This window comes from Glandiceps talaboti, chromosome 20, assembly GCF_964340395.1.
Source record: "Glandiceps talaboti chromosome 20, keGlaTala1.1, whole genome shotgun sequence".
NCBI lineage: Eukaryota > Metazoa > Hemichordata > Enteropneusta > Spengelidae > Glandiceps > Glandiceps talaboti.
In genome coordinates this window covers 20,431,647-20,575,825 of record NC_135568.1, presented here as the reverse complement: position 1 = coordinate 20,575,825, position 144,179 = coordinate 20,431,647, and the positions used below count along the sequence as shown (strand labels likewise).

At 35.6% G+C, this 144,179-nt stretch overlaps 7 protein-coding genes across 8 annotated transcripts; 4 read left to right on the top strand and 3 right to left on the bottom strand.

Moving 5' to 3' along the window:
- Window positions 1-14,274: 14,274 nt before the first annotated feature.
- On the bottom strand, window positions 14,275-15,514 carry LOC144450651 (uncharacterized). The gene is made up of 2 exons (XM_078141296.1): window positions 15,197-15,514; window positions 14,275-15,075 (listed from the first exon to the last, which is right to left on the bottom strand). The coding sequence occupies exons 1-2, from the start codon at window positions 15,512-15,514 to the stop codon at window positions 14,275-14,277; spliced, it is 1,119 nt and encodes a 372-aa protein (XP_077997422.1).
- Window positions 15,515-16,254: 740 nt separating this feature from the next.
- Window positions 16,255-18,327, top strand: LOC144450650 (uncharacterized). Its single transcript, XM_078141295.1, has one exon. The coding sequence runs from the start codon at window positions 16,255-16,257 to the stop codon at window positions 18,325-18,327; it is 2,073 nt and encodes a 690-aa protein (XP_077997421.1).
- A 744-nt stretch (window positions 18,328-19,071) lies between these two features.
- Window positions 19,072-20,418, bottom strand: LOC144450649 (uncharacterized). The gene has a single exon (XM_078141294.1). It carries the CDS (start codon window positions 20,416-20,418, stop codon window positions 19,072-19,074), a length of 1,347 nt encoding a protein of 448 aa, XP_077997420.1.
- Window positions 20,419-47,089: 26,671 nt separating this feature from the next.
- LOC144450647 (uncharacterized) lies at window positions 47,090-47,647 on the top strand. The gene has a single exon (XM_078141292.1). The coding sequence runs from the start codon at window positions 47,090-47,092 to the stop codon at window positions 47,645-47,647; it is 558 nt and encodes a 185-aa protein (XP_077997418.1).
- Window positions 47,648-52,913: 5,266 nt separating this feature from the next.
- On the top strand, window positions 52,914-69,381 carry LOC144450524 (arylsulfatase B-like). The gene is made up of 7 exons (XM_078141168.1): window positions 52,914-53,250; window positions 54,317-54,503; window positions 55,351-55,553; window positions 58,212-58,422; window positions 62,125-62,374; window positions 63,139-63,305; window positions 68,532-69,381. The coding sequence occupies exons 1-7, from the start codon at window positions 52,999-53,001 to the stop codon at window positions 68,795-68,797; spliced, it is 1,536 nt and encodes a 511-aa protein (XP_077997294.1). The 5' UTR covers window positions 52,914-52,998; the 3' UTR covers window positions 68,798-69,381.
- Window positions 69,382-74,325: 4,944 nt separating this feature from the next.
- On the bottom strand, window positions 74,326-84,151 carry LOC144450757 (NADH dehydrogenase [ubiquinone] 1 beta subcomplex subunit 3-like). Its single transcript, XM_078141467.1, has 2 exons — window positions 83,953-84,151; window positions 74,326-75,233 (listed from the first exon to the last, which is right to left on the bottom strand). Exons 1-2 carry the CDS (start codon window positions 84,069-84,071, stop codon window positions 75,083-75,085), a joined length of 270 nt encoding a protein of 89 aa, XP_077997593.1. The 5' UTR covers window positions 84,072-84,151; the 3' UTR covers window positions 74,326-75,082.
- Window positions 84,152-84,192: 41 nt separating this feature from the next.
- On the top strand, window positions 84,193-133,812 carry LOC144451034 (caspase-10-like). 2 transcript variants are annotated; one of them, XM_078141793.1, is made up of 8 exons: window positions 84,193-84,329; window positions 94,233-94,586; window positions 106,071-106,306; window positions 107,462-107,854; window positions 108,127-108,216; window positions 126,366-126,449; window positions 131,273-131,512; window positions 131,804-133,812. In XM_078141793.1, the coding sequence occupies exons 2-8, from the start codon at window positions 94,246-94,248 to the stop codon at window positions 132,424-132,426; spliced, it is 2,007 nt and encodes a 668-aa protein (XP_077997919.1). In that variant the 5' UTR covers window positions 84,193-84,329; window positions 94,233-94,245; the 3' UTR covers window positions 132,427-133,812. The 2 variants fall into 2 exon arrangements, with proteins under 2 accessions (XP_077997919.1, XP_077997920.1); XM_078141794.1 differs by having other exon boundaries at window positions 84,229-84,329; window positions 94,230-94,586.
- Window positions 133,813-144,179: the final 10,367 nt, after the last annotated feature.

Here is a 144,179-nt window from a genome sequence, read left to right as displayed (position 1 = left end):
TTGGTTGGGTACCTATGGGATAGATGATAAGTGATGTAATGATTTTGGTTGGGTACCTATGGGATAGATGATAAGTGATGTAATGATTTAGGTTGGGTAGCTATGGGATAGATGATCAGGGATGCAATGATTTAGGTTGGGTAGCTATGGAGTAGGTGATCAGTGATGTAATGATTTAGGTTTGGCAGTTATGGGATAGATGATCAGGGATGTAATGATTTAGGTTGGGTAGTTATTGGATATATGATAAGGGATGTAATGATATAGGTTGGGTAGCTATGGAATAGATGGTAAGGGATGTAATGATTTAGGTTGGGTAGCTATGGAATAGATGGTAAGTGATGTAATGATTTAGGTTGGGTAGCTATGGAATAGATGATAAGGTATGTAATGATTTAGGTTGGGTACCTATGGGATAGATGGTAAGTGATGTAATGATTTAGGTTGGGTAGCTATGGGATAGATGATCAGGGATGTAATGATTTAGGTTGGGTAGTTATGGGATAGATGATCAGGGATGTAATGATTTAGGTTGGGTAGCTATGGGATAGATGGTAAGTGATGTAATGATTTAGGTTGGGTAGCTATGGGATAGATGATCAGGGATGTAATGATTTAGGTTGGGTAGTTATGGGATAGATGATCAGGGATGTAATGATTTAGGTTGGGTAGCTATGGGATAGATGATCAGGGATGTAATGATTTAGGTTGGGTAGCTATGGGATAGATGATAAGGGATGTAATGATTTAGGTTGGGTAGTTATGGAATAGATGATCAGGGATGTAATGATTTAGGTTGGGTAGCTATGGAATAGATGATAAGGTATGTAATGATTTAGGTTGGGTAGTTATGGGATAGATGATCAGGGATGTAATGATTTAGGTTGGGTAGCTATGGAATAGATGATAAGTGATGTAATGATATAGGTTGGGTAGCTATGGAATAGATGATAAGGTATGTAATGATTTAGGTTGGGTAGTTATGGGATAGATGATCAGGGATGTAATGATTTAGGTTGGGTAGCTATGGGATAGATGATAAGTGATGTAATGATATAGGTTGGGTAGCTATGGAATAGATGATAAGGTATGTAATGATTTAGGTTGGGTAGTTATGGGATAGATGATCAGGGATGTAATGATTTAGGTTGGGTACCTATGGGATAGATGATCAGGGATGTAATGATTTAGGTTGGGTACCTATGGGATAGATGATCAGTGATGTAATGATTTAGGTTGGGTAGTTATGGGATAGATGATCAGGGATGCAATGATTTAGGTTGGGTAGTTATGGGATAGATGATCAGGGATGTAATGATATAGGTTGGGTAGTTATGGGATAGATGATCAGGGATGTAATGATTTAGGTTGGGTAGCTATGGGATAGATGATAAGGGATGTAATGATTTAGGTTGGGTAGCTATGGGATAGATGATCAGTGATGTAGTGATTTAGGTTGGGTAGCTATGGGATAGATGATCAGGGATGTAATGATTTAGGTTGGGTAGCTATGGGATAGATGATCAGGGATGTAATGATTTAGGTTGGGTACCAATGGGATAGATGATAAGGGATGCAATGATTTAGGTTGGGTACCTATGGGATAGATGATAAGTGATGTAATGATTTAGGTTGGGTAGCTATGGGATAGATGATAAGTGATGTAATGATTTAGGTTGGGTAGCTATGGGATAGGTGATAAGGGATGTAATGATTTATATTGGGTAGCTATGGGATAGGTGATAAGGGATGTAATGATTTATATTGGGTAGCTATGGGATAGATGGTCAGGTATGTAATGATTTAGGTTGGGTAGCTATGGGATAGATGATCAGTGATGTAATGATTTAGGTTGGGCAGTTATGGGATAGATGATCAGGGATGTAATGATTTAGGTTGGGCAGTTATGGGATAGATGATCAGGGATGTAATGATTTAGGTTGGGTAGCTATGGGATAGATGATCAGTGATGTAATGATTTAGGTTGGGTAGTTATGGGATAGATGATCAGGGATGCAATGATTTAGGTTGGGTAGTTATGGGATAGATGATCAGGGATGTAATGATTTAGGTTGGGTAGCTATGGGATAGGTGATTAGGGATGTAATGATTTAGGTTGTGTACCTATGGAATAGATGATAAGGGATGTAATGATTTAGGTTGGGTACCTATGGGATAGATGATCAGGGATGTAATGATTTAGGTTGGGTAGCTATGGGATAGATGATCAGGGATGTAATGATTTAGGTTGGGTAGCTATGGGATAGGTGATAAGGGATGTAATGATTTAGGTTGGGTAGCTATGTTATAGATGATCAGGGATGTAGTGATTTAGGTTGGGTACCTATGGAATAGATGATCAGGGATGTAGTGATTTTGTTTGGGTAGCTATGGGATAGATGATCAGGGATGTAATGATTTAGTTTGTGTAGCTATGGGATAGATGATAAGGGATGTAATGATTTAGGTTGAGTAGCTATGGGATAGGTGATATTAAGGGATGTAATGATTTAGGTTGGGTAGCTATGGCATGACATTCACAAGCCATTAACGGTCCAAGTGCAACAAACCCGCGGGCTTGCCTGACGAAAACGGGTGTCATAAAAGTTGTTTGCATCTCTAAAGCTGTTTGTAGTGTTACTTGTAATAGCCTAATAAATTGATAACAACTGATATAAGACGGAGATAAGGTTTGCCTCAATTGACCCACTCCTTAGAAATGATCTTACGCTGTGAACTACACTGTTTACTTGTGTTATGTAAGAGCCCATCATCACATGTGTAAATATTGGTACTCTTTGATAACAAGTGGACTTGCTTCTTTAATGGCTTGTCCCAGTAATGGGATAGATGATAAGGGATGTAATGATTTAGGTTGTGTACCTATGGGATAGATGATAAGGGATGTAATGATTTAGGTTGGGTAGCTATGGGATACATGATCAGGGATGCAATGATTTAGGTTGGGTAGCTATGGGATAGATGATAAGTGATGTAATGATTTAGGTTGGGTACCTATGGGATAGATGATAAGTGATGTAATGATTTAGGTTGGGTACCTATGGGATAGATGATAAGGTATGTAATGAGGACCATCATAGGAGTAGATCTACATTAACTTATGAGGACCATCATAGGAGTAGATCTACATTAACTTATGATGACCATCATAGGAGTAGATCTACATTAACTTATGAGGACCATCATAGGAGTAGATCTACATTAACTTATGAGGACCATCATAGGAGTAGATCTACATTAACTTATAAGGACCATCATAGGAGTAGATCTACATTAACTTATAAGGACCATCATAGGAGTAGATCTACATTAACTTATAAGGACCATCATAGGAGCTAAGATCTACATCAACATTATCGTTTTAAGTTTAAGTACTTTCACTTGAGTCAAATAGTGTGCTTACTTTAAATCTAAATCTAAATCTAAATAGAGAAATGTAATGGGTCTGTTGAACCCTACCTCATGAATTTGTTCCCACTGTGATTCCATACGACTATCCAGGAGTTCACTTATGATTTCCACGATAGACTACAGATATGATATGAAAAAATATGCACTATGAGTAAGTTGGCCGGGGAGGAGGGAATTACGTGATATATATATATGAAATCCATTTTGTGGTCTGACGAAATGTAGGCTGGCTGGGAAAGCTGGTTGCCTCGGTAACAAGACCATTGAGTGGAAGCATCGCAGATATTGCGGTAGAGACGAGTTTTGCATTCTGATTTGGTGTCTTCTCTCTGTCGAAAGCATTCTTATAACTCCACTTTTCTGCTTCAGGTTTAGTTTTCAGAAATTTATCTCGAGAATGACCGAACTGGCAGTTGAGATCACCGATGAGAATGACGTCACTGTTAGGGTTACCTGCCAGCTCTCCACAAACACGAGCCAAGCAGTTCGTTGTCGTATACCGTGAATCACTGGGGGCGATGTAACAACATATTATCAATAAATTAGGTAATGACTTCAAACGAAGTGCAATGTGATTACATGACCATGGTTTGATTGGTTTACTTTTTCATCCTCAAAAACAGCATAAAGTCTGCCCCACTCCCGACGGACTGCTGGATGAATGTCTTTACGAATGCGGATATTGTGAAATGCCTGAATATCTTTAATATTCTTACTATCCTTCACGATGTGATTTCGAATACTAGGGTTCGTCAAAGTTACTAGAATTGGCTGGACGTGTGCTGGGTCATCGGACTTTTTCCCTACTCGTTTGCATATTATATCGTCAATCTGGGATCCAGTGGCTTCAGCAATAATCTTTGTCACTTTCTCCTCATCTGTCGTACAGTTTTGCCATACACCATTCGGAGCACCCAAAACAACCAATTTATTTGCACGATCTCGACTGTCCAACTTTTCCAAGAATTTCTGATGACCTTCTATCACATTCCACAAACGTTTCACCTCCGTGTGCAAACAGGTGTTTTCATTCTCTAGAACACTCACCCTAATTTCCATATTTGTAAGTGACTGTAGGGTGTCATCTTGTGTTTTTTGTAGTTTATCAAGTTTATCTATAAGAAGACGCTGAAAATCACCATCCATTCTTCCAGCTCCACTACCTTCCTCACCTGTATCATCGCTTCCTATTGTAGGTTGTCGACTAAGGTCATATACATACTTTGCTAGTTGAGCCTTGTTGAATCGTTTCTCAATGGTGGTTTTGTCCAAAGACTGCAGTTGTTGTGAATCACTCATAGTGCCATATACATATTTCACTGTTTAACGAGAGTTCCGAAGTGCTAGGTTCTAAGAAGGTCCAATGCTTGTATTTCGAATACTGTCACAACGCGAACACGTTACAATATTAGTTTAGTTCAAGTCGTACATCTCCTCAAACGATATATTTTGAGGAGCGACACTCAACCACGTCTGACAAAGGGCGCGGCCATCTTGCATACAGCCGTCTTGTACACACAGCCGTCAGTGAACACACATAAGTTATGTACATAAAAGCAGAATGTATAGCCAACGACTACTATTAAACCACACTATTACACCCGACGATCCTTCTGTTGAAACGGTCTGTAGTGTAAATCCACAATGTAATATCAGACTCGTCTTCTTTCATTTTTATGTGTATGTATGTATATATTTGTACTGACCAACTTCCACTGTGGCGCCCATATCACGTGAAATGGAACCTTAGAATTTTTGAACTTTTATAGTAGAACATCACTGACTGTACCGTTAGTCGTCCGATGATTGCGTAAGCATGAAACACTGTGTAACGGCTCCTGTGTATCTTACTTGATACTGTACTATTTTTAATAGTAATTTTTAATAGTATATATATATATATATATATATATATATATATATATATATATATATATATATATATATATATATATATATTAAGTGTCTCACTGGAAAGAAAAGTGAGACACTTAGTATAGTCACTGGAAAGAAAAGTGCTAGATGTAGTACGTAGCAGAACATTATATATATGTTTTTGGGGGCTTATTGTTCATCTGCGTAACACTCGTTTGTCACGCCCTAACTGTGAAAGTAGCATTATTATCATTTAATTATGGTTAGGCTTCTGGTCTGGTCTGTTTCTTGTCAGCACAGGCATCGCTTAAATACCCCTGCGTTGGTCTTTTTTGCATTTTTGTCAAGCCAATGCAGACAGCAGATCAGTGGGGAAACACAAAAATATGTACCCTCCCTACTTCAGTGAAGACTACTGAAGAGCCAATCATGAATAAGCAAATGACATCGGGCCCATATACACACTTGCTCTAAAGTACTAAATAAACAGTTACTGCCATAAATAGTAGACTGAGTGACAGATTTGTTGAGAATTTAAAAAAAATCATCATCACACAATTTTATACAAACTCTCGTCCTGACAAGAAACAATTCTTTTGTTTTTTGGGGCTTTTATTGTTTCAAATATCCACTCATTTCCTGGTCTAAACACTGAAGTATGAAAACATGCCACCATAAGTGTCAAAAAACAAACATAATGTATTTACCTCAAAACCAGCACATCTCTCATTGATTATCATATCAGTTCTGAGAAATTTGGATACAAATTTCAGTGCAAGGAGAATATCTCCTCCCATAAGATATTTCTGTGATTTCAGGAACTCTGTTACATTACGAAGCTGCAAATAGAAAGTGAAATATCTGTCAGTTGATATCGCTACAGTAAATTATAATTGAAACCTAGGGTAAACTCAGTTGATATCTTTGTTGGTAAAGTCAGTTGATATATCGGGGGTACAGTCAGTTGATATTTCTGTGGGTAAAGTCAATTGATATATCTGTGAGTAAAGTAAGTTGACATCTGTGGGTATAGTAGGTTGACATCTCTGTGGGTAAAGTCAGGTGATATATCTGTGGGTAAAGTCAGTTTACATATCTATTGATAAAGTAATTTGATATCTATGTGGGTAAAGTCAGGTGATATATCTGTGGGTAAAGTCAGTTTACATATCTATTGATAAAGTAATTTGATATCTATGTGGGTAAAGTCAGGTGATATATCTGTGGGTAAAGTCAGTTTACATATCTATTGATAAAGTAATTTGATATCTATGTGGGTAAAGTCAGGTGATGGTAAAGTCAGTTAATATCTCTGTAGGTAAAGTAAGTTGATGGTAAAGTCAGTTAATATATCTGTGGGTGAACAAATTTGATATATCTTTAGGTAAAGTCAGTTAAAATTAAACCAACTCCCTCTCTAGTTTTCATAATTTTCAGATAATTGGCTGTTTGTATCTTATTGTGTAATAATTTGTAAGTTCTGAGCTTTGAGTCTTGTCTATCATAATTGTTTTTGGTCCATTTCTTGGTGAAATAATCTTTACAAATGTTCAAAAAGTGTTCCTTTGTGGTATTGTTGATGTTTGAAATTCCATATTCTTCTTTCATTTTGTTTAAATTATCTAACCATGGGCCAGGATAATTGTGTTCCTGTAATTCTTTCATAGTGTGATAAATGTGTCCTTTCTTATTGTCTTCTATATTTCTATAGTACTGTATTGCTTTCACTTGGATGGTTGGCAAAAGTGACATTCTACCAAGTTCCATCCTGCACCCAATGCTACTTGTTTTATTGTTAACATTTAAAATTTGTCTACACCATTTTAATGGTATTTTTTAGTCTCTGGTTTGTCCCAGATCTTCATTACTGCATTAATTGCCCACATTTCAGCTGCATACATTAATAACGGTGTTAGGAGACATTCAGAGATCTTTGATTTTAGATTTACATTTAAACTTTTCCTTGAAAATATGTAATCAATAGATTTCTCAGCTTTATGTGCCTTGTCTGCAAGTCTTTGCATGGTTTCGTTTAGTGTACCATTAGTGTTAAATGTTACATCGATGTAGGTGAAGCTATTAACCTTTTCCAAAAGCTGTTTATGATAAGTTTAACTGTTTTCCGATTTTTTGTGGGATTTTGTAAAAATCATAATTTTTGTTTTCACAGTATTCACTTCTTGTCCCCATTTATTGGTATAGCTGTTAGTTTGTTTAACAGTATTTGTAAACCTTCTCTAGAGTTGAATAGAAGGACGATGTCATCGGCAATATATAATAAATATCAACCGGCTATTTGTAAATGTGTTTATCATAAATCCTGTATTTGTGTGAGGAGTGTAGTCAAACTTAAGGAAAAGATAATGATGTTTAAATTATTGAAGTCGTGAAATTTAAATTTAAAAACACATTATAATCGGACAATGCTAATTGTTTGAGAATGAAAAAAACGTTATTTTAAGACATCTTGAAATCACATGACAAGTGAATTGCAAACAAAATATTTTGCAAAGTAGAATCCTTTTGAATTGTCGATTATAAGGTCATTGCTGCCATGTACGCAGTCGCAGAAAGCCCATGGGCGGTTTTAGTCTCGTATTCTTAAACCATGAAATAATGGTATTATTTTTTAACAAGGACATTATTGACATGTTAAAAGTCTATCATTACATTCAATGTGCAATGACGAAAAGAGTGGAATATTAGAGATTAACTTTTTTTGTATGATATAAAACTTACATCACCAGACATATTCAGCAGTTTTTCAGATTTACACTCAGTAGTGTATGGCGTCATCCATTCACCAGTCTCATAGCAAAATCTTAACATCTTGCCTGGGTATAAAGAAGAATATAAACACATGTCAGCCTACACCGCACCTTTTAGCTACCATAGGATACTTAAGACATTTTGGTACAACTGCTGACCTTCCCCATTAAATGTTGAAATTATGTTAATAACATTTAAGAACTTCTATTATTATTATTGTTATTATTATTATCACTATTGCAAGTGAAGGGGTTTAAATATTAGAAAATAATAAAGCATTGTGTGAGAGACAATTTAGAGGAATGGTGCCTTTCGGTCCTATTGTCAATAAAATGTATCCGTTTGAGCATATATTTGCTATGCCTGCTCATATTTGCTATGCTGGCTGATGTTTGAGGGCTCCCTTTCACAACTTTATCTGTTCATACCTGACTCTGCATTCAATTTGTGAGTCTAAAATAATAAAAGTAATTTCAAAATTGCATGTCAGGAAAATAAAATAGTGAAGGGGTTTAATATTATATAACTATGACAATAAACAAATATTTGGACGAAGTTTATACGTCCCTGGTCGAACCTCGTATAGCATATGAATACAGAGCCACGTTTACATGTAAACACACAGGGAATTAGAAGACCGACACTTGAACTAGAAGACCAATTTTTGAATTAGAAGACTGACACTTGAATTAGAAGACCAATTTTTGAATTAGAAGTCCTATTTTTGAATTAGAAGACTGACACTTGAATCAGAAGACCGATTTGCCATCTTTGGCCATGGTAGATGTGTGTACCGCACTCACAGCCTTCTCACAAACCAGAGCTATTATTTTCTTCTGCTACCCTTCAATATAGCTCATTAAGAACAGTACAGTAAAACGGCCATGGTTTTCAACGATGACTGCACAGCTGCATACACACATAAATGCAGTGCATGTGATTCGCATAAAAGCTATTCCTACATTGTACTAGTATTACATTCTAGTGACGTCAGTCGCCTTGCGTGCACAGTATAACAGTTGCCATCTTTATCACACGTACACCGGTCAGCAAGCCTAACGACTGAGAAATTCTGGATGATAATATCGATATTTGTGTAACAATCGCTGATACGGTGACCGTGACATATATTCCCAACTATATTCAGTGTCAATAACGATTGAAATTGTCGTGAGTCTTGCACTGGAACCCGGAAATATGTACGTACGCATATACGCACATCATGTTGGCAGTTGAGTTTGAGAATTTGAAGCAGACGATATTTTGTTGGATAAAATCCCAGTAACAAACAATAATATACAGTATGGAGTCAATGATCATGTCAACTTGTACTCAAATGTATGTGTACACTTATTTTGAAGATTTTGTGATAAAAGACTGAACCTAGCTGCGTAAATGGAATTGTCAAGGACTGATGGTATTTTATGTATTTACAATTTATTCAGGCGATTTTAGAGTTTTAGAATTTCTTAAGTTTGATACAGATAATTTCAAAAATCATGAAACTTTGTTACAACAGATATCACCAACTAGTACATGCCAACAACAATGATGTTTTTTCCTAAATTTGAAGTGTTTTATGTCTAATTTTTCAAACATTCACATAATATGGTTATTTTGGTTACCATGGCAACTGATATTCATCAAATGGCCATTTTTTAACTCAGCAGGACAAACTACCCTTTGTAGTCAATGTGCAAATAAAGATATATTTATCAGATTTTAATGTTATTTGTGAGATGTATGTGTATATAATGAAAACATAATTTTCACGTCTACCATATGTTTCCATGGAAACAGCTATCCAATTTTATACAATTTATGTTACACCAGGTAGCACTAACTCATACATGTCTAACCAAGGCCATTGTTTTCACTGTATTATTTCTTTTTCAATGTTTTATGTCAACATTTGGAACAATGATTAACACATTATGGTGATTTTGGTTATCATGACAACAGATGTTCATAAAATGACCACTTTTTTGAACTAAGCATAACAATCTGCCCCAGGTAGGGTGGTTAATTTTCAAATAAACTTTTATTAAAATTATTATTATTATTATTATTATTATTATTATTATTATTATTATTATATAATATTATTTAGTCATAAAGTATCTTTATTCAGGGTAAAACTCAATAAGCGTTACAAATAACCCAGATCGTTGAGGGGTCAGCTTCTTTCCATAGATGCCCTCATTAATTATATCAACAATCATGCAAAAGTCCACTTACAAAAACTAAATACATTAAAATATAAAGATATACACATTGTGACATTATATCTCCAGATAAATAAAATAACTGCTAGGCAGAAGAAGTGTCTCTGTAATTGTCTTTGAAGGGTTTAAAAGCCTTAGCCTGCTTTACATGTTCGTAATGAATTCCAAAGATTTCCACCCTTGTGACTTAACGGAGAGCATAGTTATTGTGAGTTGGTTTGATATAGACACTGCTAGCTTTACTAACATGACATCAACACTCTATTCTTAGTCAATATATCCAACTTCCATCTAACTCAGATATACTTTGCATGACTCGTTTCGCTCAGCTCCTAGCTATATCTCAACACATACAATCTAAAGACAATCGAGATATTCTGACAACCAACAAATCATGCATGCTGAACTCTCTGGGTAATAATATGACTCATTTTTGTCCAACTGGTATACTCAATGTTGCAAAACATATATTATCTAGTCATGAAAAGAGATATTTCCATCTTTATATATATGTTAATATTGTAAGTGACAGACAATGATAGATTGATAGACTGGGTAGTCTGTACATACCACTGTATCCATCAGGACAGTCGACCCAGTCAGTACTACAATTAGCGATTGTTGTGTTCCATGCAGCATGCGTTACCATGTCAATGTCTGCAGGGCAAGTCAGTTCCATTTTGACATCTTTACCATACCGATGAATCAAATAGAATGGATCAAGTAAGTTAATGAAGCAAAGCTGATTAAATATTAAACTCCCATTATATTCCGTACAACCAATTTGGATAAGACAGTGTATTTTAATAACGAGCCATTTCAAATTGCATATTATATTCTAAAAAGACTGTAGTTGTAAATTTACTTTATATTATTTCCAATTACTCAAACCTGTTGAATCATGTCTAGTAGCAGGTATACCGATAGTATTTTTTAAATGACATCATGGAATTGTCTGGGTAATACAAAATATTCCAGTCTCGGTTACCATGCCTATACATGTGCCACTTTTCATGCTGGCAATTGGGGTTTTAGTACGTGTGATTGGTGTGAAGTATTTACAGTGAATAATGTCTCAAATCAAACTGTGCCACCTGAATATTGATGCTGTACAGTAGGCAAGGAACACGACTGAATTTCTAGTATAAAAATACAGTAGAAGAATTTACATTCACTATCTCCACTAATGTGCTTTACCCCTAAAGTCTAACCCTACCAAAATACCTTTTACTCATAATTACGGTGCATACCTTCCTAAATGATCTATAATTTATTCCAGGTAAAAAAAGTCAATTTGTCTTTTCAGTACAAATCAATTGCCTTGAAATATAGAAACAGTAAAAAAGTGTGTGAATATTACCTTTGGTTATATTCACCGAATACAATTAAATGTCTTAACCCTTACTGTCCTAGTGGGCGTCTTTTATTGCAAGGAATTTACTCCAAAGCACACACATGAGAGTTACTAAATAATATCTTACCATCCTGACATTGTTTCTCTAACAGTTTAATCGGCAAACAATCGTCCACTTTAAGGTAACGTGCTTCACAAATACAGTCATGTTTTCCAATTGTGTTATTGCATTCTTCGTTCTTGGCGTACGGTGAGCAGTCGTGTGTCTCTGTTGTACATTCGTTCACATCTGACACATACAAGTTGTAATTCAATTTTTAAAAAAAAACAGTTACTTGAATTGATAATGTATAATCAAACTTGACAACTACAAAATTAATTTAACCAATTCTACACTTTCATAGTTTCCTTCCTATTTGGTATATCTATCTTTTTCTATCATTCAAGCTCATTTTCTCATCATGGATGGTCGCATAGCAACTCTTTGTTGATTCAGTATATTTATAAACTAATTCAAATGTTGTAAGATGACCTGCAATTGTCGGTCTGAACGTTTTCAGCATTTTGGTTTGTTTCAATCTATATTTAGTTAGTATACTATTAATCGCCAATAATCAGGACATCTGAAGCATTGTGTATTGGTAAACTAAATTAATGATTTTATGCTACTTGTCAGATGTCGATTGCGATTCACTTCGTCCCACTTTCAACTCGTCCCATTTCAACTCGCATAAGAAATAATAATGATGATAATCACCCGGAAGAATATTAGTGACTGACACGCTTACCACTTCCGCGTGTACAGGTTTTGGAGATGTGTCTCCTCTCCCTATTTAACGCAACTAAGTATTCTAGTACATACTATACCCTGTTTACAGAGCAAGTTGTACTTCATTAGTGGAATACGAGATACCACAGACCCTCCAAACTGAGTATTACTAGCTTCGATTTCATACATGCACAGGTAAATTATATTGTAAAGAATTGGGGTGAGTTTAAAATGGGGCGAGTTGATTTTGGAGCGACTTGAAAATTGGGCGACTTGAGTGGGATGAGTTGAAATGGGACGAGTTGAAATTGGGACGTGTTGATCCGTCACCCTGGTTGTCATGGACAACATGATAGTGTATAAAATACACTAAAACACGTTTGGGGTTATCTTATTTGGTGCTGCCAATGAGTTAATTTTCTGAATTCATTTTTAAAAAAGCGAAAAATTGAGTATTTAGTTTAAAAGACGATTAAAGGAAAAAAATACAAACTGTTCATATGTGCCCCCTCCCCCAGCAACATTTCACAAATACCATCCTGCTGAACGTTAACCCATGGCCACATGCCCGCTACCCAAAAATAGGTGTCCGTCCTCATTTTCCCCTCTCCCCCATATCAGCAAACCCCCACATGCCCCCTTTCCCATCACTCAGCTTCATCTTGCCTTCGAACAAGATATTTGCATTCCGTATTAAGGGATAAAAGCAAACATTTAATTGGTATTCATTTCTACTTATCTAATTTCAATTACATTCAAATGCTGTCTTTGTTCTCGATAGTACATATCCCTTCTTCCCTTGACACCCAGTTGAAATACAAGTTTTGTCAGCTTTGGTTTTGTCTTTCCTTGTTTTTCTTTTGTGTTGTCTTGTGTGTTTGGTTTATTTTGTATAATAAAATGAAATACTTAAGCTGTTTTCCCATCCCATGACCAATACACCCCCCCCCCCCAAAAAAAAAAAAATCAAGGAGAAAAATCATGTACGAACAGTTTTTAGCATAGATGGTAAGGGATCGGTCAGTTTCTCCAGCCGGGGGGGGGGGGGGGGTAGATTCTTATTTCGGGCCGACAAAAAGTCACTGACCCCCCATCTGTAATACCAAAAACAGGCTGACCCCCCCCCCCCCCCATCACTTAAAATTCTAAAAAATGGTGAACCCCCCCCCCCCATATAATATTCACATGACAATCTGCGGAATGTGTTGAGGAAGGAAACTGTTGATAAATTTGTCACAAAGATGGATGGCATGAGTGACAGCGCATATGAATAAACAGATGTATGCTTTACCTTCATTGGCATGGCTACCGTTAGTAACGTAGAGAGGTCAACTCCAGTCACTGTGAAGGGTGGGGCACAGGGTAAAGGACCAATGATCAATTTTGTACTCGCGATTTTCCGGATTTCTAATAATATTTTCTGTATATTTCAAATAAAGTTTTAAATACTGTTTCCTCTTACTGTTTTTTTCTATTTCCTACCTGATATCAGTGTCTTATCTGAGTTTATCAGCTTTGCATTAATTAGTAGCTTGCTAGAACAAACTCACTATTTGCCCAAATTAACGCATTATGCTGTGAGTGTAAACATCTACTGATCCGACTAAATGGTAATACACAGTAGATGTTTACACTCACGGTATAATGTGTTAATTTGGGCAAATAGTGAGTTTGTTCTAGCAAGCTACTAATTAATGCAAAGCTGATAAACTCAGATAAGACATTGATATCAGGTAGGAAATAGAAAAAAAACAGTAAGAGGAAACAGTATATAAAACTTTATTTGAAATGTACAGAAAATAATATTAGAAATCCGGAAAATTGCGAGTACAAAATTGATCATTGGTCCTTTACCCTGTGGGTGGGGCTTTGTTGACGCGGCATGACTGTAATGGAGGAGATACCGGCATGTCATATGATTTGCCATTAACCTTCTTGAATGTCACACATTTTTGAAGCGCCGCCTTGACAGCTTCGTGTATACTTGATATCCAATAGCGTTGTCGAATGTGTTTCACTGTAGACTGGATTCCGGAGTGAAAGACTTTTAAGTGGGCGTGTCTAATCAGTAGATGAGTAAACTCATGATTTCGTAGCAAAAGAGCGGGAAATTTCGTAGAGTAGTTGATTGGTGCATTGTGTAATCTCCCGCCTAAACGAAGTATCCCTTTTCCGTCTAGAAATAAACAAAGTTGTGTCACGAGCGGTTCTTTGACTGTAGATTTTTTAGACAAGGCTGCAATTTCTTTGTCCAAAGTTTCAGCTTGTATTGTTTTGATCCATACATTTTCAGCTTCTTTTATTTCTTTTGGCGAGGGTGAACCTGTAGCGCGATTTTCGTCTTTTCCTTTAGTAGCAGTCACGAATCTCAATACCAGCGCAGTAACTCTTAGTAGTTTGTGTAACGAGCTGTATTGATTTATGTCTATGAGTTCTCTGATGCTGTGAATAGCAGGTTTCTCGTCCTTGTCAACTTGTGTAGCATCTTGTGATTCTGAGTGAATTTCATGTTGTAGTAAGACTGTGCTGTCGAATAATTCACATATCGGCCAGTCACCTTGGCTTAACCAAGTCGGTCCATCCCACCATAACTTTGATTGTTTGAGTTCTGTTGTAGTAATTCCCCTTGTAAGTAAATCCGCGGGATTGTCCTTAGATGGACAATATTTCACGTGGTAGGAAGATTTGTTTATTTCCTTGACTCTATTTTGTACAAACACTGGCAACTTTTTCTGTCCCGTAATCCAGTGAATAACTATTTGGCTGTCGTACTTGTTTTGTGAACGAAAGTTGACCCTGTAGTGCGCCAATTATGTGGTTTGCTAGTCTCGTAGCGATTGCGGCTCCCATTAACTCCATTTGCGGAAGAGATATTTCTTTCAATGGTTTCACACGCGTCTTTGCCATCACGAGCGACGTTTTGTTTCCACATCTTAAGTAAACTGCTGCCCCATAAGCTTGAGGACTCGCATCAGAGAACACGTGTAGTTCGCAGTCGTTGGGGTTGATGTCTGACATATATTGGCGCCGAAATGTCACGTTTTGGACATCATTCAAATCAATGATAATTTCTTTCCATTTCTTTGCCATCGATTCAGGGATAGATTCATCCCAGTCTAGTTTTTCTTTCCATAATTCTTGGATGAACGATTTAGCTTTTACTTGTACCGGTGATAAATATCCTAGTGGGTCAAATACACTTGCCGTAGCTCTGACTATTTCGCGTTTAGTAATGATGGTGTCCGACTTAGACGAATTTATTTTCTTAGCATATGAAAGTTTATCCAAATCCGTTTTCCACTGTAATCCCAGAATATTCACGTTTGTATTCTCTTCGAGTTTTCCATCTTTGTTGGCCAGTACACAGACTTCTTCGCTATTGTTACGATATTGAAGTACATTGACTATGTAGCACGCCCTCTTGAGGCGACCCACATTGTGTTATTAAAAAGACAATGGCTTTCTAAACATGGTGTCAGAAGCGGAGATTTGGTGATCGCATTTACTCACTAAATCAAGCCAAACAACCACAACCTGTCCAGAAAATTTCAACACAAGCAACAGTGATTTGTCCGAACTGATTGCATATTGAGGAACGGATCAACAAGACGAAATTTGAAACCGGGAGCTGTACCCATAAACTGGCGGTAAGCAAAACAATAGAAACAAAATGGCGTCGAACACGTTCCCAGTGCCCGCACCCATGGACATGAAGGGAAATAAAGCGGAAAACTGGTCATTTTTTCAAGACCAATGGGAATCGTACGAAATAGCAACTGAGCTAGATAAGAAAGACAACAAGATTAGAGTTAGCCACCCTGATATCAGTTATGGGAAAAGAATGTTTCCACACATACAAACATCTTGACATAACAGAGGAGGACAAAAGAGAAACAAAGCACATACTATGCCACCTAAAGAAACACTTTGACCCCACCCGAAACGTGGCATACGAGCGATTTGTGTTCAACTCAATCACCCAAGACAGATCGGAAACTATCTATGAGTATCTCAATAAACTGCAAGAGCTGGCAGCCACATGTGAATTTGGTACATTACATGATGACATGATTCGTGATAGAATAGTGATAGGAACCAAAGATGGTGATGCAAGGGCCAGGATGTTACGAGAATCGTCAAAGCTTACTCTAAACAAGGCCATAGAGATATGCAAAACCAGTGAGGTCACACAGAAGCAGTTGAAGAAATTTGAAACAACCGAACTGGAAGAAATAAACTTCACATCAAAATACAAGAAGAGGCCAAGCAAAGACAAAAATGGCACAGAAGAGAAGAGAAGGGAGTCATCAAACAAGACATGCCAATACTGTGTTGGCCAACATGAAAGAAATAAATGCCCTGCCTATGGGGAAACATGCAGAGTGTGTAACAAACAAAACCACTTTGCCAGGGTGTGTAGACAAAGAAAATATAAACGCAGAGTTCACATGATAGCTGAAGAAGAGACAGACAGTGAACATGACCAGTCCTCATCTGGCGAATCTGTCCTGCAGATTGAACACAGCATTGAATCTCTCAAAGGAAAAGGCAAACAGTGGTTTGCAGCACTCAAACTCCGTTCAGATAGCAGTCACGAATATCAGTTGTCATGCCAACTAGATTGTGGTGCCACATGTAATGTGATCAGGTACAATGACCTCTGTAAAATATGCCAAGATGGTAAGCCCAGACTACAACCAAGCTGTGCCACACTGAAACTATATGGAGGACATATTATCAAACCACGTGGACAATGTCGACTTTATTGTAACCACAATGACAAATCATACACACTTGAGTTCCAGATTATCGACACAAATCAAAAGCCACTACTGTCTGGGGATACCTGTCAAACACTTGGCCTGCTCACAGTAAATGTACCGGAGACAGTACACACAATGAATATGGCAACAACTATACTAATATATTCGGTGAAGACTCCTAAACCATCAGTGAAGAAAATGAGTGCAAACACTGCCAAGGACAGAGTCTACCAATATACATCACCATTGACACAGGACAAGATACTATCAGACTACAGAGATGTATTCCAAGGCCTTGGGTGCCTACCAGGGCAATACCACCTGCAAGTGGACCAATCAGTAAAACCAATCAAGCATCAGCCACGCAAAGTTGCAGTAGCACTAAAGTCAGAGCTAAAGAAAAAAATAGAATCTCTGGAAAAGCAGAAAATACTTACTAAAGTGCCAGAACCCACCGACTGGATCAGTAGCATGGTAGTTGTGAAAAATCCTGGTAAACTACGTATCCGAAAGGACTTGAATAAAGCACTGAAACGGTCACACTATCCAATGCCAACCATCAAAGACATACATTTGGCTAAGGCCAAAGTGTTCTCTGTACTTGATGCAAAGGATGGATTTTGGCAAGTGAAACTTGACAAGGAAAGCAGTTATCTGACAACGATGTGGACACCTTTGGGCCGTTACCGCTGGCTATGCATGCCATTTGGAATAGCGACAGCCCCCAAAGAATACCAGAGACAACAACATGAGGATCTTGAAGGACTGGACAATGTAGAGGTGATAGCAGACGACATCATAGTAACATATGAGGATACAGTGGCAGACCATGACAAGTGTCTCATTGGATTACTAGACAGGGCCAAACAAATAAATCTCAAGCTAAACAAAAAGAAAATGCGGTTACTCCTCAAGTCAGTACCATGGATGGGCCACCTGTTCACCGATGAGGGCCCACGCCCTGATCCAGAGAATATAAAAGCAATAATTGAAATACCAAAACCAAATGATATCCAGGCAGTCCAACGCTTGATAGGATTCGCAACATACCTGTCCAGATTTCTCCCCCACCTGTCTGATGTCTGTAAGTCATTACGACATCTCACAGACAAGGATGCAGTATGGTGTTGGCAAACATAACATGATGAAGCCATCGAACAACTAAAGCAGCTGGTTACAAACCACCCAGTTCTTCGATATTACGATGTTAACGAAGAAGTCACACTCCAATGTGATGCAAGAGAAATGAGACTAGGGGCAACAATCCTACAAAATGGTCAACCAGTAGCTTTTGCATCCAGGACACTCACACCAACAGAAAGATGCTATGCACAATTGAAAAGGAATGCCTCGCTATCGTTTTTGGCTGTGAGAGATTCGATCATTATATATTTGGACGCCACACCATCAATGTCGACTTTGACCATCAGCCACTCGAAATCATTTTCAAGAAACCATTGTTGTCGGTCCCAAAAAGGTTACAACAAATGCTGGTCCGCCTACAAAAGTTTAACCTAGATTTACACTATAAGAACGGCAAAGAAATGTACATCGCAGACTTCCTGTCACGTGCATCACTACCACTAAAGAAACCAACTAAAGAGATGCCAGCATATGAAATATTCAACATCACTGAAGAAGCCAAACTCAGCACAGAATTTGAGAGTATCAATGCAGCAGACTACATCAACATCTCAGAGCAAAGACTCTACCAGATCCAGCAACATACACAGCTAGATGAATGTCTGCAAGCTCTGAAGTTAACAATTCTAACTGGCTGGCCAGAGCACAAAGATGAAGTGCCGCTAATCATAAGAGAATACTGGCTGTACAGAGACGAACTCACCGTTCAAAATGGTGTGCTATTCAAGGGATCCAGAGTGATCATACAGAAAGCTTTATGTCCAGAGATGCTAAGTCGCATTCTCGGGCACAGAAAAGTTTAGCGACATATTTTCCATTTTTCACGCTCAAATGTGTGTCACGTGAAGTCTCAAACTCTATTTCTTTAGCGTTGATGTCTGCATTAGCTTCATTTATTCCGATAGTCTCTAAATCCCAATAGGATTGTAGTTTCGATTCTTCTTCACATGTGTTAGCGGCAACATGTAGCATAGTGGTGTTAGAGTTCAATGTAGTTTGACTGGTTGGACCAGAAAGTAAGTATCCAAACTTAGACATTACCGCTGTAGGACCGTTTCCACGAATAACACGATCTTCAACAAATTCCCAGTAACAATCTGCCCCTATCAATACCGATATTTCGAAGGAGTCCACATTTGAGATTGGATGAGCAAATTGTAGGCCTCTTAGATGAGGTTGGTTCAGTAGCGAGCGAGAGATTAAATTTGTAATTGGTGCAGAAATCTTGGGTACGATTAAAGCCGATATTGTGCGAGGTCCGTCTAGAGTTTGCAAGGTGATGTTTGTCACATCAAATGATCGCATTTGTGGTCCCTTTTCTCCAAATGTCGTTAAGTTTACTAATTCTGAATTGTTCGGTTTCAGATTGAGTTTATTAGCCAGATCATGAGTAATAAATGAACGTGTAGCACCTTCATCGAATAATATTGTAGCGTTTACCGTATCCGAGTCTGTAGATACTGGAGCAACAGCTGTTTTCAGTAAAACGGGTCCATTTTGTGAGTTTTCGGTAGTTTTCGTTCTGGCAAAGTAGACGTGCGTGTGACTAGCGGTCTGAGAAGGGGTAGAAGTAGGTTCGGTGTTTTCCTCAGATTTCTTTGGCGGGGTTACCTGTTTAGTCTCCGAACTAGAACACAGCGACGTGTGGTGTTTCCATCCACATTTGCCTTTCGACTTACATTCTGAAGCTCTGTGTCTTCCCAGGCAGTTGAAGCACAGTCTGTCTCGTTTTGCGATATCGTGATGTTTCTTGCGATCGATGACTATGACACAGTCATTGTGGTAGTGCGGTCCCTTGCAGTAGGCACAAGTTCTAGGTTTTCTTGGGTGCGTCGTTCCTTGCGGGGGTGAAGTCCTCCTAGTGTCTGTGTAAAAAGCAGTGGTGCATGGTGTTTCCGCGAAAGTGTTTCGTTCTGGTTCATCGTTAGAACCAGCTTGAAGTGCTTCTATCTCTTTCAGTAGTGCTTGTCGTAATTCGGCGAGCTTCCAGTCTTTATCACCGTGTTCACGCGCAATTTGTTGACGAACGTTCCCGGGTAATTTCTCTAATATGATCGGTACCAGGAAGTCACCGTAGGTGGTCTCCATTTTCCCTAGAGCTTCGAGTCCATGAATACTGCTTTCCAATGTGTCATAAAAGTTCCTTAGCCTGTCTTATTCATTAGTGGGTTTTGATAAATCCCACAAGGATTTCATGTGAGCATGAATTATCTTATGGGTCTGTCCGTATCGTTTTCTAAGGATTTGAGAGCATGTTTGTAGTTTGCGTCTGTGAGAGGCAAACCAACAATCATGCGAGCGGCTTCACCCGACAGTTGGGTTCGTAAATACTGATATTTTTTAATGTCTCCGAGGTTAGGATCTTAATCAACAGCCGAATTAAAGGTGTCGGAAAAACTCGCCCATTTGAGGACATCCCGTTGAACATAGGTAACTGCAGTTTGGGTAAACTCACAGACTTGTAGGTGGGTGCAGGAGCTCGGGATGCAGTCACATTGAAATTTGAGTTAGCGGTTGTGTGAGTCGTCGATCTTTCCGTAGTTTTAGTCTTGATGAATCGTTGGATCTTAGCTTTCTTGGCGTATGTTTTGTCGAGGTAATCGTCACCTTCCATTAATGTAGTTTCAAGTTCCGTGGCGAGTTCAATTGTACTGACTATCTGGTAGTCCAATTTTTTATTATTTTAAATTTTTCATTAATTAATTCTAGTAGAACGTTCAGATCCAGGAGTTTTTCGGGGTCTTCAGGGGTGTATGAGTCTATCAGTCTCTTTGCTTTTCCTAGTAAAGAAGTTATCTTTCCTCAATAAGCACTGCGGGTTCCCTTTGGGTTTTGAATTTTCTGTAGTCCGTCAGCCATTCTTGTTTGATTCTGAAAGTTGGAGTGGTCGAACGTTGTACTGTATTTTTTCACCGTTTGTGAATTAGCTAAACATTTACATGTACCACATTTCAGACAAGGCTATATGCCATTGTAGAAAGGATTTTTTTTCTTCCATCACAATCCAAAACAGCATGACCCCCTACTGCCAATTTCAAAAACAGGGTGACCCCCCCCCCCGGCCGAAGAAACTAGCCAGACCCTAAGATATGCCATGTTGTTCAGCCCTATAAGGCTTCTCTACCACTGGATGATAACATGGCATATCGTTTGCTGCACCCTTTTTTTACTCACTCCATGACACAAAGTTAACATTTTTACAATGGAAAGTGTTTCGAATTTCACTGTGGCTTTAAAAAATATCCGTATTCAAGGGAATATTAGATGCTTTATTCAAAACATGAATTATAGATTTGCCGACAGAACAATATAAATATTAATTTATTCATATATTGTCTAGCTACATTTATTTGATATATTAAATCAATATTTCAACAGAGCCCTTGTTTGTTATTGGGTTCAATATAGTATAGTATGTTTTATTTGACATGAAATAATGTAAGAAACACATTATCTAGGGTCAAAAACATACAGAAACAACAAGAACAGCAATAATAGATTAATTATATATACAGTATATATATATATATATATATATATACATCATGTATATATATATATATATATATATATATATATATATATATATATATATATATATATATATATATATATATATATATATATAGTTTGTATATATATGTATTTAGTTTACAGATGTATTGCTACAAAACTATTGCGCTCTGCCACTGTGGTATAGAGCACTGTCTTAGCAGATTGATACTCACCGAGTTATATATATATATAACACTAAACTACAGTATTGAATACAAAGATAATAATGAATTAGAGAATTTTCCAAAGCTATTAGTGATGACATCATCATTGAGCTCATTATTCGTTTTTTAGATAATATTGACAGACTTTGATCATAAATTTCGATAGTTCTTTGAAATTGGTTTCTAGTTTCAATTACAGATGTATTGCTGCAATCCATTATAGCATGGATCTCATCATCAATAGCTTTAGTATTACATAAATGACATAATTATTTCATCCGGGGGAATCCCTTGCAGGTATATCGTAGTCTTTCGATTCAATTTGGTAAATTATATGCTGAGATCCTGAGCTTTGTTATGCTGACTTTGTGCCAAACATTATTTACTTGTTCTTGATATAGTTCAAATTCATAATGTGTTTTAGATTTGTTATCGGTACGTAATTTGTTGTCAGTTTTTTGAATCGTTATTATCCAAATACTATCGATATCAATCTTTTTCAATTGACTACTAAGATTTGTTACATCAGCATCACCATTAAGCGCAGTTATCTCATGCAACTTATTGACAAAGGACGTCCATATATTACCATGAGTTTTCTTTTTTGAGGTGAAAGCACATTATACCATAGACAATAGAGATCCCTCTCTATTGTCTATGATTATACAAGGTTACTGCATTCTCCATTTCTTGATCTGTTTTCATAATTTAACATTTGTTTACAGATTTCTATAATGACTGTAATTAAGCTTTTGAGACAATATTACTTGACTTTTTGTGTACACTCAACACTTGTTTGCAAAATTTAGAATGTATTTGTTCAAAAGGGTGTTAATCACTAAACAAATGTTTGATAAACACTTCATTACCAAGTTCTTCATTTGTATAGTTTAAGCTCCCCAAACTTCCTTTTCTCCACCTATGTAAAAATCACTGTCAATCATTTGGCCTAGATTACTGAAAATAATAACTTTTGTCTTATTAGTATTAACTTTAAGTTTCCATTTCTTACAATAGTTATGAAACTTATCTAGACTATTTTGAAGGCCTACATAACAATATCATCCACAAAAGGTAGACAATTAAATCAAGAGTTGTATAGATTTACAGGATTATAATAAATATTATCTGATAGATCATTTATAAAAATATTAAACAAGAGTGGGCTTAAATTACTCCCCTGTTTAACACCACTTGAAGATGGAAAAGTGTTGGTACAACCGTGAACAGTTTTGATGGCATAATATGTTTCAGATTACATTGATTGAATCAGGCTATATAATTTTCCTGTGACACCTGATTTAAGTAATTTGCATAGCATACCACCATCAGTGTTTTTGCTAAGGTTTGGGAACCCCGGTAACAGAAAGGGGGAAAGAGGTAAAACTGGTAGTGCTTCCCATGCAATGTATCATAATTTTGGTGGGGAACCCCGGTAAAATGATGTGGGAACCCCGGTAGATTTTACCTACTTACCGCCCTTAAATAAAACACTGACCATACACTGTCGAAACCCTTGCGCAGGTCAATAAAGCAAGCAGAGATATTGGTTTCTATCTGCTCTACATACATACTTACTAATTAAAGATTTAAGTATAAAAATACAATCAGTTGTACGATAATTCTTGTGAAAACCAAACTGTGTGTCTTGGATATATAATTACGGTTGTTCAGGATTACGTTTAGAAGTTTAGAGAAATTGAATTTGACAGCATTATACCTCTATTATTATTGACATTTGTAATGTCCCCAGACTTATGTAATGGAACAAGGTAGCTTGTATTCCATTGATTTGGATATTTGCCATTTGATAAGATTTGATTGAATAATTTTCTCATACAGAGGACAATTGATGGGGTAACACATGTCAATATGTCATGAATTATAGAGTCAGAACCTGGTGATTTACCTGTTTTAATTTTCTGGAGGGCATTATAAATTTCCTAAGTACCAATGTCCCTGTCAAGATCATGGTTATTAATAGAATGTGTATCAAATTGTTGTACATGTAATGTTGTATTCACCTCAAAATCAATAGTTCAGCTGTGGTTTGGAGTGCCTGTGTCAATATTGTATAATTTTGAAAAATAATCTGTCCAATCCAGGTAAGATTGGACAAATCATTTTTCAAAATTGTACAATATATGACATAGCAAACAACAGCCTTGGTGATTATGTACCCATGTAAGTGACATACCCACATAATAAAACATACCCAAGTAATAAAAGTCAACATTGAACCTACCGACACAACCTGTAAGCGTTGACCAATTTCCATTATGGCAAGTGGGGGATGATTCGTCTACCTCTGGTCGCCAGCCTTTTTTACATTGTTCTAGTAGTGTATTGTTTGATTCCAGTATTATCTTAAATGACTCATCATGTTCCACTTCTCTCTCACAAGGAGCTATATAGAACAATGATTTAGAATAAACACAGTTTGTCCAAAATAGACATTTTTAATTATTATGTGCTTGTCCTGTTACATCCCCTTTCTTTTTTCATAATCACCTGCATTTTTTGTTTAACTTTAATGACAAGTTATAAACTCATTATGCTTTGTTTCAATGAAATACTGACTGTCACTAGTAGTAAACTCATTATGTTTTGTTTCAATGAAATACTGACTGTCACTAGTAGTTATAAACTCATTATGTTTTGTTTCATTGAAATACTGAATGTCACTAGTAGTTATAAACTCATTGTGTTTTGTTTCAATGAAATACTGAATGTCACTAGTAGTCATAAACTCATTATGTTTTGTTTCAATAAAATACTGAATGTCACTAGTAGTCATAAACTCATTATGTTTTGTTTCAATGAAATACTGACTGTCACTAGTAGTCATAAACTCATTATGTTTTGTTTCAATGAAATACTGAATGTCACTAGTAGTCATAAACTCATTATGTTTTGTTTCAATGAAATACTGAATGTCACTAGTAGTCATTAACTCATTATGTTTTGTTTGATTGAAATACTGACTGTCACTAGTAGTTATAAACTCATTATGTTTTGTTTCATTGAAATACTGAATGTCACTAGTAGTTATAAACTCATTATGTTTTGTTTCAATGAAATACTGAATGTCACTAGTAGTCATAAACTCATTATGTTTTGTTTCATTGAAATACTGAATGTCACTAGTAGTTATAAACTCATTATGTTTTGTTTCATTGAAATACTGAATGTCACTAGTAGTTATAAACTCATTATGTTTTGTTTCATCGAAATACTGACTGTCACTAGTAGCTATAAACTAATTATGTTTTGTTTCATTGAAATACTGAATGTCACGAGTAGTCATAAACTCATTATGTTTTGTTTCAATGAAATACTGAATGTCACTAGTAGTCATAAGCTCATTATGTTTTGTTTCAATGAAATACTGAATGTTATTGGTAGTCATAAACTCATTATGTTTTGTTTCATTTCGTTTATGACTACTAGTGACATTCAGTATTTCAATGAAACAAAACATAATGAGTTTATAACTACTAGTGACAGTCAGTATTTCATTGAAACAAAACATAATGAGTTTATAACTAGTAGTGAAAGTCAGTATTTCAATGAAACAAAACATAATGAGTTTATGACTACTAGTGAGTCAGTATTTCAATGAAACAAAACATAATGAGTTTATGACTACTAGTGACATTCAGTATTTCATTGAAACAAAACATAATGAGTTTATAACTACTAGTGACAGTCAGTATTTCATTGAAACAAAACATAATGAGTTTATAACTACTAGTGACATTCAGTATTTCATTGAAACAAAACATAATGAGTTTATAACTACTAGTGACATTCAGTATTTCAATGAAACAAACATAATGAGTTTATGACTACTAGTGACAGTCAGTATTTCATTGAAACAAAACATAATGAGTTTATAACTACTAGTGACATTCAGTATTTCAATGAAACAAAACATAATGAGTTTATAACTACTAGTGACATTCAGTATTTCAATGAAACAAACATAATGAGTTTATGACTACTAGTGACAGTCAGTATTTCATTGAAACAAAACATAATGAGTTTATAACTACTAGTGACATTCAGTATTTCAATGAAACAAAACATAATGAGTTTATAACTACTAGTGACATTCAGTATTTCATTGAAACAAAACATAATGAGTTTATAACTACTAGCGACATTCAGTATTTCATTGAAACAAAACATAATGAGTTTATAACTACGAGTGAAAGTCAGTATTTCAATGAAACAAAACATAATGAGTTTATAACTACTAGTGACATTCAGTATTTCATTGAAACAAAACATAATGAGTTTATAACTACTAGTGACATTCAGTATTTCAATGAAACAAAACATGATGAGTTTATAACTACTAGTGACATTCAGTATTTCAATAAAACAAACCATAATGAGTTTATAACTACTAGTGAAAGTCAGTATTTCATTGAAACAAAACATAATGAGTTTATAACTACTAGTGACATTCAGTATTTCAATGAAACAAAACATAATGAGTTTATAACTACTAGTGACATTCAGTATTTCATTGAAACAAAACATAATGAGTTTATAACTACTAGTGACATTCAGTATTTCAATGAAACAAAACATAATGAGTTTATAACTACTAGTGACATTCAGTATTTCATTGAAACAAAACATAATGAGTTTATAACTACTAGTGACATTCAGTATTTCAATGAAACAAAACATAATGAGTTTATAACTACTAGTGACATTCAGTATTTCATTGAAACAAAACATAATGAGTTTATAACTACTAGTGACATTCAGTATTTCAATGAAACAAAACATAATGAGTTTATAACTACTAGTGACATTCAGTATTTCAATGAAACAAAACATAATGAGTTTATGACTACTAGTGACAGTCAGTATTTCATTGAAACAAAACATAATGAGTTTATAACTACTAGTGACATTCAGTATTTCATTGAAACAAAACATAATGAGTTTATGACTACTAGTGACAGTCAGTATTTCATTGAAACAAAACATAATGAGTTTATAACTACTAGTGACATTCAGTATTTCAATGAAACAAAACATAATGAGTTTATAACTACTAGTGACATTCAGTATTTCATTGAAACAAAACATAATGAGTTTATAACTACTAGTGACAGTCAGTATTTCATTGAAACAAAAGATAATGAGTTTATGACTACTAGTGACATTCAGTATTTCATTGAAACAAAACATAATGAGTTTATAACTACTAGTGACAGTCAGTATTTCATTGAAACAAAACATAATGAGTTTATGACTACTAGCGACATTCAGTATTTCATTGAAACAAAACATAATGAGTTTATAACTACTAGTGACATTCAGTATTTCAATGAAACAAAACATAATGAGTTTATAACTACTAGTGACATTCAGTATTTCAATAAAACAAACCATAATGAGTTTATAACTACTAGTGAAAGTCAGTATTTCAATGAAACAAAACATAATGAGTTTATAACTACTAGTGACATTCAGTATTGCAATGAAACAAAACATAATGAGTTTATGACTACTAGTGACATTCAGTATTTTATTGAAACAAAACAATGAGTTTATGACTACTAGTGACATTCAGTATTTCAATGAAACAAAACATAATGAGTTTATGACTACTAGTGACAGTCAGTATTTCATTGAAACAAAACATAATGAGTTTATAACTACTAGTGACATTCAGTATTTCATTGAAACAAAACAATGAGTTTATGACTAGTAGTGAAAGTCAGTATTTCAATGAAACAAAACATAATGAGTTTATAACTACTAGCGACATTCAGTATTTCATTGAAACAAAACATAATGAGTTCATAACTACTAGCGACATTCAGTATTTCATTGAAACAAAACATAATGAGTTTATGACTACTAGTGACATTCAGTATTTCAATGAAACAAAACATAATGAGTTTATAACTACGAGTGAAAGTCTGTATTTCAATGAAACAAAACATAATGAGTTTATAACTACTAGTGACATTCAGTATTTCATTGAAACAAAACATAATGAGTTTATAGTTTATAACTACTAGTGACATTCAGTATTTCAATAAAACAAACCATAATGAGTTTATAACTACTAGTGAAAGTCAGTATTTCATTGAAACAAAACATAATGAGTTTATAACTACTAGTGACATTCAGTATTTCATTGAAACAAAACATAATGAGTTTATGACTACTAGTGACAGTCAGTATTTCATTGAAACAAAACATAATGAGTTTATAACTACTAGTGACATTCAGTATTTCATTGAAACAAAACAATGAGTTTATGACTAGTAGTGAAAGTCAGTATTTCAATGAAACAAAACATAATGAGTTTATAACTACTAGTGACATTCAGTATTTCATTGAAACAAAACATAATGAGTTTATAACTACTAGCGACATTCAGTATTTCATTGAAACAAAACATAATGAGTTTATAACTACTAGTGAAAGTCAGTATTTCAATGAAACAAAACATAATGAGTTTATAACTACTAGTGACATTCAGTATTTCATTGAAACAAAACATGAGTTTATAACTACTAGTGACATTCAGTATTTCAATGAAACAAAACATGAGTTTATAACTACTAGTGAAAGTCAGTATTTCATTGAAACAAAACATAATGAGTTTATGACTACTAGCGACATTCAGTATTTCATTGAAACAAAACATGAGTTTATAACTACTAGTGACATTCAGTATTTCATTGAAACAAAACATGAGTTTATAACTACTAGTGACATTCAGTATTTCAATGAAACAAAACATGAGTTTATAACTACTAGTGAAAGTCAGTATTTCATTGAAACAAAACATAATGAGTTTATAACTACTAGTGACATTCAGTATTTCAATGAAACAAAACATAATGAGTTTATAACTACTAGTGAAAGTCAGTATTTCAATGAAACAAAACATAATGAGTTTATAACTACTAGTGACATTCAGTATTTCATTGAAACAAAACATAATGAGTTTATGACTACTAGTGACATTCAGTATTTCAATGAAACAAAACATAATGAGTTTATAACTACTAGTGAAAGTCAGTATTTCATTGAAACAAAACATAATGAGTTTATAACTACTAGTGACATTCAGTATTTCATTGAAACAAAACATAATGAGTTCATGACTACTAGTGACAGTCAGTATTTCATTGAAACAAAATATGAGTTTTTAACTACTAGTGACATACAGTATTTCATTGAAACAAAACATAATGAGTTTATGACTAGTAGTGAAATTCAGTATTTCAATGAAACAAAACATAATGAGTTTATAACTACTAGTGACATTCAGTATTTCAATGAAACAAAACATAATGAGTTTATGACTAGTAGTGAAAGTCAGTATTTTTAATGAAACAAAACATAATGAGTTTATAACTACTAGTGAAATTCAGTATTTCAATGAAACAAAACATAATGAGTTTATAACTACTAGTGACATTCAGTATTTCATTGAAACAAAGCATAATGAGTTTATAACTACTAGTGACATTCAGTATTTCATTGAAACAAAGCATAATGAGTTTATGACTACTAGTGACATTCAGTATTTCAATGAAACAAAACATAATGAGTTTATGACTAGTAGTGAAAGTCAGTATTTTTAATGAAACAAAACATAATGAGTTTATAACTACTAGTGAAATTCAGTATTTCAATGAAACAAAACATAATGAGTTTATAACTACTAGTGAAATTCAGTATTTCAATGAAACAAAACATAATGAGTTTATAACTACTAGTGACAGTCAGTATTTCATTGAAACAAAACATAATGAGTTTATAACTACTAGTGAAAGTCAGTATGAAACAAAACATAATGAGTTTATGACTACTAGTGACATTCAGTATTTTATTGAAACAAAACATAATGAGTTTATAACTACTAGTGACAGTCAGTGTTTCATTGAAACAAAACATAATGAGTTTATAACTACTAGTGACATTCAGTATTTCAATGAAACAAAACATAATGAGTTTATGACTACTAGTGACATTCAGTATTTTATTGAAACAAAACATAATGAGTTTATAACTACTAGTGACAGTCAGTATTTCATTGAAACAAAACATAATGAGTTTATAACTACTAGTGAAAGTCAGTATTTCAATGAAACAAAACATAATGAGTTTATGACTACTAGTGACATTCAGTATTTTATTGAAACAAAACATAATGAGTTTACTACTAGTGACAGTCAGTATTTCATTGAAACAAAGCATAATGAGTTTATAACTACTAGTGACATTCAGTATTTCATTGAAACAAAGCATAATGAGTTTATAACTACTAGTGACAGTCAGTATTTCATTGAAACAAAGCATAATGAGTTTATGACTACTAGTGACAGTCAGTATTTCATTGAAACAAAGCATAATGAGTTTATAACTACTAGTGACATTCAGTATTTCAATGAAACAAAACATAATGAGTTTATGACTACTAGTGACATTCAGTATTTTATTGAAACAAAACATAATGAGTTTACTACTAGTGACAGTCAGTATTTCATTGAAACAAAGCATAATGAGTTTATAACTACTAGTGAAAGTCAGTATTTCAATGAAACAAAACATAATGAGTTTATAACTACTAGTGACAGTCAGTATTTCATTGAAACAAAACATAATGAGTTTATAACTACTAGTGACAGTCAGTATTTCATTGAAACAAAACATAATGAGTTTATAACTACTAGTGACATTCAGTATTTCATTGAAACAAAGCATAATGAGTTTATGACTACTAGTGACAGTCAGTATTTCATTGAAACAAAACATAATGAGTTTATGACTACTAGTGACATTCAGTATTTTATTGAAACAAAACATAATGAGTTTACTACTAGTGACAGTCAGTATTTCATTGAAACAAAGCATAATGAGTTTATAACTACTAGTGACATTCAGTATTTCATTGAAACAAAACATAATGAGTTTATAACTACTAGCGACATTCAGTATTTCATTGAAACAAAACATAATGAGTTTATAACTACTAGTGAAAGTCAGTATTTCAATGAAACAAAACATAATGAGTTTATAACTACTAGTGACATTCAGTATTTCATTGAAACAAAACATGAGTTTATAACTACTAGTGACATTCAGTATTTCAATGAAACAAAACATGAGTTTATAACTACTAGTGAAAGTCAGTATTTCATTGAAACAAAACATAATGAGTTTATGACTACTAGCGACATTCAGTATTTCATTGAAACAAAACATAATGAGTTTATAACTACTAGTGACATTCAGTATTTCATTGAAACAAAACATGAGTTTATAACTACTAGTGACATTCAGTATTTCAATGAAACAAAACATGAGTTTATAACTACTAGTGAAAGTCAGTATTTTATTGAAACAAAACATAATGAGTTTATAACTACTAGTGACATTCAGTATTTCAATGAAACAAAACATAATGAGTTTATAACTACTAGTGAAAGTCAGTATTTCAATGAAACAAAACATAATGAGTTTATAACTACTAGTGACATTCAGTATTTCATTGAAACAAAACATAATGAGTTTATGACTACTAGTGACATTCAGTATTTCAATGAAACAAAACATAATGAGTTTATAACTACTAGTGAAAGTCAGTATTTCATTGAAACAAAACACAATGAGTTTATAACTACTAGTGACATTCAGTATTTCATTGAAACAAAACATAATGAGTTTATAACTACTAGTGACATTCAGTATTTCATTGAAACAAAACATAATGAGTTTATGACTACTAGTGACATTCAGTATTTCATTGAAACAAAATATGAGTTTTTAACTACTAGTGACATACAGTATTTCATTGAAACAAAACATAATGAGTTTATGACTAGTAGTGAAATTCAGTATTTCAATGAAACAAAACATAATGAGTTTATAACTACTAGTGACATTCAGTATTTCATTGAAACAAAACATAATGAGTTTATGACTACTAGTGACATTCAGTATTTCAATGAAACAAAACATAATGAGTTTATAACTACTAGTGAAAGTCAGTATTTCATTGAAACAAAACATAATGAGTTTATAACTACTAGTGACATTCAGTATTTCATTGAAACAAAACATAATGAGTTCATGACTACTAGTGACAGTCAGTATTTCATTGAAACAAAATATGAGTTTTTAACTACTAGTGACATACAGTATTTCATTGAAACAAAACATAATGAGTTTATGACTAGTAGTGAAATTCAGTATTTCAATGAAACAAAACATAATGAGTTTATAACTACTAGTGACATTCAGTATTTCAATGAAACAAAACATAATGAGTTTATGACTAGTAGTGAAAGTCAGTATTTTTAATGAAACAAAACATAATGAGTTTATAACTACTAGTGAAATTCAGTATTTCAATGAAACAAAACATAATGAGTTTATAACTACTAGTGACATTCAGTATTTCATTGAAACAAAGCATAATGAGTTTATAACTACTAGTGACATTCAGTATTTCATTGAAACAAAGCATAATGAGTTTATGACTACTAGTGACATTCAGTATTTCAATGAAACAAAACATAATGAGTTTATGACTAGTAGTGAAAGTCAGTATTTTTAATGAAACAAAACATAATGAGTTTATAACTACTAGTGAAATTCAGTATTTCAATGAAACAAAACATAATGAGTTTATAACTACTAGTGAAATTCAGTATTTCAATGAAACAAAACATAATGAGTTTATAACTACTAGTGACAGTCAGTATTTCATTGAAACAAAACATAATGAGTTTATAACTACTAGTGAAAGTCAGTATGAAACAAAACATAATGAGTTTATGACTACTAGTGACATTCAGTATTTTATTGAAACAAAACATAATGAGTTTATAACTACTAGTGACAGTCAGTGTTTCATTGAAACAAAACATAATGAGTTTATAACTACTAGTGACATTCAGTATTTCAATGAAACAAAACATAATGAGTTTATGACTACTAGTGACATTCAGTATTTTATTGAAACAAAACATAATGAGTTTATAACTACTAGTGACAGTCAGTATTTCATTGAAACAAAACATAATGAGTTTATAACTACTAGCGAAAGTCAGTATTTCAATGAAACAAAACATAATGAGTTTATGACTACTAGTGACATTCAGTATTTTATTGAAACAAAACATAATGAGTTTACTACTAGTGACAGTCAGTATTTCATTGAAACAAAGCATAATGAGTTTATAACTACTAGTGACATTCAGTATTTCATTGAAACAAAGCATAATGAGTTTATAACTACTAGTGACAGTCAGTATTTCATTGAAACAAAGCATAATGAGTTTATGACTACTAGTGACAGTCAGTATTTCATTGAAACAAAGCATAATGAGTTTATAACTACTAGTGACATTCAGTATTTCAATGAAACAAAACATAATGAGTTTATGACTACTAGTGACATTCAGTATTTTATTGAAACAAAACATAATGAGTTTACTACTAGTGACAGTCAGTATTTCATTGAAACAAAGCATAATGAGTTTATAACTACTAGTGAAAGTCAGTATTTCAATGAAACAAAACATAATGAGTTTATAACTACTAGTGACAGTCAGTATTTCATTGAAACAAAACATAATGAGTTTATAACTACTAGTGACAGTCAGTATTTCATTGAAACAAAACATAATGAGTTTATAACTACTAGTGACATTCAGTATTTCATTGAAACAAAGCATAATGAGTTTATGACTACTAGTGACAGTCAGTATTTCATTGAAACAAAACATAATGAGTTTATGACTACTAGTGACATTCAGTATTTTATTGAAACAAAACATAATGAGTTTACTACTAGTGACAGTCAGTATTTCATTGAAACAAAGCATAATGAGTTTATAACTACTAGTGACATTCAGTATTTCATTGAAACAAAACATAATGAGTTTATAACTACTAGCGACATTCAGTATTTCATTGAAACAAAACATAATGAGTTTATAACTACTAGTGAAAGTCAGTATTTCAATGAAACAAAACATAATGAGTTTATAACTACTAGTGACATTCAGTATTTCATTGAAACAAAACATGAGTTTATAACTACTAGTGACATTCAGTATTTCAATGAAACAAAACATGAGTTTATAACTACTAGTGAAAGTCAGTATTTCATTGAAACAAAACATAATGAGTTTATGACTACTAGCGACATTCAGTATTTCATTGAAACAAAACATAATGAGTTTATAACTACTAGTGACATTCAGTATTTCATTGAAACAAAACATGAGTTTATAACTACTAGTGACATTCAGTATTTCAATGAAACAAAACATGAGTTTATAACTACTAGTGAAAGTCAGTATTTTATTGAAACAAAACATAATGAGTTTATAACTACTAGTGACATTCAGTATTTCAATGAAACAAAACATAATGAGTTTATAACTACTAGTGAAAGTCAGTATTTCAATGAAACAAAACATAATGAGTTTATAACTACTAGTGACATTCAGTATTTCATTGAAACAAAACATAATGAGTTTATGACTACTAGTGACATTCAGTATTTCAATGAAACAAAACATAATGAGTTTATAACTACTAGTGAAAGTCAGTATTTCATTGAAACAAAACACAATGAGTTTATAACTACTAGTGACATTCAGTATTTCATTGAAACAAAACATAATGAGTTTATAACTACTAGTGACATTCAGTATTTCATTGAAACAAAACATAATGAGTTTATGACTACTAGTGACATTCAGTATTTCATTGAAACAAAATATGAGTTTTTAACTACTAGTGACATACAGTATTTCATTGAAACAAAACATAATGAGTTTATGACTAGTAGTGAAATTCAGTATTTCAATGAAACAAAACATAATGAGTTTATAACTACTAGTGACATTCAGTATTTCAATGAAACAAAACATAATGAGTTTATGACTAGTAGTGAAAGTCAGTATTTTTAATGAAACAAAACATAATGAGTTTATAACTACTAGTGAAATTCAGTATTTCAATGAAACAAAACATAATGAGTTTATAACTACTAGTGACATTCAGTATTTCATTGAAACAAAGCATAATGAGTTTATGACTACTAGTGACATTCAGTATTTCATTGAAACAAAGCATAATGAGTTTATGACTACTAGTGACATTCAGTATTTCAATGAAACAAAACATAATGAGTTTATAACTACTAGTGACAGTCAGTATTTCATTGAAACAAAGCATAATGAGTTTATAACTACTAGTGACAGTCAGTATTTCATTGAAACAAAACATAATGAGTTTATAACTACTAGTGAAAGTCAGTATTTCAATGAAACAAAACATAATGAGTTTATGACTACTAGTGACATTCAGTATTTTATTGAAACAAAACATAATGAGTTTATAACTACTAGTGACAGTCAGTATTTCATTGAAACAAAACATAATGAGTTTATAACTACTAGTGACATTCAGTATTTCAATGAAACAAAACATAATGAGTTTATGACTACTAGTGACATTCAGTATTTTATTGAAACAAAACATAATGAGTTTATAACTACTAGTGACAGTCAGTATTTCATTGAAACAAAACATAATGAGTTTATAACTACTAGTGAAAGTCAGTATTTCAATGAAACAAAACATAATGAGTTTATGACTACTAGTGACATTCAGTATTTTATTGAAACAAAACATAATGAGTTTACTACTAGTGACAGTCAGTATTTCATTGAAACAAAGCATAATGAGTTTATAACTACTAGTGACATTCAGTATTTCAATGAAACAAAACATAATGAGTTTATAACTACTAGTGAAAGTCAGTAGTTCAATGAAACAAAACATAATGAGTTTATAACTACTAGTGACAGTCAGTATTTCATTGAAACAAAACATAATGAGTTTATAACTACTAGTGACAGTCAGTATTTCATTGAAACAAAACATAATGAGTTTATAACTACTAGTGACATTCAGTATTTCATTGAAACAAAGCATAATGAGTTTATGACTACTAGTGACAGTCAGTATTTCATTGAAACAAAACATAATGAGTTTACTACTAGTGACAGTCAGTATTTCATTGAAACAAAGCATAATGAGTTTATAACTTGTCATTAAAGTTAAACAAAAAATGCAGGTGATTACGAAAAAAGAAAGGGGATGTAACAGGACAAGCACATAATAATTAAAAGGTATATTTCTACACGTGAACGTGTTGATAATTTAATGCATAAAATGTATATTTTAGGTGTTGTTTATATTAGTACTTCAATTGGATTGTATTGCCTGGAGTGTATGCTACTGTTCCACAACTTCCAATTCTTTATGTTGTGGAATTAATTATTAATAAGCAATGAATTACTTATGATTTACAATGTTCCTTGTACTGAATATGGTATCCAATTACTAGTATGTTGGTAAGATATGTAACTAGTGACCCATACCCATAACAATAATCTAGATGTTGAATAGCTGTGTATGTATCTCACCACTGTTTGCTAACCATGGCGTACATAGATACATCACATAATCAATGTATCTCACCACTGTTTGTTAACCATGGCGTACATAGATACATCACATAATCAATATATCTCACCACTGTTTGTTAACCATGGCGTACATAGATACATCACATAATCAATGTATCTCACCACTGTTTGTTAACCATGGCATACATAGATACATCACATAATCAATGTATCTCACCACTGTTTGTTAACCATGGCATACATAGATACATCACATAATCAATATATCTTACCACTGTTTGTTAACCATGGCGTACATAGATACATCACATAATCAATATATCTCACCACTGTTTGTTAACCATGGCGTACATAGATACATCACATAATCAATGTATCTCACCACTGTTTGTTAACCATGGCGTACATAGATACATCACATAATCAATGTATCTCAGCACTGTTTGTTAACCATGGCGTACATAGATACATCACATAATCAATGTATCTCACCACTGTTTGTTAACCATGGCATACATAGATACATCACATAACCAATGTATCTCACCACTGTTTGTTAACCATGGCGTACATAGATACATCACATAATCAATATATCTCACCACTGTTTGTTAACCATGGCGTACATAGATACATCACATAATCAATATATCTCACCACTGTTTGTTAACCATGGCGTACATAGATACATCACATAATCAATGTATCTCAGCACTGTTTGTTAACCATGGCGTACATAGATACATCACATAATCAATGTATCTCACCACTGTTTGTTAACCATGGCGTACATAGATACATCACATAATCAATGTATCTCAGCACTGTTTGTTAACCATGGCGTACATAGATACATCACATAATCAATATATCTCACCACTGTTTGTTAACCATGGCGTACATAGATACATCACATACTAGTAATCAATGTATCTCACCACTGTTTGTTAACCATGGCGTACATAGATACATCACATAATCAATATATCTCACCACTGTTTGTTAACCATGGCGTACATAGATACATCACATAATCAATATATCTCACCACTGTTTGTTAACCATGGCATACATAGATACATCACATAATCAATGTATCTCAGCACTGTTTGTTAACCATGGCGTACATAGATACATCACATAATCAATATATCTCACCACTGTTTGTTAACCATGGCGTACATAGATACATCACATAATCAATATATCTCACCACTGTTTGTTAACCATGGCGTACATAGATACATCACATAATCAATGTATCTCACCACTGTTTGATGGCGTACATAGATACATCACATAATCAATGTATCTCACCACTGTTTGTTAACCATGGCGTACATAGATACATCACATAATCAATGTATCTCACCACTGTTTGTTAACCATGGCGTACATAGATACATCACATAATCAATATATCTCACCACTGTTTGTTAACCATGGCGTACATAGATACATCACATAATCAATGTATCTCACCACTGTTTGTTAACCATGGCGTACATAGATACATCACAAATCAATGTATCTCAGCACTGTTTGTTAACCATGGCGTACATAGATACATCACATAATCAATATATCTCACCACTGTTACATTTTTTTCAAAAACATAAATTCATCAGGCAAAATTTAATAAAATGCTTGTTTCCAATAACATGACTTCAGAAAATAGGGTAGGTAGGGCGAAATTTTATTTTATTTTATTTCATTTTGTAAAAATTACTTCGACCTCGAGGTAAGATACTCGTCAGTCACAATACTTTGGTGAGAGTTTGGTGAGGTGAAGTAAATAAAGACAATTCTAGGCCAAGTAGACGAACACATTCAATGCAGACAATTATAGTCTAAAAAAGACCTGGTTTCTCTCTGGAAACGATTTTTTTAAGGAAAAAGTTAACACAGATGAGGCAAAGGCATGAAGATGTACATGGAAATAGAAGTAAATTGTTACCATTTTACCTTTTTGCATGCAACAAATGTACGGACGTGGGCTTAAACAGGAGTTGGTCGGGTTATCGGGAACACCTACGTATGTGTGGTTTTCTCGCCATTTACGATATAGCAAATGACGTCACCCTCTATAACATCTTCTAAACTACGAATATGCCATAGATTAATAACAATACTAAATGTCTGGAGTGGATATATTTAAAAAGAATAAGGATATAGCTCAAATCCAACAAAGGCATTTTTTTAAATTAAAGAAATTCATTATTTTCTATAAACAACAACGATTGGATAAATGCAGTTATACTTACTTGCCGTCACCAAACAATTAGTTAAGATAAACATACACATGAAGAGTATACAGACCGATATGTGAAGTGTTGATGACATAGCTATCTGTACTCTGACTGTCATGTCTATCCAATTATGTCCATATGGCCGACACAGCCAGAAATAATCGTACCAAGCAATTGACAACGAATATGTGTGAGGTAAACAGTGTTAATATTTGACATATAGATATAAATGTTTGGCATTGTCTGCCGACTGTTAGAAGTTGACCACGGGTTTAATTCATCTCATTATCACTCGAAGCCATGCTATGAGACCATTTCTCTCATTGGATAACACTATCTAAATATCATTGTATATTCATTAAATCGCCAAATTATATGTCGTAATACGGATAACTAGGAGATTATATCCTGAAACAGCAAGTCATTTGTTTAATTAAATGATGAACTTGTTCACCTTTCATTGTGTGTACAGGTACGGTTGATGAAGATGCCAATTTACATATAGAATACTTTCATCTACCATCAATAATTGATTAATTTAATGTCAAAATAATCTGTATCTGTATGTTAAACCTGTGTGTCTGTCTGTGTGTGTACGTGTGAGTGTGTGTTTGTCTGTGTGTGTGGGGGGGGGATGTACGTGTGAGTGTGTGAGCAAACTACAGATGCTGCAGGTAGGCTGGTAGATAGATAGATAGATAGATAGATAGATATTAGATAGATAGATAGATAGATAGATAGATAGATAGATAGATAGATAGATAGATAGATAGATAGATAGATAGATAGATAGATAGATAGATGGATAGATTTTGTGACTTCTTGCCATTACACTTATTAAACACAAATTTAATTCCTTTCAGGCTGTTGGCTTCAGGCGAATACAAACAAAATAATACCTGTCGCGGGTGATTTTTTAAAAGGTTTTTAAGGAAAAGAATACAATATGAAACACACAATTAGTACACCAGATTTAAACTGAATGCCTTCCATAAGGATTGATGCAAGAAATTTAGCTCTATATCTGTTGCGGCATTGCTACTTTGTAGTGTAAAACTTTTTCAGCTTCGGAATACTGGAATTCATTGACAGTATACACTCTCCATAATACATGGCACAAACTCAAGTTGAACATCCCTGATGAAGCAGTTACAGAACCGATTGGTGAAACAGTATCACATGACGTCAAAAACGAAAACATGGCTGGTGTGATTGACCAGATCGCTCCCACTACACTGACAGACAGGAAATTTCGGACTGGCTTACTACAAATGAAGCAGACCCCGGATATCAAACTTTTGATGATGAAGAGATATTACACGATGCTAAGATTGACACTGAAACTGATAGTGAAACTGAAGATAAAGAAAACGATGTCCCGTGTGAACCGGTATCATCGCACGGCGAAGCGGCAGCTATGTTTTCTCGGTGTTTGTTATGGCTAGAGTCGCAGCCTGATTGTGAACCTACCCAGTTGCTTGCTCCGTAGTTTACACAGAAAAGCAGCAGACAGCTGTGCAATGAAAGAGAAACCCCTTACTTCGTTTTTTTTTAACTTTACTTTTTTTCTCATTGAGTGGCAAAATTGCGGACACATCGTTTGTACACATTGATACAATTTGATTACATTTACATGTCAGTGAACACTATTTATAGATGCAACCATGACAACAGTGCGTTCTTATCAGCTGTCCACCATGTCGTCGTCTTTCTTGTAAATAAGTTTTTTGATTTCTTCTACACATATTCAATTCACAATGTCGTTTTCCTATTATATTCAACTCTTTGTTTAGTTTTATTATTAAATAACTACAGTTCATTAAAAAGGTTTCTATGTAGTACGGTACGTTTCATTTGTCTGAGAGTGCATGTAACATGTGTAAGTGTGATATGCAGCATATGTGTACGTTCATTCTGTATGAGTGCAACCTTTTGACCCTGCCCAGTCCCATCTCGATGCAGATCGCATATCTGAACTGACCGCATATTCGAACTAAATGCATGTCCCCATAAACGTTCGGATAATCGATGTTTTTTACTGTACTACCTAAACTTCTAATCAAAAATCTAAAAAGACACGATTTCTCTTATTCATCTGCGCATCAGTGTGTTTAATTTGAAAATGATAAGTCCATATTTGACGAAATTGAAATGATGATAGATATTTCACCTGTTTGTGAACTCCGCGCTCATTGTAAACCTATTCTAAGGCCAAGAAAAATATTTGTTTTCTGGTGAGTTTGAATCACTTAAATACCCTGCCTCGGCCTTCTTTTTTCCTGTGTTTGTGCAGCCAATGCAGAGAGCAGATCCAAGGGAAACACAATACAAGGTTGGCACGAAACCCCTGAAAACAGAGTCTTTCTCAGTAGTGTAGAGCAAAAGTATAAAGTTGGCGTCAGATTCAGATTCGGATCTGAGGCCATCTGACTGCCTTGGTCTTCTTTTTTCTCGTGTTTGTGCAGCCAATGCAGAGTGCAGATCCAAGGGAAACACAAAATAAGGTTGGCATGGAACCCCTGAAACAGAGTCTTTCTCAGTAGTGTAGCGCATGAGTATAAAGTTGGCGTCAGATTCAGATTTGACGCCATCTGACGCTCAATATAACATTCATAAGATAATGCTACCTGAATCTGATGCTGAATCTGAATCTGACACCAACTTTATACTCATTCGATCGATTAATTACTCAAATTGGTCATTAATATTCATCGGATTATTACTAAAACCTAATCAGTTCTGGTCATTACCCTATGGAACATGTCTATGAAATTTCGTTTGAATTGATACAGCCGTTTTTTTCGGAAATGGTGACACACACACACACGCGCGCGCGCGCGCGCACGCACGCACAGACACACAGACTTCATCAGTATATTATCACCTTCCTTTAAGGTAAAAAGGAAATCGTATTATGTCGTGTCGTGTGGCGTTGTGTCGTGTCACGTCTTATATGTCGTGTCATGTTGTGTCGGGTCGTGTTACGTTCTGTCATGTTATTGTCATGTGTCGCGTTATGCCTTGTCTTGTCATGTTGTGTTGTGTTACTGTTAACATGTTCTGTAGTGTTGTGTTGTGTTGTGTTGTGTTGTGTTGTGTCACGTCGTGTCATATCGTGCGTGTTTCATGTTGTGTCGCATTGTGTCGCATAGGATATTACTAATAACACTAGTCCAGTGTCTATCAATCATCACTTTTAATATATGTCTTCGATGTTGTATTTTTAGAGAAATATTGTATTGTGGTTGGGACTATATACCCTTGCCTTGCATGGTCGATGGTGATACTTTCATGTCCGAGCAAACCCAAATGTAGCTGCAATAATTGTAACGTCTTGCTGCCGTTTTGCATGAGGTGTTTTTCGTCTGTTTTGGTGACTTTTTAAGTTTTAGTGTTTTAACCCGCACCTAACTTAGTCACAAGTACAAGGTGTCAAATTCGAATTGCGTCAACGACGGAACTTTTGGTACAGACTGAAACTCGCGCTCTTGTAAACATTCGAACGCGAAACAAACCCGGAAGTGTTTTGAAGCAGCGTGCGAAATTAACGCCGGTCCTTCGGTCCGAGACAACAAAGTTTCCGTCCGGACCGACAGTTTTTTTCAGAATTACAACAACTTATCGGTCCTTATGATAAATTCGAATTTGGAGTAAATCATAACATTTATTCAAAGATACATCCAATTTCACCTACATGAATCTGATCTTGTGTTACCTATTTTACTCTCGACAATGATCTCGTTCAAGTCAAACGACACAGAGCTAGCTCGCTACGACATGTTGTCAATGTTGATATCATGTCCTCATATGACGTACGTAGCATACATCATTTACTTTATGAAATTATGTTAGCAAACACATGGTTGGTTGAATTTCTCTAATTATTTGTGTCTTGACTAATTAGAACGTCTAAGAAATTCAGACTCATTTTACGCATTCAGCGCTTGCGTCTTTTTCCGCCATATAATAATCACTGTTGTAAAGTTTACTGTTCGAAGTGTATGAAACTTTTAACGTGTTTGAGACACTTCCACGTTGCAATTACAGTCAGGACGCCAAGGTCTAAAAGTGAACTAAAATAGGAGTCACCTTACATGGTTTGAAGTACAATTTTTGACATCATATTTGGTTAGAGTAATATCTGGGCCTTCAGAAAACTGATGTTGCTCCTCTGGACTCTCTTGCGCAAACTCACTGGAGGCAGTTTCCATGGTAACGGTGACATAATTTTGAAGGATACTAAACGTTAAAAAACGTCATATCTCAGGCTCCAGAAGTGCTATAATCATAATCAAAATATGTGTATATATGTTTGGGGATACGGGCAACTCATTGATCACATGACCTTTCCGATCAAAAGTCAAAGTCATAGTAGGTCATCGTATTATTTTCTATATTTTTATTAAACCTCTGGCGGAAAGTTTTATATAGCAAACATCAGGCATAGTTGTTATTTCTGAAAACCAGTCATAAAAATTGCAACTGGTATAGTCTTTCAGAAAATACAGTAAAAGCCTATTTGGAGATGCTTTATTACAAAATCCTGTTACCAAGACAACTTATATTAAGATCCTCAATTGTGAAAAATACGACAATACTGAAGATCTCAATGTCCCCCAAGTGCTAGATTTGACCAATTTAAGTGTCTGTACATGGGTTTTAGGGCAACTCACTGAACACATGATCTTTTTGATCCAAGGTCAAGGTCATCGCCAAAATTCAAAGTCATGGTAATGTTTTAGTTTTTATCAACAAATCACCAAAACATTACAGTAATTACAATTAAAAGATAATGTTATATGTTACAAAAAGGTCATAATAAAGATTATGACAAAAATATTGGACGTTGCATTGAAATTACACAAATGAAATTACCGGGTCAACAAAATGATGTTAGTTCGTCAACTGATTAGATATCTTGAATAATTCTCAAATAGTTTAATGTTGTATATCTTGGTGTCTGAAAAAGCTATGAGTATGATGCAATTGTCATTACATTGGTTTTGAGGGATGGGCTACACATTGGTTACGTGATATTTTACGTATAAGGTCAAAGTCAAATCTGAGGGCAGGCATTTCAAAGGGGGGTCATACAGTAATATGAAAATGTTTAGTAGTGGCATACCACCGTTGAGGAAGGTACATCACGAATGCTATCAGATATCGTTGTAAATGGCTACAAAGTCAACGTAGAAGAGGAATCACAACCAAACTTGAAATTAATCACCCAGTATGGGTAAATAAAGAAACAAACATATCTCAGAAACGACTTATTACTACAAGGGAAGAAATCTACTAAACACAAGAGACAGAATTATCAAAATTATTCAATGATATAAAGAACAAAACAAAACAAAATTAATAATAATACAATAGAATAATATATAACTGTATTGCCATTTGCTTAAATTGCATTGGAAATTGGCTTTCCACGTGCACTCATAAAAAAGAGGTGAATAAAAATTGAAAACTGAAGATTGGAAAGAAAACAATAATTGAATAAGACATTGGAAGGAAAATGCAAGTGAAATATAAAAGCAAGATATAAAATTAATGTAACACATCAAATGATTTAAAATACACATGATGCTAAAGATACAAATGCAGAGACTAATAACATGAAACTAAAACAAATGGTAAAATATCCTAAGACTGGTTTAAAATGCAAATCGCAGATGGATAAAAGCTTTTTCTAAAACGTTCTGATTTCATTTTGATACTCCTGTACCACCTACCCGAGGGTAACTGTTCAAAAAATGTATGTGCTTAATGACTGGAATCCTTAATGATGGATGTAGTAGCTACACGAATGGATCTGGAATCATTTGATAGATTGATTGTAAGGATGGTGATTCTGTACCGATGATTCTCTGTGCTGTCCGGACGACTATCTCAAGTGCAATAACTCATCGTAGGTGATGTTGTTAAACCAGACTCTCTATGACAGTGCGGTAAAAAATGACTAAAATACAACCACGACTCATTTCAAATTTCTTTAAACGTCTCAGAAAATAAAGACGCTGTTGTGCTTTCTTTACGAAGTGTTCAGTATTTGTTTGCCAAGATAGTCGATGTGAAAGATGAATACCCAGGAATTTGAAAATACTGACAATTAACTTAATCTGTACCATGAATATCCAAATTGCCAATAACATGTCGTCTCACCAATGATGAAAAAGCTTTAATATAAAATAAAAGCACTTGGTTAAGAGTTGGCACTCATTCCCACACAAAAGTTCCCAACAAAAATTAAAGAAATGTAACTAATCAGAAAGATAAATGACTTCTCGTACCTAATCCGTCTGAAATATCTGTAGTAAGAAATAAAATATGAAAACAACGTCCTTTAATAGACTAAAATCGATGGACACCACATATACTATCTAGAAGCAACGGCAGGAGAAGCATTGTCAAAATTCCTTTAATAGTATACATGTAAAGCCTCAAAATGCGATGTGATCACCTTTTATCTAAAACCGTATGTATTCAGTGAGTTGTCAGTAGAGCTTTGAGACCTTGAGAAATACACCATTTTCATTTTTTACATACATGTAATTATGTATCTCGACTTTAGTCCTTTAGTAAGTAAGTATCGGGAATGAAATATACACTGAGCTTGAATATACATCGAGCTTGAGTCAAATGTAGGATCCTGACTGCAATTCACATAACCAATCAAGTTAGTCAATCTCAAGTCTAAACAATCTCTACTAACCAATCCTGTATTTTCTTAATTGACCAATCAAATGAACGTCAATATTAAATTCGAGCCAATATGTATGGAATGTAGGAAAACCTTCATTTCTGTGTGATCTGTAGTTTTTTGTTAGATGTCAATAAAGTAGGAGTAGCTATCTGTATAGTATTTGGTTGTACAGGTGTCCCTTTCAGAACCCCTTTCTAGACAATTCCCTTACCCCATAGTAAGCTGACCCTGAATATGCCTTTGCTACAAAATTTATGACAGACTATATAATTTGCTATTTCATTTGCTATCTGATGTCTGCAGTAGTTTATAGCAAAAAAAACCTATGTGGGTGTTTCGATAAAAGTGAAAAATTGAGGTGACCTTGTAATTAGACTATGACCTTGACCTTGGATCGAAAAGATCATGTGATACGTGTTGCCCGTCCCCTAAAACCAATATATAGACACTTGCATCATATCTGTAGCACTTTGTTACGCTGCGATATTCAGTACCTTCATATTTCTGGTGATCATGATACCAGTTGTCTTAGTAACAGAAGTTTGTAATAAAAGCAGCTCAGTATATGCCTTTGTTGTATTTTTCCTGAAAGACTATATAATTTTCATCTGTAAAGATCGTGTCTGATGTTAGCTATAGAAAAGATTCCGACGGTATTTTAATAATTACAAAAAATTAAGATGACCTTGAATTTTGACAATAACCATGACCTTGGATCGAAAGGATCATGTAATCAGTGAATTGCTTGTCCCCAAAACCCTAAATACAAACACTTACATCATGTCAGCACTTTCAGGTTAGTATATTAACACTTTGGTATAATGGGGATATTGACAGCAGTTGTCTTGGTAACAGCTTTTTGCTACAAAACAACTTCATATATACTTTTCTCGCGTTTTTCTGAAAGATTGTATGTTTTGCCATTTTCTGACCGACTTACAGCTTTACCAGTCATATCTAATGGAAGTATACAGAAACGTTTCAATGAATGTTTCGATAAAAGTGCAACAAATTAAGTTGACCTTGAATAATGGCTATGACCCTGACCTTGAATCGAAAAGGTCATGTAATCATTGAGTTCCCTATCCCCTAATATATCATTTCTGGGTCGCGAGATATGACGTTTTTAATCTTTTAGCATCCTTCAAATCAATGTCAATGTTACCATGGAAACCATCTCCTGTGAGTTTGCGCAAGAGAATCCAAAGAGGCAACATCAGTTTTCTGAAGGCCCAGATGTTACTCTAACCAAATATACTGCCAAACTTGTACTTCAAGGCGGGCAATTTTTTTCAAAATTTCAGCCTTGGCGCCCCGACTATTATAAGTATGTAGTGATATTTAGAAGGCGGCAATGAGCTTCCGAAGAAGAAGACGAATAAGACACTGTGTTTTTTTAAAGGCTCAAAAGTTGGCAAAAAACAATGGCGAATGCAATTTAATCCATCCAAATGCTCAGTTATCAGAATGACCAGTCCAAGACTCAAAACCAAAGACTTTCGATTACATGTTATGTAACCAGAAATTAACACCTGTTGATTCAAACCCATACCTTGACGTAGAGCTTTCTCACACTTTATCATGGAATCTTCATATCGACAACACAGTGAAGAGAGCAGAAATGTGAAAAGAAATCTCCACTCTGCACCCAAAGAAACCAAAGTTCTTTCTTATCAATCAATCGTACGACCAACACTTGAATATGCTGCTTCAATATGGGATCCATACACACAAAAGAACATAACAAAGTTGGAGAAAGTACAACGGTCTGCAGCCAGATTCGTTTGTGATGACTATAATCGACATAGCAGTGTAACAACTATGCTTGAAAAGCTTGGGTGGCCTACATTACAAACCCGTAGAAAAGCGGCTAGACTTACGAACCTATACAAAATAAGAAAAGGTGAACTGTGTGTCACTGCAGCTAACAATCGTCTCTCACCAACTAAGAGTACACGACTCCATCCAGCTAGATATAAACACCTTGATTCAAAAACTGAATTGTTCAAGAACTCGTTTTTCTCCAGAACAATTGTTGACTGGGATGAACTGATTGCTTCTGTCATCGAATCACCTTCGACACATTCATTCAAGACAAGACTTAGAGATCACTTTAAATCTTGGCTGAGTAAATCATAAATGGCAGAGTACCACCTAATTTGGATGAAGAATCATTGAAGTTTGAGCGTACCATGCACCACTTTTTAAAATTTGATGTAGACACTGGACGTACGTACTGTACAAAAAGACACAGCGAGAGAGGGGTTAAAAAGGAGCCACGAGAAATATCAGTGGAAAGCGGGATGGTCACCGAAAACACTGTCGCGTAGACGTCGACTGACTGCTCGAGCGTTCGCTTTCACGTTGAAAGCGGCATCTTCTGATGTTCATATGTTTAGTATTTGAGAGTTAATGTCAACAATTTACTCTTTTCATCAGACCAGAAGTTTGTGTGTCTCAGACACCACACGAAATTGTAACAGTGTGTAAAGCAGGATGCTTTGAAGAAGTCGCCTCGATCCGACTAACGCATCTTTTGATGTGTTCTGTTTAGAGTAAATTGTAGTATTACTACTGATCTTCGCACACAGCTGACAGACCAAGTAATAACACTCGAATCACTCTCATATCTCGTATCCGACTCAACTTCTGTATGTACGTACCAGGATCACACTTGAACTTAAAGGGAATTAGCTCAGACTATACACAGTTGTGTTTAAAGATCTACACTGGAAATCAAGGCAAACACCCAGCATAGTGCCTCGTTCATTGACTTCCCGCGAAGCCAAGTCCTCTTACCAAAAAACTGAGTGCCTGTCAGTTCCAAGTGTCCTTTATTGTGACGTCCGTAAAGTCTAAATTTACATAACGCATGGCCAATGGCCAAATAATTATTTCTGGGCGTTATCATGCCCTAAAAGTTTTCTCAAAACATTGATAAATGATCACTATGAATCCTAGATATTTATGAAATGCAGACTGTCGTCTCATGTATTCGAGTATGCTTGGAATCCTGTAAGGTCTGAATCCAATATCCTTGAGACAGTCTTTTGACCTTTCAGTCAAACTAGGCCATGCGATGTTGTTAAAATATTAAGTTTACTGAAAATATGAATATGTCATCTGTGACACTTTCCCCTCTTTCCAAAATTTGTAACGCCCTCGTTACAGACTAAAATATCTAAAAAATAATTTACCCTTCATAAATGAAAATTGAAAAGAAGTAATTAATGCTGTTTCGTATGAAGTTTTAGAAATGTAAAATTTATACGACCCTTGAAAACTAAGAGTGCTAAAATCTCAAATTCCGAACCAGATATTTCGTCAACATGTACTTCAATGAATAAATGACATCAAAGATAGACATCACAGATAATTAGAAAATTGAATCGTAGAATAATTATATCCTGAGTTGGCTATTGATCATGAATTGTGTACTTCTCAATCACATCACAAACATACGTTCGACTGGCCAGTCTTTTTCAATCATTCACACAATCATACTGATAGATATGACCATTCATAACGTACTGTTCGGGCCCCCTCTATTTTCATTAACACTATCAGACAAGTACATTCATCAATAGAATTCTCAGGTCTAAAGAACTTTGCTAGGAATTTTATATCTGCAGCATTTAAAAGTTGAACATAAAGAAATATAAATAGGAGAATATTTTAATGTTGACCAAGTTATACCCGATTCATCGTGTACATAACTAAATTATAACATAAGTATTCCTATCTGAAAGGAATGTAGGTATCTGTCTCGTAAAATCAAACGATGACATTAAATAGCTATGCTATGAATAAACATTAACTCTTAAATATTTCATCACGCCAATATTGAAAATTGTCAACGACAAACGATCAGCATGCCATATTCGTGATCATATTCCAAATATCTTTAACTACAGACGAAATCAATATTATGAAAAATGGTATGGCATAAAAGTGTGTGATAAACTATTTATGTCAGTGACGTCGTCTGTGTTTAGTTAAGTCAAAATTAACCAGTCAATGTTATTCAAGTAATCTAAGTCTAGTAACTTGTGATTTCACCCTGATATCAGCTATCAAGAACACTGTTCTAAATGTATTGTCTTACAGCTATCCTTAAAGTTACACTAACTAATCAGCTGTTACAGTCATCAAGAGAAGTCAGTTGCGCCAACACCATCATTGTCGTGTAAGAAACCCTACGTCATTATTTAAACATTACAGGCATCTTAGCTGTTCATCCATGTTTAAAATTTGACATCTTCAGTATGTTAACGACTTGTGCAGAACTAATAAGACCATTAATATTAATCCAGTAAGTTGTTGCTATGGGTTCGTTTACGGTATTCTCTTTCGATATAGCAACTTAACTTCTAGCAGGGAATTAGCTAGCAAGAGGTACTCTCAGAATCACTGCACAGGGACTAGACCAAGATATGACTACAAGATGATTTATTGTTCAGCACTGGCTCAAACACCACTTCAACACAGGTTCGGGAGATATAAAATCTACCCAACAAGTCCCAAGCTCCTATCCATCACTCCACCCATCTCTCTCCATATCTAGTTACAATAGTTATCCTATCTTATAGCCCAGAAAAGGGGCGTTTCTCGATATGCAACGCATATTAATATCACAACACAATTCTTATTCTAAATCTGCATCCGGCGTCAAGAGACGTTTCAAACATCCGATTGGTTGGGAGTTTACTATATTTACATATGATCACATGATATTCAAATTATCATTGCCACGCATCAATGTTCGTTGCCATCTTAACAAATACTTTCTATAACAATATATTCTTATGACAGTCAATGCCGACTATGAATGCATACAAATTCTATTCCTTTGAAATTGTAATAAGTTTGTTTGACATTTAGCCGACATCGATGTCTCCAGACATCCAGTCTCTTCTTTGAAAGCTAATCTAATGGTTCCCTTTGTTTCAAGCCCAGCACTCTAACTTGAACTTGATACTATAACTAACAAAAGCTATAATAACATTACCGGAGATTAGGTTTTAGATACTTATTGTTCTCGCTACTAATAGCATTTTCCATTGTTTCTTCTAATTGTATTCTTTTGTTATTCACGTGTCTTTGTACTTGATTGGAATGTTCCCTTTTGTAGTTATAATTGTGTGTTGGTTTTGCTAAAGTGCTTGGCCAAAAACAATAGGATCCATTATATCGATACATTTGTACTTCTGTATTAGAATTTCGCCTGTTTCCAAATTTATCAACCTAAAATCAGTTAATATCTTTTACTATATTTTCATATAAAAAATGTATGTAACAAAGTCAATTAAGTCTTCATTACAAGTAACCTGATTGACCATAAGTAGGTTGGCAATTTTCTCATTGCAATTCAATATACCCTTTGAATCAATACCACTAGAAATTATGCACGCAGCTCAAGTGAAAATAGTCCTTTCTCATCGAGTATATGGGTGCAATTTTTCTTTGTATCTATATATGATTATGGACATTTTTGTTTGCCCTTTGGTGACCCTATAATTGGAAGTTCGAACGATTAACAGTTCATCTGAGGAATTTCATAAATTCTTGCAGAATTTAAAAGGAATTTCGTATAGACAATAACACAGTTCATTTCGGTCGGATCTCTGTTTTACACTCAAATTTTGAAAATCAAATATTTATCTTGTACTGCAGATTCAATAAAATACTATATCAACATGGTTCCTTCCTTTACTGTAGGAACTTTAAATCACACAGTCCGACTCAACGTGTGAACAACGCATTTCTGTAGCGTTTTCGGCTCACAATAACTCAGAGTCAATAAGACTTCGGAGTTTCCAATACTCCATACCTCAATAAATATTCTTATTAAAACTAAAATTTTCTCCATAGATAAATCAATAATATTCTTTCTGCTTGTACGCGACCATTGAGATGTAAAACAGCATCACTGAAATGGTTGTGGTAAGAAAATAGATTCCCAGAATTGTTCGTCGTCAAACTAAATCGAGCATACAATTATTATGTCTTACACATGTCTCATGATTAGCTTTGTACACACAGTAACAAACTCGCTGATCGTGAATAGAAATGAATTCGCGCAATAATAATAATGTCAATCTTTAAAAAAGTTTTACTACCGGCTTGTTCTTTGTCCATCAAAAGTCTTAAATATGTATTTCACATGCAAACTGCTGCGATCTGTATAAGCGTCCGATATTTTTTGTTGAAATTAAACTGTTCTTTAACTACTCGTCCTTGTCACTGCTATAGCAATTGAATGTCAGCTGGTCGCGTTGATGGCTTCACTTCAAAGTTTGTCATAGTCTTTATCGTTGTCTCGTTATTCAAAATTCGACGGTTTCAGACACAATCTCTCCTGCTGCAATTGTATATTCCGTTACTGCAATATTATCAGTTCTAGTTCGTGTAGGATTCCCACCATTGGAACATAATCGTTAAAGTTTCCTTTCGAAAAGTTCTTGAATCTTCTCCGCATCTTTTTTGTACAAACTTTTTCTTCTCGTGCAAGGCCAGATTTCCATCATTGTTTCTTCGTTACAGTGTTAATTTGTTTTACTCACCCAGCGGGGTTGTGTTTTTCTTCTTAAAGGTTGTCGGTAAGTCTTCGTAAGGTTCAAACTTGGTTCATCATACACACAAATGGTTGTTCAAGCCCCGGATCTCCATCAATATTACTACTGAATCCGATATCCTTGAGACAGTCTTTTGACCTTTCAGTAAACTAGGCCATGCGATGTTGTTAAAATATTAAGTTTACTGAAAATATGAATATGTCATCTGTGACAGTAGTATAAAACGTCAAATGCTAAGCTCTTATGACCAGGATTTAGTGTGTCTCAAACACCCAAATGCTAAGCTTGTATGACAAAGTGTAAATAGTTCATATGGCGCATAGTAATGTCATATCGTTAGAAGAAGGTATATCCTCCTCCTAAAGTAGACGATTATCCCTCGCCTACATCTATCTGTAGAGGGCGCAAAAATATAGCAATTGATCAAAGCTAAAATGGATAAATGCCACGCCCAAATGAATTAAACAAATATTTTGATTTACTACATTTTCCAAGGGATCCAATGGACGCAAAAAGATCGGATAAATTAACTATCCCTTCTGTTAACTCTGTGGAGTTAATATTCATTCGTACACAGTGAATACATTAATGCGCAAACCGTAAAGCCGATATGGGTAATTTTGATTGTTTGATTAAACAGCCACCAATTTGATTATAGAAAAAGGATGTATTTTAATGTTGAATTGCGAAACTAAAAATAGAAACAAAACGAAAGGTAATGGATTTATACACCCCCTGATTTAGTATATCAAGTGAAAGATGACGTCAACTCGACCATATTTACAGTTTTGAATCACAATAGATCTAGTGGTTACTGATGGTAACAGGTGGCATTTAGATCTGTTTGTGTGAATCAATGCAATCTGTTGGTTATCTGTTCGAATATGTAATTGTGACTAGTCTTCACGTAGTGCCATGATTCGACACACCCTGAACGTCATATGCCTTTTAATAGCAGTGGATTTAGCAGACGGAACAACAAAACAACCACACCTTATCATTATTTTAGCTGATGACTTTGGATGGTTTGACATCGGTTACCATGGTTCTATGGTACAGTCACCATTTCTGGATAACCTCGCTCGTGGTGGCGTAAAGCTGGAAAACTACTACGTGCAACCATTGTGTTCTCCAACCAGAGCACAGCTGATGAGTGGCAGATACCAGGTACATCATGTTATTTACTGTAGCCCAGTAATTTCGGACACAGTGACTGTTTATGATAAAAACTTATCAAATACAAATGGTTTTTATATCATTGTATATGGGTCAAAACATAAATAGCAACATAAAATGTTTATTTTTGGTCAATCAACGTGTGACTTCATCCATGACATATGTTTATCCTAGACCTTTGAAATAACCGTTATTGTCATAACCTAATGTATTACATCCAGCCACCCAACAAGATCAGCCATCAATGGAAATCTTCCAATTCCCGAGAGTACACCACACGACTTACCAATTTCATTTTAAATACATTGCTGTGAAACACTGGAACTCCCTCCCCGTTGCATTAGAGGCTACACATTTAAAACGACATATGTACCTTTGAAAAAACTAAGCTAACAAATTATACACAAATTGACTTCTGTTTTCTGTTCTCCTTTTTTGTTTATCTTTTTCTTCTTTCCTTTCATGACACAGTCAATTGATGTTTGCACGCTGTTGTTGTAGTTGTCATTTCACTTATTAGTCAGGATCATGGACTAGATTAGTCCCTAGTGGACTATATCCATGGACCTCACCAGAAACATGCTATCATTTACTGTCTGCATGTTATGGGGCCATGGACGATACTGTACCGTAGGCTTATGCTGAGCCGCTCTAAGGAGATGGTTTGAGTAAACATCGGACAATTCCATTATATATTTGTATATAGCAATTGTATACTCTAAACTCAGATACAAGTAGGGATATTGGTAGTCGGTAAATTTTGTAGTTCTTGAAACCATATACATGGAAGCAAAGACCTAGAGTAAATAATTTACAACAATCCCCATGACAACGTAATATATATATATATATATATATATATATATATATATATATATATATATATATATATATATATATATATATATATATATATATATATATATATATATATACCTATCGGTAGGTAGGACTAAAATTGGTGGGTGGGTACTACTACTAGGGCAGCTATAGATAGGTTTTAGTAGGTATATCTACCTTACAAGACAACAGTCGTATATCTTATATGTTTACTCAGATTCGATATGGTCTACAACATTTAGTAATCCAGCCAGATCAAGCTGTGTGTTTGCCCACCAATGAAGTCACTATTGCACAGAAACTGAAGGAAGCCGGCTATGCTACTCACATGGTTGGTAAATGGCATTTAGGCTTCCATAGAAAAGAATGTCTACCAACGTACCGTGGTTTTGATTCATTTTTTGGTGAGTACAACTCATGGTATCTATGTTTGCAAATTTAGCATAATATAGTCTTTGATATCATACGCTTTATTTATTTATTTATTTATTTATTTATTTATTTATTTATTTATTAACCATCCATCCAACAGACTTTGCCCAATAACAGGAGGAAGGTTCAGTTTTAGTGCAGGAGGAAACCGGAGTACCCGTGGAAAAACCTGCGTTGTTCGGAGTCAAACCGAACGACACTCTAGAATGGGTTCGAGAGGCACCATCAGCAACACAGCTCATTAATGCATTTATTGTATATTTGTTCTATCTGTGTAATCCTTGACGTCATAGCTCAGTAATGCATTTGTATTTATTTCTTGTATATTTATTGTATCAGTATCACAAACTTGACTTGTCACATACTGGACTAGTTCTACTTCTGTGATCCTCACCAGATAATATTATCAAACTAAAAACATTTCTTTGAAATGTATTTTTTTAATGAATTCCATCCATCCATCCACCCCTCCATCGACCCAGTCATCCATCTACGTACCTTCCTACCTCTGCATATACTTTCTTCCCACCTACCTACCTACCTACCTACCTACCTATCAACCAACCAACCAACCTACCTACCTACCTACCTACCTACCTACCTACCAACCAACCTACCTACCTACCTACCTAACTACTTACCTACCTACCTACCTACCTACCAACCAACCTACCTACCTACCTACCTACCTACCTACTTACGTAGTTTGAAAGGTAATAATCTTTTTAATACTATATTTTCATAGTGCTTAATACACATCCTTATGTTTCAACTGCAAACTATAACATTTGAATTAACCACAGCATGTATGTATTACAGGTTTTCTAAATTGTCTGATCTACCATTACACCTATGATTTTGGATATTACCATGACGATGGCAACGGCAACCAGACCTTATTATTTGGGTGGGACCTCTTCAGAAATGAAGAAAGTGTTGCTAAGCAACACAATGGACAATATTCTACCATATTGTTTGCTGCTGAAGCAGAGCGTATCATAAGAAATCACAACCCAGATAAGGTTAATTAAATAACATGTTATGTTTAGTTCAATGATTTCAAAGTACATCTGAAATGACGAGACATCTATTTATACTGACAGTTACTGTATGTGGTGTGAACACAAATGAGAGAGAGAGAGAGAGAGAGAGAGAGAGAGAGAGAGAGAGAGAGGGGGGGGGGGGAGGGGAGGGAGAGAGAGAGGATCAGTATATCATACATGCTTTCATTGTCAGTTTACTTTGAGTATATATTAGCACATATATTGGCCTGTTTTACTTCGCTGTCGAGATACATCGTAAAAGCTGGTCGTATTCTCCATGAGAGTTAGGAGGTACAACCAGCTAACAATGTATCTTGACAGTACAGTAAACAGACTAGGGTTAGGAGGTACGACCAGCTAACAATGCATCTCGACAGCACAGTAAACAGACTAGGGTTAGGAGGTACGACCAGCTAACAATGTATCTCGACAGTACAGTAAACAGACTAGGGTTAGGAGGTACGACCAGCTAACAATGTATCTCGGCAGTACAGTAAACAGACTAGGGTTAGGAGGTACGACCAGCTAACAATGTATCTCGACAGTACAGTAAACAGACTAGGGTTAGGAGGTACGACCAGCTAACAATGTATCTCGACAGTACAGTAAACAGACTAGGGTTAGGAGGTACGACCAGCTAACAATGTATCTCGACAGTACAGTAAACAGACTAGGGTTAGGAGGTACGACCAGCTAACAATGTATCTCGACAGTACAGTAAACAGACTAGGGTTAGGAGGTACGACCAGCTAACAATGTATCTCGACAGTACAGTAAACAGACTAGGGTTAGGAGGTACGACCAGCTAACAGTGTATCTTGACAGTACAGTAAACAGACTAGGGTTAGGAGGTACGACCAGCTAACAGTGTATCTTGACAGTACAATAAACAGACTAGGGTTAGGAGGTACGACCAGCTAACAGTGTATCTTGACAGCACAGTAAACAGACTAGGGTTAGGAGGTACGACCAGCTAACAGTGTATCTCGACAGTACAATAAACAGACTAGGGTTAGGAGGTACAACTAGCTAACTATGTATCTCGACAGTACAGTAAACAGACTAGGGTTAGGAGGTACGACCAGCTAACAATGTATCTTGACAGTACAGTAAACAGACTAGGGTTAGGAGGTACGACCAGCTAACAATGTATCTTGACAGCACAGTAAACAGACTAGGGTTAGGAGGTACGACCAGCTAACAATGTATCTCGACAGTACAATAAACAAACTAGGGTTAGGAGGTACGAGCAGCCAACAGCTACAGTACAGTACAGTACAGTAACGGACTAGAGTTAGGAGGTATGACCAGCTAACAATGTATCTTGACAGTACAGTAAACAAACTAGGGTTAGGAGGTACGAGCAGCTAACAGCTACAGTACAGTACAGTAACGGATTAGAGTTAGGAGGTATGACCAGCTAACAATGTATCTTGACAGTACAGTAACAGACTAGGATTAAGAGATACGACCCGCTAACAATGTATCTCGACAGTACAGTAATGGACTGGGTTAGGATGTACAACCAGCTAACAATGTATCTTGACAGTACAGTAACAGACGAGGGTTAGGAGGTACGACCATGCAGCTAACAATGTATCTCGACAGTACAGTAACGGACTAGGGTAGGAGGTACGACAAGCTATCAATGTATCTCGACAGTACAGTAAACAGACTAGGGTTAGGAGGTACGAGCAGCCAACAATGTATCTTGACAATACAGTAAACAGACTATGGTTAGGAGGTACGACCAACTAACAATGTATCTCGACAGTACAGTAAACAGACTATGGTTAGGAGGTACGACCAGCTAACAATGTATCTCGACAGTACAGTAAACAGACTAGGGTTAGGAGGTACGACCAGCTAACAATGTATCTCGACAGTACAGTAAACAGACTAGGGTTAGGAGGTACGACCAGCTAACAATGTATCTCGACAGTACAGTAAACAGACTAGGGTTAGGAGGTACGACCAGCTAACAATGTATCTCGACAGTACAGTAAACAGACTAGGGTTAGGAGGTACGACCAGCTAACAATGTATCTCGACAGTACATTAAACAGACTAGGGTTAGGAGGTACGACCAGCTAACAATGTATCTCGACAGTACAGTAAACAGACTAGGGTTAGGAGGTACGACCAACTAACAATGTATCTCGACAGTACAGTAAACAGACTAGGGTTAGAAGGTACGAGCAGCTAACAATGTATCTCGACAGTACAGTAAACAGACTAGGGTTAGGAGGTACGACCAGCTAACAATGTATCTCGACAGTACAGTAAACAGACTAGGGTTAGGAGGTACGACCAACTAACAATGTATCTCGACAGTACAGTAAACAGACTGGGGTTAGGGGGTACGACCAGCTAACAGTGTATCTTGACAGTACAGTAAACCGACTAGGGTTAGGGGGTACGACCAGCTAACACTGTATCTTGACAGCACAGTAAATAGACTAGGGTTAGGGGGTACGACCAGCTAACAATGTATCTTGACAGCACAGTAAACAGACTCGGGTTAGGAGGTACGACCAGCTAACAATGTATCTCGACAACACAGTAAACAGGCTAAGCACTATGCATACTAGTAACTTAATATAAATATCGACATATGTAATATTAATTGATTTACAGCCATTATTCCTATATTTACCATTTGCCGCTGTACATAATCCTCTCGATGTGCCCCAAGAATACGAGGAGCTTTACGCAGGGGTGATAGATGACGAAAATCGCCGTAAAAAGGCTGCCATGGTAACATGCTTAGATGATGCAGTGAATAATATAACCAAAACATTGATGGAAACTGGACTGTGGGAAGATACTGTTCTGATATTTTCAACAGGTGAGACTTCTTATTACTAGGAGTACCACAACGTATACTATCATGTGATGGTATATAGAGACGTGGTATAGCGGTAACACCAGGTGTGTAAATATCGACAAACCATCATGTGACGGCCGAGAGCGACCTGGTATAGAGGTAACACCAGGTGTGTAAATATTGACAAATTATCATGTGACGGCCGAGAGAGACCTGGTATAGAGATAACACCAGGTGTGTAAATATTGACAAATTATCATGTGACGGCCGAGAGAGACCTGGTATAGAGATAACACCAGGTGTGTAAATATTGACAAACCATCATGTGACGGCCTAGAGAGACCTGGTATAGAGATAACACCAGGTGTGTAAATATTGACAAATTATCATGTGACGGCCGAGAGAGACCTGGTATAGAGATAACACCAGGTGTGTAAATATCGACAAACCATCATGTGACGGCCTAGAGAGACCTGGTATAGAGGTAACACTAGGTGTGTAAATATCGACAAACTATCATGTGACGGCCTAGAGAGACCTGGTATAGAGATAACACCAGGTGTGTAAATATTGACAAACCATCATGTGACGGCCTAGAGAGACCTGGTATAGAGGTAACACCAGGTGTGTAAATATCGACAAACTATCATGTGACGGCCTAGAGAGACCTGGTATAGAGATAACACCAGGTGTGTAAATATTGACAAACCATCATGTGACGGCCTAGAGAGACCTGGTATAGAGATAACACCAGGTGTGTAAATATTGACAAACCATCAATTGACGGCCGAGAGAGTTTTTCTTCAGCTCTGGAAACAATTTATTTCCTGTCTTGTGTTGATCAGCATTTTTTCCCTACATTTGGCTGGCGAAAATTTTTTTTTGGTAAAGCCCCCCTCCCTCCAGAAATCAAATGGTTTACCCCTTACAATAAATTTGATCATATATCACATGATAAGTATAACTTACAATTCGATCATATATCACATGAGTTTAACTTACAATTTTATCATATATCACATGATAAGTATAACTTACAATTTTATCATATGTCACTTGATGAGTTTAACTTACAATTTTATCATATATCACATAAGATTAACTTACAATTTTATCATGTATCACATAAGTATAACTTACAATTTTATCATATATCACATGATAAGTATAACTTGCAATTTTATCATGTCACTTGATAAGTTTAACTTACAATTTAATCATGTATCACATAAGTTTAACTTACAATTTTATCATGTATCACATAAGTTTAACTTACAATTTTATCATGTATCACATAAGTTTAACTTACAATTTTATCATATATCACGAATTTAACTTACATTTGATCATGTATCACATAAGTTTAACTTACAATTTTATCATGTATCACATAAGTTTAACTTACAATTTTACCATGTATCACATAAGTTTAACTTACAATTTTATCATGTATCACATAAGTTTAACTTACAATTTTATCATATATCACATGATAAGTATAACTTGCAATTTTATCATATATCACATGATAAGTATAACTTGCAATTTTATCATGTCACTTGATAAGTTTAACTTACAATTTTATCATATATCACATGATAAGTTTAACTTACAATTTTATCATGTCACATAAGATTAACTTACAATTTTATCATGTATCACTTGATAAGTTTAACTTACAATTTTATCATATATCACATAAGTATAACTTACAATTTTATCATATATCACATGAGTTTAACTTACAATTTTATCATGTATCACATGAGTTTAACTTACAATTTTATCATGTATCACATGAGTTTAACTTACAATTTTATCATGTATCACATGAGTTTAACTTACAATTTTATCATGTATCACATAAGTTTAACTTACAATTTTATCATGTATCACATGAGTTTAACTTACAATTTTATCATGTATCACATGAGTTTAACTTACAATTTTATCATGTATCACATAAGTTTAACTTACAATTTTATCATGTATCACATGAGTTTAACTTACAATTTTATCATATATCACATGAGTTTAACTTACAATTTTATCATGTATCACATGAGTTTAACTTACAATTTTATCATGTATCACATGAGTTTAACTTACAATTTTATCATGTATCACATGAGTTTAACTTACAATTTTATCATGTATCACATAAGTTTAACTTACAATTTTATCATGTATCACATGAGTTTAACTTAAAATTTTATCATGTATCACATGAGTTTAACTTAAAATTTTATCATGTATCACATAAGTTTAACTTACAATTTTATCATGTATCACATGAGTTTAACTTACAATTTTATCATGTATCACATGAGTTTAACTTACAATTTTATCATATATCACGTGAGGCCTAAAAAAAACAATTGTTTTGGTTCTGGTTACCTGACCCCCAACCTAGTTTTTCACTGCTGACCCTAAAAAATGTTACATATTCGAGAAAAAAATGATGAAATTGCAAACAAATTGTGCAAAAAAGTTTCATGAGAAATAGTGGATGTGGAAACTGACATCAACTTAAAAAGACAACACTTCTTCCAATCTATAGAGGCTGTACACCTGATAGGAAGAAATAAATGACACAGAGACCATTTGGAAAATAATGGGAAACATGAACTAGACACTCACACATGAAACAAAATGTAATGAAATAAAATAAAAAATCTACCTATCCCACCTATTCTAAAATTGAATGTAACCGGAACCACACAATTTTTTTATTAGGCCTGATAAGGAAATCTTACAATTTTGTCATATATCACAAGATTAGTTTAACTTATAATTTGATCATATATCACATGATAAGTATAACTTACATTTTTATCATGTGTTACATAAGTACAAATTACAATTCAATCATGTGTCATATGATAAGTTTATATATCATATATCACATGATAAAATGTACGTTATACTTATTGTAATACAAATATATCACATGATAACTATAACGAACATTTCATCATGTATCACATAAGTTTAACTTACCATTTTATCATGTATCACATAAGTTTATAAGTTACAATTTTATCATATATCACATAAGTTTAACTTACAATTTAATCATGTATCACATAAGTTTAACTTACAATTTTATCATGTATCACATAAGTATAACTTACAATTTTATCATGAATCACATAAGTTTAACTTACAATTTAATCATGTATCACATAAGTTTAACTTACAATTTTATCATGTATCACATAAGTTTATAAGTTACAATTTAATCATGTATCACATAAGTTTAACTTACCATTTTATCATGTATCACATAAGTTTAACTTACAATTTAATCATGTATCACATAAGTTTAACTTACAATTTTATCATGTATCACATAAGTATAACTTACAATTTTATCATGTATCACATAAGTTTATAAGTTACAATTTTATCATGTATCACATAAGTTTAACATACAATTTTATCATGTATCACATAAGTTTAACTTACAATTTTATCATGTATCACATAAGTATAACTTATAACTTACAATTTAATCATGTATCATATAAGTTTAACTTGCAATTTTATCATGTATCACATAAGTTTAACTTACAATTTTATCATGTATCACATAAGTTTAACTTACAATTTTATCATGTATCACATAAATTTAACTTACAATTTATCACATCACACGATAAGTTTGACTAACATTTTATCATATATCACATGATAAGTTTGACTATCTGTAATTATCAACAGACAATGGTGGCGCAACCAGCTATGGTAGTATCAATTGGCCATTGCGTGGAGGAAAGAGATCAATGTTTGAGGGCGGTATAAGAGGTGTTGGCTTTGTAGCAAGTCCTTTATTGGATGATAGTGTCATAGGCACTGAAAATAAAGAGATGATGCATGTCACGGATTGGTTTCCAACACTTGTACACCTGGCTGGGGGTTCTTTAAATGGTACAAAACCACTGGATGGTATTAACCAATGGGAAATGATCAGGCAAGTTGGTCTCCCATGGTTATACTTAAAGTCTAGAGGATAATCCATATACTTCCAATCTCAAAATCTGTCTTTATCCCATCTATGAGAAATCATGAATCAAAAATTGTTAATGGAAATGAGTAAACCTCAACTGTTAGAATGATGTAAACAATGTATAAGTAACATCCTGATATTAAAGGCAAATTTGGACAATTGCCCCCAATAAATGTCAACTTATCATTGGCCAGAATTCTATGATTGATTAGGAAAGGCATGATGATTTTAATCACAGTAATTAACTCAATCATACCTTTGACACCAGATGAGATTCAAAGCCATAAATTGCCTCTAGACTACCATGGTCAATTCTTTCATGGAGACTTTAACAGTTTTAACATGCAAAAGGTAAAATTATGACAATTTAATTCTCTTTTTTCCCTTGTAGATTTTCTTGCCAAAGTATCTGTGGTTACTTTTTTTGAAATCACATTCCAGAGAGAATTTGTTATGCCATTTCAGCCTATAACAGCACAGTCTACATATTGTGTTTGTCTACTGCTGAATCTCATAAATGTCTTCATTTACTTGGATCTTTTAACAGTTGATGATGTACATCAACTGTTACGGAAGTATTGTGACCAATGAGTATCTTGTCTTTGGGTTCACATAATTAAAATAAAATAAATCCCAACCTACCTACCTACCCTATTTTGAGAAGTAATGTTATCGGAAACAAACATTTTTTTTATTTTTGCTGAATGAAATATATTTTTATTTTGCAGTCAGGGTAAACCATCTTCAAGAGATGAATTTCTGATAAACATTGATCCATTAGAAAGATGTAGCAATCCATCAGCACCCAGTCTATACAGAGAGAATCCATACTTTGATATCTGTGTACGTGCTGGTATACGGTATGACAAGTGGAAACTAATAACCGGAGTGCCAAGTAAGTCTAAACAAATCACAAAGTTAGGTGGTCCTAGTCTATACAAAGAGTATCCATACTTTGATATCTGTGTACATGCTGGTATATGGTAATGACAAGTGGAAACTAATAACCGGAGTGCCAAGTAAGTCTAAACAAATCACAAAGTTAGGTGGTCCTAGTCTATACAAAGAGTATCCATACTTTGATATCTGTGTACATGCTGGTATATGGTATGACAAGTGGAAACTAATAACTAGAGTGCCAAGTAAGTCTAACTAAATCACAAAGTTAGGTGGTCCTAGTCTATACAAAGAGTATCCATACTTTGATATCTGTGTACATGCTGGTATATGGTATGACAACTGGAAACTAATAACTGGAGTGCCAAGTAAGTCTAAATCAATCACAAAGTTAGGTGGTCCTAGTCTATACAAAGAGTATCCATACTTTGATATCTGTGTACATGCTGGTATATGGTAATGACAAGTGGAAACTAATAACCGGAGTGCCAAGTAAGTCTAAACAAATCACAAAGTTAGGTGGTCCTAGTCTATACAAAGAGTATCCATACTTTGATATCTGTGTACATGCTGGTATATGGTATGGCAAGTGGAAACTAATAACTAGAGTGCCAAGTAAGTCTAACTAAATCACAAAGTTAGGTGGTCCTATAGTCTATACAAAGAGTATCCATACTTTGATATCTGTGTACATGCTGGTATATGGTATGACAACTGGAAACTAATAACTGGAGTGTCAAGTAAGCCTAACTAAATCACAAAGTTAGGTGGTCCTAGTCTATACAAAGAGTATCCATACTTTGATATCTGTGTACATGCTGGTATATGGTATGACAACTGGAAACTAATAACTGGAGTGCCAAGTAAGTCTAACTAAATCACAAAGTTAGGTGGTCCTAGTCTATACAAAGAGTATCCATACTTTGATATCTGTGTACATGCTGGTATATGGTATGACAACTGGAAACTAATAACTGGAGTGTCAAGTAAGCCTAAATCAATCACAAAGTTAGGTGGTCCTAGTCTATACAAAGAGTATCCATACTTTGATATCTGTGTACATGCTGGTATATGGTATGACAACTGGAAACTAATAACTGGAGTGTCAAGTAAGTCTAACTAAATCACAAAGTTAGGTGGGCCTAATCTAACTATTGGTTAATGGTAGTCTGTCTATTGATGGAAACTTTGATGACAAGGTAACAAGTGAGCTACCAATTGGTTCAATAGACAAAGTACCAGGTGTAAACATGTTATTTTTTCATGGTATGACACACTGGTGACCGATGATTTTTTATTTTATTTTTATTTTTATTTTTATTTTTTTTTATTTTTATTTATTTATTTTTATTTTTTGTTGGGGGGGTGCATATTTATTAATTTGGGCTGGGGGGGGGGGGGCTAGTGGGGAGAGACAAAGGGGGGCTAGTGGGGAGGGGTATCATGGTAATCAGGAATCTGACAGGGGAGGGAGGAAATCAAAAAGGTGATGGAATTCATCGTGTATATTATAATATAATATACATATTACGAATAATATTACGAATTCTTGTCATAAGAGTCCAACATCACTTAGTATTGGAAGTTGGAATATTCAGGTTGGTCTTACAAACAAATGTAATGATGTAGATTTTCAAGATATTGTTGATAAATTTGATATTTTTTGTGTACAAGAAACTTGGCTTTCAAAATCGCATGATATCTCACTGAATGGCTATAACTTTTTCAGATCTGATCACACTTTTCGTCATAAACGTAGTAAACGTGCTGCTGGGGGATCTGTTGTCTTTTTCAAGCCAATTTTACAGAGTGGTATTCAGAAATTGGATTCAAAAATTTCAGATTGTCTTTGGTGTAAACTGGATAAAAAATCTTTTTCATGTGTTCGAGACATTTATATCTGTTGTGTATATATACCTCCACAAGGTTCTATTATGCATTCTAGCGATGATTATTTTGATTCGCTACAGTTTGAAATTTTACGTTATTCTTCTTGTGGGGATGTAATTTTGCTTAGTGATTTTAATGCTTGTACTGGCAATCTACAAGATTGTATTCGTGATGATGATGTTGATTTTTGTAATTCTCAAATTGATTTCATTCCCGATGATATTTATGAAAGAATTTCCATGGATAGTGGTAAATTTTGTAGTAATAATTTTGGTCGTGAGTTGATTGATCTTTGTATTCAAAATAATTTACTAATTTTAAATGGTAGGACTATTGGTGATCTGAATGGTAAACCCACATGTTGTAAATATAGTGGCTATAGCATTGTTGACTATGGAATTATTTCAAAAGATTTGATTGATCTTGTCCAGTATTTTAAAGTTTTTGGTTTGTCTCACCTTTCTGATCATTGTCCTGTGGGTCTTTCACTTCATTCAGTGTCACATTTGTTTAATTCTAACGATAAGTTTTCTGGTGTACTTCCTTTTCCTAGTAAATACATTTGGGATGATACTTCTAAACAACAGTTTATTGAAAGTTTACAACGTTCATCAATAAAAAATGATTTGGATAAACTTCACTTAGCATGTAGCAATAATGCTACAAGTTTATTTGAAAATATTTTGCATAAAGTTTCAGATAGTTCTTTGAGAAAAATTACTCCTAGAATTAAGTCAAAGAAAACTAAAAAGAAAAAACAATCATAGTTTGATAAATCATGCTTCTCATTGCGTAAAGATTTAAAACAATGTTTGAAGATATTAAGTCTTTTTCCAAACGACCCTTTTATAAGAGGTAGATGTTTTGTTCTGAGAAAAAGTTTCAAAAAATTAATCAAACAGAAAAAGTCTCAGTTTAAAAAATCTAAACTTTCAAAATGAAATAATGCATTCTCTAATGACCGTAAGTGGTTTTGGAAACTGTTGAAAGATTTATCATCTCAAGATAACTGTAATGTTGATTCTTCTGTAACTGCGGATGAGTGGTTTGAACATTTCAAAAAATTGAGTATGAATACTTCATCATCTACAGACGTTTCCTCTAAGAATATTGAGAGTGAGTTGTTTTCTATGGAATCGGATGATGGTAGGATAGACAAAACTCTCAATGTCTCGTTTCGTGAATTAGAAATATTAAAAGCATTGCGTAGGTTGAAATTTAGTAAATCTCCAGGTTTTGATGGTATTTTGAATGAAATGTTGAAATGTGGTAGTCACATCTTACTCAAACCACTTTGTGAGTTATTTAATGTCATTCTTTACTTTGGTGAGTTTCCATCTACCTGGAAAAATGCCATGTTGGTTCCAATATATAAATCTGGTTCAAATGTGATCCTTCTAACTATAGAGGTATTTATGTTAATAGTTGTTTGGCTAAACTTTTTACTTCTGTGTTGAATAGCAGACTTGTTCATTTTCTAGAAGAAAATAACCTTTACACTCCATTTCAGTCAGGTTTTAGAGCTAAAAGAAGAACAACTGATAATATTTTTGTACTTAAGTCAGCAGTTTAAAAATGTGATTATTCTACAGTTGAAGGTAATGATAGCAAACATCTTTACACTTGTTTTGTAGATTTTCGAAAGGCTTTTGATAGTGTTTGGCGCACAGGTTTATTTTGGAAATTAAGAAAATATGGTGTAAATGGTAAATTTTACCACCTTGTCAAATCTATGTATGATAATGTACAATATTGTGTTAAAACGGGTGTTGGTATTACCAAGAATTTTCAATCTTTTGTTGGTGTTAAACAAGGATGTAACTTAAGTCCTACTTTATTCAATATTTTTTTTAAATGATCTTCCATCAATTTTTTATTTGAATGATAGCCCTGTAAAACTTACAACTTTGTCTCTGAATTGTCTTTTATATGCTGATGATCTGTTATTATTCTCTGAAACTAAAGCTGGGTTGCAAAGTTGCTTAGATAAATTACACTGTTTTTGTACAAAGTGGAAGTTAACAATCAATATTAAGAAAACTAAAGTCATTGTATTTAATAAAGGAAATCAATTAATTAAGGGAGTGAACTTTTTTTTTTGATGGCATTACACTTGACATTGTAAAAGAATACTGTTATCTTGGTATCATCATTTCTGCTAATGGTAAATTTAAACAAAACTTCAATAATTTAAAACTGAAATCGATGAGAGCTCTGTTTAGTTTACGTAGAACTATTTCTCCAAATGGGAGTATTTCTATTGACGTTGCGCTAGATCTTTTTGATCGTTTAATTGTTCCTATTATGACTTATGGTTGTGAAGTTTGGGGTTATGAAATTGATAGCAAAAGAAATTTTCTTGATGATGTTAGTTTTTCTTTTTATAGATTTTTACTTGGGGTTTCTAAAAAGGCCTCAAGGTGTGGTATTATTGGAGAATTGGGTCGTTTTCCTATCAATTTCACTGTAATAAAACTGATGCTCAAGTATTGGTATAGATTAATTGTTGATGGAGATGGTTTACTGAGAGCAGCCTATATGTCTTCTATGCATTACTCAAAATGGGGCATTTATATAAGAAATTTACTTGATAAATATAGTGAGAACAGCATTTGGTCAAATCTTTGCAAATTCAATTATACAATCAAAAAAGTTCATGATAATTTATGTAAAGAATTTTGTAAATCTTGGTTCAGGGAATTACATAATGACATTAGAAGAAATAGTACTGATAAAAACAAATTGAAAACATATAGATTGTTTAAAACAGATTTTGTTTTTGAGAAATACCTTGTTCATATTAAAAATCCTGTTCATAGAACACTAGTGACTAAATTTAGAATTTCAGATTATAACATTCAAATGGAATTAGGAAAGCGTTGTAGTCCTAAGATTCCTGCGGATGAAAGATTCTGTAAATTTTGTCAAAATATGGTAGAAGATGAATTTCATCATTTTTTCATCATTCTTATTTCTGTATGCTTTACCATGCTCGCTAAAGCATGATGTTATGCAATAAAGATTGATTGATTGATATATTGGTTTCAAAAACATATTAAACAGAAACAGCATTTTGAAATAAACTTGTGACATGATATAGTCCCAAAACCAGCAGTGTAACATGATATAGTCCCAAAACCAGCAGTGTAAGATAATTTTTAGTGAGTGTATGTTAAATTGACTCAAGTACACTCAACATGTCTTTTCATATGACACACACCTTTTCTTTTCAGATATTTGCTCTTAGCTTCAAAGGTCTGATATGTTCCAAGAAGTCATTCCCACCCCTAGTAGTGTAACCATGGTAACATGTATCACTGATCTTTTCCTACAGGGCAGCCTTATTGGACAGCGCCTCCAGAGTTGGATGTAAATGATATGCGTTTAAAAGAAAGCAAAGATAAAATGGTGTGGTTGTTTGACATTGAGGATGATCCAAATGAGTTGTATGATGTGTCTGATGACAACCCTGGAATTGTAATAACTTTGTTAAAGAAGCTAGCAGCTTACAATGAGACAGCTGTTCCTGTCAACTATCCCACTGGAGATGTGAATGCTAATCCACAGTTAAAACCTACTAAAGCATGGGGACCATGGTAGTAGACATTTGATGTAAGACTAGAGACGGGTGGCTATAGTACCTAGGTTTGAAATGTCCTGTTGGAGGTTATGGCAACAACAACAACAACAACAACAACAACAAGAAACACACTACATACTATATGACAGCATATATGGCAATAAACATTGATGCATGCCCAGAGAACATTCCTAGAGATGAGAGATACCTCAGTTGTAATGGCACTGCATTCAAGTTAAATTAGCATACTGTACTATAGACATGGGGGTGGAGGATGGGGTGGTGTTTATCTGCATAATCAAGGTACCACAACATCCACCATATACAACAATAATGGGCTTATTTAGTTTGTCTCACAGTATGTCTGCAGCCTTTGTCATATTGTTACTGACTTATGCCATTCTTTAAACCTCTCAGTACTTGGGAAGGAAACACTACCATAACACTACACACTACCATAACAAAGAGACAAGTAAAAGTCAAGTCAAGGTAAAGGATACCTTGTAAATTCACTAATTTTAATAAACACTTGGATGTTAAATGAGATCAAATGTGTTGGTTTCATTCACTTTCACTTAGCAGTATGGAGTTGCACATAGGTAGAATTAAGTGGTGTATAGCCTAGGTCTTGTTAGGTAACTTTCATTTAAATTGTTGACAGCTTGTATTGCAATTACAATAACAATAAAGACAGTCAACAACACATTTCATTTAAGTTTAACAGTTACAAATGACAGATTTTTTCGAAGTCAGTCCAAAATTTTTTCTAACATCTCATTACCATTGTCAGCAGTTTACTACAATGGATCCCCACTGTATCACTCAATGCATCTCCACTGTGTCACTCAATGTATGCCCACTGTATCACTGAATGGATCTTCACTGTATCACTCAATGCACCCCCACTGTATCACTGAATGGAATTTGTCTACAGTATTACTCAATAGATCCCAGCTGTATCAATCAATGGATATCCACTGTATCACTGAATGGATATCCACTGTATCAATCCATGTATCCCCACTGTATCACTCAATGTACCCCAAATGTATAAATCAATTGATGTCCACTGTATCACTGAATGTATGTCCACTGTATCAATCCATGTATCCCCACTGTATCACTCAATGGATGTCCACTGTATCACTCAATGGATATCCACTGTATCACTCAATGTACCCCAAATGTATAAATCAATTGATGTCCACTGTATCACTGAATGGATGTCCACTGTATCACTCAATGTATCCCCACTGTATCACTCAATGGATGTCCACAGTGTATCAATCAATGGATATCCACTGTATCAATCAATAGATCCCCGCTGTATCAATCAATGGATGTCCACTGTATCACTGAATGGATGTCCACTGTATCACTCAATGTATCCCCACTGTATCAATCAATGGATGTCCACTGTATCACTCCATGTATCACTCAATGTATGCCCACTGTATCACTGAATGGATCTTCACTGTATCACTCAATGTATGCCCACTGTATCACTCAATGGATGTCCACTGTATCACTCAATGGATGTCCACTGTATCACTCAATGGATATCCACTGTATCACTCAATGTATCCCCACTGTATTACTGAATGGATGTCCACTGTATTAATCAATGGATGTCCACTGTATCACTCAATGTATCCCCACTGTATTAATCAATGGATGTCCACTGTATCACTGAATGGATGTCCACTGTATTAATCAATGGATGTCCACTGTATCAATCAATTGATTTCCACTGTATCAATCAATGGATGTCCACTGTATTCATCAATGGATGTCCACTGTATCACTCAGAGGATGTCCACTGTATCAATCAATGTATCCCCACTATATCAATCAATGGATGTCCACTGTATCACTCAATGGATGTCCACTGTATCACTCAATGTATGTCCACTGTATCAATCAATGGATGTCCACAGTATCAATCAATGTATCCCCACTGTATCACTCAATGTATGTCCACTGTATCAATCAATGGATGTCCACTGTATCAATCAATGGATGTCCACTGTATTCATCAATGGATGTCCACTGTATCACTCAGAGGATGTCCACTGTATCAATCAATGTATCCCCACTATATCAATCGATGGATGTCCACTGTATTAATCAATGTATCCCCACTGTATCACTCAATGTATGTCCACTGTATCAATCAATGGATGTCCACTGTATTAATCAATGTATCCCCACTGTATCACTCTATGTATGTCCACTGTATCAATCAATGGATGTCCACTGTATTAATCAATGTATCCCCACTGTATCACTCAATGTATGTCCACTGTATCAATCAATGGATGTCCACTGTATTAATCAATGTATCCCCACTATATCAATCAATTGATGTCCACTGTATCAATCAATGGATGTCCACTGTATTAATCAATGTATCCCCACTGTATCACTGAATGGATGTCCACTGTATCAATCAATGGATGTCCACTGTATCAATCAATGTATCCCCACTGTATTAATCAATGGATGTCCACTGTATCAATCAATGGATGTCCACAGTATCACGCAATGGATCCCCACTGTATCAATCAACATGATCAATGGATCCCCACTCAAAGGGTCAAGGGTTAAGACTACAAGTCAGACGTGCACGAAATTCGGGGTCACCAGTCTTCTCCGAAAACCCTGCTACTACATTATCCGGACTTATATCTCTTGAACAATCTTTTCTATAAAACGGCAAGAAATTATCTTATTGCTAGGAAGGACCCGTCCCGCTAGGTATTTTACAGTTTCTCAAACTTGTAATCAACGTACATCAACTCAGCATCGGCAAGTTCAATGGCATTCATGCATTGTTAATCGTCGACATTATATAGTGATGACAGTCTTCCAGTCAACAAACATTGGTAGCTCTCTGCAAGTATTACTATTTTGCCTCATAACTTTATTTATCAGGATTACTGTTACATCACCTCTTCATAAAGAAGAGTCCGTTTTGGTCAGGCCAGAGCATGGTTTATTTTCAACAAGTGGATCAGCGACTCATCAATCTCGTTACACTAATACAAGTATAATATTCTCGTATCTAAACATAAAGCCAAGATTGAATGTTTCCAAGACAGTTATGAAACGAAAAGAAAACTATTTATTCATGCTTATAAATTCTTGGGATTTAGAACTGAACCCAGGGCCTTACACTATAGTCTATCTGCTAGACCTCGGATGTTCTTCCGATAGAATACGACACACGACCGAACATCGCTATCGAGGATGGAACATCCAAGGCAAGCCCTCACTGCGAACTTCGTTCGCTTATAGTATCGAAAGAAAGCCCGAACGTCTATCAGCAAGACACTAAAGCTCGTAAAGTAAAACACCCATGCGGAATTTGTGAAAGCAACGTAACATATGAATACAGCAGGTGTTTGATGCGATCAATGCCACGTCTGTACCACCAAGACTGTATGAGAACTTGATGCCCAGCTGTGTATTTGAAGGTATAACAGGCAACACCTCCTGGTATTGTTGTATATGCGGATTACCTAACTTTAGTACATTACTATTTTCTAATTGGTCCATTAATACATGTACATAGTGTTTCAAGTCTTGATAATACTCAATGTTGTTCCAGTCCTGACTCGATCAGCAAAAGCCCGATACCAAAAGCTACTCCATCACCACTCCACTCGATCTGCTCGACGTAAAAACAACACCAAGCGCTCCACACTACATATATTGTCAGCTAACTTTCAAGGTGTTCAAAGTAAAAAGCACCAACTACTTCATTCCACTCATGCCCTGGAACCAGACATTATAGTTGGTACGGAATCCAAACTTACCAGTTACTTTAAAGGTCATTACAGTGAGCTTTTTCCTCCAGGATACAGACCATTTATCAACACCAATGGTCTAGGAATACATGTATTTATATTAAACAATCCCAGCTACACTAGTGGAGAACCTATCGTCAAGTTGTAATAGTGGAGAACCTATCGTCATGTTGTAATAGTGGAGAACCTATCGTCAAGTTGTAATACACTAGTGGAGAACCTATCGTCATGTTGTAATACAATAGTGGAGAACCTATCGTCATGTTGTAATACAATAGTTGTTCAAATAAAGATCAAAGGTCAGAAATTGATTCACGTCGTTGCATTTTATGGATCGCCGAATGAGAAAGGAAGTGGCTCATTTGAAAACCTAGATTCAGTCCTATGTCAAATACAACGGAAACATAAAAATCATACTATATGGCTATGTGGAGACTTCAACTTACCAGATGTAAACTGGGACTGGGAAAATCACCAGGTTATGACAGGTGCAAGAAGACCACGCCAGTCAGACCTCAAGCTTGATATATGTCATAAATATAACCTAGATCAAATTCAACTAGAACCAACACGTATTACCAGAACTACTGCAAATGTACTTCACCTATTTTTCACCTCTAATAACTCACTGATAAATGAGATCAGTGTTATACCAGGATTTAGTGATCACGAAGCAGTTTTGGTTGATTCATCCTTGAACCCAAAGATTCATAAAAAAAACAACAACCGCAAAATATACATGTATCACTGAATGTATGTCCACTGTATCACTCAATGTATGTCCACTGTATCACTCAGAGGATGTCCACTATATCACTCAATGTATCCCCACTGTATCAATCAATGGATGTCCACTGTATCACTCAATGTATCCCCACTGTATCACTCAATGGATGTCCACTGTATCACTGAATGGATGTCCACTGTATTAATCAATGGATGTCCACTGTATCACTCAATGGATGTCCACTGTATTAATCAATGGATGTCCACTGTATCACTCAATGGATGTCCACTGTATTAATCAATGGATGTCCACTGTATCACTCAATGGATGTCCACTGTATTAATCAATGGATGTCCACTGTATCACTCAACGGATGTCCACTGTATTAATCAATGGATGTCCACTGTATCACTCAATGGATGTCCACTGTATTAATCAATGGATGTCCACTGTATCACTCAATGGATGTCCACTGTATTAATCAATGGATGTCCACTGTATCACTCAATGGATGTCCACTGTATCACTCAATGGATGTCCACTGTATCAATCAATGGATGTCCACTATATCACTCAAAGGATGTCCACTGTATCACTCAGTGTATCCCCACTCTATCAATCAATGGATGTCCACTGTATCACTCAATGTACCCCCACTGTATTAAGCAATGGATGTCCACTGTATCAATCAATGTACCCCCACTGTATTAAGCAATGGATGTCCACTGTATCACTCAATGTACCCCCACTGTATTAAGCAATGGATGTCCACTGTATCACTCAATGTATCCCCACTGTATCACTCAATGGATGTCCACTCTATCAATCAATGGATGTCCACTGTATCACTCATGATCATTTTAGAATGTGAATATGTGAATAAAAAGTTGGGACTGGCTTCAAAAACTGTTTTGATCGTGAAAAGAATTGTAGACATGTTATACAAGATCTAACATTTACATCTACACTGTACAACTTGATAGATAAATGTCAGAAATAATACAAAATCATATAATCAACACTTATTTATTAACATGCTTTCATCATAAAAAGCCAATATTCAAAGGGTGTCACTTAATTTCATATCTGCTACAAATGGTAAATCTATAGAAACAAAATTAAATGGTTATTTGTAAAGTTATAACAGCAATGCTAAAATAATTCTAAGTTTGTTAATGTACAGACACACATACAAACTTTGACCAAAACAGTCGTTACATGTACTATGTAGTTTGGTGATATGGTTTACTAGTACCAGCTCTATGCTGTACAGTCCTTATATCAGTGATGCAAACACACTTGAAATCAAAAACCGTTGAAAGTTAGCCAACAAATCACACATCCATTAATTTTAACAAGTTTATTCATCACATAACGTAAAGAAAGCATGGTGATTTTAAAACAACTGAACTGTCATATTTGTATAATACCTCCTGTATGCAATCTGACACCAGTTCATGACAGAATTTGCACATTAGTAGTTCTGGTCTAACAAAATCTGCATACTACAATACATTTTTTTACAGATGTTTCTGATGATTGTAAATCTAATAAGGCAAATTTGTGTGGAAAGTATATCAATGTATTTGGTCTATCTTTTAATAAAAATAATGCCAAGATAGACAGGTGAAAATATCCAATAACAGCTAGGAAGAAGAGTTTAGCATGACTCTGTACATAGTATCACTGATTTACAAACAAACACACACACTACCATACATGTATTTCAGTTCAGTTCAGTTCAGTTCAAGTGTCTAGTACTATGTGTATCAATGATGTCCACCATCATTCTTCTTTCCAAACATCTTTTCTGCACCAACAGCAGCTACAAATAACAAAGTACCCCACTGGAAACCTCGAAACAACATTCGCCAGACAGAAACACCACGAACAGTAGCTTGATATCTCCATACTTCATTTCTGTAAAGGAGAAAAAAAAAATCCATTGTCAATGAAATCATCAGTTTAATAAACTGGGATTTCAACAATTAATACACAAACTGTAAATACAAATTGTGTAACAAATCTGACAAATTTGTTATGTGTGAGTGTCTTGTTTGATTCTGAGGGTAATAAGTTTATTTACCAATATAGCCTATAAAAAATAATCTTAAAAAGATACACATACAGAATAAATAGCAAAGCTAGTCAAGCTTGTATCCCCTTAGTGACTAACAAGCACACTCATACTTGTAGGTGTATATATTCGATGTTCAAGATTGCCATAGAAACTATAACAAATAAAAAACATAACAAAATGACAAGGTACAACAATCAACGGTGGAACTGTAAAATTGATACACATACAATCACCACAGTCAGTTCACGAAAGAAATATAAAGTTGTACATGACATTATAGTTATACATATTCTGAGAATAACAACTCTTTCATTTTCTTTTTAAAATTCGTGCTTGAGCCAATAGACCACATCACAACAGGCATATTATTCCAGGTTTTAACGCCAGAGTATGATATGGAAGATTGACCAAATGTTGTATGATTATATTCTAGAACAAGTCATTGAGATTGACATAGTCCCCGCTATGATTGGGTTTTAAGGAATTATCGCTACTCTGATCACGCAACAACACTTGTGAACCTAAATAAAGCAGACTTAGATATGTTGTGTCTGCTTGTTGGACATGGAACATGCCTACAACAATAAAGGATGGGTCGGGTATGGGGGATCGTATCATGACAAAAATGGATATGTCATAGAACACTGTCCTAATACCAACTTTGAATGAGATCTGTTCAAGCATGTCTGAGTTATGGCTTTGGACATAGAAAAATCGCAAACAAAATGGCTGCCAGGTGGCCATATTGGATCGTATCACAACAACAATGAATATGCACATGTATGTCATAGAACACTGTCCTAATACCAACTTTGAATGAGATCTGTTCAAGCATGTCTGAGTTATGGCTTTGGACATGGAAAATTCCCAAACAAAATGGCTGCTAGGCGGCCATATTGGATCGTATCATGACAACAATGAATATGCACATGTATGTCATAGAACACTGCCCTAATACCAACTTTGAATGAGATCTGTTCAAGCATGTCTGACTTATGGCTTTGGACATGGAAAATTCGCAAACAAAATGGCTGCCAGGCAGCCATATTGGATTGTATCACGATGAAAATGGATATCCACATGTATGTCATAGAACACTGTCCAACTACCAACTTTGAATGAGATCTGTTCAAGCATGTCTGAGTTATGGCTTTGGACATGGAAAATTCCCAAACAAAATGGCTGCTAGGCGGCCATATTTGATCATATCATGACAACAATGAATATGCACATGTATGTCATAGAACACTGTCCTAATACCAACTTTGAATGAGATCTGTTCAAGCATGTCTGAGTTATGGCTTTAGACAGGGAAAATTTGCAAACAAAATGGCTGCTAGGCGGCCATATTGGATCGTATCATGAAACAAATTGACGTGCATATGTACATGTATGCCATTGTATGTTGCCCCTGTACCAAGTTTGAAAAAAATCGGTCCAGGCATCTCCAAGAAATGGCTGCGGACGGACGGATGGATGGACGGACGGACGGACAGACGGAACCCAATCCATAAGTCCCTGTCCCGGACTTCGTCCGGTGGGGACTAAAAACCATTAATTATGTAAACTGCTTGTTAATATTCATGGGATGTTTACCAAAACCTAATCAGTTCTTGTCACTACCCTACATACAGAACACATGCAATAACTTTCGTTTGAGTTGAGTTAGTCGTTTTTTAGAAAATGGTGATAAAGTCACACCACTTTAGACAACATTTCCTGACCCAAAACTATTTTTTTCTTTTTTGTGACCTACTGAAAATATGCTGATAACTTATTAAAACTAAAAGCTACATTAGTAATATTTTCAGGACATGTGCGCTTTGGTATCGCAAATGTATGTACCAATTTATAATGAATTTGAAGAGTGCATTCTTGAGATATAGCCTAATTCCCGATAACCATTAATTACATAAATTGCTCATCAATATTCATGCATTTTTACCAAAACCTGATCAGGTCTTGCCAGTACCCTATGGAATAGTCTTCAAAATTTCGTTTGAATTGAGCAAGCCGTTATGGAGAAAACGATGACACAGACAGACAGACACACACACACAATACTTTCACCTAGACTGTCGACCGTCGCTCGCGCCTTTCTATCCTACATTTTATCTAAACTCCGATCCGGCGCAACACTAGTCTAATCGCAAACTGATATCGAGGGCCGAAGGCCCAAGCGACTGTTGTCCCTTGCCGCATCTCCCTTGCTATTACTTATTCATGATGTGACGTCATTTAATGGGGCAATTCTCTATATATCGTATGATTTGCATACAGTTCAGTGTAAGGTCACTCAACATTCAACACACGTAAACTACAGCGGAAACTTGTCTTCGTAAATGCATTTTGATGGTCATAATCAAGTACTTTTTCCTTTCCTTTCTTTGTTAAAGCTTGAAACCGCACGTTTTTTTAACATTCGTAAATGACGTCGTTGACGACCTCAACACTCGATACATTATCATGCTCACTAGTCTATTGCCTTTTGTTTAGCAGCTAGCTGTTACAGTGGTACTGGTAGCGAGAGAGTGCTACGGAAGTCGAGTTATTGTACCAACTCCGACCGACACTCCACTCAAGCAATAGATGTTTTGGACACCCTTTTTACCTTCCCTCGACTGCAGCTAGCATATTATATAGCAATAAAATTCATGTATAAAATGTGTGATAGTGAGGCGTAGATAATATTCAAATGTGCAAATGGTAGACGTTCTACCTGAAACAAAAACAGAAAAGTGCCTCCATATTTACCACGGCACGGACATCGTGCTCCAATCTGACACGTCTTCAACTAGTGTCTCCTCAGAGTACTTCAAGTCTATATACAGGTAAAACCTCATTACAACGAATAACTTCGGACTGGGCAATTTTGTTCGTTATATCCGTATTTCGTTATAACCGTAGTGACACTTGGAGTGCCAGTCAATATGGCCGACATTGTACTGAGAGTACGTACTCATTACTCCCACTTGATTTTGAAACAAACGTCACACGAGACACACAGGAATCACATATAGACGCATTCAGTTGGAGAAAAATACATCAACAAAATGTACAATTTATTAATACATATTAAAGTCGGTAACGGTACAGTTAGTTACACATAATGTAAATTGAAATGAAAATTTTCTCAGAGGAATACAGGGGTTTCATTATATGCCGGACGCCGGAGAAAATACCCGCCTACTCTTGTCATTTCTCCGGCTACATTTTTCGAGATGATGACAGAAATGACGTGAAATTTAGTCAAAGACATCTTTGTAATGGTCATAATGATTTTCAGACTACAAAACTGCTATGAACTCTTCGTAAGAAATACATCGTGTGACAAAAGATTGTGACCTTTGACTTAGTTTGATACGCTGTCCAAGAACATGCAATGACAATGGCTTGGTGAAATAAACAAAATACATGTAGCTTATATGTGATCAAACGCCATAACGTCTACTCAAACGCAACACTCTATTGATTTCATGACTGTTTCATTGTCTTTTCCATGTCACACAGTTGCGATCAAAATGATACAAAACTTAGGAAAATATACGGAATAAAATCATTCTCCCACCACTAATCGCGAATGTAATAGTATTTTACAACTAGTCATTCAATACTATGATACCTCAATTTAGTGGAAGGATGAACATTTATGTCGTTTATCGAAGCCCTTAGCTGAGGAGACAAATCGTTGACTTGAGATTTTTAACGGCTGGGTGGGCGGGACAGTTGTCAACGAACATGAGAACTTTCCTTCTTTGGCGGGTGCATTTCTGATCTACCTGATGAATCCACTGTGAGAATAAGTCGCTGACCATCCAAGCCTTTCGATTTGCTTGATAGTCTACGGGGAGGGAGGTAACATTCTTGAAGCATCTGGGCTTTTTAGATTTACCGATTACTAAAGGCGTGAGTTTTTCCGACCCATCCGTATTGGCGCATACCATCACAGTTATTCGATCTTTACTTTTCTTGCCGCCGGAGCAGATTTCATTCTTGAAAGATAGGGTCTTATCAGGCATCAGTTTGTAGTACAACCCGGTTTCGTCAGCGTTAAAAATATCTTTCGGGGCGTAACCATCAATTAACTTTGGTAAAGTTGTCTTTACCCAGCTCGTTACCATATCTTCACTAACAGATGCAGCTTCGCCGCACACCGCTTTGAAAGTGATACCATGGCGGGACTTGAAACGTTCTAACCAGCCGTTGCTGGCCTTAAAGTCAGGATGGTTCATTTTCTTTGCTAAGTCTTCAGCCTTTGCTTGGAGAATTGGACCGCTGATCGGAATGTTCATACACCGTGCGTTCGAAAACCATTTCAACAGGGCTTGCTGATGTTTAGAATGAAAACCTGTCCACATTTATACAGAATTTTGGCGTCCCCACTTCACACTTAAAAGAAAATAAAAATTGCGATCGTCCACCCATGATTTTACCACTTGCAGTGTAAACAATTAACATTTATCACAATTCATTGCTTTGTCACTGTACCACGGTGCCGACAAATAGCGGCCGACCTGAGAACTCATTGTCAGTACATTGTCACCTCTACACGTTGACAACGTAGTGTTATTGTTTCAAAAAACAAAGGCCAGCCTTCAATTTACACTTCTAATGTGCGACGGTCTGTCTTTCTGCTGTCGGCAAAGTTCAAATCTTCGCTCTAGGTCTAGAAAACCATTGTTCTCTAGCGGAAAATGTGTTCGTTGTAAACGGGTTTTTGTAAAACGTACGTTCGTTCTAAATGTCATTATTTATATAGGAAACAATAGCAAGGGATCGGTACCTTTGAATTGTGTTCGTTCTAACCGGGTTTTCCTTATAAGCGAGTTCGTTCTAACGAGGCTCGACTGTATACCTAAAGCTATTGCATCCCATTATTTCAGATTCCGATTGAGGAGTCAATTTACATAATCTTTATCACGATGCTATATGATATGACAGTTTGTTGTGTCTTTTCCTTGATGTTTTCTTTTTATGTGTTGTTGATGTCGGGGGGGGGGGGGGGGGGAAGGGGGTGAAACGTTGGGTCGGGCGGATAATGAAATACAGAAGAAAAAAAATAGGGTGACCCCCAATAAATTGAAGTACGTCAGACAACAATTTATTAGCATTTCATGGTCATCTGATTTGTTAAATTTTACAGTTGAAGAAAGATCAGTACAGGCAATCACGAGTAAAAATACCCAATACCATACCGAACTTCTTTACTTAGTTGAAGTTTTTGCTACACTGTGAACATTTTATTGTTACATATTCAAACAATGCGAATTTCGTAACTTGTATTCAGAATTGAATTTGAAACCATTTTCAAAAGAAATGCGATACAAACAATTACTGTATGATACAAAATCGAGACAAAATAAACTCGTAGTTTATATACTTCCAGGTAGTTTGTATTTTACAAATACTGTGTTGTAAATTAGAACAATGCTCACAAATGGATAATCGTAGGGCAACTCTTCTTCTTTCAACATATGGCACACTTCCTACTTTATTGGCCACTGAAAATATCATTGAAATTTTATGATAGTCAACGCCACGATCATACGAACAGAGGCTACAGACGTTACACTGACAGAAGTTCTATCTATCAGCACTTCATAGCAATGGATCGCATACACCAAGGGTGCAAGGGTGGTTGTGTATATAAATGGATGTGAAATGATGGTAAAACCACAGACAAGTACTAACATGTTATAAACTGTGCAGTCAGAGTTTAGAACAGTATGTCAGTCTGAACTTGCAGTCAGGATGAGTTTTAAAGATGTCAAATATTGTCACCGAAGATCAGAGAGAGGCGGTCGAGGCGTTGTTTGCCCAATCTGATTGGGATTGGTCATTTTTCCAGACACAGAGAATATCTGTACTCCATGTGTTCATATAACTTGGTTTCAAGCAAAGAAGATGACTAGATTTGATGTCAATGACAAATTTACTTTTTGTAATCGTGTACACATGTATATGGCACACTATCGTGATTTTCAGCTATTGACTATCTTGTTTATTTTGGAGATAAATGTAAGCATCATTAGGATTAGTTCGTTTGTGTGTACTACATGTTGATTGACAGCTGCGTAAAGTTGTCAACGGCAAAATCGGCGTACCTTTTCTGACGTCTGACCGAAAGTAATTTTGAGAAATGTACCTCAGATTTCCATTCTTATTGAAGACGAATGCAGTAATTGCACACGTCATATATTCATAATGACTTGGTCACAGTACGGTATGTGTCAATGGTCGGAACACGTGCATAACTGCAGTTTAGCAGAAGCTATCGCTAAGTTGTTACCACCCTATTGTTTAGCAAAATTACCACAAATAAAAGGGCCTTCGCCGTTTATATACGGGATTATATTAGCGCTATCATTGTATCAATGGGGATACTACTAGGATAATGGTGTTGCAGACGTTGTTAGCTGTATCAAGAATGATCGGAGCATGGAAGTATAACCATATATACTTCCATAATCGGAGCGACTTCATAGCCCGGGCTTCATAGGCTATGAACTTGCCACTTCCTGTCAGTACACTAATGAAAACATCTTTCCCAGAGACATAGGCATCTATAATTCTTCTCTGAAAGTCTTTCAAGTGTGAGTATCCAAGTTTCTCCAATGTGTCTCGATATGTTGACTCGCTTGGTAACTACACCATGTTCATTTTGATTGAGAAGCTTTGTGAACTATGACCTAAATGTCAAATAGTCTACAATAAAAATGTCTCTATTGTCATCACATGAGGGCGCGGCAAGGGACAACAGTCGCTTGGGCCTTCAGCCCTCGATCACTCAGGCCTTCGGCCCTCGATATCAGTATGCGATTATAGTAGTGTTGCGCCGGATCGGAGTTTAGATAAGACGTAGGAAAAAAAGGCGCGAGCAACTGTCGACAGTGTAACTTTCTTCCACTAATATATCTCTTTCTTACGGAAGAAAAAATGATATATCTACAGAAATTTCCATGAATTACAAGTGTAAAAAGGTAAAAGTATGAGTGGATAAGTGAAGTGATAAGGTAAAATGTACGTTCATCTATAAGTACAACTCAGATGAGTGTGTCACCTGCACATTTTGGAGCACAACAACTAGCTATAGTGCACATACTTTCCCATATTTGAAGGCTACTGCACAATCAAACCCCCAAGCGAATGAATCAGTGTGTATGCCAGATAATATTTCGTACAGCAGTGTGCCCTCTAAGTTGAAGTAACAATAGTCAAATTTTGTTGTTGTGAGTCAAAATGAGAAAAACATAGTAAGAGATGGGGGGAACACCAAATTTTGGTGTGTCACTAGAAATTGTGTGCATCAGTGATGTGTTAAATGGCTTAGAGATCACACTGTCGTACAGGTTTGTCCTCATTCTCAAAAAGGAGTTGATTTGACATGAGTTGATTTCACTCTGACAACAGTAAAATATTTGCAATAAATCAGCTGTTAAGTGATTTGACATCTACAATGTATATGGGTATTTGACTATTGAACACCCTGCTCAAAGTCACCAAATTGGCATTTTTTGTAATTCTCAATTGCTGGGTTAATTCAAACGCCCCTCCTTAACCAACATACACACAATATTGGTTTATCCCGCCATCGTTCTGGTAAGAAAACCAGATTTTTTTAATGTTAAACACACAATAAAATATAAAAACAAGCAATCGGCCAACAAATCAGATGCCCTGAATTGGGGAGAGTTCAAATTGGGATGAAGTGATCCATCACCCATGAGGGCTTCAGGATGGCTATCACCAACTAAAACATGTGATTCAGAAGATTTGGATAATAAAAATGTTGTAATCTCCATTTGAACTGTTAGTGTACACACCAATGCGACAAGGATGGTTCAAATAATGGCATTATTAGCAATCTGATTAAAATCTGATGTTAGATAGGCTGGTTTTCCTGTATTTACCTTTATTCCATAGTTATTGCGTCTTTTACGTTAGTTTTTTTTTTCCTGGGCGAACGCCTTTCCTTGGAAAGGCGTTCGCCCAGGAAAAAAAAAAACTAACGTAAAAGACGCAATAACGATGGAATAAAGGTAAATACAGGAAAACCAGCCTATCTAACATCAGATTTTAATCAGATTGCATTATTAGGTACCATATTAGGAATATTAAAAAAATACCAATATAACGATATAAAATAACAATAGCGTTTCTCAGTGCAAACACCAGTGACTGTATTTTTTGAATATTCGCAAATACCTAACAACGTCGTCATTTTGTGTTATGACCAGCCTTGAATATTAGCTCACAAGTGACTGGTATGGTACATGCACATGCAGACTGTGTAAAACAGCTGGATATCCCTAACCCTACAGTTACAATGCAAGTGTCTGCACTCGATCATTTTCACTTAAAACAAAGTTCTTTGACATTTGCTAGCCATAAAAATGTAATGCCTACATAAATGATATACTTTGCTGAGCTAATTATAGTAAACTAGATAGTTGCTTTTTGTCAGAAAATATAAATATATTATCAAGTATCATATTATACACGAACGAACACATACACAATCTGAGGCACGAGTACACAAACAACGTAACGTACGCCTACCTCAACCATGGATCTTTTAACCCTTTCTTCGCAAGTACATCTTCTACTTCTTTTAACTCCGGTACATCCTGGACCCTCCATTTTTTCCAGTCGGGGATATCATACGGCAATTTCGCCATATCTTCACTCGCCTCTTACCGCTACCGCTCTCCTGTCAGAGTGTACTAGTAGTAGTAATAGGGTACAGTCCGTCCACGAATTCTCACGAGAGTTGTAGCTCTCGAACTTTCCGAGACCATACAAAAGTGAAACACGGAAGTTGACGTCATTCGAGTGGGGATTCCCCATGGTAGAAACGTCGCAGTGTGCCCCAAAAATTGTTAAATATGGCCTTTTAGACACACCATCGGAGACGTTCGATACTATAACGGTTAACGGTAAGTCTTTGAAACTAGTTATTATACGACACTACTCTCAACCATTTTATTAATTGGTGTACGTCTACTAAGTGTGAACCACCAACAACTAGGCCATTATCACAAGATAGAGATTGAACACTGGACCGCTCCAACAGGTGACACCTTGCACAAAGATCCGGTGAGTCTGTTCCATGTCTCTCTACAAGTCACAAATAGTAATCGTTATTTAAGATATTTTACTATACACAAACTTAACCGTAGTACAAGATTATCTCTGTTATTGCTACTTGCTGGGGACATAAACCCACACCCAGGACCCAAGTCTTATAAATTGAAATATCCATGCCAAATATGCAAATCCGCTGCCAGATGGGGACAAGAATGCATCCAGTGTGAACAATGTGACAACTGGTTTCATAAATACTGTCTCAGTATGAATGATGAAGTGTACAACACCCTTACTGCACACCCATCCTATACTTGGCTCTGCTGTGACTGTGGCCTACCGAACTTTCACTCTTCATACTTCATTGATATGTGTGATATAGAAACCATGAATAGCTTTGATACATTATCTGACATCAGTGAAGATGATACCATTGACAGTCTACCATCAGATCTAAGCAATATAAACCCAATCAAGACATCTAGCCCAACTAATAGAACCACAACTACAAAGACGACCAAAGTAAATAAACCAAAGCCTCGTAAGGCAAAATCCAAAATACATCCCCTCAAAATCATCAATGTAAATTGCCAGAGTGTACGCGCAAAACTTGCTGGTTTTCAGTACCTCCTACAGGAAGAAGACCCAGATATAGTTGTTGGAACTGAATCTTGGCTTCATAGTGACATTAATAGTGGTGAAATCTTTCCTGCAAACTTCAATGTATTCCGCAAAGACAGGACAATAAATAATGATTACCATGGAGGAGTATTTGTTGCAGTTAAAAATAATCTCATTGCCCAAGACGAACATCACCTCGATCAAGTTGACTGTGAAATGAAATGGATTAGCATCCATGTAAACGGTATTGCACCAATGTTCATAGGCGCTTTCTATCGCTCACAGAAGACAGGTCCTGAGTATGTACGTCTTCTAGAAAACTCATTAGAAGTCATACCAAAAAATGCATCAGTCTGGATACTAGGAGACTTCAACTTACCAGATGTTGATTGGCACTCAAATTCATTCAAACCCTGTGGTAGATACCCTGGACCCAGCAAAGCTATGATCGACATCACCATGAACAATAATTTGCAACAGATGGTATTAGAACCAACCAGAGAAAATAGTATCTTAGACCTGTGTTTTACCAACAACCCCACTTTTGTAAACAGCATCCAGATAAAGCCTGGCATAAGTGACCATGACATTGTTGTCTTACATGCTTCTATCAAGCCAAAAATTGTCAAGTTACCAAAACGGAAAGTGTACCTATATCATAAAGCCGACTTTAACAAGATGTCAAATGAACTCGATGCTCTTAACAGTAGCCTTACTGAAGACATAGTAAACCAGTTGAATATAGACGAACTCTGGAACCAGTTCTCAGATAAAATTCAGACAGCAATGAATGACAATATACCTTCAAAAATAACTTCATCTAAACCAAACGTACCATGGATAAATTCTACTCTTAAAAGAAATATCAGGAAAAAACGCAAACTATATGACAAAGCAAGAAAGACCGGAAACTTTATATTATGGGACAAATTCAAAGAACTAAGAAGACGAAACGACAAACAGATGAGAAAACTGCGACAAGAACACATAAATACCATTGGTCAAAGCCTCCAGACAGATAACACCAAACCATTCTGGAACTACATCAAAGCGCTCCGCAGAGATGTCATTGGTGTCTCGCCACTGTCCAGCATGGGCCGCATAGCATCTAGCGCAAAGGAAAAGGCTGAAATCCTAAATAATCAGTTTTGCTCCGTCTTCACAAATGAAGATCTTACCTGCATCCCAAACTTAGGCATTAGCAAGATCCCAAAAATGCCAGACATCACAATCACAACTATAGGAATAGAAAAATTGCTCAAAAATCTGAAAGTAAACAAAGCATCAGGACCGGACAACATACCCGCAAGAATACTCAAAGAATGCGCCACAAGTATTGCACCCATATTACAAAAAATCTACCAGAAATCAATATCAACAGGAACCCTACCAAAAGACTGGTTAAATGCAAATGTTTCACCAATCCACAAGAAAGGGGAGAGATCTCTTCCAAGTAACTATAGACCGGTATCACTCACTAGTATCGCTTGTAAACAACTGGAACATATTATACATAGCAACATAATGAACCATTTCGAAAAGTACTCCATACTCTGCGATAGACAACACGGATTCAGAAGTGGACGTTCATGTGAAACACAACTCACAGGCTTGATTGATGACCTTGCAAAAATCTTAGACCAGCGTGGGCAAGTAGACCTGTGTATAATGGATTTTAGCAAAGCCTTCGATATGGTCCCCCACCAACGACTACTTGCTAAAGTTGACCATTTTGGAGTAAGAACCAGTACCAAGCTATGGATAGAAAACTTCCTCACCAAACGTCATCAAAGAGTAGTCATCGACGGACAGTCTTCATCTCATACAGCAGTCATCTCCGGTGTTCCCCAGGGGACCGTGCTTGGCCCTCTACTGTTCCTCACATACATTAACGACTTACCTGATTATGTTAATTCACATGTAAGACTGTTTGCAGATGACCTAATTGTGTACAGAGAAATCAATACTCCAGCTGATACTGAAATACTACAAAATGATATAAACTCCCTATGCAACTGGGAAAAAAGATGGCAAATGAAGTTCAACACATCAAAATGTTTCATTATGCACGTAACACACAAGAAAAAGTTCACTCCATACCAGTATCACATGAACAATAACATCCTTCAGAAAGTAGAACATCATCCATACCTAGGAATACAACTATCAAGCAACCTTTCATGGGCCCAGCACATTCACCAAACCACAAACAAAGCAAACAGCATACTTGGTTTACTCAAAAGGAACCTTTGGAACTGCTCCAGGAACACAAAGGAAATAGCCTACAAAACACTAGTTCGACCCAGACTTGAGTACTGTAGTACAATCTGGGATCCATACCAGAAAACTCATCAGGAACAACTTGAAAAAGTACAAAGGAGAGCAGCCAGATTCGTTACCAATGACTACAGACGCACAACAAGCATCACAGCCATACTAAAAACTCTAGACTGGGAATCACTACAGAATAGAAGAACTAAGTCAAGACTCGTCACAATTTTCAAAGAAACACACGGAATCACCCCTACAAATATAAAACACCTTCATCAAGAAAACCAAACCAAACACAACACCCGTCAAACACAGAAGTTAAACTACAATACCATTCGCTCCAATAAAGATTGTTATCACTATTCACTATACCCACGTACTATACCTCTATGGAACTCATTACCACCAAGTACAAAAGCAGCAAAAGATGTGGCAGTTTTTAAATCACTAGTCAATCTCAATGTGGAATAAGGGAAAAATTGAAAGTGTGATGCATGACGAACTGTACGTGTATAGCCACATCTGGCGTTTTGTACAGTAATGGACAAGACAAGACAAGACAAGTTAGTATGATCATAATATGTCGTTCATGTTTAAAGTTAGTCCTGCTTGCAGACGGAGTAAAATTGGAACTCGACTTGTCCCTTGAGGCGAGGGGACATATGTCAGTATTCTAGTCCCATACATCGTCTAGGGACATTGTCAGTATCGCGCCCCGTACACCGTTTGCAAGCAGGACTAGTTCAAAGTACACCAAGTCGATTTTATGTTACGTATTTGTAAGATAGACTTTTGTAATAACTCGTACCATGGAAGTAATGCTCTTACGTTACACGATAAACTTTTAGTCTTCATAGGAAAAGTAAATCATGAACAAATACTTGAAATAGATTGAAAAGGAAGTTACAGATTCAGTGTTCTGACATCGTCCTTATCCCGGCCTGGTCCTCAATAATAGGTCCATGTTCATATCATACCGTCATAGACACGAGTAGGGTCAATGATACAACTTACTGAGACATTGACTTCATACTTCAAATTAAACGCACGATCAAAAACCGTCAAACAGCATTCAATAGACAATCAAGGTGTTGTTAAACTGCTGAAACGTCTTCCTGATACCTCTTGTACGTGTATATATATACTACCTTATATATTCTATATTCTACACTGTTTTAAGTTATAAACTTTTTAATGTTTGACTCTTGATTTTTTGATCCGGTGTTACTCAGTGATCCTGAGTTACTCAGAAATTGATATACTATATAGCATGTCATTACAGACATGAAAATTAGAAGGTGGGGTTGGTGGCAAAGGAAGTCGGTTTAATTCTGTCATGTGTGTATGAATGTGTTCCAGTTTTGACTGATATGTGTCCATGATATAAACTAAGTACAAAAATCGCATAAATGTGCATTATTATGATGGTTAAAAGTTATCCCAGTTTTACAACAAAAAAATTTGATGAATTTTTCCTGAATCCTTTCAAAGATAGCCTGTGATTTCTTTTGCCAAGGAGACAAAGCGATTGAGCCATATTCCAGAATATTTCTGACATAGGTAACACAGAGTTTTAAGAGAACAAATGCAAGAGAAATAATTACAACTTCTTTTTATTGAACCCAACATTCTAAAATCTTTGTTGACAATAGGTGAGATATACTCCTTATAGCTTAAATTGTAGGTAAGTATATATTGCCAAGTAAAAATGAAATGGCTTTTTCTTATTCGTAAACGAAATGATAAAGCATTTTCTAATATTTAGTACCATTTTCCAATCAAGACACCAATGATATAGACGAGAAAGGTCTTCTTGAAGGAGGACAGAGTCCTCCCTTGTTGACACCTGGGGGACACCAGATGTTATAGGATTCCAGGGGAGGATTGCCCTTCCACGATGACCCATTGCTGCCTGCTAGCTAGATAAGATCTGTTAAAGCCACAATGCTCTAATTTATACAGAAGTAGTTTGTGACCAAGTGCCTTGCAGAAACCAGTATAAACAGCATTGACTTGACCACGATTGTTAATGGCACTAGCAAGGAAATCTGTGTATTCAAGTTTCAACTATGTTTGGATAGAACGGTTTCCATAAACCCATGTTGACTAACAGAAAGACTGTGTATTAACAACTTACAGTTCTTTAGCTTTCAACAATTATCTAACTTTTAATAGTAAATAGTTCCAACAGTTATTTTAATTTTAACAGTAAATAGTTCCAACAGTTATTTAACTTTTAACAATAAATAGTTCCAACAGTGTTTTAACCTTTAACAGTACATAGTTCTAACAGTTATTTAAATTTTAACAGTAAATAGTTCTAACAGTTATTTAACTTTTAACAGTAAATAGTTCTAACAGTGTTTTAACCTTTAACAGTAAATAGTTCTAACAGTTATGTAACTTTTAACAGTAAATAGTTCTAACGGTTATTTAACTTTTAACAGTAAATAGTTCTAACAGTGTTTTAACCTTTAACAGTAAATAGTTCTAACAGTGTTTTAACCTTTAACAGTAAATAGTTCTAACAGTTATGTAACTTTTAACAGTAAATAGTTCTAACAGTGTTTTAACCTTTAACAGTAAATAGTTCTAACAGTGTTTTAACCTTTAACAGTAAATAGTTCCAACAGTGTTTTAACCTTTAACAGTAAATAGTTCTAACAGTGTTTTAACCTTTAACAGTAAATAGTTCTAACAGTGTTTTAACCTTTAACAGTAAATAGTTCCAACAGTGTTTTAACCTTTAACAGTAAATAGTTCTAACAGTGTTTTAACCTTTAACAGTACATAGTTCCAAGTTATTTAACTTTTAACAATAAATAGTTCTAACAGTGTTTTATCCTTTAACAGTAAATAGTTCTAACAGTGTTTTAACCTTTAACAGTACATAGTTCCAACAGTTATTTAACTTTCAACAGTAAATAGTTCCAACAGTTATTTAACTTTCAACAGTAAATAGTTCCAACAGTTATTTAACTTTTAACTGTACATAGTTCCAAGTGTTTTAACCTTGAACATTAAATAGTTCTAACAGTGTTTTAACCTTTAACAGTACATAGTTCTAACAGTGTTTTAACCTTTAACAGTACATAGTTCTAACAGTTATTTAACTTTTAACAGTAAATAGTTCTAACAGTGTTTTAACCTTTAACAGTAAATAGTTTCAACAGCGTTTTAACCTTTAACAGTAAATAGTTCTAACAGTTATTTAACTTTTAACAGTAAATAGTTCCAACAGTTATTTACTTTTAACAGTAAATAGTTCTAACGGTTATTTAACTTTTAACAGTAAATAGTTCCAACAGTACTTTAACTTTTAACAGTAAATAGTTCTAACAGTTATTCAACGTTTAACAGTAAATAGTTCCAACAGTTATTTAACTTTTAACAGTAAATAGTTCCAAGTTATCTAACTTTTAACAGTAAATAGTTCCAACAGTTATCTAACTTTTAACAGTAAATAGTTCCAACAGTTATTTAACTTTTAACAATAAATAGTTCCAACAGTGTTTTAACCTTTAACAGTACATAGTTCTAACAGTTATTTAAATTTTAACAGTAAATAGTTCTAACGGTTATTTAACTTTTAACAATAAATAGTTCCAACAGTTATTTAACTTTTAACAGTAAATAGTTCCAACAGTTATTTACTTTTAACAGTAAATAGTTCTAACGGTTATTTACTTTTAACAGTAAATAGTTCTAACGGTTATTTAACTTTTAACAGTAAATAGTTCTAACGGTTATTTACTTTTAACAGTAAATAGTTCTAACGGTTATTTACTTTTAACAGTAAATAGTTCTAACGGTTATTTAACTTTTAACAGTAAATAGTTCCAACAGTTATTTACTTTTAACAGTAAATAGTTCTAACAGTGTTTTAACCTTTAACAGTAAATAGTTTCAACAGCGTTCTAACCTTTAACAGTAAATAGTTCTAACGGTTATTTAACTTTCAACAGTAAATAGTTCCAACAGTTATTTACTTTTAACAGTAAATAGTTCTAATGGTTATTTAACTTTTAACAGTAAATAGTTCCAACAGTACTTTAACTTTTAACAGTAAATAGTACCAAGTTATTTAAATTTTAACAGTAAATAGTACCAAGTTATTTAAATTTTAACAGTAAATATTTCCAAGTTATTTAACTTTTAACAGTAAATAGTTCCAACAGTTATTCAACTTTTAATAGTAAATAGTTCCAACAGTTCTTTAACTTTTAACAGTAAATAGTTCCAACAGTTATTTAAATTTTAACAGTAAATAGTTCTAACAGTTATTTAACTTTTAACAGTAAATAGTTCTAACAGTTATTTAACTTTTAATTCTGAAGTGGAGAAACAACATACAAATGTAGTCATGACTTAACAATCTGAGCGATAAGTCAAATTACTCAATGCTGAAGAATAACTGTCAGGCTGTTGTGGACTACACATTAACTATATGTGTGTTATTTAGGGGATTATTCTGCCCCTTTACAATAGTATCATCCCATGATAAAGTCATCATATTTCAAGGGTAACTCCCTTGTGCGAGTTGGTCTACATGCAGCTTGTGGCACATTAGATTTACTAGGGTCATCCACTGGTGCTTCTACAGGTGGTTCCACTGCTGTATCATTCTCAGGATTTACATACAATTTCACATGGGATGTGTTTCGCTACAGTAACCAACACCTTCAGGTGATTGAACAGTTATCTGGTTACCATCTCTATGCACAACAGTGTGTGCAGTGTCATTGAAGTTAGTTGTCAACTTGTTCATTTTCTCCTGGTGAATCAGTACCCCATCCTCCAAATCAACTGTTATCTTAGACTTGGCTTTCTGCTCATTGTCATGGTCTCGAACTTCAGCGTCATTGTGATGATGCGTTGACAAGTCTGGTAGTTTACCACGTAGTTTACGACCAAATAACAATTCTGCAGGGCAGCGACCAGTTGTAGGATGAGTGAGTGCCCTGTATGATGCTAGATATTTTCGAATCTCTTTCCTCCAGTCTTGCTTTTCAGCTTGTGCTATTTGCAGTTGTTTCAATAGGGAGGAATTCTGGCGTTCTACCTCTCCATTGGCCTGTGCCCACTTTGGAGTAACCTTAATAACTTTGATGCCATTGACTTCACAAAACTTCATGTAGTCTTCAGCTTTAAACTGGGGTCCATTGTCAGACCGAAACGTCATGGGAATACCATGACGACCAAGATGTTCATCTAAACAGTCAATCACCTTATCTGCTGTGGTAGATGTCATTATATCCACCTCTAGTATGACTGTAATAGTCTACCAGCACGAGTAATGAATGACCAGATGCGAGTGGTCCCAACAAATAAAGAGCCAAGTCTTGCCAAGGACCGTCTGGTAACAACGTTGACCTAATAGGCTCAGCTGGATCTGGTTTAGCTACAAGTTGACATCCATAATGTGAATGAACAAAATGTTCTGCGGCCTTAAATTATCATAGCCTGGCCACCAAACTTTAGTGTGCAAGTTCTGTTTGGTACCAACAATACCAAGATGTCCTCCATGGGCTAAAGCTAGGGCTTGCTGCCTCAATTTATCAGGTAACACAATCGAGTCCCTCACAATATCAACTGACCAATCATACACAACTCACCAGCCACATGTTGATATTGTTTACAGTTTTCAAAATGACCTGAATTGATTGCCCTTCTGACCTCTGCAAATTCTGGATCAAGAGCTGAAGCTTCCTCTACTCCGCGTGTTGTCAAGGCTTGTGGTGTTGCACATACTGCCACAAATCTCATGTAGTCATCAGCACCATGGTCATGGCGTTCTAATTTACCACCAGGTTTCAGAAGTCATGATAATGGATCTGCTATCATCTGCTTGCCAGGTATGTGTATCACATTGAAGTCATACGGCTGCATGCGCAGAACCCACCTTTCAATTCTAGCACTAGGCTTTGAACGACTCCCATAGATCGTCTCTAATGACTTGTGATCAGTAAGCAAATTGAAGCAATCTGCTGGTGTAACACACTGGTCTCAGACTACCATCTGATCGTTCCTGTAGAAGTAAGGCAACCAATCCAGCCAGGTCTGACTTGTTAAGGTACGCTAGTGTTGTGGCATCAGCCATTCATTGATTCAATTCATTGAATGCATCAATTTTCGCTTGGGTGAGGAATCTGAACTTTTGCCTTGCATAGGCTGAGTTAACTACCAGTACAAGATGAGAGTTCAAAGCATCGACAGCATTCTGATAATCATTTGGTGTACCTGTGTCAGGTAATGTGCTGAAAATGTCCTGTACATCGGGTCCAGCTAAGTGCAGCAACTGTGCTCGCTTCTGTCTTGTAATAGATGGCTTAGCAGGGTCTAATATCAAACCTTTGGCGTCTGCAAAAAGTTTGAATGACGTCAACCATCTTTTCCAACATTGACCTACCGTTGCAGTGTCTCCAGCACAGTCAAAGGTCGAGATGACATTCTTGTGTAAATCACTCGTGGTGGAAAGTTCACACATGTAACGTGTAGATATTGATCCTCGTTGCCACTGTAAATCCGCCTTATTGGCTCAGATTAAACTAGACTCACACAAGATTTAACTTCATCAGACAAACATAAATATATACTTTATTTGCTGCTCATTTTACATTCCCAGCATGCAAGTAAGTAAGTTCCGCTTCCGATGGAATGTGGTACACATCAAAACATGACAACACACACACACACACACACACACACACACACACACACACCATTATAACTACCTGACTTAACCCCATCATTTTAGGGTGTTAGATGAAAAAAGAGGGTTTGCCCTATTTGTGTACCCTGTATTGACATACAGTGATACACTGTGTATTTACAAACAGCATTTATTTCTGTTTTGTCAGCAGACATCACTTCACCATGTACTGTACAGATGCCAGGGTTGATCTTAGTTATAGAAAGATCCTTAAGAATGTGGATGATAATCTCATGTCTCGAGATCTCAATTCTTTAAAGTTTCTGTGTCGAGATTTGATTGCTACTGGCAAACTGGAGACTGCCCAGAAACCAAGGGATATATTTCAAGAACTGGAGTATAAGGGATATCTTGGTCCAGGAGACAAACTACTCTTTCTAGCAGACTTGTTAAACAGAATTCATAGGGTGGATCTTATAAAAAAACTAGGCATTGGTAATACAAAAGAAATACAGGCCTTACTAAAGCAACAGCACAGACCAGGTCCAAAATTTAATAACTTCAGGTAAGTATCAAATTAAATCAATGACATTTTGCAACAAGAAAGACTTCTTAAATCAATCAATAATTTTAAAATCATTATCTTTTATTCCATCATACTTTCAACTAAAAGACCTCTAACCCATTATACTTTCAGCAACTAAAAGACCTCTTAACCCATTATACTTTCAACTAAAAGACCTCTAACCCATTATACTTTCAGCAACTAAAAGACCTCTTAACTCATTACACTTTCAACTAAAAGACCTCTTAACCCATTATACTTTCAGCAACTAAAAGACCTCTTAACCCATTATACTTTTTACTAAAAGACCTCTAACCCATTATACTTTCAGCAACTAAAAGACATCTAACGCATTATACTTTCAGCAACTAAAAGACCTCTTAACCCATTATACTTTCAACTAAAAGACCTCTAACCCATTATACTTTCAGCAACTAAAAGACCTCTTAACTCATTACACTTTCAACTAAAAGACCTCTTAACCCATTATACTTTCAGCAACTGAAAGACCTCTTAACCCATTATACTTTTTACTAAAAGACCTCTAACCCATTATACTTTCAGCAACTAAAAGACCTCTTAACCCATTATACTTTCAACTAAAAGACCTCTAACGCATTATACTTTCAGCAACTAAAAGACCTCTTAACCCATTATACTTTCAACTAAAAGACATCTAACGCATTATACTTTCAGCAACTAAAAGACCTCTTAACCCATTATACTTTCAACTAAAAGACCTCTTAACCCATTATACTTTCAGCAACTAAAAGACCTCTTAACCCATTATACTTTCAACTAAAAGACCTCTTAACTCATTACACTTTCAACTAAAAGACCTCTTAACTCATTATACTTTCAACTAAAAGACCTCTTAACTCATTACACTTTCAACTAAAAGACCTCTTAACCCATTATACTTTCAGCAACTATGAGACCTCTTAACCCATTATACTTTCAGCAACTAAAAGACCTCTTAACTCATTATACTTTCAACTAAAAGACCTCTTAACTCATTACACTTTCAACTAAAAGACCTCTTAACGCATTATACTTTCAACTAAAAGACCTCTTAACTCATTACACTTTCAACTAAAAGACCTCTTAACTCATTATACTTTCAACTAAAAGACCTAACCCATTATACTTTCAGCAACTAAAAGACCTCTTAACTCATTATACTTTCAACTAAAAGACCTCTTAACTCATTATACTTTCAACTAAAAGACCTCTTAACTCATTACACTTTCAACTAAAAGACCTCTTAACCCATTATACTTTCAGCAACTATAAGACCTCTTAACCCATTACACTTTCAACTATGAGACCTCTTAACCCATTACACTTTCAACTAAAAGACCTCTAACCCATTATACTTTCAGCAACTAAAAGACCTCTAACCCATTATACTTTCAGCAATTGAAAGACCTCTAACCCATTCTACTTTCAACTAAAAGACCTCTAACCCATTCTACTTTCAACTAAAAGACCTCTTCGCCCATTACACTTTCAACTAAAAGACCTCTAACTCATTACACTTTCAACTAAAAGACCTCAACCCATTACATTTTCAACTAAAAGACCTCTTAACCCATTATACTTTCAACTAAGACCTCTTAACTCATTACACTTTCAACTAAAAGACCTCTTAACCATTCTACTTTCAACTATAAGACCTCTTAGCCCATTATACTTTCAACTAAAAGACCTCTTTAACCCATTATACTTTCAACTAAAAGACCTCTTTAACCCATTATACTTTCAACTATAAGACCTCTTAACCCATTACACTTTCAACTAAAAGACCTCTTAGCCCATTATACTTTCAACTAAAAGACCTCTTAACCCATTCTATTTTCAAATATAAGGCCCCATAGTCCATCATTTTACAAAAAGTAATTCATTGTGACTTGAACAATAAAAAGTTTATAGTTCACAATATTTTCATTTGAAATTAGGTACTTCTCACAGCTTTTGTTGCCAGTATCAAGTAGTCTTGCTATGTGATTGATTGCCAGTATACAAGTAGTCTTGCTATGTGATTGGTTGCCTGAGTATGCAAGAAGACTTGCTATGTGATTGGTTGCCAGTATGCAAGTGATTTTGATTTTAGGTCATCATGCATGGACTGCAGCTCTTCAGTTATTGTGTGGTATATATCTGCCAATTTTTACCAGGGATACGAGATATGAATTTGATAAATACTGATGTTACATGTACATGTACACACACAGCACACACTATTTTGCTAGTGATTAAAGTATACATTTGCTGACATGTACTGTAACATAGAAAGGTCTTGTGTGGGAAGTATTTCGAAAGACACCATTTTATTGATTGAAACCAATGGGAAAATGGGAAATTGGACGACCTGTCCTACATGTATGTTTGGGAAAATGGACGACCTGTCTTACATGTATGTGCATATCATATTCCATGACATCGATAAACACAACAAACTCTAATTGCAATTCAAAATTGTAAAAGTTTTACAACATTTTTCTGTCTCTGCAAATCATAACTCCAACTAGAAATTGTATTTACCAGTTCTCATGCTTTTTAGCCTTCAAGTTGTTTCTGTCGAGTGGTTTTTATTTGCATGTTTCCGTAATTTAAACATGTTGATTTTGACTGGCACCACGACAGTGATGAACACATTGACGGTGACCACGGCTTTCACATGCCTGTTACTTCCACGTTTTAACTATCAGTTGAAAACATCTACAAATTTGTTTTGAATTACTAAACTATTGCAGAATAATTATTTCAGGCAATCAAACTTTTTGGTTTACACGTTAATAGAAGGATTGAATCAACATCAGTCGAATGATCAACTTGTTGTGAGTGCTGAAATAAACGTTCGCAATACCACGGCCACGCTGCGTAGGTGGATTTTGGCAACATCTTCTCTACATAGTCTATTCAAATCAATTATCGTGAAGGTCCTGTAAAAAGTCGCCAATACAATCGAACGATCAGCTTCTCATGTACCCACTTCGTTAACTTTTGATGCTAAGATCACATGTCGTGTTACCTATGTAGTGGAGTGCAGTGTTGTTTATATTTGTGATGATGAATCTCCTCATGTCTAAACAGCTAACCCGTCTAGAATTTGGCATTAGATAATCCTAAAATGTAAAGCTATGTCGGACGTTTTAAAAATCGAGAGTTGCAGGTACAAGTAAATGCGGTAATCTCTACAATAAGTGTAATTCCTTGCTTGGGCTTTGGGCTTATCAATCTAGTCGCAAGAAATTGGTTGACATGTGCAACATACAACATACAGGGGCAACATACAATGGCATACATATGCATGTCAATTTGTTTCATGATACGATCCAATACGATCCTGCCTGGCGGCATTTTGTTTGTGAATTTTCCATGTCCAAAGCCATACCTCAGACATGCTTGAACAGGTCCCCCCCCCCCCCTCCATACCCAACCCATCCTTTATTGTTGAATGGTTTATTCCATCACATCATCTTGAAGAGTAGGCATGTCCCATGTCCAACGAGGAGACACAACATGAGTAGGCATGTTCCATGTCCAACGAGCAGGTCACACAATATATCTATATCTTAGGTTCACAAGTGTTGTTGCATGATCAGAGTAGTGATATCGAGAAAATGACAATATAAACTGCCAGTTCCTTAAAACCCAATCATAGCGGGGACTATGTCATTCTCAATGTCTTGTTAACTATAGTTTTGTCTTTTTTTCACAAACCACTCATTGACAATAATAATTCACTCTCTGTATAAATATATGTTAGTTAAATGTAATGTACTTACTCGCGTTAGTGCCGTGGGTGGATTTAACTTGCCCAAACCCTAAACTCTAGTATGGGCGGTAAACCACATACCCTATTTTTGTTGAGGACAAAACTATGTCTGATATTTACTGTAAATGTTGCAAATGCGCATTCAACGAAACAGACTTATAAAAAACACAGCACTTCTGGGCTGGAATAATAATTAATATAATTATAATAATTAAGAGCACAAAAAAATGAAAGAAATTAAACATTCTGAATGATTGACATTTTACCACCAAGTAAGGGGCCGTGTCATTTTAAAACTGACGCACAAGAAACGTAATTTCTTCGTTTTAGTTTAAACCTCCCCTCCCCCTCAAAACGAAATGTCTTAATGCGAAATGGGAAAATGAACGACCTGTTCTACATGTATGTTTATATCATATACCATGACATTGATAAACACAACACTCTAATTGCAATTCAACTTGTAAAACATTTTGCTGTCTCTGCAAAACACAGTTTCAACTGGTAATTGTATTTACCAGTTCTCATGCTTTTTAGCCTTCAAGTTGTTTCTGTCGAGTCGTTTATATTCGCACATTTCGTAATTTATACGAGTTGATTTTGACTGTGACATCACACCACACCAGTGATGAACACGTTGATGTGGTGGCGGCTTTCACGTGCATGTTTCAACTATCACGTGAAAACATCTATAAATCTGTTTGGAATCACTAAACTATTACTGAATAATTATTTCAGGCGATTGAACTTTTCATTTTCACGTTAATAGAAGGATTGAATCAACATCAGTCGAACGATCAACCTGTTACTAGTGCCGAAATAAACGTTTGCAATACCACGCTATCTACGATGATTTAGTCCAAGTTTAGACATCCCATCGGTAATTTCCGGATTTACATTCATATTAGTTTCATGTTATACCCCAACCTGGCCTAACTTAGAACCTTCGCGTAGGTGGATTTTGGCAACGTCCTCTCCACATAGTCTATTGAAATCAATTATCGTGAAGGTCCTTTAAAAGTTGCCACTACGATTGAGTGATCGGCTCTTATCACGCACCCACTTCGTTAACTTTCGTTGACAAGATCACATGGCGTTACCTACGTAGTGGTGTGCAGTGTTGTTTATATTTGGGTACGATGAATCTCCTCATGTCTAAACAGCTAACCCGTCTAGAATTAGGTAACCCTAAAACGTAAAGCTATGTCAGATCCGGACGTTTTAAAAACCGAGAGTTGCAGGTACAAGTATTAAATCATGAGGTAATGTCTACATTGTGTACATGGCTTGCTTGGGCTGTACGCTTATCATCCTAGTCGCAAGAAATTGGTTGACATGTGCGTTCGTCACGTACGTACCATCATTTATAGTTGTGATATGACCCAACAAATTCAGGAACTTCTGTTTAGGTGTTGGTGAATGATAAAACCATGTTTTCGCAGCATTCAAGAGGTTGATTTTGTGATTCATTTATTGTACATCAGACGAGGTGGGTCCGTCCGTCCGTCCGTCCGTAGCCGTTTCTTGGCCATGCCTGGACCGATTTTTTTCAAACTTGGTACAGGGGCAACATACAATGGCATACATATGCACGTCAATTTGTTTCATGATACGATCCAATATGGCCGCCTAGCAGCCATTTTGTTTGCAAATTTTCCCTGTCTAAAGCCATAACTCAAACATGCTTGAACAGATCTCATTCAAAGTTGGTATTAGGACAGTGTTCTATGGCATATATGTGCATATTCATTGTTGTCATGATACGATCCAATATGGCTGCCTGGCAGCCATTTTGTTTGCAAATTTTCCATGTCCAAAGCCATAACTCAGACATGCTTGAACAGATCTCATTCAAAGTTGGTATTAGGACAGTGTTCTATGACATACATGTGAATATTCATTGTTATTGTGATACGATCCAATATGGCCGCCTAGCAGCCATTTTGTTTGAGATTTTCCTATGTCCAAAGCCATAACTCAGACATGCTTGAACAGATCTCATTCAAAGTTGGTATTAGGACAGTGTTCTATGACATACATGTGTGTATTCATTGTTGTTGTGATACGATCCAATATTGCCGCCTGGCAGCCATTTTGTTTGTGAATTTTCCATGTCCAAAGCGATAACTCAGACATGCTTGAAAAGATCTCATTCAAAGTTGGTATTAGGACAGTGTTCTATGACATACATGTGTATATCCATTTTCGTCGTGATACGATCCAATATGGCTGCCTGGCAGCCATTTTGTTTGTGAATTTTCCATGTCCAAAGCCATAACTCAGACATGCTTGAACAGATCTCATTCAAAGTTGGTATTAGGACAGTGTTCTATGACATACATGTGCAAATTCATTGTTGTTGTGATACGATCCAATATGGTCGCCTGGCAGCCATTTTGTTTGCGATTTTTCTATGTCCAAAGCCATAACTCAGACATGCGCGAACAGATCACATTCAAAGTTGGTATTAGGACAGTGTTCTATGACATACATGTTCATATCCATTTTCATCGTGATATGATCCCCCATACCCGACCAATCCTTTATTGTTGTAGGCATGTTCCATGTCCAACAAGCAGACACAACATATCTAAGTCTGTTTGATTTAGGTTCACAAGTGTTGTTGCGTGATCAAAGTAGTGATAATTCCTTAAAACCCAATCATAGCGGGGAGTATGTCATTCTCAATGACTTGTTTAGTTTTTAATTTGGTAGTGGTGTAATAAAGTGGTTAGTGGTTTCATATGATGTCTCACTATAAAACACATTTTACACAGAAAGTTGGTAAAGTATTGTACTTTTATACCATAGTCACCATTTTATAAAAAAATTTACTGTTATGAAAATTACACAAAATCTCAGAAAAAAAAATGACTGGGAAATGTGCCGCCCACACACACACACACACACACACACACACACACACACACACACACTCAGAGGATTTTTTAGGTTGGCTATATAAATAATTCCAGTGTCTTGCAGCTTTAACCCTGGAAAACTTTAATAATGAATGAAATAAACTATGGATCTAAAACAATTTTGAGGCAATTCGAATTTCAATTTTCTAACAAATTACCAAAACACTGTCCATAAGCTTATTTGTCAACAACATTCAACTTGTAGTAGACATAACATCGTCTAATATTTAAATTTACGGAGTGTCTTGTGACCGGCACCTGTCAGCAGACTCGGCCAATTTTTTTTTCATCATTCAATTGTATTTAAACCTTGTACTTGACATTTCGCAATATTTATAATTCTCAACAAAATGCCTCAACATGTTTCACCTCGCTCGTACTCAAAGCAGCCCCGGTATGATCACTGACATGACTAGAGAGAACCTTTTCAGATTTACATGTAAAACGGGGAAAGATACGCAAAACATAATGCAAAGTCTGAAGCCAAATTAATTATTTTAATTATTTTCACTTGCCAAATATTTGCATTTTGGAATTGGCAAGACATGTTCATGTCATTTACATCACAGATAACTAACACTAGTTATCTGTGTTTACATGTAAACTGTCGGCCAATAAACAAAGTTTGGTCGATTCACTGTACGTACTGCGCACGCCTTATGGCCTAGGCATGCCTTGCTTACGCAAGTTGTCTTCATTCGAGTTCACTGTCACTCCAAATTGCATGACAATATAGAATTAATCACAAGTTACATGTTATCTGAAAACATCAGATTTTTATAGTGGGTCTGAAGTGTGATTTTAGTGAGTACCAAGAACTCCCACATTGCTTGCTGCTGGTTGTGGAAAATTGCCCGGTCAGACGAAGCCAGCTTCAACTTCCAGGTCATATCAGTCGTTTTCTACCGAAAATTCTTGAACCGTTACACAATGATCCTACTAAATTTACTTGCCATGGTTATTTAAAACACATAAAAATCCACCTTTTTGTAAAATTTGTAAACTTTCCTGTCCGTATTGAGGAAACTATGACTCGAGCGAAAACCGGGTCGAAATTTCAAGGTCTCAAGTATGCGTCCCGAATTCGTCGGAAAATCGGTATTCCCAAATGTAATGCCAAAATTTATTTTGCTGGCACAAAAGAAGAGATAACAGTTGAGGTTTAGGCGTTTTCAGTATCTAAAATGGAGGACTCAAGTGAAAGTTACAGCGAGTTGAAAATACCGAAAAATAAGGCCCGTGAGCAGCCATTCAAAGTGTAACAGTCGTTATATGGAGGATAGATGTATGCAAATTAGGATGTCCATGTAACCTTGCATTTGAAGATTTGGCAGTTCGTTCCAACAGCTGACGACTACAAATTTTACCATAGAGAATACATTGTAAGCGCATCAATGATATCAATTGTTTTGCAATAAAATACAAAACATTTTAGTTTGAAATTGTGTGATTTAGCAATATTTTGTTCAAACAAATCTGGAATGCAACAGACACTAAGTCTGTTAAGCAGTCTTCTGAGGTATGTGCACTGCAGGCAAAGGTCGATGAAAGGTTGTGTGAATTCATTTTTAGTGGCATGAAAACACAAGAAATGAGCGTGAACATCGTGTCCTGTGAGATATAATGACATGAAACAATACATGAACACACAAAAATCTTGTATTCACCATAATAGCATTTACATCCTTCTTTTATCTAGCTCATACATTCACCATTATCTCATCCACTTTTATTTAAAGTGTACATGCAAAGGTACATACTTTTTTTCGTAATTATGTTTATTTTGCCATAAAAATAAATGAAATTGCATTCATACCTCTAAATATTGCGCGCATTGGCAAGAAAGTCGCAAAAATACTTGCCCCCTTAATCCCCTATCTATCTATCTAATATCTATCTAATAAATTTATATAGCGCCAAATATCCAAAGAAAACAATGTTCAGTGGCGCTTAGAGTTAGAAAGGAGATGAAAAAGCTCTCTGAAATATGTGGGTTTTCAAGCGTCTTTTGAAAATGTTAACATTGGGAGAGGTTTTAATGTCCAGGGGTAGAGAGTTCCAAAGTTCAGGAGCTGCTGAAGAGAAGGAACGGCGACCATAGGAAACCAGATTCCATTTGGGTGTATGCAGAAGGCATTTATCCGATGAACGAAGAGTGCGTAATGAAGAACGAGGTGTAATTAAGTTCTTGAGATATTGTGGAGATATTCCATTTAGGACTTTATAAGTGAAGAGCAGAAGTTTGAAAACAATACGATGAGATACTGGAAGCCAATGAAGTTGTTTTAGAATAGGGGTTATGTGTTCGAATTTCCTGGTGCGCGTAATAATCCTAGCTACCGTATTTTGGGCACGTTGTAAGCGCTGTAAGTGAACGTCAGGCAGACCATATAGTAAGGAATTACAATGTGCTTCGACTAACTTCGGCACCTCAACCAGCTCACGAAAGGTGTCAAGGTCCCACGTGTTACAAAAGCCTTCTAAGCCTTTGTGTAATGTTTACTTATGAATTACTAATTACGCTTGCCATATAGTATTATCTGTAACTGTACATATTGTGGTGTACCAGTTTAGTCTTCCGACAACAATGGTTCATTGGTGTTTTGTCGGCAGCACCCGCAGTGAAACATCACCCTACACACATTTCCGAGTGATATAACTGAGTAGGTAATAATGGGTGAAGGCAGTTGAAATCATGTAAAAACTGGACAGTGACGCCATACAGTGAAAGTCGGTAAATGTTACCGGGGCCGGGGTTCTCCACGCCACCGGTGTAGCCATGATCAAAGCGAAAAAAGGAAGACAAATAAAATAATTTGAAATGATGTTTTCAAGAACGCAATAGCTTCATAAAATATTTTCATTACGATAGCATTTGTTTTTAAACAATGCGTAGTCCGATTGTATGTTTTGATTTCCATGTTGCTGGGAGTTGATCGTTTTCATTGTGATACATCACATACATCGTCGGAATCATATCAAAGTAAAAAGACGCAACGCTCATTATAATGTTGCTATTTTTGTTTCCATTGTTTTGTCTACATGAACAATTACTGTGTCATGCCAATCACATGTCAAAAGTGGATGGACACAGCAAAGTACAGTCAGCACTAAGCTTCACGCTCCCAGGTCAAATAACTTCCACAACGTAAGACATGTCTATCCATAAAAAACTCAAACAAAAATGGTCAGAGACAGTACACAATACACCACAGTATGGCCGGCTTCAGTGAACATGGGCCGTGCTTTGAAAGAAGATGAAACCACTTCATGTCACTGTGTGGATGGCGGTAATGAACGCAGTAAAAAATGAAATAAAGTACGTGTACACATAGCTTTCAAGAGGGACGGTTATCCAACAAAACGTTCTGCTCTAACGAATTTGTGGGTCTACTTTCGCGAAGAGGTTGAATGGTCATAGATTGAATGTACTGTTGCGACACATGCTACATTTGAACAACTTGAGCTAGAGAATATTATGGGGAACTCTTGAAGCCATTCTCATTCGATCTCTGTATGTTTGATGGGTATGGAAATATTACATAATTTTAGTTTCGATTACATTGTCTGCAGGAGCTGTTTTCCACCCATTGAATAGTTATGTCAACAAAGGACGCTGATAACAGCATTCACTTTATGTAAACAACACGGCTTCACTAGGACATACGCGGTATAACTTATAAGACAGCAAGGCATAGTCAGAAAACAAGCACTAAACTTGCATGGTGGATATTTAAACACAGGTATACTATTACATATAATGTGTACTAGCCATGACGACATTTGTCTGTGAAATTTACATCTGAAAAAAACTTATAAAGCAGTGTCATTCAGTCTCTGTGGTTCGGACCACACCTTCCTCACTCATTCACTACCAGAGGAACTATCGTTACTGCTAGCGGTCGGTTCGAATGAATTTGGCTAAATCACACCATCAGATGTTAATGCTGGAGTGTATTGCTGTACGCTTGAAGAATCTGATCAATATTCAACGTCGGGTTCTGGCGAAAACGGGTTTTGAAGTTGACCTTCTGGTTCGACCATAATGGCTAAAGTTTACATGTAAAGATACACTGACGAATGCGTTTGTGTTCCTGCATTGACGTCATAAAGTTCCAAATCCTGTCCTATCCATATGCAAATGAGAGGTACTTACCTGAAGGTGCTCTGTGGCTGAGCCAAGAGTGCCTCATTTTTCGCACAATTTCTCGTGTTAGAATTATATTGTACTATTACAAACCCGATTTCCTTTATTTTTATGGCAAAATAAACATATTTAAGAAAAAAAGTATGTACCTTTGCATGTACACTTTAATGGGTAAGGTACCTAAACACATTCAAGTACCCATGATCGATACTGTAAACAATTGATCCGTTATTGTGGGTTTGCCAGTCTTTTTTGGTGAAATAGAAGGTCAGGAGGGTGGGTGGGCAGTAAACTGCAACTTTTCAAAAAATAGACACTGTCTAAACAAAAGCACTGGGCACTTGCCTGTGTGAGGGGGCTAACATGAGTAAATACAGTAATATTTCTTTTTCTGCGAATGTCATAGTGCAATAAAACTGAAATACTACACAAAAGGTGTGAATGAGTTTAATTGTATCACTAATCTGTCAGGGGATCATTTAATGCTTAATGATTGGTTTAGAGACTATAAGTGATCTGTCATGTGATATCACTGATGTGATTGGCTGATAGACTGATGTCATCATGTATCACTGATTTGATTAGTTATTGATCTGTCAGGTGATCATCTAATAATTGTTCTGATTGGTTGACAGGTTACTCCTTATTTCTGTGTGTGATAATTTAACCAATGATGATCTAGATTCAATGAAATTCTACTGTCAACCATTTATGAATAAAAGTGTTTTGGAGGACATAGATGATGCACCCTCACTTTTGTCTTATCTGGAACAAAGAGACCACATAAGTGAAGATAATGTGGATTTTCTGGAAGAGATGATAGAGCTCCTTGGAAATGAAGAATTATCAAATCAAATACAACAATATAAAGGTAAAATGATAAGTTAAACATGATTATGCATTCAAATGTGTTTTGTAGTTTTGCTAGCAAAATGAACAGAGATGTTTGTTTTCTAAATTTGTTGCCTGAACATGTAAAGCAGGCTAAAACTTTCAAACACTTCAAAGACAATTACAGAGACAATTTTTCTGCCAAGCAGTTACTTTATTTATATGAGGGCCTCAATGGAAAGAAGCTGACGCTTCAATGCTCTGCGTTGTTTATAACATTTTAATATGAGTTTTACTCTCAATAAAGATATTTCATAATGATTATAATAACTTATGGATTTTAAACAAGAGAGACTGTTGAAATTCAAGAAAACCATTCATCCCAACCACAAATGTGGTTACAACCTTGCACCAATTTACAAACGTCTATTGTCAGGTGGGTACACTTGAGTGTCACTTAACCAAATGGCTTAAAGGGCCATGTTTCAGTCCCTGGTCATCACAATAGTGGTATCTTAACAATGATTACATGGGGTCATTCTTTAGATCTAGAACAACTTTTCTGTAACTCTGCCAGACAATTGTTTTTCTCACCTAGATTTGAGTGATTCTGACAAATGATTTGAATCTTATAATCTAACATCACTACACTGATTGTATCTGAGTGATTCTGACAAATGATTTGAATCTTATAATCTAAACATCACTACACTGATTGTATCTGAGTGATTCTGACAAATGATTTGAATCTTATAATCTAAACATCACTACACTGATTGTATCTGAGTGATTCTGACAAATGATTTGAATCTTATAATCTAAACATCACTACACTGATTGTATCTGAGTGATTCTGACAAATGATTTGAATCTTATAATCTAAACATCACTACACTGATTGTATCTGAGTGATTCTGACAAATGATTTGAATCTTATAATCTAAACATCACTACACTGATTGTATCTGAGTGATTCTGACAAATGATTTGAATCTTATAATCTAAACATCACTACACTGATTGTATCTGAGTGATTCTGACAAATGATTTGAATCTTATAATCTAAACATCACTACACTGATTGTATCTGAGTGATTCTGACAAAAGCTTCAAAGTAATTTAATTTATCTGAGTTAACTAAATCTAATGAAGTCAATTTCTATTCTACTCATTTACTCATTTTAAAATGTTACAGATACCTACAGCTCCTTATCCAATCATATGGAGACAAAAGTACAGTATCCGATAGTTGACCAGCATCAAGTTGTTCCTAGTGGTGCTGACACACATTATCCATACCAAGTGCAGCTTGATAGAAATGCCTATTTACCACCACCACAACCAGCCTATGAAGTTACACAAAGGCTGAACAGTGCAGGAAGACAACATGTGTTAATGACCCCTGGAGACTTCACACAACCTGTGATGTCAGCACAATTTATGCAGCCCACAGACAATATTCAAGCATACGGTGCATATGTTGGGGGAACACCTGCTGAACCACATGCCAGCCAATTACAACAGGGCAAAAAATATGTTGGAGTGCTACCTGCCCAACCAGATGCCAGGTTATTTCCTCCCAGATTTGGTAATAAATTATTTGTGAAAAATAGTTTTATTACCGTTTTGATTTATTATCACTGATCTATCATGTGATCATTTTATAATGATTTGATTGGTTAATAGACTATCAGTGATCTATCATGTGATCATCTTACAGTGATTCTATTGGTTGATCCTATCAATAACGTGTAGACTGTCAAGTGTTACTATTTATTGAGAAGATTTCCTCTAGTTGACACCAACATTTTCTTTTTAAAGTTATCTTGATAAAAGTATTTGTGGTCTTTACTTTAATAGGTGGACATGATGATCTACCCAATGAAACAGCCATCACTGAGAATGTTGCTAGGCAACCTCAACAGCCAGTGGAACATAGGGAGATACCAGGTATGTGATATTTGATGTTATGGTATATATGTGATGGAATTGAGTGAAAAGTGTTTCTTATCTAGGCAATGCAATCTCCGGAGAATATCTATATAGGCCAAAACGTCATGTCTAGATAATGACAATTTTTATTACATTGATACAAGTGTACAGTTCCCATGATTGACAAATACGTATTACATTATTGTGTACAAGTGTGCAACTCTTAAGTGAAAATGTAAGTTTAGTGAATTTCTGATAACTAGAATTCAAAACATGATTTCTAGCAAGGATGTACTTCAAAAGCAAATGTGAAAGTGAACAACTGGAAATTAGGTGTAAAAAAAAATTTGTTGTTCCGATTACATTCAATTTTAAAATAGGTGGGGTATGTAGATTTTTAGCACAACTGAACTGAGGTTCAGTAGTGCTATAGGGATCGTCCGGTCTCTGTCTGTGTGTGTGTGTGTGTGTGTAAACAACTTAAAGTCAAAAACCGCTGAACCAATTACCATGATGGGTCCATTACCTTGGGTGTCTAGTTGGGAAATTGTTCAAATCAAAATGATCTTGCCGCTGTGTGTGATTTGGGTCAAAAAATGTGATTTTTGGTCAAAAAACTTAAAACTCAGAAACTACTGGGCAGATTAAGCTAAAATTTGGACAAAACATTCTTCAGGGTGTTTTTACTAAGAATTGTTAATGATATGATTGTCCCATCAGTGATATGCAAATTAGGGCTAAAAATGTGTCTTTTTGGTTAAAAATCTATAATTCCAAAACCAGATTGGGCTGAAATTTAATGGGAATGCATCTAGGGATGTATGGACAAGGAAGTATTAAGCATACAGTGATTTCATGAGTGATATGCAAATTAGGTGTAAAAAATGTTCATTTTTGGTGAAAAAACTTATGTATGAAAATTTTGTTTTGGTTACAACTTAAAATCTTCAAAAATTATATATCTGTCATTGCCCTGAACATGAAGTTGTGCAAGTGACAACAATATTTGCGCTATTTTTTATTTTATTATATATTTTTTTTCATGTGTGAGTGTCTAGTTAACCTTTGCCATCATTTTCCAAATGGTCTCCGTGTTGTTTATTTCTTCCTATCAGATGTACAACCATTACAGGTTGGAAGAATAGTTAGTTCCAGGGCGCCCTGGAACTTATGATTTACTGTGGTTTCTTACTTTCTATCTACTTTTGGTTTACAACTCTGTGGGGGTCTCCACACAGTTTTCTTCCGGGTTTCCCAGCATGCATTGCGGCAAATGCTAACCATTGGGGACCCCCTATCTTCGTCACTATTTGTGTAAGCTAAAAACTTTTGATAGCTGACAATACCGTGTTAGAGGTGGTACTGTACTAAAAGTTGTGGAGTTGAGGGGTCGTGTTTAAATGCTGAGTAAATGAGTCAGACTCATTACATCAGAAGCACATGATGAACAAGAACCACTGGGCAAAAAGTTGAATAGACATCAATCTACGTAAATTTACTGTATCTGCAGATCTCACGTATGCGCTTCGTGTACTGAAGTATACGAACAGTATACTAGACATTAAGTCTGCCGAAATCTACAGTTCCGTAGACTAAGCGTACACTTCAGTCTTTTGTTCCAGCTTCCAGACTTGTTTTGCACACTGTATATTTTACGTATTCATTACGTATACGTACGTGCCACCATTGTCGAATGTCTCTGAGTGTGGAGTTGTTCTCTTTTCACCGTTAGTCTATTTCTGCTAGGCCCTCGGGCTTTCTTCCGATACGAGACGCTTGTCGTATCGGAAGTAAGAGGAATGCCCGAATGTCTCGCAGCTAGACTATGTATTATCACAGACAATTATAAGAAACTGTTTCTTGGTGTTACGGCCGTGGAAGCGTACCAATCGGCACTACTCGGCAATGTTGTGGACGACTTGACAAATCACAGATAGTCTGTGATCAAAATGTAAATACTACTGTACATGTGATCGCGTCCAACTTATGACAAAACTTACTCAAAACATCCGTTTGCATTTGATATTTTAGTGTTCTGTGATGTGCAAAAATGGTTTTTATATCCCACACCAAACATCGTTTTCGTTTCATTTTACAATGTTCGATATGTATCATTCAGACGTCTGTGTCATTTTCCTCCACAGCTTTCGGACTTTTGCAAAGAGTTAAATCACCGTCAATGGTTAAAACTATGCCCGCTTAAAAACAAAGTTTTGATTTGCATATACATTGTATAGAACAGTACAACAATAATAATAATAATACTGGTTTATTTAATAATATGGGCCTCCGGCCCCAGATATATACACAGTATAATAAATAAATTCAGTTACACAACTAGTTCACAGTGCCAGTGTAATACATACAGTGATAAACAAGGATGTAAAGCTCCAAAGCACACATTCGCTGAATTATAAATGGTAAACAGTACAACAATGAAATATCAAAAGGCCAGCTGTCAGCTCATTATGGCTTTCATCACCAGATCGCGATATCCTGTACACATTGTGCGACTGATAAAATTTTCCATCATAATGTTAGTTTCGTTGAAAAAAAAAACTTAGATACAAGCAATACACCTTCGCCGAAAAGACGAAAACTTCAACCTGTGACTTCTCATCAGCGTCTCGTATTGATTAATGGATGTGATCGTGAATTAAAACAAATGAAAACTGAATTCGATTAGTTGCTTGACCAACTATTTTTCAGTCTTTTTCTCTACAGTACAATGTATATAAAACTGATATGTATTATTATCATTAACATTGGAGTAAAACCATGAAAACGTTCGATCGCCTGCCTCGCGACCATGCATACCCTGCTGCCATCCTGGATACATAACTTGCGGTTAGGTTATGCATAGAAAAACAGATACAGTGTTGCAGTTTTAAGTGCAGTCTAGTTTAAAGGAAATATAAGATAATGACCATTAATTAAAACGTATTAGATAAATGGAACGCTCTTTTATACTGGGTCGTCAGGCCGGCCCTGGAGCACTGCATTGTGTCCTGGAACTTGAAAATGTACATGGACCAGCACGAATATGACAGCAGAACCGATCTGTTGTAAGTCTACAACTGGTATTTCAAATGAATGTTCTTCAGTGGCTAGTATTAATGGGGCGACCATAGTGGTATCGGACACCGTTTCTCTCTAGAATTCCCGTGAACTTAAGATGGTAAACAGTGATGTCACGTCTGCATATGCTCGAGATTGTTTTCATTAAAGAGAAAGTAAAACGGCTCACCGCTGACGGAAAAAACAGCATGTAAACAAGCAAACGAACAAACAAAAAGAAAGAAACAAACAAACACACACACACACACACACACACACGCACACAATACACATACAAACTAACTTACAAAAACCGAATATCTTGCATATGCAAGTTTTGATGGTGCCCTACACAATTGATGACATTGAGTTTTGGGTCATTGAAAGGTTTTTTGTACATTCAGTGACCCCGTGTTCGTCATACAGCAAGCATGTACTATTACAATTCCATATAGTCACTTTATTGCAGTCAGAGTCCCTAGGCCAAACATACAATTACAAACTTACCAAAATATGTTATAGTTCCATTATATTATTTGCTTCTGTCCTCACTTAAGGAGTGATAAATAAAGTCTCTGTAATTCATTTGTTTGATCAGCTGATAACAGTTTACACAACTCAACGATTCCTTGGTTTCGCCATAGACCCTACACCAACGTCTATGGTTTCGCGAAACAACTCTCTGATTATGATCGTTGCTTTGAAGTTCGAATAGATATTTGAAACACCAAACAGCTTCAAGTGGGATGCGGATTGGGTATTTATTTTGGATTTTAACTTATAAAATAATTTGTATGTATGTATGTATGTATGTATGTATGTATGTATGTATGTATGTATGTGTATGATGGTGAATCTATATCTGTTTATACTAAACCTACCACAGACCCTCCACCAATATATTTGCAGTATGGTTCAGCACATCCTAATAAGTGTAAAGACTGCATTCCCTATTCACAATTACTTCGTTTACGTCGTATTTGTAGTAGCGATTTGGATTTCAGGGAAAGATCTACTGAATTTTGCACGTACTTTCACCAATACGTGGTTATCCAGTGTCGGTTACCAATGCGACTTTACAAAAGAGGTCATTTTTGTCTAGGGAAGCTTGTATGAAATCATATGATCACAAGAGTATTACCAATCATCCCATATTGGTTCTAACAATACCATCCCTTTTCCACTACAGTTAAGAACATACTATACACGCATTTTAATATCTTACGTTCTAATAGGTTAACCAATTCATTATTTCGTGAAGCACCTTTAACAGCTTGGCGTCGTGATACCAATCTTAGAGATACGGTGGTCCATACATAGATTGGAAGTTAATGCTGGATCATTTCCATGCAGTCGTACTCGATGTGGCACATGTTGTTTTTGCACATTTTGGCCTCTGATGATAAACTTCCCCTCGGAAAATTTCTTATTGATGTAAACAGTCCTCCAGCAGTTGGCTAAATGACTGTATTGTATTCACTTTATTTCTGTATGTCATTTTTGTATGATTTATATGTATCTCCGTCTTACCAGACAAATGAATCGTAACTATCCCGTATCTATGCATATTATTACCAACAATCATAATGTATCAAATGTCTACTTCAGGAATTTGTAAGGTTTCAGGTGACAAGGATCGATTGATGTTGAAGGAGGAGGAGGAAATCATTTTTCGTCTTGGAACCCTGGATCCCCATGGAATTATTAGATTATTTACATCATTCCCTAATATCTAACTACGCTTATTCTATCTTTCAAGCGTGCTCTAAAGGGAACTTCTTTTTGATGCGCATACTTTTAAATATTTTTGTCGTACCCTACCGTTGATAAATACTCGCGTGGTGTCGTTCTTTTCCATGTATAGTCGGGTTGTTACCTGCTGTATGTCGTGCCTTGATATCATTGATAAAGAATTTTGATTCGAAACGTCGGATTGTAATTTTTTATTCGGACTGTATAACTGTGGGTGTATGTGTGTGTGTATGTATGTATGTGTGTGTATCTGACTTTGTGCTTGTGTATCCAGAAAAAACTCACGTGACAGTAAATACATCTGTTACCAAATGTAACGTCATGTAATGAAACATTTTGAGCGAGTTTTCAATTCTCAGAACTTAATCGCTGAAAGGTTTTGATTTTCTATGAAAATGTATTTATTTATTTATTTTTTAAAAGAGTAGAAATGTATACCTCTGTCTCTTATAAAACCAGGTCTAGGTTCCCTTGATGTGAAGTTATCATTACACACAGTAACAAACAAATCCCGTCTAAGTGGATAATTTGTTACCTGTCGTGGTAAGGGGTCCGACGTGTGGAGGCGGGAAATTTTTTCGGCGATGTATGTCGTCGCTGCTTAGTCTGGAATCCACGGACTACTTGGATACCCTTCTCGCAAACTTCCCTATCCTAGGTGACTCTCGCAGGTTGTTCCCTCTTAAATTCAGATCACCAAGCTTACCTAGATCTAACATAGTGATGTCGGTAATCTGACTAACTTTTTGTTGGATAGATTCAGCGAAACAAGGCATCGGTTGCCGTATATCTCGGTGGATATGTCGGATATTTTGTTTCCAAACACGTTTACTTCGCTAAGGTTACGGACTTGTGTGTGTGTGTCTGTGTGTGTGTCTGTGTCTGTGTGTGTGCGCGCGCGTGTGTGTGTGTGCGTGCGTGTAATGATTGTATGTATGTAATGTATGTATGTATGTATGTATGTATGTATGTATAGAGGGAAACAGTACGGGATAGACTGCACGCAAATGTGAAAAAGAAACAGAGAATTAGAAAAAGATGTAGCCCAGTTTTACGTACGGTTTTCGAGTACGAACAAAGTTAACATTGTCATTGGCCGTTACCAGATACAGCAAAAGAGACCAGAAATAGATAGTTCGCTTTAGCAGTTATTGAAATAACTTTTACTCATTTCAAAAAGCCTAGAATTTGCTTCAAAGCTATGTCGGATGTTTTAAAACCGAGAGTTGCAGGCACAAGTAAATGAAGTAATGTCTGTCTAAGCTATAATAAGTGTAAACGCTTAAATTGGGCTGTGTGCTTATCATCCAAGTCGTAAGAAATTGGTTGACGTGTGCGTTTGTCAAGTACACAGTCGTAACGACCTAACAAATGGAAAAAAAAGATATCTTTATTTCAGGAACTTCTGTTTAGGTGTTGGTAAATAATAAAATCATGTTTTCTTAGCATTCATGTGGTTGTTTTCGTACATCACTCCTTGGCCAGGGGGTTACTTGACCATATGGTTATTTTTAGAACAACATGCAAAAAAAGAATGTATAAATCCTAAACAGAAACATGACAAGGTGAACAATTAAAGATGTTATGGTCAAGTGCAGACTCAGTATAATAACCGAGTCACGTATTAAGCTTCACAGTCACTTTTCATTCTATTCACCCCCTTCACATAATGGTATAGTCCCCATAATGCAATTCGTATCGTACCGCGTCATTTCAAATACTGGTGCATTTTCCAAGTTGTGCCTAGCCTGTTTTACCTCAAGTTTGAGCAGATTTCACGGAGAAACAACCAGCCACTTCTATGACCACGATTATGAACCATAACTGGATACTATTTGGGCCTCACTCAAACCTCATGGGACAGAATATCGACCCGCGATCGACCTGCCATGATCGCTGTGTGTGGCTGGTCAGATCTGACTCTTGACCGAGCCATCGACCATCGTGAGGTTCTACATGCAGTGAATATGGACCGTGCATAATGGTTGTATCAATGCTTGTCTGACCACATAACATGCATAAGCTATAAGGGAATGAGGACTGTTGGGATTTGGAATGCAAGAGTTACCTCTTTGGATTTTCGGCGATTTTTGAAGTAAGTACTTGTATTTTATGCAAATTATGTTTTAAGTTAGGCTTGGAGCAGACCATTTTCAATGGGGGTGTAACCTGGTGAATGGTATGCAGACAAGATAAAGTACACATTTTTATCACACAAAAACCTTTTGATACAAAATCTTTGATATAGGCAAAACATTTTGCAACAACACTAAAACTGAACATTCAAAAGAAGAGTTGTTTTGGAAACAACAAAATAAATCTATGGACTCACAAATCTTACTTGAAATTCAACACTTTCAAGTACATGTAGAGAGAGATACAAATACGTATTGAAATGCTCATTTCAATTTTTGAATATACATCCAAATCTGTTAGGGGAACAGCTGATTGTCAGCACCAGATCTGATCCAGTGTTCTCCCCAGAGGGTTTTCGTGTACATGTATTGGGCCCGATATCCTTTAATTTTCGTCAATACATGATCAGTTGTCCCAATACGCAATCAGATTCAATTGTTTAGAGTTCGGTAAATTGCATGTTGACAATCAAACTGATTAAAATCCGATGTAGATGTTGGCTAATCATTCATTGCTATTTCTTCGTTATTTTGCCTGGATTGTCCTTCGTGGTACATGTTTACGTGTTTATCCTGATCGCCTCCTCTACGTCGTACATATACATCTGAACTGGCACCCATGCCCACATCGTTCTAGCTAGCCCGTGCTGGTAGCCAATCAAAAGTGACCTTACATTAGGATCGAATGAAACTACAAACGGACACGGTCACTACAAAATTACTTTCTCCGTGTGCACAAGCACAGGCAGCTGACAACATTCTAAATGTTTCAACTGTAAACAAATTCAGTGATTGTATTAGTATATTTAAATGTAATTTGATGGTACATGTACCTCTATACATATCGTCTGAATACATTCGAACATAGCTTTATCATGTAAAAGCGTACATACATGTTACTAGGATGAACACATACTCTGTAATTGTTATAGAAGCTTGTGAGACAGAACGTCTGGGGACACACAGAGAGTTTATAGTGTACACATACAAAGCAACCAAAATTTTCACGATAAGGACGTTTTTTGTAAATTATTTCTTAGATTTCCCCATTTCTGAGTTCATATAGCACAACTGTGGCAAATATTTCTATGAATCGTACAATATTTCATGACCACTTTACGTTCGAGGAGAAGAGTACTACAGAGAACGCGTACACGTTCGCTGAGATGAACATGAACACTACCCGGGAAACGTGTTCGAATGTAACTAACATGTACATGTAGATAAGACGAAATGCATCTAAACAAGAATTCTTTAATTACTGTACATATACGATAATACAGTCACTGAATTGTTTACAGTTCAAATACTTTGTACGTTGTCAGTTGCCCATGTGCACAAGTAATGCCATGTTGTTTTTTGATATTCAATGCATGTGCCTGTGACAATGTCCATAGTACTTCAGTAAGATGCAACCTGATTGGCTGTGTGGCTCACTTAGCAGAACGGCGTGGGTATGGGCGCCAGTTCAGGTGTAGAGGAGGCGATCAGAATAAAAATGTAAACATGTACTGCGAAGGTCAATCCAGGCAAAATAACGAAGGTAAAATAACAATGAACGATTAGCTGACATCTACATCGGATTTTAATCAGATTGGTTGACGTCCATCTGTCACTCTGTCAGCTGACGCCTTTGTTGTTTTCAATGTATATTTGCAACATTTGTATTAATCCTTCAAGCATAAACAGCAAGTAAAACTAAAGAGTTTCTAATTTGTTCAAACGACTATTCAACCCTCTACCACTACCAGACTGATTTAATTGAATTTTGCCGTCACTATTCTTTTCAATAGGCATACAATATGCAGGGCATACCTACCGCTCGTGCAAATTAAAATCCACGAGAGCGATTTTCCACTCGTGTGGGCCCCAACGAACCTGTACATCAGCAGCCTGATCTTATTTTATATCATTTTTCAGCTACCAGACATCGTGTTAGTCCGAAATTTCGTGATACACGAGACTTACTATACTTCCCTATTGAGGACTTCAAAAACTCACGATAGTTTGTAACGTCATGGCCACCATATTGGAAAATCCATACTTTCATCGTAGTCATATGATGTATCAGTCTACAATGTCAAACTACAAACTGAAAGTGTTTATAGAGTAAAACTGAACTATATGAAACTGATAATTGGAGAAAACATCGCCACTTTATCGAAAGATACATCGCAAATCGCTCTTGGGTTGAGACATACTTGGTGTTAGTCATAGAACGAGACACTGAATGCTGATTTCATGTGTTTGTCGAAGTTTTATACCATAACGTAAAAATCATAGCAAAATGGCATGACATCGTTTGATTTTTTGGTTTTATAGAAAATCTGTCAGTTCCGACATGTTTCTACTGCCGAACCGATGTTATGAATAGGCTGGTTTTGCCTTTGATTTACCGAAAGCCTGTACCACAGTGTGAATCACACTACCATTAGCGGGTTTACGCAGGTTATTCCCATCGAAAACAATACTGACGGCAAACTGCAATGAAATCAGTCTGGTAGTGGTAGAGGGTTGAATAGTCCTTTGAACTGATTAGAAACTATTTAGTTTTACTTGTCGCTTATGTGTGAAGGATCAATACAAACGTTGCGAGTATACATTGAAAACAACAAAGGCATCAGCTGACAGAGTGACAGATGAACAGTGCAGTGTCAACGTGCAATTTACCGTACCCTAAGCAATCCGATAGCGTATCGGGACAACTGATCATGTATCGGCGTAAATTAAAGGATATTGGGCCGATACGTGAAAACCCTCTGGGGAGAACACTGATGCAGATATGCAATGTATAGTGTCAGCTGTGGTCAGTTCACACTTCGTCTTTGTAAATAGTCAAGTATTTGTTATTATTGTAATGAATTGTGGTATACATTGTTCTTTTCTCAAAAACATTTTTATACTTCATTGTCTTTTAAGTCAGTATGCTCATATGGGCAGAAAACTTAGGTGACAATGATGCATCAACACAAGGGGAGAGAGAAAAATGCATGTCAAGTAGTTACTGTACAGTCGACAACCTCCGAGTCAAGGTCGGCAATTGTGGGTGGCGGTCAGGCCCGACAGCCACTGACTGCCGTGAGTTGAACCCTGACTGACAAAGATATGGAGGGGACAAGTTAGTCAAAACTACTGGCAGCAATAAACAGTCAAGGCGAGGAATATCTTTGATACATGGAAATATTCCCCCTTCCCCAGAGGATTTTCCCTCCCACAAGTGACTATTTTTCTCGTGTTGAGTGGGTGACCCTGCCAGAGTGACATTAACGTGGGGAAAAAGCCTAACGCTGGCAGTTTCCCAATCAACAATTTCCTTGACTTACATTTGTAACCACTTAACGGATGGAGAGGCTTGGCAGGAAGAGGGTTAAACCATGTCTCCATCCAAAGTCATTTCACAAGGGGGAGGGGACTGTGTGTGCTATGAAGACTTGGTGTAAATAGATTTTTACTGTTTTGGGGATACGTAACATGTACAATTAGATGTTACACCTACATTATTCTTCATTCATCCAAGGAAAATAGGAGTAACCAAAGGTGTCATTGTCACTACGAGTTACTAGCCGAGTATTTTTCAGCCGAGTGACAGGTAGTGACAACCCAGAGTTTACAAGTACTTTCCAACTGAATGAAGAAAAATATTGAAAAATAACATTATTTACCAGTGCCAGTAATATCAAAGAAACATTGCGGACAGTAATGGCAATTTTGAAAGTTTTAGCTAATATTTTGAACACTGCAGAACCAGTCACGGAGACATACGTTGTAATCATCTGACTCAATATTGATGTTTACATTTGATGATAAAATTGTCTTGATGCAACTAATCAAGAGAGCTCCACTCCGATTCAGGATCACATTATTGTGAAAAACCTAACATATCATATGATATACAATGTACCTTACCATTCAGTGTTTGACAAGTGAGTTACAGTGCTAAATAAAGAACATTGTAAGCTCAGATTGCATGGGGTAATTTAAAGAATCTAAAAGTAAAGAGCCAGGTTGATAAACTTAAAGTATTCTACAATGGATACTTTGCAGAACTTTATAAATGTTACTAAGCAAAGTTACTATAGTATACACTAACTAATGTGTACTTTGATTATTACTGACAATGTTATTCTTTTTTATTTTTCAGTCAGTGCTGAGCAAGCATCTGGGATGAGAAGTCTGAGAAGAAGAATGAGGTTTTTGACTGGAAATGGTATTTGTAGATGACCAGATTTGTGACAAGGACAGGAGCAATGAATAACAGGGCTTGTTTTAAATGAGCACCAAGGTTTAGAGAACAGCATGTTGAGGATTACTGATGGCAAATAGCACTGAACACCAGAAAATGAGAAAGAGTTGGTTGCTCTCATCAGTACATGTATAACCAAATGATATGAACCAACAAGAAATTGCCACATCTACCTTCTCAAAGAACTCTACTAAACTCTACTGAAGTAGAGTGTATGTAGCAACTATTAGTATTGGTACACAGATAAGATATGATGTGAAAGACATTAAAATGTAATGGGTACTAAAATACAAGTTGCGAAGAAATTCTAGAGAGTACCATGTACAAGGATGTTGTGGAATTGATCAATGAAATTGTCCATGTTCGTCTGTTAACTCATTCTTCCCAGAACCCTCACTACATGAATATGTATTTTTGATTTTGGGATTCAAAAATCAACATTCTTACCTTGGCGAGTATGACTCAAACTTGTTGCCATATTGAATACACAATGGACACTTGGCACACAAGACTTCCGTGTTTGTAGTTATGTAGATTTTATCTGCAACTATGCATGTGGTACTATGTAGAATTTCCTCGCAATTTGTATTTTGTACCCATTACTATATCAATCAGGCTCTTAACTAATATTTGGTACAAATCTACCTAACCCTGGAAATGCCAGTCTCTGTTACACAGCATTACAATAGTAATTGCACAATTTATAGCACAAGGGTGTTTACAAATGAAAAGAAACATTACAGAAAAAAGGTCTAACAGCTAAATTTTACATGTGCCGTAAATAACATACTTTTCAATGTCAATAAATCACCAACATGGGTAGTTGAACTGTGTAAAGAGATTTAACATGCAAGTTTCTTTCTACCCATTCGGAAATATCAATATCCTTAACTTTTCCCCATATTTTCTTTGTAAATATTCTGAAGGGCATTCAATTCACGAAAGTGCTTTCTTCTTCCACCTAACATCACTGATTTCTGTACCACTGAAAACAGACATACATTAAAACATCTCTAATAGTTCTAGTTTGATGTTTTTACAAACTCTGTACATGTGTGAGTTTATCCTGAAATGTAAAGATAATGTCTGAGCATACAAATCAGAGAGAGTTGTCGGCTATTCAGAATACTGTGTGTTACCATGTCTCTTTGTGCACATGTAACCAACTCTGTCAATGTTGTAATTGTAAAGTAACTTTTACTGTAAGTCAACAATGGATTTTACAGTTACAGACTCTTACTAATGCAACATTACATTGGAAAGAAGTGTATGACATGAATGTTTGGTTGCTATCAATTTGACAACCAATAGTCTGTTGCCAACCCTCATTCTGCATATTTCACCAACTGTATTTGCTTGTGTACACATATTTGGTTTGAATATTTTATATATACATGTAATACATAGAGATTATTTTGATACCTGGACATAATTTATCATTTGACATTATTATTACATAATAGAAACGTATATCTGACTGTCCAGTATTATTTTTGCAGACTTTTATGATCTTCAGGTGTACATTCTAGGGACTATCATGATTGCAGGTTTGTGGTATCTTTACTTTACCACATGCTATAGAAAATGTATTTAGTTGTGTCAATGTTGCTTTGTCTAGGATGCTGTCATGGTAGTATATAGTTGTATATTTTTTGTCAACAACAGAATATACCAATTTAATGTTGGAGAGAATCATGAAATAGTTTAGTTGATACAAAATAGCATGGTATATTTATTTGATTACTAAGAAATGTAAGTAAAGAGGGAATCTCTGTTATCAAGTCTGTATGCATAGTTAACTAGCTAAATCATCTCTGCACTGCAGCCTGGTCAGTTTTTAGTGAGTAATATGTTTTGTCAAAAACAGGTCCTCAGTTACAATGTACATACTGCTAACAAAGTAGATCTGGTGTACATTTACATACATATAACAATATCAAATCGATACAAAAATGATATTTTACATGATTTTTTTTTTACTTTCCTAAAACATTTGTGAAATATTAGTTATTGTAAACAATTTGGCTTTTGTGTGCATGTTGCCCCATTATACCAGTTGTGTAGATTCCCATTTTTATCTACATAATTATAGTCTGGAGTGTTTACATGTAAAATGTAATTGTATTTTGTACAGTGATATTTATCAACAATGTGTCCTCAGCTAGCTACACACTGTACCACCTATATGTTGGAAAGAACAATTTCTATCTACTGACATTACTTGTACAGTTTGGGTTATTCTTCTATGGAATTTAGTGGGTCAAAGACACATTGAATCCATCTTGGTTCATTTAAAGAACATAAAAAGTGTAAAAACATAGTACCAGTACGTGATATATGGAATATGATGTTACTCCTGTAAAAGAAATGTCAAATTTACTGTTCAACTTTCTTTATGAATAAAGTTCCCTGTTTGTTATTTTAGAAGTGATTGCAGTGTTAATTTAATTTCCTCTTCCCATATTTGTAAAAATTAAATGTTACATTGTTGTTGTTTATTTATTTGTTTGTTGTTGTTGTTGTTGTTGTTGTTGTTGTTGTTAGCTTTTCCTTCTTGCTAGCAAAGGTTTATCTGTTTTGTCAAAGTATTAGAATACAAAATACATGTATATGTGCATTTGCCAGTATCCACCATCATAAAGTAATGGAGAACTGAAAAAATCATAATTACAGTTAATTTGAAGATTAGAAGTGAATACGATGAAAAGATGGTGACGTTACCAGCAAAATACAGAAAGATCTTTATTGAATAAGTAGGTTTATAAGCCAATAACCAGGCGCAACCTGTATCCCTAGAAAGCTACCCTATAGCTGGGGCCGGTACCCCGTGGGCGTGCCGTGCTGGGATCGGCCGTGCTCGAATTCTTGTGACCTTTGACCACAACACTGACCTTTGGAGTTGACCTTTTATGCAAATCTTGAACGTTAGCAGGCCTATAACGTGGGGGTACAATGCTGGATATACGTACTACGTATACTCCGTGTACGTTAGTCTGACGAAGATCTACGTTCTATCGGCGATAGTATACGCACTGACACACTTCCTGTCGGCGTTAATATACCGACAACGTACACTAAGCGTACTGGGATGTTCCGTCTATGGTAATATACGCTACGTAGATTTACTGCAAACATGTGATCTGCGTTTGTGTATATTCAAGTACATCTCTGTACATGTTAAATCTACGAGTGCGTCGGCACACATATACGCTCAGTAGATCAACTTTTTTGCCCAGTGAACGTTCTGGAAGTGTGATTAGCGATCACAGTACAGTAAAGTTGAGTTTACGATGTGTGAACCTGTTTTGATCGAATTTGTGCATCATTGGACATGATTTTGTTAAATTAAGGGACAGATATATTGGTATCACTCAGCTTGTTATCTGTGTATATTGGTATGTGGTAGTTTTGTGCTCGACTACACCCTTTATCTTTTGGCGTAATCCTATAAAATATCGTGCTACTTATTTCTGAGCATCAACATTGACCTTGGTATTTCTACATCACCTCCTAAATTGTGCTACTTTTGATTTTTTTCTTAGCAAATTTAGTTGCCGTCCTGTTGATAAGAAACAGGCACTGTTTGTATGCTTCTGTGTATGTGTCAAAAGACTTTCATATGCATTCTTCAGTGTCATCATCGGCTCCAAAATTGTGCTCCTTTTGATTTTTTTCTTAGCAGATTTAGTTGCCGTCCTGTTGATAAGAAACATGCATCGTTTGTATGCTTCTGTGTATGTGTCAATACTACTATAGGCTTTCGATGTGCATTGTTCAATGTCGTTATGATGGTATCTCCGATTATCAGTTTCATGTTCAATTTTACTCTGAAAACATGTTTAAAGTTTAAATTGTAGTTTGAGAAAATTGTGCTACTTTTGATTTTTTCGCCTATGCAAATAATTTAGTTCCCGTCCTGATGTTGATAAGAAACACGCACTGTTTCTGTGTTTGCATGCTTCTGTGTATGTGTCAATAGACTTTCAATGTGCATTGTGAAACGAGTAAAACAGAAGTTAGTACCTTTCAATAAAGTTACGATGGTATCTCCGATTACCACCATTTTCTATTACAATATAGAAGGCTTGTTCAACCACTTCAAAGATGTGCTTCTCCACACAAACACAATGCTGACATTATTTGTCTTGCTGAAACCTGGCTACAACCTGAATATCCAAGTACAAACATTCAAATACCAGAATACAACATGTTTTGTCAAGACAGACATGATGCATACCACTCATCTCAGTTCACCTCTGTCAGATCACAACAACATGGAGGAGTTGCTGTTTATCTCAAAAACCACATACAGGCTCAAAGAATTCAAATACAAGTACTTACTAACATAGAACATGTTGCACAATTAATTCCTGAGATGTTTCTCCTAATAGTCTGTTTAGACAGACCACCTACATACCAAACCAGCTTGTTCCTCAGCAATCTTGGCCAACTCATTGCATCCTTGCACACAATCAATGTTTACCACACTATCATCTGTGGAGACTTCAATGACAATCTCCTAGCACAACAAGTTCACCCAGTTGAGAAATTCATGTCCAGCTTTCAATTCAACCAAGTTGTTAAAACAGCTACCACACTCAAAGGCACCCTAATAGACATCTATGTCAAATCTGCACACTCACCTATTTGAAATGCCCATGTCATGCAAACATATTACAGCTACCATGGTCCTGTAATATACCAGATGTCTCCCAACCCTTAGGTATGTAACCTTGTTTCACTGCCACACTATCCTACCCTCAATATATCCACTATCGGCCAATTTACACCAATCCAAACATCGTCGAATTGCCTCTTCATGTCCCCAACTGTGCCCTGGAACTATGCTTTTGCTTGCAAATGCATACTAGTTTTATAATGTCTTTTTAAGTTGATGTCAGTTTCCACACCCCACTTTTCCTTGCAAGACTTCACGATTTTCACTATTTTTTTCTCTAATACGTGGAAAACTAGGTGGGGTTGGGTATCTGGAACCAAAACAACTTTTCTATTTGGCCTTAGGATAGTACTGTCTGTCAACTATACACTTATCAGGCATACATTCATTACCAATTGTAGCATACTCACATCAATCACAGACACATTTATTCAAATATAAGTGTTAATGACTTCTTGACAACTTCAACAGTTTCTGTCTTGGAAGGAAAATGTACCTCACTGTTTCTTCCTAAAGCCAACTTCAGTTGGGGAAGTAGAAGACATTATTTCAAGCTTAAATGTACACAAAGCATCAGGCTGGGACAAAATTGATGCAAAACTGATAAAGTATGCTATGCCCTATGTTTCAAAACCTTTATGTAACATTGTAAATTTATCTTTCTCAACTGGATGTTTTCCAGACTCCCTTAAAATTGCGAAGGTTATTCCGCTCTTCAAAAAAGGTGATCCAGAAGACACAGGAAATTACAGACCAATTTCTATTTTGCCAATCATTAGCAAAGTATTTGAAAAAATAATGTGTAAACATGTAAACGTGAATTTTGTAGAGAAACATGACTTGCTCTTTCAGCACCAGTATGGTTTTCGTGAAAAGTACAGCTGTAAACTTTCACTTATTAGCCTTGTTCAACATTTATTGGATGAACTAGACAAAGGAAAATCTACAACAGGCATATTTATAGACTTCTCAAAGGCATTTGATACTGTTAACCATAACATTTTATTTTCAAAACTCGATCACCAAGGCATTAGAGGGGTGGCACTGGATTGGTTTAAAAGTTATTTGGATTCAAGATGTCAATTTGTGAGTATTGGTAATATAGAATCAATGAAACAAAACATAACTTGTGGTGTTCCACAAGGGTCTATTTTGGGTCCAATACTTTTCCTCATCTACATAAATGATTTACCAAACTCTTCAGATATTTTCAATTTTAGGCTTTACGCCGATGATTCAAACCTGTTTCATTCATCCGAGAAGTGTTCTTCATCAACAAACACCAGCAATATAAACTCAGCCCTTGCAAATGTTACAAACTGGTGTGATGCGAACAAATTAACAGTAAATTCTGCTAAATCACACGCATTACTCATTGGTGGTAGACACAAACCTCATAATGCACAAGGTTCAGTTCAGTTGAAAGATATGGCTATTAACTTTGTCAGTAATACCTCTTATGTTGGAGTATATTTGGATAGTAAAATGTTATGGAATTGCCACATTTTAGAAGTGAAGAAAAAAATGAGTAAGCTAACTGGTATTTTGTACAGACTTCGTTATACACTTCCTCAGCATATTCTTTTGATGATATATAATACACTTGTTCTTCCCCATCTGTCATATGGACTTGAAGTATGGGGCTGTACATATCAGTCTTACCTCAAAAATATACAAATCATCCAAAAGAAAATTGCTCGCATAATTACCTTCAGTAGTTACAACACCCACTCTCCCCCCTTATTTAAACGCTTCCGAATGCTAGATGTATACAAGCAACGTGATTACCAAATAGGAATTTTTGTTCATGATGTGATCAATGGCAGAGTTCCGCCATACTTCTCAAATTTCTTTTCCAAGATAGGTCATTCTTATGACACCAGGCAACATAAGCGAAATGATTTAAGCATCCCAAAATACAAAAATAATTACGGTCAATTTAGCACAAAGTTCATTGGGGCCAAAATTTGGAACTCTATCCCCTCCCATATAAGAGACACTCGAAGTCGGAGTACATTCAAAGCTAATTTCAAGAGCCATCTTCTTAGCCAGTATTAGTTCATGTATACCATTTTGTTCTTTCTTTTAAGATTTGTAATAGTTTCCGAATTTAGTTAAATACTTCTCCGGATTTGTGTGATATGTATGTTTTTGTTTTGCTTTGTTGTTGTTGTTGTTGTTTTTTCTCTGAGGACAAAACTCGATTAGTTGTTTTGTCAACTATTTTTGCCCTCATTAAAATAAAGTATTATTATTATTATTATTAAAATTCTCTGTACATTAATTTTTCATCTATATGTAGGTGCTGGTGATCAATTATCCAATCAAACTGCAGTAAGTGAGAATGTTGCTAGTCAACCCCAAGAGCATGAGATACATGTACAAAGTATGTATACATTAATTTGACCAGTGTAGGCAAATAGTTTTCTTGTAAAGATAATCATAATTTTACTTTATTTTTTGCACTATTGTTTTATATTGTCCCAGTCATTTATTCAAAACAGTGTTAACTTTGTAACTGTATGTGATTTCAAACAAATACAATGTGTGGTTTTTAGCACAACTGAACTTAGGTTCAGTAGTGCTATAGGCATGGCAAAGTGTCTGTCTGTCTGTGTGGATGTGTGTGTGTGTGTGTAAACAACTTAAAGTCAAAAACCACTGAACCAATTGTCATGATATTTGGTGGGTCCATTATCTTGGGTGTCTAGTTGGGAAATTGTTCAAATCAAAATGATCGTATCATTGATGTGTGATTTGGGTCAAAAATGTGATTTTTGGTCAAAAAACTTAAACTCAGAAACTACTGGGCAGATTGGTGTGAAATTTGGTGAGAACATTTTTAAGGGGTGTAAAGTAAGATTTGTTTATGACATGATGATTCCATCAGTTATATGCAAATTAGGGCTAAAAATGTGTCTTTATAGTTAAAAATCTGTAATTCCAAAACTACTGAGCAGATTGGGCTGAAATTTAATAGGTATGCATCAAGGGATGTATGGACGAAGAAGTATTAAGCATACAATTCCATGAGTGATATGCAAATTAGGTGTAAGAATGTTCATTTTTGGTCAAAAATTTATATCTCAAAAAGGTCTTGGTCAATGAGTCTGAAACTTGGTAAGATGTTTCTGAAAGTGTTATTCTGCAGATTTTGTTCAAAACATTTTGACAAAATTGGCCCTAGCAACCATGACCACGCCCTTAGCAACAACCAAACGGCAGTATATTTTGGTTAAATAACAACATATTCTGGTAGGCAAGTGAGTAAACATTTAACAGATGTATGCAAATATTCCCAGCAACCATGACCACGCCCATAGCAACAGCCAAACAGTGGTGTATCTCACAAAGATAACAACAGGGTTTAATAGACAAATGAATAAACATTCAAAAATGTATGCAAATGTGCCTAGCAACAAGATCACGCCCATAACAACAGCCAAATAATCACGTATATTGCAAGGATAACAACAGGAATAGAAAGACAAACGAATAAACATTTAAAAATGTATGCAAATGTACCTAGCAACAAGACCATGCTCATAGTAACAGCCAAATGATCACATATATTGCAAAGATGATATCACAGGGTTCGCACGGTCCTGGAAAACCCTGGAAAACCCTGGAATTTCAAACCCTTCCTGGAAAACCCTGGAAAAATGCGCCCTACCCCTGGAAAAGCCTGGAAAATGATCATGATCAATCGATCAATTAATATTGACAATCGTCATGTCTGTGCTCGAGCCACCCATTCATATGATTCTGAATCTCGTAAATCAGAAATGGCGAAAATATATTCAAAGTCTTTCGCCACGTGGTGAATCAAAATTCACGCCGATTAAACCCAGACAGTCAAATGATCGTTCCACGAGACACTTTACCCCACAGACTGTGCCTATGCGTAGTTGAATGGACGCCACAGTATTTGTTTCAATCTTGCGTATATTGCTACTCCATCTCCCAGTCCATCTCAGGGACATGATATTGTAACAGTCCCGGCTGGGGGTAACAGTAGGTCTGTTAACAAGATTATTGTAACATTGTAGCGAGTATCAAAGCATCATCAACCACGATTAGAAATTGTTACAAGTTCGGCGCACGAGTCGACATACTACAAGCTCAGGCATGGCAATACTATGGCTAGGGCCTAGCATGGAAGTGGGCCTAGGGAAGTGCAGTTGAATTTCTGGGTTGTGGAAGTACGGTTGTGACTTTTATGTCGTCGATAAATGGGTATTTGTGTTACATGTTCTAAAAGAATAAACTACTGTTTTATGTTGTCGGTACAGTAACATTCGTCAATGGTCAAGTGGAGTTGAGAAATCGCGATGTTCCGTAACTCGTGGCATCCGTATGTGACAAAACGCACTGTGTCTACTACAAATTTAGATTGTTTGTATTACTGTTGGAATGCGGTTTCATATAGCACGCCATATTTATTGTTATTGAATAGTCTAGACATAGTTAGCTTATTGGAGTATAGCGCAGAGGAACAAGCAAATGCGGTTTCTCTAGTCCGATTTGATCCCTTTTTATTAGTCCCTTTCAGGTTTCTATGTATTAGTATAGCGATTTCAAGTTCCTAAGAGTAGTCAAGTTTCTTGACCCTAAAAGGAAACGTCTGTAAATTTTACGTAATATGATTGGCTAACGATCCTTGAACCTCGCCAGCGTCCAAGTCAGGTCTGGCGTTCGTGATGATTGACAGGTCATTTCGACCACAAATTCGAACCTCGAAGTGAAATGTCGTCAATTTCAGTAGTTAGAGAGTTATTTTTAGTCTGAGGCTATTCATATGCAAATTATCGGTTTCCTATATAAGTTGTAAACTTCAGAGCCTCGACAACAGATTTTGCCAGTCTGTTCCAGGTGTAGCTCATTGGATAAAACACTAGTGTAGGTACCGAGTAGATTTTGCGTGGTCTACTGATCGGATACTACAGTACTGAGTAGATCTTGCGTGGTCTACCGATTGGATACTAGTGAGAGTGGACTTTGTGTGGTCCACTCCATATAAACTACGTAGATAGTACACCTTGGATGGCAGAGATATTATTAGAGAGATAACCCCCCTTTACTTCAACCAGTTTGGCGATAAGTGCAGCAACTCTGATCTGTTCAACTTTTACACAGTACTTGAAGAGAATAAAGTCAAGTGTTTCATTAGAGATATTTTCTCTGGCATATTTTCTGGCGATCTTTGGGTCGTTAACCCGATACTATAGATTCCCCTCCCTGATTCCTGAATCATCGAACCAGAGAGACATCGGAAGAAGACCACATCGACAATGCTACAAGTGAAGACGACATTCAATTTTATTTTGGTTGGCGCTGGCTAAAGTTTGACAATTAATCAATGGAAATCAGTTACTACCTGGTGGCAGCTACTACTATATTTTCAACGATTACCCTCCCCTTAACCTTTAACCTTATTCTTTTACAGAATTTGACCTTAGCATCAAATGATCAAAATAAACACAGAACACAGAATACAAATAAATCACCCCAACAACAATAAGAGAGAATGTTACACGTACATAAACATCGAGACACAAGTGAGGAATATATTCAGTTATTCATAGCTCAAAATTTCGTTACATAAATGATGTTTTTATTCAAAGTTTTGAAGAAAAAAATTATTTTAGGTGACTTATAAATCTAGTAACATCAAACCATACAATAACGAGGACAAACTTTAGCTTTTAATTTATTTTTCCGGATATGTCTGAATTAGACTGAGGAATGCTGCGACTCAATCTTACACGATCAATGCACCAGCTTGATGAAACGTCTACTGAGGGGGCGGAGTAGGACAGAGGTTTCTCTGTTAAGGCCTGGTTACAGATGCAACTCATGAAGCAATTCGTCGCATGCGACGGGGCTTGCAACTGCGACGGAGCGCGTACACGATGCAACTAGTTGCATGGTGAGTCGCAAGAGCTAACTGTTGCACATGCGTAGATATATAAAAGTTACAGGTCATCCAGGTCAAGTCTTCGATCTAGCGGCAGGAATTTGGCAAAAATGCTATGAAATTGCTAATATTTATGAACAAAATGACTGAAAACTTGTTGAGGTATTGATAGTAAAACTCTTCAATTCGAAGTTCGTTTAGGGCGAAGTTGATCTTTCTGATGTCGCTACTTGCATTCAAGTTGGAAATAAAGTGATATTCAGCGGAGATCAAGCATTCATAGACATTGTATACTATTGATAAGCGGCAATCGTAGTGATAAATCGAAATTATATAAAAAAATACTTGCTGAAATAGAATATTTATACTAAAAACATGGCAGCCATAACATTGAACGTCATTTGACACGTAGGTATATGTCAAAGGTTATTACTTGCGATGCGATGAAGTGGTTACATGGTGCAACTCACGAAGCAACTCGAGAAGCAACTTGCGACGAATTCGGTTTCCTTGCGACTCACCTTGCAACATCGCAAGACCCTGCGACGGGGCGAGTACATGATGCAATTCGTCGCATGTGATGAATCGCATGGTGCGTTGCTAGTCGAGTTGCATCGTGTAACCGGGCCTTTAATCTTAGTGTGCAAACGGGGTTTTGAAACCAACATCTTGCATAGTGTCGATTGTCTTTAAAATGTTTGTGACATATTATGGGAACTGTCGTTAATTTTTTCTCGTCCACATCAGACAATTAGATGTCATTCAAAAAATATACTTTAGTGTCAACACCCCTGGAAAATGGCTAAAATCAATATGAATACCCCTGGAAAACTGACAAAAAACCCCTGGAAATCCTGGAGTTTTGTTTTGCTTTAAGTGTACGAACCCTGTATCAGGAATTCATACACAAGTGAACAAAAACATACACAAATGTACGCAAATATATCTAACAACATGACCATGCCCATAGCAACAGCCAAATGATAGCATGTATTGTAAAGATAGCAATATGGTTGGATAGGCAACTGGATAGTATTCAGCAAATGAACACCTATTGTTAGCATGGACTAGCATATGGATAAACATTTTTAAAAACTGTACAGTTGTGCTACAATGCCATTGGTGGTATTTTTTAATTTACCGTATATAGTATAATTTGATTGACAACTGTTTATGAAGTAACCATATTTGGTATAATTTAATTGATATTTTTCAAATTACCATATATGGTATCGTTTGATTGACTACTGTTTATGAAGTGACCATATCATTTGGTATCATTTAATTGATAGCTGAAAAACAAGGATCAGCTAAAGTAATGGAACCACAAGTCTGGCAAAGCACAAAGGAAATGATGGAAGAACTTGGAAAACTTCGTCTTCAAAGAGAAGACATTGAAATGCCGTGTTACCCAATGACTACTTCACCTCTAGGCATTTGTGCTATTATAAATAATGAAGAGTTTTATCTGAATTCTGATGATCCTTCGAGTAGAACACTCGAAGATCGACAGGGAACAAAAGTTGACAGAGGTAAAGTTAAAAACTGTTCTATTCAGTGCAATGTTCCTATGTTACATGTATGTAGTAGTAATGCTATTATATCAATACTTGGCATGTATTCTTACTGCTTATTTTATATACCAAGGAATAGAAAGGTACACATAAGGACAACACATGGTATCTACCACTTCACGTGTTAGCTCAGCTGGTTAGACCACTCTGATTATAATTCAGGAGACGTGGGTTTGAATCTTACATGTATCACTTTTCTTTCCTTAATTTCATGTCATATATATTTATAACAACATTCTTCCATTGCAGACAACCTTGCTCATCTCTTCCAAACTCTGGACTTTGAAGTTACGGTGAAAGATAACATGACAGCATTTGAAATGTTCACTTGGTTAGAGGAAATCGGTAGATCAGATCACAGTCACTACAGTTGTTTTGTATGCTGTATCCTGAGTCATGGCTCCTCTGGCAAAGTGTATGGTTGTGATGGTGTACCTATAAATGTCAGTGACCTCACACAAAGTGTCAAGGGTACACGTAGCCGTACTCTAGTTGGAAAACCAAAGCTGTTTTTCATGCAAGCATGTCAAGGAAAACGAGACCAATCTGGGGAATTTGAAGCTGATAGTGTAGGTGATAATGAACCACCAGACACCATTCCTAATGAAGCAGATTTCATGTTAGGTTATGCGACTGTTCCTGGTTTTGTGTCTTACAGAAGTAAAACACATGGTTCTTGGTACATCACCAAGTTAGTGGAATGTATTGATCGTTACCGTAGCAACCATGATTTAATGAGTATTATGATCAAAGTGAATGACGAGGTAGCTAAAGCCATTGCTGCAACCAGGAAAGGTGACAAGAAACAGGTACCTGCACCACTAGTTACTTTAAGGAAGAAATTATACTTCAAACCTGAGGGTGAAATGTAGATAAACTGACTGATAATTGGAATATCAGTGACCTAAGGGGCCTTGTCACTCCAAATTACTTGATGAGTTGACACAAAACCCATAGGTCATGATTTTTTTTTCAGTTGAATGAAGAAAAATATTATTTACATACTCCTCATTGAGGAGCTTGATTTATGAAAATTTTGTGGAAAAATAGTGATGGCTTGGAATGCAGAACCACTTGAGATATAGAACAATGTAGGTATAAAAAAAACACACATTTTGACTGAATATATTAAGATTGGTTGTGTGTGACATCATGTAATAGATGTCTAATTGAGTTAACTCTTACAGAAATGGAAAGAATCCAGTAACAAAACTGGCTACTTTCACTAAAATATAGAAATTAAGAATTGTGATGAACTCTTGATAAAACTAAACTATAGTCTTGTCTTAAGCCTTTGGTGACTTGGTTTCTGTAACGCTATGTAATTACACCCTGTGTGGCAGGCTTTAATGACTTGGTTTCTGTAACTCTATGTAATTAAACCCTATGTGGTAAGCTTTAGTGACTTGGTTTCTGTAACTATGTAATTACACCCTGATTTGCATAGTGTCATTTTGGGACATTCATGAAAATGTTTGCTTGATATATATACACGTTAGATGTGTTGGGACACTGACCTGGGATTGAAGCCCCTCAAAGGGTTTAAAAGCAAACTATAATATCAATAATTACTGTTGACACTGTCAGGTAAAACACAAACTTATTAAGATACTTAATGTTTTCAAATCCACAAAAGTATGTGAATGTCTAACATAAATGTTTTTATTCAAAAAAAAGAAAACGTACAGAATTTAGCATTTTTAGCAGATAATATTCAGCATATACTGTCCCTCTATTTGCATGACATTTTATTTCATACAAGTATCATTTCTATTGTCCCACATTTTTGTATCATCATTGCTAACTTTTGTATTGTTTTTGTTAAAGCTTGCTAAGCTAGAAAAATGTGAGAAATGTACACTATTTATTGATATAATTCTGTGATCAAAGTCAGATTAATATTGAGAAATTAAGCCAAGGGAGAACTTTCAGTTTATATCTGGTTGTTTTTATACATACAAGCTCACTTTTAGATCTGATTTGCAATTTACTGAAACATATCTTAGTATGAGAAGTCACTGGCACAACTCCACTAATTCACATTCACTAATTGTTTTTTTTTTTCGTAGAATGTCTGACAATTAATATATTGAAAAATTATTCTATGGATATTGTCACATATTGGATGTCACTGTCATGTATTGAGACAGAGTGAATTTCTATATTTGCATTGTAGTATCTTAAACATAGTAATGTGTTTACAATTAAACTTTGATAGCAGGAATTAATACAATTAGTATTAAACTGCTCTATTTTTATTTTATTTGTGTGTTCATAAGGCCATTCACAGCAAAAGATGAACCCTTGTTAGATCCATCTAGGTGTATTGTGGAGGGGTGATAGCCAAAGTCCTCACATCTACTACACACGCCTTACAGCTTCAACCATAACCAAAGTCCTCACATCTACTACACACGCCTTACAGCTCCAACCATAGCCAAAGTCCTCACATCTACTACACACGCCTTACAGCTCCAACCATAGCCAAAGTCCTCACATCTACTATACACACGCCTTACAGCTCCAACCATAGCCAAAGTCCTCACATCTACTACACACGCCTTACAGCTCCAACCATAGCCAAAGTCCTCACATCTACTACACACGCCTTACAGCTCCAACCATAGCCAAAGTCCTCACATCTACTATACATGCCTTACAGCTCCAACCATAGCCAAAGTCCTCACATCTACTATACACACGCCTTACAGCTCCAACCATAGCCAAAGTCCTCACATCTACTACACACGCCTTACAGCTCCAACCATAGCCAAAGTCCTCACATCTACTACACACGCCTTACAGCTCCAACCACAGTGTTCATTGATAGAGATAGAAGCTGAAATAGAAACACACTATTATCATGACATGTTGGTATTAATCTAGCAATGGATATTGATATGATTACACTGAATGGTTCATGTCAAGGAGTGGTTAGACCTATATAGTCGATGATGGTGTACAGTAAATGTACAAGGATATTAGGCATACAAGTATGCAGTATATACATACAAAACAGTTGCTGGTGATGCCGAAGCTATGAGAGAGTCAGCATATTTTAATTCAAAAACCTGACATTTATGCTTTTTTTGTACTCATGTATAGCCTAGAATCCAGTCTTGTGGAGATTTTACTCTAAGACTTGCTTTTCCCTACAATACCTATTGCTACCAACCTCTTGCTTTAGTAAAGCTATAGCAAGAAAAGGGTGCAAATTCTTATTGGGATTTATCGCCCATAAGGGGAGGTTATGTTATGCTTTTGTCTGTCCATGTATATTGTATGTATGTATGTATGTATGTATGTATGTATGTATGTATGTGTGTGTGTGTGTGTGTGTATGTATGTATGTATGTATGTATGTATGTATGTCAGTTTGTCTGTCTGTAGACAAAAGCTACAGCATCAATGCCATTGAAACTAGCTACACATCTTCCATATGGTAATGACACGAACTGACTAGGTTTTGGTAAACATCCAATGAGCATTAATAGTGATATATATATATATATATATATATATATATATATATATATATATATATATATATATATATATATATATATATATATATATATATATATATATATATATATATTAATGATATATATAAGAAATGCATAAGGAACTTGTGAGACTGTCCGAATAAATAGATGCAATCTGATGTTTCGAATAGGTCAGAATTATACATCACTCTGGTTGTGGCTTATCTCCAGATCGAAGTATGATCTTCATGTGAGTCGACTGCTCTACACAGGTCAAAGTTCACCAGCTGTTCTGCCATACTCGACCGTTTCTACATCATGGTCTCAGAAAATGTGCTACAAACATTGTTTTACACGTATACCTAGTTTTGATCTTGGATAAAAGCAACACAAAACTCAAGTATATGTGTTTGTACCAGGGGCCATGGCATATATAAAATAGCGCAAATATTGCGTTGCCGCACAACTTCATGTGATGATAGATATATAATTTTTTGAAGATTTAAAGTTGTAACCAAAACAAAATTTTCATACCTAATTTCCATCATCATAATCCAGCCATCCTATGTTGGAAGTGTACAAGACAAGTATAGCAACATCCTAATCAAACTTTAAAGGGATGTGTCTACAAGGTTTTGTACTTCTTTATTTTTTAAAATCAATTTGGAACCAAGTCATACCAATGTAACATGTTTAACTTTCTTGGTTGTCTTATTGTAATATTTTAAACACAAGCTACATTCAGTTTATATGGGTAGGGATGAAACAGCTGTCTTACAACATATTACATAATCAAGTCATAAACCAAACTGGCCATGCTACAGGCTTTACCACCAGAGGAAATAGTAAAGTAAACATTATAGTTAATTAACAATGTACTGTTCTCACTGTGTCAGCTATTAATGAGGACAAATCTACACATTCTCAACAAAGTTAAGCTCAATCTACTGGGTAATTTCAGAGTTGAAGATTTTTGAGGAAAAGCAATGATATAGAATAACACTTCTAGAAACATCTCACCAAGTTTCAAACTCATTCACTTAGTACTTTTTGACATATAAGTTTTTGACCAAAATTCACATTTTTACACCTTAATTCCATATCACTCATGGAATCATGGTATGCGTAACATATCTTCGTCCATACATCCCTAAATGCATTTCCATTAAATTTCAGCCCAATCTGTTCAGTGGTTTTGGAATTATAGATTTTTAACCAAAAAGACACATTTTTAGCCCTAATTTGCATATCACTGATGGAATCATCCCGTCATGGACAAATCTTACTTTACATCCCCTTAAGAATCTTCCCACCAAATTTTGCACGAATCTGCCCAGTAGTTTCTGAGTTTAAGTTTTTTGACCAAAAATCACATTTTTGACCCAAATCACACATCTGTGATGCGATCATTTTGATTTGAACAATTTCCCAACTAGACACCCAAGGTAATGGACCCACCAAATATCATGGCAATCGGTTCAGCGGTTTTTGAGTTTAAGTTGTTTACACACACACACACACATCCACACACACACACACACACACACACACACACACACACACACACACACACACACAGACAGACAGACGCCAGGCGATCCCTATAGCACTACTGAACCTCAGTTCAGTTGTGCTAAAAACAAGACAGGAGTTAATAAACTAGTGTCACATTACACATGCAAGATATTTTCTTCTGGTTCCTGGTACTACTATGATGGCTTAAAGGAAAGCAATTCACAGGGGTCAGGAGTACAGCACTCCCCAGATCAGTCAGCTCCCCAGGGATATTTTACCAGTCATCTTTTGTACATACAAATTTAAGTAGCAGAAGTATGGTTGGTAGACAGACGTCTTTCATACTAACTGCTAATTCTTCTACTTGCACAGAACAAGTTATTTAGAGGTACGGTTGTGAACCATTGTGACGTGGTATAGGTATGAACAACGCATTACAAACTTAATGACTAACTTAAAAAAAAATTTGCACTGCTACTCCTTTTGAAAAAAAAAATTGATGCAGGACTGACAGTAGAAAAAAAAATTGCTGTCACTCTGACCGAAAAAAAAATGTGCTCCCATACCTACTTCCTCCATACCCCCCCCCCCTCCGAAATCAAATGGTTCTCCCCTTACTATGCTACACTGTATTGTATTGCACTGTACTGTACTGTACTATACCCTACAAAATTGTTCTATACTGTACTATGATTGATTGATTGATTGATTGATTGATTGTAAATACAACTACACATTAATAATTCTTCCTTTTTCACCTCAAGACCATGATGTTGGGAGTTCCAGTTATTGCAACATTCCTGGAAATGCAGCCATAGTCAAACACAATTCTTCAGGACTTTTGTTCAACACACTACAGGAATTTATCAAACAAGCTGAAAGACTTGTGGACTCTGAGGAACTGTGTCAACATTTAGTAACAAATGCCAAAGAATATGTCACTCATGAACATAGCTTAGCCACAGAGAAAAAGACTTATATAGAACTTGTATCATTACTACAAAGCTAGCTACAATTCAACTTTTCTTTGTCATATCCTTCAAATATGACTTTTAATAGATATATCAACTTGAAACTATATATTTGATTACTTGTATATACAGTGATCAAAACTCAAAATGTATCAATCTGGACACTATAAAGGGAAGTCAAGATTATGTACATGTATTTTTTTTTATTATAAAGCACAACTTTCTATGGCCTAACAAAAAAAATTGTTTGGTTCCGGTTACCCGACCCCACCTACCTAGTTTTTCCTAAACCTTCTTAAAAATACAATAAAATCGTGAAAAATGTGAAGTCTCACAAGAACTAGTTGATGTGGAAACTGACATCAACTTAAATAGACAATATAAAACTGTTCTTCCAATATGTAATGGCTGTACATCTGATGAGAAGAAACCAATAACACAGAACCCATATGTAAAACAATACCTACCCCACCTATTCTAAAATTGAGTGTAATCAGAACCACACCACACAATTTTTAGTTTTAAGTCTAATAAAATTGCTACGATGTGATTTGTTTATTGGTAACAGCTTGGTGACTGATTTAGTGTTAAAAAATATTTCAAACCTTGTGATTTTAAATAGGTTTTCTGTATTAATTATAATGGCTTTAAGTCAAGATATCAAGTTATGAACATGTATCTTTTATAAAGCACTGCTCAGTAGTTTTGGAATTATAGATTTTTAACCAAAAAGACACATTTTTAGCCCTAATTTGCATATCACTGATGGAATCATCACGTCATGAACAAATCTTACTTTACACCCCCTTAACAATGTTCTCACCAAATTTTGCACCAATCTGCCCAGTAGTTTCTGAGTTTAAGTTTTTTGACCAAAAATCACATTTTTTGACCCAAATCACACACCTGTGATGCGATCATTTTGATTTGAACAATTTCCCAACTAGACACCCAAGGTAATGGACCCACCAAATATCATGACAATCGGTTCAGCGGTTTTTTACTTTAAGTTGTTCACACACACACACACAGAGAGAGAGAGAGAGAGAGAGAGAGAGAGAGAGAGAGAGAGAGAGAGAGAGAGAGAGAGAGAGAGAGAGAGAGAGAGAGAGAGAGAGAGAGAGAGAGAGAGAGAGAGAGAGAGAGAGAGAGAGAGAGAGAGAGAGAGAGAGAGAGAGAGAGAGAGAGAGAGAGAGAGAGAGAGAGAGAGAGAGAGAGAGAGAGAGAGGGGGGCAATCCCCATAGCACTACTGAATCTCAGTTCAGTTGTGCTAAAAAGAGCAACAAAAAACAGAATCGAACTTAGACACTTGATGGAATGTAAGTAGAGCATTTTGAATTTCACGACAAAAACAAACGACTACACTACACTACGCTATTGTGATTGTGTTTAACTTTGTTTTTATAGGAACATCTTTACATATTGATCAATATAACAACATTATCATTTTAAATGGCACACTCCTTTCATGATCATTGCCAAGTGTTAGTCTGTCAGTTCATGATACCTGGCAGCAGACTAGATGCCAATGTGGTGTTTTATTAAACCATATCTGGTCAAATTCCTTTAATAAGCACAAAAAGTTGTTAATCCAATCAGTGAACCCCAACTGTTATAGAGATGTAAACATAGTATAAGTAGATTCCTGTGCTGATAAATCACTTGTCTGTGGATAAATATACCATATTTGGACATTACAAATAACTGCCCCAATAAACACTAACTTTATGAGAGACTGTATTGGTGAGAATTTTTAAAACTGTGAAACCTACTATTACTAACACAGTCTATTCAAGGAAAATATAATGATATTATTAAAACTCTTTTGTTGCAGTATAGTGACTGGAAACACTTTCAAAGCTACAGTTATGGTAGCAGCTATATCTTGTTTCAAATAGAAAAGATGACAAAATGCAGAAGAAGACAAGGACATTAATTTAAACCTAATAATATTGAACTGGAACAAACTTGGCAGAACAGTGGACATTTGCACTCATATATGTCAGAATGAGATATGTATTTACCTGTAGACAATGACATAATGACATACAGTGCATGACAACATCTGTCAAGATTTTTTCAAGTTTCTGACTAAATCATTGCACCAGAATATCATTTTACTCCAATAAGATTCATACACATTATTCATTAATTATGTACTATAAAACTTAGAAAAGTGGTTGATGGGAATGTAATACCAGGTACTTGTAAATGTTTTTGTTCTATGAGAGAAAAATAAACAGTAATAAAACAAAAAAAATACTTGATTGCTTGGGCAGATTCTTGAAATGGTTACCTCTCTGTATTAACAGTGTGAATTCTGTTGTTAATAATGTGATTTTATACTTTTTATTGGTAAGCATAAAATAAGATACTTCTTAGATACTTCTCTACTGGTGAATATGATACTTGATTACAACCTGGAAATCTAGTAATGCCCAGCCCCAGTATACAACAAGCCTCTTCCAACCCAGAACTCTGTTTTAGAGTGCTATGCATGATTGGTGAACATGGATTCTCTGAATCCCCAGCATTACAGAAATGCATAAAATTAGTCTCACCTAGTTTTCTTTATTTGTTGTTGTTCTCACATCATATAGATGGCTCATCAATTTTTCTGTAAGGAAGAAAGTTATATTCAAATTTAAATCTTGTGAGATTGTCCCACATTCAAATATTATACTTACATGTGCATAATAACATGGTAATTAAGTTAGAGGCAGTGATTAAAAACTCTCAGTAAGAATCTTTTTCTTAGTAAGAATGGATTCCTAATCATCACAGATAACAGTGTGTTGTGAAAGAGAAATTACTTTCATTTGACCTCAGAGATTCAAGACAAATATCTGAATGTCATGGATGTGTAGGTGTGTGGCAATATTAATGCTAGTATTCTCAGTAAAAATGTATTGTTTTTTGTTATTTTTTTTAAAACAACATTTAATGTATATAAGTGATTATCTAAATAAGCAAGGCAATTCTTTCCTGTTGAGAAAAATATCTAAATGACAGAACATCTAATAAATATATAAAGAAACATATACATAATTACATTTATCTAACCTAACATTTATTGTATAAAACATATTAACTACTATTATTCTAGTTTATACATCTATTAGTTTTTTCTGGCACCAAACACTGTCACAGATGAATGTTGTTTTAAGATGCAATAAAGATTCTACTCTATTCTATATATTCTGGTTTATACATTCAACTACACTGGCCATTATATTTCAACCAACAGTGATTAGTACCGGGCCAGACCAAAAGGCATGTTGATAAAAGTATTAAGTGTGTTGAAGTAAGAGTGTAAAAAATGAAGCAACAAACCCTTTTCCCACTTAGGGTGTTTGGGAATCATGCTACCTCTGTGTCTATCTGTCATAATGTTGACACATTGTTTGGCATATACAGGATTAGCAGTCCTCTACCTGGAGCTAATATTAAAGTTTGTGTAGCGGGTTATAACCAACTTCTTGTCTAAGTTGCTGCTGAAGTCTTATCAGTATTGGATAGCGTAAGACAAAGGGGGATTTAGAAGGTGTAAATTGGGTTGACCTTTGTAGTTCAAGTAACACCAGTCCAGCAAAATCAGAAATCATATGCCTGCACATGGAAGTATAGGGGAAGCGTCCATTACGGCGGCCCACAGGTGACAGACGAAAATTAAATTTGTGCTATAAATAATTGATTTTTGAGGGCAAAATATTTAATAAAAGGATAACACTTTTATTTCATATGACAAAACATTAATTTCTTGGGTCAATATAGAAATATCAAAGCAAAAAACTACAATTTCTGTGACAAATAAATTCTTTTTACGGAGCAGAAAATTAATTTGCGAAATGAAAATTTTTATTCGTGTGGCCCAAACATTATTTTCGAGTGATAACATTTAAGTTGCGGGATAAAATGTTTAATTGTTGGTGCAATGTTTGCCACGAAACATTAGAACCGTTTTTTCTAAAAATTTTATTCGTGTGGCCCAAACTTTATTTTCGAGTGATAACATTTAAGTTGCGGGATAAAATGTTTAATTGTTGGTGCAATGTTTGAAACATTAGAACCGTTTTTTCTAAAGTTTTCTAACAAGACTTAAAATGCCTCATTGCAAACTATTAATCCTTAGAGCAGTACACCAAGTTTTCGTGAAAAAACTCTGAATTTGTGGAAGAAGTATCTAAATGTCAAGCCGGAATATGAATTTAAGTCCCTAACAATCTTATACTCTGACTGCAGAAACAACATTTGTCACCGTACAACCTCCTTTTCTAATCGACGAGATTTACTTAACACAGGATGCAACATTAATGTTTGGGGACAAAACATTAATACGCGAGGACAAAACTTTCTTTTTGCTTGACGGAAGTTGGACTGCATGACGGAAATTGTTTATATATCCCACAATCCTCGGCACACTCTTGGCGGCTATTTCAACTTCGCGACCAGCACTATATCTGATCATGTCAAGTGGTAAACACATCAATTGTTTCCAGTGTATAAATGTTTTTTCTCTGTCTGTCTGTCTGTCTGTCTGTCTGTCTGTCTGTCTGTCTGTCTGTCTGTCTGTTCAATTTAATTTATTTCAATTCAATTCAATTCAATAACTTTATTATCCGTATATATGAATGCGGAAATTTGTCTTTCGGCTCAAAACACAATTTACACAAGTACAATATATACATATACATACAGTGAGTTTAAAAGGACTTTACAGTGAGTTTAAAATAGACACAGCTGTTGGAACGAACAATTTTTAAAAAAGGTTTTTCCTTGCAAGAGGCATTCTGTAACGGCGACCAGATGGGAGCTTAGTGAGGGATGCATATAATCATTGACTATTTTCAGGGCTTTCCTGTTAACTGCCATATGATAATGACATGCCAGTGTTGTTTGACGACAGCCAATGATCTTCTCTGCTGTGTTTACAATACGACAAAGTTTACTCTTGTTTTCAACCGTGAGATTACCATACCAAAAGATTATATTGAAAGTCAAAACACTTTCAATAATAGATCTATACACTAATTGCAGTACGTTCTGACTGACGTCGAATGACTTTAAAAAAAGATATAGTCTCTGTTGAGCTTTTTTCGCAATATAGTCTGTGTTTTCGGCGAAGGAGAGCTTGTCATCGAGAATTGACCCAAGGTATTTGAAACTAGTAACAACTTCAACAGAGTCTCCATTCATTGATACAGGTGTAAATTGATCAGTTACTTTATGTGCTACAACTAATTATTTTGTTTTTGAAACATTCATTTCTAAAAAGCTGTCTTTACACCAATTCTTTAAATATTCAGCTAAAGAGCTTCATCAAGTAACAGACCAACAATTGCCATGTCATTGGAAAATTTAAACAGACAACATATTGCAGAACTACATCTCATGTGATCAGTATAAATTGAAAATAATGTTGGTGACAACACGCAAACTTGGGGAGCACCAGCATTCAGTACAATTTGATCTAATCACCAACTTTAATCACACGCAAAACATGTACTATTAAAAGGCCATAATGTATTGTGGATGTATGCTCCCAATTTAAGAAATTGATGTCAAAAATGAGATTTTCACTTTTCATGGGGATAATGGACTCCAACTTTTGAAAAGACAATTAATATAAGCACCTTACAAAGTTAAAATTGTGTTACAATACACATCAATGACGCTATTGTATATTTTCTCAGTTTAGTCGCCTGGTGGCGCTGTTCACGCTGCAAACTATAGCATCTTTTCTTGATTCTATTTATTGCTAAAATGAATACTTTGAAACCGACATTTTTCGATGTTTAGCCAAGTAAGCTTATTCTTCAATATATCATGAATTACTTCAGAGATGCCTCTTACATACAATGAAATCAAAAGATTCTGTAAACAAAATCCCTTGGAAAAAAGGAAGTTAGTTTCACCAAGATCTATAATTGAGATTCACCCATTGTTTTTTATGTATTCATATCATTACTACTTTGCCCACGTTAACACACTACCAAAACTTTACAAAGTACTTATAAGACGAAATGTCATTTACAATGTACTGATAACTGGTTTTATTTATGGACATTGAAAAAAAAACACTTTTAAATTGCTATGGATTCACGCGGCATTTTGACTTCTAAGACAAAACACGGGGTGATTATTATGTTTGCGCGATTGCAACATGCAGGAACCCATGCCAGACACCTTCGCATTGAGTGAAACTGCGCGATCACAGAAACAAGTGTAATTTCACCCCTTTCATATAGTGTTGGTTTAATACGTCAATATTAACGATATTATCGTCATTTTATTGTATTCTGATAGAAATATTCTGAGCCATAACTCGAGAAACAAATGCCTGTGGCTGTAACCTACACTTTGAAATACTTGGCCAGCAGGGTTTTTTCTTTCAATTTTGATTTGAGAAACAGCATCACCCATGATAGCTTGTGGGGAGGGTATGGGAGGGGTTCCTCTCCCACAGAGAGCCAGCCAGCCAGCCAGCCAGACAGACAGACAGACAGACAGACAGACAGACAGACAGACAGACAGACAGACAGACGTCCGTACATACGTACGTATGTCCGTACGTACGTACGTACGTACGTACATACACACATACATACATACAGACAGACAAGCAGACAGACAGACAGACAGACAGACAGAGG

Coding starts and splice junctions, on each gene's coding strand:
- LOC144450647 (XM_078141292.1), top strand. CDS start 47,090: ATGGAATCTTCATATCGACAACACAGTGAAGAGAGCAGAAATGTGAAA.
- LOC144451034 (XM_078141793.1), top strand. CDS start 94,246: ATGTACTGTACAGATGCCAGGGTTGATCTTAGTTATAGAAAGATCCTT. Junction 106,307..107,461: donor TCAAATACAACAATATAAAG/GTAAAATGATAA, acceptor AAAATGTTACAG/ATACCTACAGCTCCTTATCC. Junction 107,855..108,126: donor GTTATTTCCTCCCAGATTTG/GTAATAAATTAT, acceptor TTACTTTAATAG/GTGGACATGATGATCTACCC.
- LOC144450651 (XM_078141296.1), bottom strand. CDS start 15,514: ATGGCAAAGAAATGGAAAGAAATTATCATTGATTTGAATGATGTCCAA. Junction 15,076..15,196: donor AACTTTCGTTCACAAAACAA/GTACGACAGCCA, acceptor TGTCCATCTAAG/GACAATCCCGCGGATTTACT.
- LOC144450757 (XM_078141467.1), bottom strand. CDS start 84,071: ATGGCGAAATTGCCGTATGATATCCCCGACTGGAAAAAATGGAGGGTC. Junction 75,234..83,952: donor TTAAAAGATCCATGGTTGAG/GTAGGCGTACGT, acceptor TCTCCTTTACAG/AAATGAAGTATGGAGATATC.
- LOC144450650 (XM_078141295.1), top strand. CDS start 16,255: ATGGGAAAAGAATGTTTCCACACATACAAACATCTTGACATAACAGAG.
- LOC144450524 (XM_078141168.1), top strand. CDS start 52,999: ATGATTCGACACACCCTGAACGTCATATGCCTTTTAATAGCAGTGGAT. Junction 53,251..54,316: donor TGATGAGTGGCAGATACCAG/GTACATCATGTT, acceptor ATGTTTACTCAG/ATTCGATATGGTCTACAACA. Junction 55,554..58,211: donor GAAATCACAACCCAGATAAG/GTTAATTAAATA, acceptor ATTGATTTACAG/CCATTATTCCTATATTTACC.
- LOC144450649 (XM_078141294.1), bottom strand. CDS start 20,418: ATGGAGACCACCTACGGTGACTTCCTGGTACCGATCATATTAGAGAAA.